Raw genomic sequence first — 144,179 nt, forward strand, 5'->3', positions numbered from 1 at the left:
GGAAATGTTGGGTAATTTTTGCCTATAAGTCAGAAAGGAAAAGAAGCTTCAGCTATTTAAAACTCCCAAACTTAGGCTGCCGCCACAAACTGTCAGTCATCACATACATTTGGCATAAAATATGAGGAAAAGTGAGTCTGAGCTATAGTTTTCTTATTGTAAAATCTTTTTTAACTTTTTTTCTCCTTGTAAGAACCACCCCCAAGCCTTGCTATTAGTCACCACAGCTACCAATTGTGGGCAATATTTCACAAGGGCTTTAAAAAATATTGCTTCCTGTCATTGAAAGGTTGGTAAATCATACTGGATGAAGGTTGTTTTTTTAATTATCTTGTAAAGTGTTGCTGAAATACCTTGAGTGTTAAGGTGAGAGAGTCTTACTAAATTGTAACAGTTTATTTGTACTGGGGTTAAACTTCACAGGATACATCATCAGACCGTGCTTTCCCTTTACCGCGACGTATACATTTCCCTTCTGTGGGCAGGGAGAAATGACAACAGAGACTGATGTTTGACACTTACTTCATTCTGACATGAAAACCATTTCCGTTCAGAGACTTGGAAGGTCCTGACTTGAAGTCTCTTGCTTTAGTGCTACTGCTCTGGCCTCGTCCTAAGTGACAAAACAGCTATTTCAAATAGCTCAGAAGAAATGCTGAATTGGTATAATGTGAGCTCACTCGGTGTTTAGCTGACAGAACAGTGCCACTCAGAAAAGCCTCAGCTCCCCCTGTCATTCTCTTTAAAACTCCCTGAATTTGAACGGATTCTAATAAATCTTAGTTTGAACCTCACATTTTTGATACAGCACTTTCTACTTATTTCTGCCAATGGTACTTATATGCCCCACCTCCCCCCATTACCATAATATATGAATGCTTCACAGGTTTAGAAAGATATATTTATCATCACAACAACTCTGTGAGGTAGGGAAGGGCTATTCTCCCCAGTTTACAGACAGAGAAATAAAGCACAAGAGAGATGACATGATTTGCCCAGGAAACTCTACAGTAGAGAAGGGAACTTATACTCGGGGCTCCTAGTCTAGTACACCGACTAGTAGATTATCCTTTCAGTCTAGGCTCTATCTTTTAGCTCCATATCTACTCATTTGACCAAAAGTCTCAATAACTGACCACAAGGAACATATCCCTCCAAAATGGGTGCCAATGGAGCACTGCAAAACATAGAAGTTTCGCTTTACAGAGGTATATATTAGGGATGTAATAGTGTAGTCAATTAACTGATAAGCAAAAGTTTATAGGTTAATGCTATAGACCAGTGTTTCTCAACCAATGTTACTTGAGAGAAGTCTGGGGGGGTACATCAACAACTGAAATTTGGAGAAAACTGATTTTCTATTTTATGTTTTACAGTGCTTCATTATTTTTGTACTTTTTACACCCAAAAATTTCATTGCATGCCTGGCTACGATTAAGTTGTTTAAACAAATGTGTTGCAATGCTAGAAAAAAATTGTGTGTGTCTGAAAACTGTAAGTAGCTGGGGACTCTACTTGGTCCTGGGCTCCATGCAGCACTGCCCCATTAAAATGCTGTGGCAGCATTTCAAAGGGGAGGCACATATGATTAATTGCGTGATTAATCTTGATTACATTTTTTAATTGCTTGACAGCCCTCAGTTAAATAATTGATTTTTTATCTTGTTTTTCATTTGTACATTTTAGTTATTTTCCCAAAGGACGTTGATTGGTAACCATTTAAAAAATGATGATTTGCAACCAAATATAACTTTAGCACTAAATTTGGTTTATCTTTTTGCTATCCAGGAGGATATACTAAATCCATACACATTCATTTAAGCAATTACGGAGCATATATAAAAATCAGATTATTAATTTTTACCTTTTTTACTGTTAAAAAATGGAGAACGATACATTTGATAAGATGATTCATTTTTTTTTACTTTTGATTTGTGCCAAGCTCTAGGTGAATAAATTAAAATTGAATGTAATAAAAAGCACAAAACTAGTATTTTATTAAAGATAAATTAATTAAACTTAAATGTGCTGGTTACATAAGGAATAAACTTAATAAAACATGTTTTGCATTTAAAACAATTATTAAATAAAAGCTATATTTTCTATAATTAGTGGATCAAATTGATTGTTTCTGGTCTCCATGTTCTTTAAGATTTTAGAACTAATAGATCTCATCCTCTCACATCTGGATTGGAATTTATTCATGGATTGGAAGAGGAAAACAAGCTATCCTGCTTTTTTAGCTTTCAGTTGGTTTCTCAACTTTGAAAGTACAGTCATTTAATTGAACTGGCTTAGTAAACTGAAATGAAGAAAATATTCTTGCTGTACCTACAGAAGAAGCTTTTTCTGTCGAAAGCTGGTTGAGCACTTCAACAAACTCTGATTCCAGATGCTTAGCTAGTGACTTCCACCAGTATAGTGCTTTCTTCCTTCTTTAAATTTTGGTAGCACACATGTACTTTTAAATATTATTTAAAATTAATATAAACAATTTTAATACAATACATTTGGGATTTAACATAGGTTGTAATTTCAAATTGGTTGGTTTTTAAACTGTTTGACTATCAATAAAATCAAGGATTTTTTGGATTTAAAAATAACTGTTGATTTTTATCCACCCTACTGCTAGAACTTCAGCCCATATTGTTTCACCTCATCAGCTCTCCCAATGGTTTTCTTTAAATCATTAAAAATGTGCAGAAGAACAATGAGCTATGTGAGTCTGCTTTGAAGACAGATGGGGGCTTTGGCGGGGAAGGAAGAGATGAGTTCTCTGAGTTGAGCCTGAGTGGAAGGGCTTCAGACATTTTCTCAAAGTATTTTTGTCGACTATGTATCCTTGTAGAGGTGATACAAAGGTATTTGTTGATTATATCAGATACAAGATGGATGTACTATAAATAGGAGGATATTTCCTGCTAAAGCCATGGAAGTTGCTTCTGTACCATTTGCTGGCTTGAAACTTGATTGAGAAGGATCCAACATACTGACAGCTGGAGAATGTTGTTTGCTTCACCTTATCAATTAGCCAGGTTAAAGAAAGGAGGCTAGACACTAGAGAGAACAAGGTGCATAATGAGATATGTAGCTGACAGGCATAATCCAGCCTACAGTGGACAATGGGATTATGAAGTACTTGAACTACAAACCCCTTGAGGCACCATTTCAGCATTTTAAATAAAAATATTTTAGTTTTCAGCCAGTATAATGTAGTTTGAATCCCCCCCCCCCCCCCCGGAAAGTAAAAATTTTTCAGGTACTCCCCTTCCCAACTAGCGCTAATCTGAGTGATTACTTCTGAAGAATCATGTGTCTGATGTTTAACATAACAGTAGCAGTGTGGACCGTGACCATAGCACTTTTCTAGCTAGTCCTGATTAAAAGCCCTGGCTCCTCTCATTCAGGCAGCCCTTTGCTTCCTTTCTCTGGCATTATTGTTTCCTTACTCTAGTGTGCAGGTGGAGACATGAAAGAGCTATTTTTATAATTCACCAATTGTCAATTCTCCATGAATGGTTCTTCCCGAATGCTTGATTGGCAGCAAAATATTTTTCATTACTGGAGAGATTGGGAAGTGGGCTACACCATTTTAAGGGAACATTCAGATGAAAAAAAAGTTAGATTGGAAGGATCCTAACTCCCTTTTCAGTGTCTCCAGCTATGCATATTCTTTTAGTATGAGCCGCTGAAAGTGAGCAAAGCAGGAGCATAGCTGTGGGTGGGCCTGAGTGGGCCATGGCCCACCCAATTAACAGCTAGGTCCGCCCAAATCAGGACCGGAGACCCCCAAATCAACAGGTTGGGACTCCTGACCCTGTTGGGTTGTCTCTGTCAGCCTGGCCGCATCAGTCTTCTGCCTGCACTATGTGCTGCTGCCCTGGTCTCCAGCCCCAGTGCTAGCCCCACATGGGGGAAGATCTGGGCAGGGCTAGTGTTGGGGCTGGAGACAAAGGCAGCAAAGCGCAGCTTGCTGGCAGGAGAGTGATGCAGCTGGGCTGCCTGCTGAGCAGTAAGAAAGAGGTAGGGGAAGGCAGCCCCCTCCCATTCCTTGTGCCCCCTCTTGCTAGGGTCCCAGATACCTTTTGCACCCCCTTCCTTCCTTAGGGAACCCCCCAAAGCACAAGATCTTGCCTACTCCACCACCCCTTCCTGTCCTCCTCAGAGTACCAGATCTCTCCTGTGCTCTCCCCATGGCACTGGATCCCTTCTGAACAACTGATCCTTCCTGTCACCACAGGGCCCTCTATCCCTCTAACTCTACCCCCATTCATTGCCCATCCTCCTAAAAGCTCATGACTCCTGTACCATGGTAATTATATTCCTTTACAATAATTTAAATCACTATAATATTTCAAACTTGAAAATAATCAAGTACCCCTTGGGGGAGGGGAGGGTGAATGATTAAAAGAAAAGTGCTAAGACTGTATGAATTACCCCCTTTCAGTGTGTCAGTGATTGCTGATAACCAGTCTGAACAAAAACAATTGTGGTGCAGAATGCCACAGCCATTTCACAGTGATCCTTATACTGCTTTAATGGTCCATTACATGATCTGAGTTGGAAAACCAATTGCTATGTAATGAAGACTTGTGCAACTCTAGATGAAACCCTCTATCCTCAAACCCTAAGTAATTTTACAGCTCTTCATCTGCTCTATGTGTAATGCAATTTATTTTCCAAAAAGTGGCACTTAAATCAATTTAACAACAAGGACTGGCCTGTGTACAATTTCATGTGTGTGACTTAAACAAGTTTTCACCGGGTAAGTACAGTGCTGTTCCAAGGGGTATCATATGAATTAATGCCATCCAAATACGTAAAATGAAGTGTTACCTTGTTATTTATGTTGCTTTATCCCTTAGTGCAATTCCCAAAGGAAGATCTGTTTCTGTTATGAAGTAGTCCTACCAACGCTCTAATACAAAATACAGGGAGGAAAAACACCCTGGAAGCTGCCAGCCTTTTCCTTTCTTTATCTTTGTGTTGTGGCCACTAAGCCCCTCTTCTCCCAGGTGATCTTAACTGGCTTGTTATAAAGGAAATCCTTTCTGAAAGGCTGATCAGCAACACTTCAAGTCTATTTAAATTAATAATTAGAATTTATTGCTGCTCTACAAAATAAGGGCCCAGTGCCACAAACAGAGGGAGAGAGAGAGAGTCCTCCTTACTCCCGTGCTAGTCAGTGGAGTCTGCAGAAAGGGACACATTCTAAAAGCTGTGCAATGGCACATTCTGAACTAGTTGGCCCAGTGTTTCATTCTGCACTGCTATGAAAAGCATCCAGTCAGAGAGGATAGTCTTGTGGGGGGAAGCACTGCAGGGAGGCCAGGAGGGCTACATTCTACTCAGAGTTATGTGACAGGCTTCTTGTGTGAGTTTGGTCATGTCACTTAACCTCTTTAGGCCTCGGGGTTCCTCATTTGTAACCTGAGAATAATAAACCTTGTCTCACAGATAGGCAAAGAAATTAACTTGATTCGTGTTGGTAAAGTGCACTGAATTCCTCAGATGGAATAAGTTGCGAGAGGCCTAGGTTTGATTCCTGTTTTTTCTCTCTGGCCAGGATATTCACTTGGGGCATGTCTACATGGTAGTGTTATTTCAGAATAACTAACACTATTCCAAAATAACATAGTGTGCATCTGCACTACAAGCCTTTATTTCGAAGTAATGTCGAACTGAAGGACTTCTTACTCCGACTCATGGGAACCCTCATTTCATGAGGAGTAAAGGAAGTTGAAGGAAGTGTTCTTTCTTTGATTTCCTGCTGTGTAGACAGCACCAAAAGCTAATTTGACTTTAGCTACACAGTTGACATAGCTTAAGTTTTGTAGTTTAATTCGACTTTAGCCCTGCTGTGTAGACGTGTCCTTGGTGAATAGGCAAGGACATAAACAGATAAACTTTGGAGTGGGCTGTAGTCTCCTCACAAAAATGTAGGGATAGAATTAATAAAGAAAACACTGAATTTGAAACAGGTTGTTCCATTTTTATTAAAAGTGGGCAGATTTAGTTATGAACAAAACTACCGAAGGCCAGTGTTCCCTGTAGGCTTTGTGCTTGTGTGGCCACTCGGAAGAGATTCAAATGATGCTCAGCTGTTAAGCAGAGCACGCACAGCTAGGTGTTTTGTTTCTACTGGCAGTGCACATTCACATATGCCTCAGTGAACATAAAAATATTCCCCACACAGATAGGAAAAAAAATAGAAGGAACGTTGCTCAAGTGTTACCTACCAGCCCTGTGCTCTTGGGAGCCAGGGAGTGACATTCATGGAAAACCATCCTTCCCCTCTTTTCCTAAGCCTTTGCTAGAATCAGACAAAGCAATGAAAAGGCCAGGGAAGACACACCTCAACTAATTAAGGAAACACCCCAGCCTCATCTGCATTGAAAATAGAACTCATTAGCATACAGACCAGCTCTTCCAAGGCAGGAACCGCAGTGAACTATGGGATACCGAAAGCAGAGAAGCAGTGCCTGATGGGAAAACTCTACTCCAGATGTTAATGAACCCAGGCCTGCTCACACCCAAATTACTCATTATCAGACCAATTCTAGTAACGATCCTATTGACATCCAAAATACTGCCCAGTTGCATTGTGAGCTCCTTCAAAGAACATCACCCATAACCAGAGGTGATTTGTCTCTATTGTCTTGCCTCTTTCTCTTTTAACTATTGTCCTATCCCCATAAAAACTTCTACCTTTGCCCAAGAAAAACTGTTGTGATACCTGGATTTAAAACTGCATCAGTTTAATTGAGACTTCAGCACCTCCTGTCTGAATGTGCTGGGGGCTCTGCTCTGCTTGTCTCCTGCCCTCTGGACCCCTGGCTACCATCATCATCTGGGAACCCTGATCAGTGCAAGTTCCATGGAGTAGTGAGGTCTCTCTCTCTCTCTCCCCCATCAACTCTCTCTCTAAGCATAGCTTCCTGACCCTGCCCTATGTAAACTGTTATATGGTTACCTAACATTTGTAATCCATTTCAATTTAGATTTAATATTATAACTGTTAGATTTAATATTTTAACTGTTTGATATCTATTCACTCCTCAGAAATAAATAACTTTCATTATTAAGCTGGTTGCTTCTCTTTCTTTCTCTTTTGCTCACTTTTCCTCAAGGGGTGTTGTTTTGTCTTCCCCATTTGCTTTGCAACAACGCTTCTTGAACCCAAGCTAAAGATCCCTGTAGTGCCCAAAGTCCTGTGGGGTTTGCTCATTGTGTGGTTTACCAGTGAATGACTGTGGTGTGAAAGTGGGGATAAGGAAGTGCTGAACCTGGGCGGGAATGAGGATGGCAGCTTAAAGTGCTGTTTAATCCAGCCCATTGAGTCCAAAGGCACATGAGGGTGTAGTGTGGCATTGCTGTTAAACCCAGCCAGCTGAGTCCAGGGACATATGAGGGGGTCAGCTTGTGAGTGCTGAGTACCCAGTCCTCTCAGATGTGCTCTGTTAGTGGGTGTGAGTGTCTGTGTGTGTTGCTAAGGTGGGAAGAACCCCATCCTGAGGAACCTAGTTCCTGTAGGAGAGCTCCAGTGGGAGGAGGAATTGTCAGCAGGGAGAATTCAACTCCGTATGAGAGCACAAGTAAGCACAAACAGCACACTGATAGAATAGATACTCTTATGGAACTGGGGAAGGTTAACCCTAATAAATGAGCATACCCCAGAGTATTGGGCAAATCTGGTAATACAAGACAATATTTTTTAAAATATGAGTAAGAAGAACATCTTACAAATCTGAAAAAATTTCAAACAGTGGTTTTCATCCTGGGTTTCTTGAAATGAATTCTTCATCAGTGTCTGGAAGTCACTAGTTTTGTCCCTGTGACCATGTAAAAACCAAACACCATTGAGTCATGATTGTCCCATTGTGGACCAAAGCCGTGTTTGAATCTAATGTAAGGCACCGAAACTATGCTGACAGACTGTAATGTGTACCATCAAAATCAATTTGATCAGTTACATCACTTTGGAAAATGTCTGAGGTGTGCTGTGGGAGAACAAACTGAGATATTCAGCAAACTGACAGCCATGACCTTTTTGTAAGTGGTCAGTTGGCTTGCAACGTATGAGGCTGAGAAATAAGTCAATCATATTTTAAATTTGAGCAGTATACTTCTTGAACTTGTGTTTCTGTTATGTTTGGGGTCGTGCTAGTTTCAAGATTTTGAATGATTTTGTAGCTTGTCTGTTCAAATCTTAAACGAATACTGGATACTGTAAAATCAAATATTTTGGTATGAGTATACTTATAAAATTCCTTTGCTGAATTTGGATATCTGGTTCACCTACATATATTTGCATTTTCTTGAAAACTTTCCTGTTTCTTAGATGCTTAGGTATTCTGTTTTTGCTCAACTTTTCTGGTGCATTTGCTCCCAGAACAAGTTTTAACTTTCATCCGATCAGATGGGCGGACATGAATTAAGTATTATATTCATAAGAGAGTAGCCTTTCATCACTGAAAAGTCTGACCCTTGCAGAGTTTTGAACAGATTGTCTAGGATTGTTTAGGACTTTCCAGCAAGTTCAATCCCAAAGAGGAAATTAAATATTTCTGTTTGAGCTGCTATATCTCCAATTGGAGCTCTTATTTCAGGATCTTTCTTTACACTCTTTGCAACCTTCAATTTGCTCACAGCACAAAGTAGTTCTCAGAAATTGAGGTCAATGTTTTTTCACAGAAAGTTCATCTTACCGGACACAGATGGGATGTCTGGTGAGGTACTTAACAGTTCATATTTTATGTTCTGAAATATAGCGTCTCATTTAGTGATGTTTTACATATTTTTTTATTTTTTTTTTGTAAACAGTTTCAAGAGCATCTCTTAGGATAGTATTTTTAATAGTGTTCTAGCATGTCCAATTCAGAGCATGTCGATAACAATGAGTATTTGTAGCCCATGGTTTCTCCTATTACAGTTTTGTTTCTGTACTTGATACTAAGCTTGCCATATGAGGAGCACCATTGTTGCATTGTCTGCAACAGTTGTTGATTGTCAGATTTTTGATGCAACCCTTAGGGTGTGTCTACACAGCAAAATTATTTCGGAATAACAGCTGTTATTCCAAAATAACTATGCGAGTGTATACACAGCAATTCCGATATTTCAAAATAATGAATGGCTTATTTCTTCTGTAAACCTCATTCCACGAAGAATAATGACTATGCTGATATATTTATTTCAGAATAGGGGCTGTGTAGACGCTCCACTTTGGCTATTTCAAAATAGAATGGCCTTGATGAGGGGCTAAGTTATTTCTCCTGGGGCTCTAACTTGAGATAGCACGTCTACATTAGGGAATCCTGCTTTGGATTAATTTTGAAGCGTCCCTGCAGTGTAGACGTACTATTTCAAAATAAACAATTTCAGAATAACTATTCTGGAATAGCTTCTTCCTAAATAACTGTGCAATGTAGAAGTAACCTTTAATTACTGATATTATCTTTACTGATATACAGGGTACATTGTCCAATTCAATGAACTCTGCAGATTCATTCATATCATCCCCCAAGGCATATCTAAACTACATTCCTCTTCCAAAAGAGGAATATAAATGAGCCTGATTGAAAATTCAAATGAAGTGCGGATTTACAAATCTTGCGCTTCATTTCCATAATTGCGTGGGAGTGCTTTTTTGAAAAAGGGTTTTTCTAAAAAGATACCGCAGTCTAGACAGGGTTCTCTCAGAAAAAAAAACCCCTTTTTTGAAAGAACCCATACTCCTGAAAAAAATGAGGAGTATGGGTTCTTTTGAAAAGGGTTTTTTTTTTTTTTTTCAAAAGAACCCCTTCTAGACAGCGGTTTCTTTTTCGAAAAAGCGCACTCACACAATTATGCAAATGAAGCACAAGATTTGTAAATCTGTGCTTCATCTGAATTTTCGATCAGGCTAATTTACATTCCTCTTTCGGAAGAGGAATGTCGTTTAGACATAGTCCCACAGATTTTAGGCACTGCTTGTTCTGTGTTGAAGTCTTTTTCGTCTCCTTTAAAAGTATACCACTTTCCAGAACTTTCTCAGAAATATCTGTCATAATTTTAAGAGCCATGATCGATCATTTTGAACAACTGGACTTGTGAATTTGTCCCAACTCTGTTTCAGCTCCTTTGATCAGATTCTTCCTGCAAACAAAGTGATTGAATAAAGTTGCAATCAACCTTTCCATTTACTGGCTTATTTTCAGCTCATTTATTATAATGGCCTTAGAATGCAAATCTTTGTGGGGCAAGATAACATATGGTACTTACCATTTTCATTAGGATCTTTTGGTTTCTTCTGAGAGTACTGAAAATGTAGCATATTCCTGACATTCTTTGTGGTATTTTGAAGAATAAAAACTGTTTTGTGGTGACATGAAGAAGCTTGGCGCCTTCTAAATTTGTCTTAAGCCTTTTTCCAATTAGAGAATCCAGAAACTTCATCAGTGTATCTAGTCACAAGTAATGTGTGCCCAAAAGCTGTACAACAGAAGAAACAAATACACACTGTCCCTAGTTTCTGAATAAGGGAACCACTGAAAATCATCAAAGCAGATAAGCCGAAATAACACCCCTTTCTCCCAAAGTTATTCACAAGGAAAAACTTAAGTCATAGTTGATGAGGTGTCTCAGAAATGCTATTGGTATCAGGCAACTGACACTTGGTTCCTGTTGCAGATAATGGTGGAGACAGCTCAGTATGGTAACCAGCAGTACTTGTTGTGGGAAATGCAGCCATGTTTAAATCATTTCATTTTAGCCTCTTGAAAATATATACTTTATTTTGGTTCTTCTGCCAGCTACTGCTCAGTAAGAGTGGTGTGGGATTTCTGGATTCAAAAGCATGCACAATGATCTTTGACAAACTGAAACACTGAGATGGCTTCTTGCTTTTATATAGTCACTGTGCATTTTGGCGTCTAGGAGAGAATGTGGCAGAACGAAGAAAGGGGACTCGTGTCAACACCTGATTTGTTGATTACATTGGAAAACATTTGTTTTTATGTTATGCTTATGTAATTCACTGGGTTCCACTCCTCACCCAGAGTCTCTGACAAGAAAAAGATGGCAGTTGGGGACCCTCTGAGAACCAGGCACAATAGAACTGGAATCAGGCCAGAAGATACTGATAGATCATCTGCTGTGACCTCTTTTATATCACAGGCTACCGATAAACCCAACAAGTGAAAAGAGACCAAATTATAGTCTGCAGGAGACTAGACTATTATGTGCCACAGGCAGAGAAGACGAGGGACTGAGGTGCACTAGGGCTTGAGGCCCCTGCAATGGGAGGGGGATAATTAAATTAGATATTTGCCAGAGTTATCTGGGTAGGATTTGCATCTATATGTTGCAGAGAAGGTGAAATACCTCCAAGATCATTGCCAAGCTGACCTGAAAAAAAATTCCTGCCTGACTCCACATCTGGAGATCAGTTGGACCTTGAGCATATGAGCAACAACCAGCCATCTCTAGTGCCCAAGAGAAAGAGGAATGCTCAGTGTCATCTCAGAGCCCTGGCCAGCTTGTCCAATGTCCCATCTCCAGCAGGGTTATCCCTGATGCTTCAGAGGAAGGAGATTAAAAAACAAACAACCCCCAAACCCTCCCAGAATACATTGCATGTGGGGGGAGGGGTTATCCCTTCTTGATCCTTGCTGGTGGCTGACTGAAACCCTGAAGCATTAGCTTTGGGAACATAAGTCATAAACTATAAATGAGCCACAGGGCTGCTGAGCCCTGACTCCTACCATTGCAAGCAACCAGGCCACACATGCAATGTTAGTGCATATACATTTTGTCCAGTTATCACTCAAAATTAAATCACCTCTGTGCCTCCCTCCCCCCCCCTCCCCCTGTCCATTGGAAGACTGTTCGACAACCTCACCCTTCTGATGGTTTGAAACCTTTTAATTTCCAGTCTGTTTGTTCATGGTCAGTTTATATTAATTTGTTCTTTACTGTAGTTTCAACCAATTTGCCTAGTTTGGAAACTTCAACTGGTCCAGAATGTGGCTGCTTGAGTTTTAACCAACACTAGTTATACAGAGCACATTATGCCAGTGCTTCGGCAGCTGCACTGACTTCCGGTATGTTTCCGGGCACAATTTAAAGTTTTAGTTATGACCTATAAGGTCTTAAAGGAGTTAGGTCCAGGGTATCTGAAGGACCGTGTTCTCCCATATGAACCTGCCCAGGGATTGAGGTCAGCTGGGGAGGCTTTGCTTCGTGTTTCCCCACTTGCGGAGACAAGATTAACATCTACTCGGAACAGGACATTCTCAGCTTTTGCTCCCAGGCTGTGGAATTCTCTTCTTCGGGATATTCGCATGGCGCCAATGCTAGCGTTGTTCCAGAGTCAGGTTAAAGCCACCCTTTTTACTCGTGCTTTTATTAATGTTTGAGTCTGTATGTGTGTGTTCCTCCTCTCTATGGCTATGTCTAGATTGCATCCCTTTTTCGTAAAAGGAATGCAAAATAGACGTATCGCAATTGCTAAAGAAGCGCGGATTTAAATCTTCCCCGCTTCATTAGCATAAAAATGGCTGCCGCTTTTTTTCAGCACGGAGCTTTGCCAGAAAAAAGCGCCAGTCTAGACGCGGATCTTTTGGAAAATAAAGCCTTTTCCGAAAGATCCCTTATCCCTTATTTTAAGAGGGATAAGGGATCTTTCGGAAAAGGCTTTATTTTCCGAAAGATCCGCGTCTAGACTGGCGCTTTTTTCTGGCAAAGCTCCGTGCTGGAAAAAAGCGGCAGCCATTTTTATGCTAATGAAGCGGGGGAGATTTAAATCCCCGCTTCATTAGCAATTACGATACATTTAATTTGCATCCCTTTAACGTAAAAAGGATGCAATCTAGACGTAGCTTATATGTTTTTAGCTGGTTATGTCCCTCTGAGGTTTCATTTTAAATTCTCATATTTTAAATTTTTATATATATTTGTATTTTTTTGTTTGTTCTTGTAAGCCGCCTTGAATATTTTAAATAGAAAGGTGGGGTACACATATTTAAATAAATAAATAGTTCTGAAATTAGACTTATGAGCCTGTAATTGCCAAGATCACTTCTAAAGCCATTTTCCAAATTTTACTTTATCAAAAGAGCACATGGAACTTTGAAATCAAGAAGGGTAGAAAAGAGAAAGGAAGAGCCAATCAAGATGCTCCATGAATTGCCCCCAGAAGTGTAGCTGTTGTTTGGGTCTCTTCCAGGCTTCCTTAGGGTATACCTACACTTGTACCCTAGTTCGAACTAGGGATGCAAATGTAGGCATTCAAAATAGTCAATGAAATGGGGATTTAAATATCCCGTGCTTCATTAGCATGATCTCGCCGGCAAATTACTCCAACAGCTCTCTAGGCAGGACCAATCCCAACTAAATAAACCCATCCAGGGCTTTGTCAAACCGAGACTTAAACACCTCTAGGGATGGAGACTCCACTACTTCCCTAGGTAACCCCATTCCAGTGCTTCACCACTCTCCTAGTGAAATAGTTTTTCCTAATATCCAACCTGGACCTCCCCCACCACAACTTGAGACCATTGCTCCTTGTTCTGCCATCTGTCACTACTGAGAACAGCCTTTCTCCATCCTCTTTGGAACCTCCCTTCTGGAAGTTGAAGGCTGCTATCAAATCCTCCCTCACTCTTTGCTTCTGCAGACTACACAGACCCAACTCCCTCAGCCTCTCCTCGTAGGTCATATGCTCCAGCCCTCTAATCATTATGGTTGCCTTCCACTGGACCCTCTCCAATGCGTCCACATCCTTTTTGTAGTGGGGGGCCCAGAACTAGACACAATACTCGAGATGTGGCCTCACCAGAGCCGAATAAAGGGGAATAATGAAATCTCTGGATCTGCTGGCAATGCTCCTCTTAATGCAACCTAATATGCCATTAGCCTTCCAGGCTACAAGGGCACACTGTTGACTCATATCCAGCTTCTCATCCACTGTAACCCCCAGGTCGTTTTCTGCAGAATTACTACTTAGCTAGTTGGTCCCCATCTGTAACAATGCTGGGATTCTTCCGTCCCAAGTGCAGGACTCTGCACTTGTCCTTGTTGAACCTCATCAGATTTCTTGTGGCCCAATCCTTCAATTTGTCTAAGTCACTCTGGACCCTATCTCTGCCCTCAAGCGTATCTACCTCTCCCCCTAGCTTAGTGTCATCTGCAAACTTGCTGAGGGTGCAATCCATCCCCTCATCCAGTCATTAATAGAGATATTGAACAAAACCGGTCCTAGAACCAAACCTTGGGGCACTCTGCTAGAAACTGACCACCATCCTGACTTCGAGCCATTGATCACTACCCGCTGGGCCCGGCCTTCTAGCCATCTTTCTATCCATCTTACCGTCCATTTATCCAATCCACATTTCCTTAACTTGCTGACAAGAATATTGTGGGAGACCCTATCAAAAGCCTTGCTAAAGTCAAGGTATATCACATCCACTGACTTCCCCGTGTCCACCGAGCCAGTTACCTCATCATAGAAGCTAATCAGATTGGTCAGGCACAACTTGCCCTTTGTGAATCCATGCTGACTATTCCTAATCACCTTCCTCTCTTCCAAGTGCCCCAAAATGGATTCCTTAAGGATCCCTTCCATGATTTTTCCAGGAACTGAGGTAAGACTGACCGGCCTATAGTTCCCTGGATCGTCCTTCTTCCCTTTTTTGAAGATGGGCACTACATTTGCCTTTTTCCAGTCATCTGGGATTTCTCCCAATCTCCACGATTTTTCAAAGATAATGGCCAAAGGCTCCTCAATGACATTTGCCAACTCCCTCAGTACCCTCAGATGCATTAAGTCCAGACTCATGGATTTGTGTACATGTAGCTTTTCTAAATAGTTCCTAACCTGTTCTTTACCCACCAAGGGCTGTCTATCTTCATCCCATCTTGCGTCACTTAGCGCATTAGTCCGGGAACCCACCTTGTCTGTGAATACAGAGGCAAAGAAAGCATTGAGTTCTTCAGCTTTTCTCACATCATCTGTCACTAGGTTACCTCCTTCATCCAGTAGGGGCCGCACACCCTCTCTGATCACCTTCTTCTTGTTAACATGCCTGTAGAAACTTTTCTTGTTATCCTTCACATTCTTAGCCAGTCGCAACTCCATTTGCGCTTTCGCCTTCCTGATAATCCCCCGGCATTCTCGAGCTATACATTTATACCCCTCCCTGGTCATTTGTCCCAGTTTCCACTTTTTGTAAGCTTCCTTTTTGTGCTTAAGTTCACCAAGGATTTCCCCTGTAAGCCAGTCCGGTCTCCATGTTTGCTTCTCTTGCTATGCTTCGGGATGGTTTCTTTCTGTGCCTTCAATAAGGCTTCTTTAAAATACTGTCAGCTGTCCTGGACTCCTTTCCCCTTCATGTTAGCATCCCAGGGGATTCTGCCCATCAGGTGTCTGAGGGAGTCGAAATCTGCTTTACTGAAGTCCAAGGTGTGTATTTTACTCCTCTCTTTTCTTCCTTTGGTCAGGATCCTGAAAACTACCATCTCATGATCACTGCTTCCCAGGTTGCCACCCACCTCTACTTCCCCTATTAGTTCCTCCCTGTTTGTGAGCAGAAGGTCAAGCTGCGCATGGCCCCTGGTCAGATCCTTCCCGGATCCCCAACATTCTCCAAAAACTTCTTGGATTGCCTGTGTACTGCCCTATTGGTTTTCCAACAGATGTCAGGGTGATTAAAGTCCCCTACGAGAACCAGGGCCTGCGATCTGGAAGCTTCTCTCAGTTGTCCGAAGAAAGCCTCATCTACCTCATCCACCTGATTTGGTGGCCTGTAGCAGACACCAACCACAACATCATTGCTGTTGCTTGCACCTCTAAACTTAACCCATAGACTCTCAACAGGTTTTTCTCCCTCTATATACTGGAGTTCAGAGCAATAATAGTGCTCTCTTAAGTATAGTGAAACTCCTCCTCCTTTTCTCCCTTGCCTGTTCTTCCTGAACAGTCTATACCCTTCCATGAAGCTCATAGGAGAAGCACAAATTGGTAAGCCTCGTCCAGGCACATAGAATTCCCCTTCACACAAGAAGGAGACTCTGTTTACTGAGCTATTTCCAGCTAAGAAAGAAAAAAGACAGAATCAAGACTGTTGTAGAAGAAATAAAAACCGGACTATGTAGTACTTTAAGGACTAACAAGATGGTTTATTAGGTGATGAGCTTTCGTGGGCCAGACCCACTTCCTCAGGCTATGTCTACACTACAAAGTTAATTCGAACTAACAGAGGTTAGTTCGAATTAACTTGATAGGCGCTACACTAGTGCTCTGCTAGTTTGAACTTAATTTGAACTAGCGGAGCGCTTAGTTCGAACTAGGTAAACCTCATTGTACGAGGACTAAGCCTAGTTTGAACTTACTAGTTCGAATTAAGGGGTGTGTAGCCCCTTAATTCGAACTAGTGGGAGGCTAGCCCTCCCCAGCTTTCCCCGGTGGCCACTCTGGCCAACACCAGGGAAACTCTATTGCCCCCCTCCCGGCCCTGGACCCCTTAAAGGGGCACGGGCTGGCTACGGTGCCCGTGCCAGGTACAAGCCTGCCAGCACCCAGCCAGCAGACCCTGCACCTGGAACAGCTCGAGCCAGCCACCCAATGTCCCCCAGGCCTCCCCCTCTTCCTGGGACCAGGCTGGCGGCTCCCGGGAGCTTGCCCAGGACTGCAAGAGGCGGGCACCCACCTGGTCCAGTGCAGACATCGTGGACCTTGTCCATGACCTCTGCACTAGGCACAGGAAAGCGGCCGTCTAGGGCAGGAGAGCTGCCAGCCTGGCCACCCAGGAGCAGGTTGGCATGAAAATCAAGGTGGTCCACTGAGACCCCCGACCCTGAGCCCTGAGCTTAGAATGGCCGTCCTGGGTCAGACCAAAGGTCCATCTAGCCCAGTAGCCTGTCTGCCGACAGCGGCCAACCCTAAGATCCCTGGAGGGGATGGACCAAAGTCAGTGACCAAGCCATTTGTCTCGTGCCATCCCTCTCCAGCCTTCCACAAACTTTGGGAAGGGACACCACTCCTATCCCCTGGCTAATACCACTCCATGGACTCAACCTCCATGACTTGATCTCACTTCTCTTTAAACTCTGTTCTAGTTCTAGCCTTCACAGCCTCCTGCAGCAAGGAGTTCCACAGGTGACTATTTGCTTTGTGAAGAAGAACTTTTTGTTATTAGTTTGAAGCCTGCTACCCATTCCTTTCCTTTGGTGTTCTCTAGTCCTTCTAATATGGGAACTAATGAAGAACTTTTCTGTATGCACCCTCTCCACCCCACTCATGCTTTTATAGACCTCTATCATATCCCCCCTCCATCTCCTCTTTTCTAAGCTGAAAAGTCCCAGTCTCTTTAGCCTCTCTTCATATGGGACCTGTTCCAAACCCCTCATCATTGTAGTTGCCCTCTCCTCTCCCACCCTCTCTCTTCCCCTCTCCCACCTCCCAGTCTCCCCCAGTTTTGTTCAATAGAGAGAGATTCTATTTTTGACCACACGTTTTCTTTATTTTGTACATCAGGAAGGGGGGCTAGGGAGGGGTAAGTGGAAGGAGGTGAGGGGGGAATGGGGTACGAGCCCCCGATGGGGAGGACTGGGCTGGCTCTGTGGGCTTCTGGGGGTGGAATCTCTCCTGCAGTGCCCCAATTGCCCCCTCTCCCCAGATGGCAGCCTGCGGCAAGTGCAGCCGGTCTGATGGCCGAGTACTGTGATGTGCCCAGTGTGGGTACTCCGGGCAATCTAAGCCAGGACTGCTTTGCAAGCGGGGCACCCCTGAGAACTCTCTGTCCGGGGTGGGGGTCGGGTCCCTTTAAGCACAGCCCTCGGCTAGCCTGAGACAGCATCTCCACGCTCTAAGTCCTCATCTGATGCCCTGCCGGCACTGCTTCCGGCCATCCTTAACCTCAGTTCAGGGTCCACTCTGTGTGGACATGCTAGTTCGAATTAGCAAAACGCTAATTCGAACTAGTTTTTTTAGTCTGGATGCGTTAGTTCGAATTAGCTTAGTTCGAATTAACTGATTCGAACTAAGTTAGTTCGAATTAGTGCTGTAGTGTAGACATACCCTCAGATCAAATAGTGGAAGAAAATTGTCACAACCATATATACCAAAGGATACAATTAAAAAAATGAACACATATGAAAAGGACAAATCAAATTTCAGAACAGAAGGAGGTTGGGGGGGGGGGGTGAAGGTAAATGTCTGTGAGCTAATGATATTAGAGGTGATAATTGGGGAAGCTATCTTTGTAATGGTTATATGGTAATGTATATGAGCTGAGGAGATGACCTGCGGTAAAAAAATGAAGTTTCTTTTTCCTTTTCCTTTTCTTAACGCTTATGGCAAAGTCATTTTAAAAACTAAGAGGAAATATTAATCTATATAAGCTATCTACAGAAAGTTTATTGAATTTCTTTGGTTCAAAGCACGCATAGCAGCTCATTCTTACATTCTGTAGATTTTTAGAGTAACTTCTATAGAACTGCATGAAATCTCCACTGGACTCCTTTGGGGTCATCTTTAAGTTCTGTCATATTTTCCTATAAAGAAATTCAGCCAAAGCTGTGGGATTTCCTCACTTAAAGCATAACACATTTTATGACTCAAACTAAAATCCAGATCTCACTAACTAGATATTATATTTCACAATACTCCATGATAGAGAAGGGGTGATGGAACAATTTGTATAGTGGGGGTACTAAGAGCTATTGAACCAGACTATAAACCCTGTTAGTGATGGAAATCACTTCACACCCTCAGTATCTCCTAGTTCCAGCGCTTATGTATCAGGGCCTTAGTACAGTGCACAGATAGTCACATTTGAAATGTAAAGTGACCTTAGTTGCATGTTAAACAACAATATATTGCCCCCTGCTGGTCATGCATGAATTCACAGGTTTTTTTAAAACGTGTGTGAAATTAAGTGAAACATATGACTATCAAATGTGTACAATTTTTAAAATGATTTTTTCATAAATTAGGAGGTTTATTCCTAAAGTACATTTTAATGTAATATCATGTGAATTCCGAATGCCCGTTTAAAGCATGACTTTGTGTTTCCATAACGCAATGAAGTACATTCCTGTCTGAAAAGCTGAGACATGGCTCTTTCCTTAGTTACCCCTTCCACTCTCTTGTTCTGTATCTTGGCTTTAAGGCTCCTTTCAGGTTGTTTTCTGTCCCCAGAGAGCCATATGTGTACTCAGAACTGTTTCTCATGGACACAGAAACAAATGTTAGATTTTCTTATTTTCAGTGGCATACAATGGTGAGGGGAATTCTGATACTTGATGTAGCTTATTATTTGTTACCTTTACAGATACACTGTAGGTTGGATTTTTATGTCTATTTGTAATCTGCTCTAGTTATCCCCCATTCTAAGCCCTCTAAAGCAGTGGTTCCCAACTGCCAGTCCGTGGCCCAGTGCCAGGCCACGAATCACTGGCTGCCAGGCTGCAGTGGCTCTGAGGGCCGGGGCTAGGATACACCACCCAGTGCCTCTCTCCCTGCCTTGGCTGTTGGGAGAGGCATGTCCTGCCCCACCTCTCAGCCAACCAGTGCAGGCAGTGTGGAGTTGTGTGTGTCTCGGTTCACTGTGAGGTGGGAGAGCTGCATGGAGCCCAGCACAGTGGCCTTAGAGCAGCCACAACCCGGGCAGCAGTGCTTAGCTGGTGGCTGGGAGGCAGTGCAGGGCACACACTGAGGGCAGGGCTAGTGCTGGGGGCTCTGAGGGCAGAAGGCTCTAAGAGGCAGGGGGATGGCACTGGGAGCAAAGATAATTCTGGGGGCTCTTGGGGCCGGGCTAGGACTGGGGAGCTCTAAGGGGTGGGAGGGCCATAAGAGGCAGGGGGCTGACACTGGAGGGCACTGAGGGATCTGGGGTGGGGAGCTGGCACTGGGGAACTCTGGGGGCAGGGCTAGTAGTGAGGGGGTTATGGGGGCAGGGCTGGCAAGTGGGGTATACTGGGGCTGGAGCTAATATTGGGGACTGGAGGCTGGCACTGGGGGGAGTCCTGGGAGGATTTGGAAACAGGAGACTGGCCTTGGGAGGGTCTGGTGGTGGGGGGGAGGGAGTTGCAAGGGGTGGGGAGCTGGTACTGAGGAATTTGGGATGGGGGGCTGGCACTGGGGGCCCTGAGGGCAGGAGGCTGGCACTGATGGGTGTTGGGTGCAGGGGACTCTGGGGTCAGTGTCTGGCACGGGGGGGGGGGGCCTAGTGGAAGGGTGGGGGTTCTAGGGGTTAGGGCTGGCCCTGGGGTTCTCTGGGGGTTGGGGCTTTTTATATCACGGACCAGTAGCATTTTATTTGCATATTTGAATATTCATTATTTGCACAATGACTATGCAGACAGGCAAATAAAATCATATTGGTCCACCAAAAGCTTGTGAATGGGTTTGCTGGTCTGCAGTATTTAAAAAAGTTGGGAACCACTGCTATAAATTTACGCACCTTTTTAGAAGGATGAATTTAAGGCTAAGCTGTTTCTCCTATCTGCTATGATGCTAGGCCTACATTTTATGTGCAAGAGTTATTTCTTCGTTTGTCAAACCCATGTGATCTGTTACTGAGCATTCTTGAAAGCATCCCTCTCTGTACCTTATCTTTCGGCAATTTCTCCTATCCGCCTCTTGTGGGTTTTTTTTTTCCTTCTCTACTGCCTCCTAGACTAGTCAATGTTAGGCTTGTCTAAAGTCACGTCAGCTTAGTTGTTTTTTTAGTTATGGAGGGTTCTGAGCAGCATAGCAAATAATTCAGGTTTCTTCTTGCTTTGTAGTTAGAATACTATGTTGTCGTATAAAATAATCACTGATAAAATGTGTAGGTGATACAAAAATTGGAGGAGCGGTAAATAATGGGTTACTGATACAATGTGATCTGGATCAGTTGTTAAGATGGGATCAGGCAAACAAGATGCATTTTAATATCACCAAATGTAAATGTATACGCCTAGGCACAAAGAATGTAGGCCATACTTCCAGGATGGGGGACTCTATGTGGGGAAGCAAAGACTCTGAAAAAGATAGGGGGGTTGCGGTGGATAATCAGCTGAACGTGAGCTCCCCATGTGACACTGTGGTCAAGTAAGCTAATGTGGTACTTGGATGCATATAAAAGAATCTTGAGCAGTAGTAGAAAGGTTATTCTATCTCTGTATTTGGTATTGAAGTGACCGGGTATACTGTGTCCAGTTCTGGTATCCACAATTCAAAAAGGATGTTGATAAATTGGAGAGGATTCAGTGAAGAGCCTCAAGAATTATTCAAGGCTTAGAAAATATCTTATAACGATAGCCTCAGGGAGCTTTGTCTATTTAACCTTTTCTTTGTTAAGTTAAGGGGTGACTTGATTTCAGCCTATCAGTATCCACATGGGGAACAAATCTATATATTTGAGAGAGTTTGTGCTTCTGTGTCCATCCGTCTGAGAGTCTGTTTGTTGAATAACTCTTCCTAAACTATCAGAGGTAGGACTACCTAAGCTGGTATGCAGCTTCCACTTATCATAACTTAAAGCAAAGTCAGGGTTTGATTATACTAGGACAATGGGATGTGCATAGAATGTGATTGTTTCTCATCAAATGGGAAGGGAGGGCTGTAATAGCAGGGAAAGTTAGACCCCAGAATAACCACAGGGGCCAGCAAGGACTCCAGCCCCAGGGTATGTCTACACTACAACGTTAGTTCGAACTAGCGGGGTAATGTAGGCATACCGCAATTGCAAATGAAGCCCGGGATTTGAATTTCCCGGGCTTCATTTGCATAAGCGGGGAGCCGCCATTTTTAAATCCCCGCTCGTTTGAACCCCGTGCCGCGTGTAGCCACGTGGCACGAACTAGGTAGTTCAAACTAGGCTTCCTAGTTCGAACTACCGTTTCTCCTCGTGGAATGAGGAGTAACGGTAGTTCGAACTAGGAAGCCTAGTTCGAACTACATAGTTCGTGCCACGTGTAGCCACGCGGCACGGGGTTCGAACGAGCGGGGATTTAAAAACGGCGGCGCCCCGCTTATGCAAATGAAGCCCGGGAAATTCAAATCCCGGGCTTCATTTGCAATTGCGGTATGCCTACATTACCCCGCTAGTTCGAACTAACTTTGTAGTGTAGACATACCCCCAGGGAGCAGCCTCTGACATACCAACCTGACCCCAGGGAGCAGCTGTCATCTGTCAGCAGGGCCTCTACCACCTTGGGCTGGCCCCAGGGAACAGCCACTGCCCTGGGCTGCAGCCGCCACCCTGAGCTAGCCCTGAGGGACAGCCCCTTCCCTGAGCCCTCCTACATTTTCCAACCTTGTTCCTGATTCCTGCACCCCCATCTTGTGCCCGGAGCCCCTGCCCTGACTCCTGCATCCCTCACCCCTTTCCTGGAGCCTCTCCTCACCTCCAACCCTGACTGCACACCCCCAGCCTCCTGTCCTGAGCCTCTCCTCACTCCAACCCTGACTTCTGCACCCTCTATACTACCAGGTCCCTGCCCTTACTCCTCATATCCCCAAGACCCTGCCCTGACTCCTGCACCTCCACATCTCCAGCCTCCTGCTCTGAAGGACTTGATCAACACTGGGTAATCTTCAAGTATTTCATAATGGGCTCTTCAGTTTAGCACAGAAAGATGTGACATGTTTCAATGGTTGGAAGTTAAAGCTAGACAAATTTGGATCAGACACAAGGCATACGTTTCTAATGGTGACAGTGATTAACCATTGGAACAATATACCAAGGTTAGTGGTAGACACTCCATTACTGACAATTTTTAAATAAGGAACTGGCTGTTTTTCTAAATGCTCCCCACTAGGAATTATTTTGGGGCAAGTTCTGTGGCCTGTGTTCTAAAGGATCTCAGACTAGATGATCACAATGGTTCCTTCTGGCTTTGGAAACTATGAATCTGTGAATAAACTGCTCTCAGTTCTTCAGTTGGATATGGCTTTGTGTCAGTGCGCTGAAACAGTCAGAAACCAAAGTGACTGGACTCCAAAGCTATCCCATCTATTACACATGTAATAGTGAAAACCTAATAAAGATTCAATCAAAACCCTTTGAAAGAAGAGCTTAAATTACATGCTCAGTCTAGATTAGTGTTTCTTAACTTTCTTAAAAAAAATAAGTATCCCTAGTACCTACAGTTTTCAGACACACAACATTTTTTTCTACCATTTCATCACATTTGTTTAAACAACTTAATTGTAGCCGGGCAGGTGAATAAAATTTTGGGTGTAAAAAGTACAAAAATAATAAAGTGATGTAAAACTTAAAACAAATTCAGTTTTCTCCAAATTTCAGTTGTTGGCATGTCCCTGAGACTTCTCCCGAGTACCCCTAAGGGTATTGGTACCACTGGTTGAAAAACACTTGTCTAGATTATCCCTAGTGGAGGCAGACAAAATCAAAAGTGACCACTGCATGGCGCCACTGCACCAGTATTTCTGAGGAAGTAGGACAAATGTATACAATTTTCAGGATTTCTCTTTCTTGGCTATATCCCTAATGCATGATTTGCTGTTTCTAAACAAAGCAGATGTTTCCCACTGTTCTCTCATTGCTGAAATAAACTTAGAATGAGTGATATAGTTTAAAATGTAAGCAAACATTGCCTCTCCATGGAAAAACACTGTCCATTTTTTGTTGTATACAGTAGTCTGGGAGTTATCCAGTAGCAAAAGATCGACAGAGACTAACTTCACTGCACTTTCTTGAAGAGAGAGAGAGAAGTCTCATTTTCTTCCTGCCAAAAGCTTGAGAAGGGGTTGACTGTACAGGGGCTGTCTCCATGGCCTTCTCCTGAAAGTCTGAGGAGGTAGAAAGGATAGTTTAGTGGTGAGATCTATCCATTCATTCCCCCTCTTCTAGCCACCCAGCCTTTAGGAGATGAAAGAATTTCTCCAGGTGACTTCTAAGAGGTCATCTTGGGAAACAGCTGATCCCAGTGGCTTTCCCTCTACCAGGATCAGTAAGAAGTAGAAAAGTGGGATAACTCTTTGGACATAACTGAAGCCCATGCAACCATTGCTGGCATTCATTGCTGTAAAGTGCTTTGTGACTCTTGACGGAAGGCGGGGATGCCAGTCGTTATGGTAGTAAAGTATTGCTATGATTTTTTTCATTTATTTTTTTTAAAACCCTTTACATGTTCAAGTTTAGTTTGGAGAACAAACTTCATTTTTGGTTGCTCAAGCATTGTCCTTCTAATAGCCATGGCCTAATTAATTTGTAAACTAACTTAAAATACTGCAACATCTAAACTGGGTCGTGTGGGCTTCTGCAAACTGAGGTTAGCTAGAAAGAAAACAGTGCCTCTTGGGACAGCTCTGCTCTGCAGTTGGGCAGTTATCACTCTCATTGAGATGCCAAGCATTTGCTCTGGTCTTGCAGTATCCCCTGAATACATCACACTGTTAAAAGATCTACCGGAAATTTCAGTTAGTTCAGTTTAAATGCTTAGGCTAAAAATGTTCAAATCTGTCTGGAGAAATAGCTAGGTACCTCAATCTATGGATAGCTAGGCACCTAAACCTAAGGAATTGTCAGCTGGTTGTCAATGGTGTTGTGCACACAGAACCCACTGAATTTCAAAAAATTCAAATATTTAAAAGTAGAAGTGTTACCCGGCATTGCTTGGGTTCTTAACTCACTTTGTTTTTGTTTTTTGGAAAATACAATGAAAATGTATATGCTTCTCATTAATCATTGCTCTGGGGTGGGACTGGGGATGAGGGGTTCAGCATTGTCTTCCCTGAGGAGAAAGGACAACCCCAGACCTCTCTCATTTCAGTAGCTTGGGGCCAGGTGAGAAGTGCCCCTCCGTGACTGCTGTAGCTCCAGTGGGCATAACCGGGGGGGAAGAGGGGTGCATGTCCTGTGGCTGGGGCAAGTCCAGGTTTGTTTGCTCCCTTGTGCTCCCCAGCCAGAGTCAGGAATACAGCAAACTGTGCAATTTCCCTTGGCTCCCTGATGACGGGAGACAGCCAGCAATGTTCCCGTACATTCTGAGCGTCCCGAATCTGGGGGTGGGGCAGAGCTTCCCTCCCCCACTAGCTTCCCTAAAACTAAAGGGCATCTAGGTTGAGGGAGGCAGGAGGCTCAGGGCTGGGCAGTCCTGGATAGTGTGTGCGCGCCCCCAGACAGCCTCTTTCACCTGCCTGGCGATTCTGTGTCTTTTCTGTATAGTTTTCTGAGATGCAATCCCATTCTGGGTGCAGCCCATTTTTCTGGCACAACCAAACGTTTACCTTTCAGGAAGCTGAAGACCAAATTTGGTAGACCTAGCTCTTACGATTTAGGAGAAGTTCCTAACCAAATGGACACACAGACAATCGGAGAAACTCTCTCAAATATATAGTCAATGGCTGGGATAGAAAGGTCTTCTGAGTGTCCTTACTTTCCAGAAAGATCTCTGATCTGCAACCCCATTTTATAGATCCATTGTACCAAATGTATAAATGGGGATCAGCCAGAAAGTACACAGTAATCAGGTAATTGATGCAGCAGTAATTTGGCTCTGAAGGATACTCAGTTGACAGTCTATTATCTTTGACAGGTTTGGTGTGAATATTTTCCAAGCAATCTGAACACCTGTGAATGTAGGTGATATTTGGTGAGCTTCTGGGTGTCTTTTAAAAAAAATCTGTTCTAGGAATTATATGAGAAAGTTCTGCAGCCTGTGCTATGTGGGAGATCAGACTAGATGATCACAATCATTCCTCCTGGCTTGTGAATCTATGAAAAATTTTATAGTGGGTGGAATCAAAATGCCCGATCCAAACACCTGCCAATTCTGGGCAGTATGAAATCCAGACCCAAAGGTTGCTATTTTAACTGACCCTAGTGTTTTCCATTTCCTCTTTTGTTCATGCTGACATAAAAACAGAGGAATTTAAACAAACACACACAAAAAACCAACCAAACAAAAAAAAATCCAAGTTTTTGTGAAGGGCTTAATCTCTCCTATTGTGATGTGGTGCATGTGTTACCAAGTCTGTTCTTTTTGCTTATGGCTTTGTGCCTGCATTTGCTGATTGAGAAATAAGCCAAAAACCCTGTACACACTGAGTTTGGTTTTGGAAAAACTTGTTGCAAAGCCACACTCTGGGCTGGTTCAGATCTGGGAGCTTAGAACCTCCAAATTCAGGGAATTAGTATGAATTTTTCTGGTTTTGGCCCATATTTCTTCATGATTTGTATCAGAAACTATTTGAAAATAATGATTTCTCAAGGTGGTTCTGGACCAAACCTCTCACTCTGCATGATGGGCGAATCCAGATCCTGTTCCATAGCCAAACTCTGCTGCTCAGCACCATCTCTAGGTATTTTGTCTTGCTCATTTAAGCCTGGAAGTGAGTTTCCTTAAACTCTAATATCAGTGTGTTGGGTTCATGCTATGTGCTTCTTGTGGGACATGACAGTATTGGCAAGCCTGCATCCCCACATGACTTTTTTGCTAGTGATTTTTTTTTTCTTATTACATTTAGTGCTCTGTAAAGTCACTCTTCTGTATTGCATTATATCTCAGCCTCGGAGACATTATCCATTATGTGTCGACAATAAAAATATATATTGTAGGGATTAATCCTATATTGGTAAGGGAATGGACTCTCTGACCTACTAACAGGCCTTTCCATTTCCAATGCCCATGATGCTATGAAGTCAATGGCATGTCAGAGAAGTGATGGAGCGAGAGAACAGACAAGCCCTTTTTCAGTTCACAGAACCCCAATTCTTTATTAATCACAGCTTGCACACAATGACATACAGGAAAATAGCACTAATGAAGAGTAGAATATGCAGGCAGCAACCTCCAGGGGGCAGGGACAACTTCAAAACGGCAGCTATTTTAGGGGTTATGTTAGGTTTGGTGATACCGTACTTGGCACAAGAGCCCTGTCTAATGATTCCTGCTGCATCAGCCCTCTTTTTCTAGATGTCTTTAAAGTAGGTCAGGTTAACTAACACTGAAGTGAACAGGTCATGTTGAGTGGAAGTCATCAACAGTGTTAAAAAAATGCAACAACCAGCTCATGGGTTCCAGGTGGAAATATTCAGTAGCCTCTTGTATTCTTACACATGTAATACAGTAGTTTCAAATGAATATCATAGATCATAGCATCTACAGATACAGCTACTTGATGCTGATTAATTGCTCCATCAACAAATCTTCAACTGGCGAATTAAGCTTGAGACAATTAGCATTTTTTATGGCTGTTGTGTACCATTTAGAATTTTTCATAGCTAGCTGTTCATAATATTCAGCTTCTTAACTTCAGCTCAGATTGATGTTGCTTGCCTTCTTATTGGTAACCCTTATTTAAAAAGTAATATTTGTTGCCTTTGATCTGATGAAGGCAGACAAAATAAACATTGCAATTAATGGGTTAATCGCCGGTTCATTATAAATGTAGATGTAAATAATTATGAACACACAATGTTTTAAGAGCATTTTATCTGGACAGCTTCATGTGGAGTCACAATACCTGTGACTTAGTTATTGTTTCGACAGAGCTTATTGATTACAAAGCCTTCTTGGCTATTAAGCGATGATTGGTCTCTAGCACCATAGACCTATTACTGACCTCCTTGGATAGTTAGAATTAAAATTGCAGGGAATGGAATTAGACTTGGGCTGCTTCAAATGAACAGACCTAGCAAATTCAACTGAGTGGAAATAGACAACATCAAAAGCCTGTTACAGGACATGTAAGATTATGAAATAACTTGCATAATGCAATACTTGTATTTTTTAACAAAAATGTAAGTATTTACAAAATAAGATCCAAGTTTTTTTAAACATCAAGCAAATCATTCTGCAAAGAGACCATATTGTTTTCATTTTTGTTTTTTGTTTTTGTTTTTATTGAGTTCTTGATTTTTTTTTTTTTAAACCATGTCATACATTTCCCATACTGATATCGCATGATCCGTAATAATATAGGCAGGGGAGTTTACTAATGGTGGGGATGTGTGGCATCCACCGTTGCTTTTTTCAGCCAGACAGTTCCACCTGGAGCTCCTTGTTTCTACGGACCTCTGCAGCATGCCTCTCCTGGAAAACATCAAGAAGGGAAAGGTTAAAACTCTTCCTTGCTGAATCTGCCCAGGAAGATTCTTAATGGCAACTCATTGCTCTGTGTGTACAGTTCCCTGTGCATCAGTAGCACAATAGTCTTCTGAGGATGTTGCTCATATAGGACCCAATTCTCCAGGCCAGCATGAGGCCTACTGAATATTTAAATTCGACTTCAGTCCTATTTTGAGGTCTTAAGTAGGATTTAAGTGGGACATAGGCTTTGTGGAACACCCACTGCATAGGGGGAAATTTCACCCTAAGGACCAATTCTTCTAGGTGCTGAATGTGCACAACCCCCATTGCTTTCCAAAGTAACACTCCAAAATTTAAGCACAGCTGAAATGAATTGGCTCTAAGTAACCTTCTTGCTTGCAGGTTAACGTATCTTCCCATGTGAAAGGTGGCTATTATTACTATTTATATTACAACAGTGCATGGGGGCTGCAGTTAAGGATCATGGCTCCTTAAGGATCAAGATAGCCAGAGAGCTCACAATGTAGATGGTAGATGAAAAGACACAAGAGGAGGAAAACTAGACACATATGAGGGTGAAGAGTTGGGGAATGAGCACCAAAATGAGCAGAGATGAGCAGCAACACAGAAATCACAGGTCATCATTTACCCTAACCAGTGCCAGCAGGAGACATGTATAGTCATCATTTCAGAGGTAGCTTCTAAGGATAAGATGACAGTTTTATTTATATGTATGTAGAGATGCCCAATGCATGGGGCTGGCATGTGAAGAAAGGCGGAGATGACTGAGAGAGAATTGGACAAGCAAGCAAGCAATTGAGGTTGCCATCACCAGCAGAGTAAGTGCTAGGATCAACAGCCTGAGAAGGTACTATCTAGACACTGAACGCATGGAAGATGTGCAGTTAAAAGGGAACACCTCTAATTTAGGGCTCCATTCTGACTGCTCCTTTACAGATGCAATGTGAGGCAAAGGACTCAAAAGTCGCTCTTTACGAAGGCACCTGGGCAGGATGCAGGCAGAATGTAGCATAGAATCATAGAATCATAGAATCATAGGACTGGAAGGGACCTCGAGAGGTCATCGAGTCCAGCCCCCCGCCATCAAGGCAGGACCAAGCTCCACCTACACCATCCCTGACAGATGTCTATCTAACCTGTTCTTAAATATCTCCAGAGAGGGAGATTCCACCACCTCCCTTGGCAATTTATTCCAATATTTGACCACCCTGACAATTAGGAATTTTTTCCTAATGTCCAATCTAAACCTCCCCTGCTGCACTTTAAGCCCATTACTCCTTGTCCTGTCCTCAGAAACCAAGAGGAACAACTTTTCTCCTTCCTCCTTGTGACACCCTTTTAGATATTTGAAAATCGCTATCATGTCCCCCCTTAATCTTCTTTTTTCCAAACTAAACAAGCCCAGTTCATGAAGCCTGGCTTCATAGGTCATGTTTTCTAAACCTTTAATCATTCTTGTCGCTCTTCTCTGTACCCTTTCCAATTTCTCCACATCTTTCTTGAAATGTGGCGCCCAGAACTGGACACAGTACTCTAGCTGAGGCCTAACTAGTGCAGAGTAGAGCGGCAGAATGACTTCACGAGTTTTGCTTACAACACACCTGTTGATACAACCTAGAATCATAGTTGCTTTTTTTGCAACAGCATCACACTGTTGACTCATATTCAACTTGTGGTCCACTATGACCCCTAGATCCCTTTCCGCCATGCTCCTTCCTAGACAGTCGCTTCCCATCTTGTATGTATGGAACTGATTGTTCCTTCCTAAGTGGAGCACTTTGCATTTCTCTTTATTAAACCTCATCCTGTTTACCTCTGACCATTTCTCTAACTTGCTAAGGTCATTTTGAATTATGTCCCTATCCTCCAAAGAAGTCGCAACCCCACCCAGTTTGGTATCATCTGCAAACTTAATAAGCGTACTCTCTATCCCAATATCTACATCATTGATGAAGATATTGAATAGTACGGGTCCCAAAACAGACCCTTGAGGAACTCCACTTGTTATCCCTTTCCAGCAGGATTTAGAACCGTTAACAACCACTCTCTGACTACGGTTATCCAGCCAATTATGCACCCACCTTATCGTGGCCCTATCTAAGTTATATTTGCCTAGTTTATCAATAAGAATATCATGCGAGACCGTATCAAATGCCTTACTAAAGTCTAGGTATATGACATCCACCGCTTCTCCCTTATCCACAAGGCTCGTTATCTTATCAAAGAAAGCTATCAGATTAGTTTGGCATGACTTGTTCTTCACAAACCCATGCTGGCTATTCCCTATCACTTTATTACCTTCCAAGTGTTTGCATATGATTTCCTTAATTACCTGCTCCATTATCTTCCCTGGGACAGACGTTAAACTGACCGGTCTATAATTTCCTGGGTTGTTCTTATTCCCCTTTTTATAGATGGGCACAATATTTGCCCTTTTCCAGTCTTCTGGAATCTCCCCTGTCTGCCATGATTTTTCAAAGATCATAGCTAAAGGCTCAGATACCTCCTCTATCAGCTCCTTGAGTATCCTGGGATGCATTTCATCAGGACCTGGTGACTTGCTGACATCTAACTTTCCTAAGTGATTTTTAACTTGTTCTTTGTGTATCCTATCTTCTAAACTTACCCTCTCTCTGCTTGTATTCACTACGTTAGGCACACCTCCAGATTTCTCCGTGAAGACCGAAACAAAGAAGTCATTGAGCATCTCCGCCATTTCCAAGTTTCCTGTTACTGCTTCTCCCTCCTCACTAAGCAGTGGGCCTACCCTGTCCTTGGTCTTCCTCTTGCTTTTAATGTATTTATAAAAGGTCTTCTTGTTTCCCTTTATGCCTGTAGCATGGTGACAGTGCCTGTCAGTACGGGTAGCACAGCCACACTGTGGACAAGAATCAGAACAACCCAAAATGGACATGAATCAGACCTGCAGTAGTGAGCTTCTAAGAATCCTAAACAGCCTTGACTGCTGCCAGTCAACTGCAGTCCATAAATAGCTCGCAGCTTTCACTGTCAAATGGCAAAGTAAGACCTAATGATATTATCAAAGAAGGTCACAACTCATTGCGATCTCATCCGAAAGAGCTGCTACAGACTGAAGCAGTCATCTGGATGCACCAGGCTGCATGTTAGCTAAAACATTTGAAAAGGAGAGCTTTTTGCAGAGGATGGTTCTCAGTCCTTTGGCTGGAGTAGCATATCACCTTTACACCTAGAATTAAGTCTTTGTGCTAGCCGAGAAGCTGCTGCAGAGGACAGACACCAGACACCTTTGCTACACAGTCAGGGCTCGTCTACATTGGCCCCTTTTCTGGAAGGGGCATGTTAATTTCAGAGATCGTAATAGGGAAATCCGCGGGGGATTTAAATATCCCCCGCGGCATTTAAATAAAAATGTCCGCCGCTTTTTTCCGGCTTTTAGAAAAGCCGGAAAAGAGCGTCTACACTGGCCCCGATCCTCCGGAAAAAGCGCCCTTTGAAGTAGGAATAAGATCCTCCGGAAAAGGGTGCTTTTTCCGGAGGATCGGGGCTAGTGTAGACGCTCTTTTCCGGCTTTTCTAAAAGCCGGAAAAAAGCGGTGGACATTTTTATTTAAATGCCGCGGGGGGATATTTAAATCCCCCGCGAATTTCCCTATTACGATAGCTGAAATTAACATGCCCCTTCCGGAAAAGGGGCCAGTGTAGACGTAGCCTCAGTGTTTTAGTTTCTATAACTTCAGAGAGCACCATCACACCTGGGTGGTGTCCTGCTATGAAACCAGTCAAGGTTCAGCAGGGACGTGGGAGTTGAGAGCTCCCCCTCACGATGTATATTGTTAGTGAATTCAATGCCCACCCTGTCTAGAAGAGCTGGGGATTTAGATATGCCACTGTGAAGGAGACCAAGAGGCTTTACAGCTGACATAGACATGGGATAGCCCTTGTATTGAGCTCAGTGTGTTGACCAGATCACCGAGAAGGGGCAACCTCATCTTTGGAATACTCACATTGAGTAGACGGCCAGCCCTGAATATTAGGTAGCTATCTTCAAAGTTCAGTGTTAAGTCTTTCTGTTCATTGTTGGACAATTTGTCTTTCCTTGGTCACTGGCTCTTATTTTACAGATCTTTTAAGTTCGATTTCTAATTGGAATAACCATTAATGGCTGTAAAACAAAGGCTGTCCTAGTTAATTTTAGATTTACTGGAACCTCTGTAAATTCAGATAGTCATGCTAACATGGGCCTATACTCAGAAACCACAGCTGTGAAATTAATTTAGGAAGTTTCCATCCAGAGTGTTTACAGAGCTGCACTGTTTCTGGCTGTTTGGCACATTTTTGGGGATAGTTTTTTCTTGCTGTCTTTTTCAGACAAACTAATTATAAGGCTCCAACCTCATTCATGTATTTATCTCTGAGAATATAATCTGAAAACTCAATGACAAACATAAAATGACAAGAGCAACAAAGACCCATGGCCAAATGTCTGCAACTGAGGATGCCTCCAGTGAGCTTCCTATGTGAGATTTATACATTGTGTTCCTTTACAGAAACTGGCTTCATTGGGCTTTGATTGGTGTTAATCTCATCTGTAATTTGAAGGTGAAATTTCATGTGGCGTCTAATTTTGTGTGGCAAATTTTGATAGTTAGGGCAGGCCTGATTTCCAGAGGCTGATCACTTGCATTTTCCACTGATGTTGGCATCCACAAATGTCATCTGATTGCAGGAGCCTTTGGCACCTGAAAATTGGGGCATTGACAATTAGAGGCTAGTTTTGAAGATTTTGGCCTCAATGTTTTATGATTGTTCCCTCTTCCATCGTCCTGGTTGCCTTTTAGTGTTTGTGGATTCATTTTTTAAATTAAGTTCTTATTTTTTTTGGCCAAGCCATGTTTTCTGGTCAGACAAGATCCCCAGTAAGGAGATGGTAATCTGTGCTCAGAAGCATTCCTTTGACTTTATGAACATGAGAACATAAGAACGGCTGTACTGGGTCAGACCAAAGGTCCATCTAGCCCAGTATCTGTCTGCCGACAGTGGCCAGCACCAGGTGCCCCAGAGAGGGTGGACTGAAGACAATGATCAAGCAATTTGTCTCCTGCCATCCCTCTCCAGCCTCGGACAAACAGAGGCCAGGGACACCAATTTTATCCCCTGGCTAATAGCCTTTTATGGACCTAACCTCCAGGAAATTATCTAGTTTTATGGACCTAACCTCCAGGAAATTATCTAACTAATAAAATGTTTAAACTAATAAAATGCATCCATGTATGTACATGTTATCAAAGGACTGTGATATAAAGGGACTTCCTGTCTGACATCAGTCTGCTTGCAGCTGATCCCTTTGCTCCCAATGACAGCTAACAGTTCTTTGAGTTGCTGGACTTTATGATGCGTAGTTAAGCACAATCCCAGGAACTTGGTTGAAACAACCAGTTGCATCCTTCTTTAGGGTATTTCACAGGACACTGCTCTCTCTGACTTGCCCAGCTCTGCTTCCTGATTTGACATCTCTGATACCAATTATCTACAGTTAAAACAATGAGATTGCATAAGATGAGTGCAAGATGGAGAAAAACGTAGCTCTAAAATGGACATCCCTCTTCATCAGCAACAGTTGAGAGGTATATACTCTTGTCTGCTGATATACAGGCAGTCCCCGGGTTACATGGATCCGACTTACATCGGATCCCTACTTACAAACGGGGTGAGGCAACCCCACACTAGCTGCTTCCCCCCAGCAGACCAGGGAGACGCGAAGTGGCTTTTCTCAGCAGACACCTTAGCTTGAGAATAAAGGACTGAGGGAAGTGAGGTGTGGGAGAATAAAACTGAGCTCTGGAGTAATGTTTGGCTAGAGTTTCCCCTACAATATGTACCAGTTCCGACACATACAAATTCAACTTAAGAACAAACCTACAGTCCCTATCTTGTACGTAACCCGGGGACTGCCTGTATTAGATCCTTCAAAATAACAGCTCCTATTTATTACATACCAGCAGAGAAAAGTTACCACAGCCTGCAAAACAGGTTAAAAGGACAATCCCACATCTGGTTCATTGGCCTGTGCTTTCACCATTTGTTTTTTTTTAAAACTCTTCTGCCTCAGAGGGACGCATTAGGAATAGAACACTCTGTGCCTGGGGGAATTCAATCCCCTGGCTGTATATTGAAGGTGTCCAAAAATAGATCTAATCTCCCTCAATTAGGAGAGTGATTGCAACACAGTCTGTTATGGATGTATGTGGCTAAATATGAAACAAATGATTTATTCCACATTGTTCATAAATCCTGCAGAGAAGCCAAACATTAAACCCAAATGACCTTTCTTTGTTTTTTTTTTTCTACCTTTGAACTTGGGACCCTTGATTTTAAAAACAGACTTTTTCCATATGGGGAAAGAGGCAGTTCTTAGCCTGAAAGGGTAACAAATAAACCAGCCTGAGAGTATATCAGAGTTGGGTGTAGTCGAGATTGAGCTGATGTCATCTGATTTTTCAAAAGCAGCTAGTGATTTTGAGTGCTCAGCTTGTCACCGTAATGGGACATGTCTTTCAAAAAGCTCTGAGCATTCATCCTGTGAAGATAGCCCCCTTTTTAAGGAGCTTTAAGTTAAGGGATCTAAAATGGAGCCACCCAAAATCACAGTCCATTTTGGAAATTTTGAATGAGGGTTTCTTGCCTCCGGTTGTGTGGAGTCATGGCCTGATTACCTTTTCTTGAAGACGTTCAATAAGAGCTGCTAAATTAGCTTCACGGTTTTCTTTGATCTGTTCCATTTTCAGTATCAGCTTTTCCTCTGCCATTTTGCTGAAGTTATTGTTCTCTTCCAAAGCCTTCTGAAGGACTTCTCGCTCATGTTCTCTCTTTTCTGCCAGATGTTTCAGCACCTGGGCCTCCTGGGACTGGGGAAAAAAAAGACACATCCTGCTGAGACAATAGTCTACAGATATTCAGAAGACAGTAGATAAGGCAGCCTGAAAAATAAATAAAACTAATAAGTTAGTCTTTGATTAGAAAGGAGAAGTGCACTGAGTCTGGATTTTTGTGAGATCTGCCATTTTGTTTTTTTCTTGAAACGGTTGATAAAACTAAGGTAAGACAAATATATACTGTAGTATGTAAAAAATAAATAAATGTATTAATATTGACAGCATGTCCAGATTTTGACATTCTGAGGCCCTAAACTATGTCAAGTGTAAGAGGACCCATACCATAAAAATGATTTTCTTATTTTCACAGAAAGGACATTGAATATATAAACACAAAGCATTATGTTGTTACAGGGGAAAAAAAAGAGGATGATATAACCTCTCTTGTTTCCCTGTACAATATAGATGCCATGAATAAGAGAAATTCTTTTACTATGAATACATGAAAAAAGTTTGATTAATTTTGTTAGGAAAATATAAAGTTTATCTAGACTATATATCAAATATAATTATGAATTTTTGGTATGAAACAAGGAATTGTTGGGTTTTTTCTTTTGCCATATTATAAAATACAAAAGCTTCAGAGGGGTAGCTGAGTTAGTCTGTAACTGGAAAAAACTTAAAAAACAACAAATAGTCTTGCAGCACCTTAAAGACTAACAAACCAGCTACATGTTTTGTTAGTCTCTAAGGTGCTGCAAGACTATAAAAATATAGTGAAGGTTCCCAAAAGATAGAGGGAACCCAACACAACTTTATCCTCCTCAAAATTCACTTGGCCCAAATTCATAAAACAATCACTTGCAGTCTCAATCATGAGAATCATTGATAGCGCATGAAGCAGAAAATGGCATGCACACAAAAATACACAGTTGTAAATATGTACTGATCAAAAGAAGAAATAACACATTAATACTTAAGAAAATAAAGAAAAACAGGAGCGAAGACACTATAATACTGAGCGTGCTTGATCGTAAACAAAAGGAGGTCTTTTGGCTATTGCCAGCCAAGGAGGGTGTTATACATGATGTCACTGCTAGGATGAGTCCCTTATGAATATGAGCTTGGTAGGATTGCCTCACACCACTCAGTCTCTGACCTCACATTTTTCTGGATTTTATTGGTAATGAGTATCTATTTATTTAAGTAAGGAAGACATTAGCAAAAATTTTCCAGGAGCCAGTGGCCAACAAAATGTGGCCTTAGGATACTGATAGCAGACTTACTCCTGGAAATGCTAATTTTACAAGTGTAATTATTGCGGGGGAAGGTGTTTAGCCCTGGCCTCTCTCCTGTTAGTAATGAGCAATTAGGCCTTGTCTTCACTCCACGGAAGAGTGACATTGCTGCAATTGATCTTCTGGAGTTCAATTTAGTGAGTCTAGTTAAGACTCGCTAAATTGAACTCAGAGGGCACCCCTGCCGGTGACTGTTACTCCTATTCTTGCAAGGAGTAAGGGAAGCTGACGGGAGGATTGGCTCCCATTGGCTTCCCACTGGCTTAAAGTAAGCTGCCTCTAGCTACATATCATACATCACTGGAGCTGCATACCTTAAGCCGAACTTCCGGGTCTAGTGTAGACCTGGCCTTAGTGAAGGGCAAGGGAATTTGTGTAGCCAGATGTGTATATTTTTGTCATATTTGAGCAAAAATGTTTGTATTTAGAGACTTAGAAACTATCTGCTTTTTCCTATATCTCTTTTATTTATCAACCAATTTTGATAAACTTTGAAATGGAGTCACTTGAAATGGAGTTCTCTCTCTCTTTTTATTTTTAGAGGCCCCCATATTGCAAGTTGCTGAGCTGTCAGTTAGTGCTGTATTAAGGCATGAGCTAAGTTGCAAAGATCTGAAGGGGTGTTAGGAAAACTCTCTAGGCTCTCCCCACATCTGCTGTAAGCAAGGCTTATTTCAGTAACTCAGGTATGAGAGCATTGAATGTATGTGAGGAATTCAAATAAGGAAACATCTGATGGAGAGTATTTGAGAATTCTGGATTATTAAGGTTATCATGAGACACTGTCTATACAGGCAGTCCCCGGGTTACGTACAAGATAGGGACTGTAGGTTTGTTCTTAAGTTGAATTTGTATGTAAGTCGGAACTGGCTCCAGATTCAGCCGCTGCTGCTGAAACTGACCAGGGGCTGACTACAGGAAGCTGGAGGCAGAATTGCTCTGCCCCCAGCTTCCTGGAATCAGCCACTGATCAGTTTCAACAGTGGCTGAATCTCGAGCCTGGGACAGAACAGCTGGGCTGCCAGGTAGGTCCCTGCAGGACCAACCCGGCAGCACCCCAGCTGCTCTACCCCAGGGTCCACAACAAAAGCCTGGTCTGCTGGGGGGGGGCGCACTAGCTGCGCCCCCCCCCCAGCAGACCAGGGACACGGGGAGTAAAGCTGCAGCGGCGGCGGGGTGCCGCGCCTCTGAGGTTTTGCCAAAGCAAAGCCTCAGAGGCGCGGGACCCCTCCGCCTCCCTGGCTTTGCTCCGGGTGTCCCTGGTCTGCTGGAGATGGTCCCCAGCAGACCAGGGACACCCAGAGCAAAGCTGGGGAGGAGGCGCGGGAACCCGCCGCCGCTGCGGCTTTGCTCCCGGTGTCCCTGGTCTGCTGGGGACCGTCTCCAGCAGACCAGGGACACCGGGAGCAAAGCTGCAGCGGCGGCGGAGTCCCGCGCCTCTGAGACTTTGCCAGAGCAAAGCCTCAGAGGCACGGGACTCCTCTGCCTCCCCGGCTTTGCTCCCGGTGTCCTTGGTCTGCTGGAGATGGTCCCCAGCAGACCAGGGACACCCGGAGCAGCTTTTCTCCCCCCGGAGGTCGAGGTGGCGGGACCGCTGCGCTCTGGGCAGTCCCGCTGCCTGCGAGCTCCGGGGCGAGAAAGCCCTGTTCGTAAGTGCGGATCCAACATAAGTCGGATCCGTGTAAGTCAGGGACTGCCTGTACTCACCTTAAATATTTCAGTGGCAAGTCTTTTAAGCATGAGCACTTTATTTCAAAGTTATAGGGGATTTCAAGTCTAAAAATATGTAATTTTATCACTAGGTTTTGTATACTAGAACTATGAATTGTTTTGTTTTCCTCAAGCTATCTTTAAAAGTGTGTGTTTTAAATGGCTGCATATTGGCTTTAAAGTTCAGATTCCCTTAAGATGAATGTAGGAAGTTCAGATCTGATTTGGCTTCATTTTGTTTCTGTAAACATGAAGATGTTTTTTTTTCCCCATACAAAAGGCTTAAGATCATTTTTTTTAATTGAAAGCTTAAAGAAAGTGAAATCCATAAGAAATCTTCAATGCATGCAATCTGCACCCTGTATCCCATTCCTCTTATTTAGAGGATCAATTCCCAGACACATGAGCTTTGCTATTTGTTTAGCATTACATTTGAAGTTTGAGCTTTGCTATTTGTTTAACACAGTTTGTTTAAAACAAAATAAAACCACTATACTTCTGATGCATGCCAACAAAGTTACAATGTTGAGACCATTCCGGGAGCTACTCAAGTCCAAAGTAAACATATTTATGGGGAATATTTGGAATAATCAACACTGTGGACTGTTCTATCAAATGAATCAGAGGAAGGAAGAATGGAGTAAAGGAATTAAATGTGGTAGAGGTCAGGTATGTGGAGATTTCAGTGAAAGTTATCCCTGTTTTCTGTAAAACACAGTAGAATCATGGAGTTTAAGGCCAGAAAAGACAACCAGATCATTTAGTTTGGCCTTGAAATATATCAAAGGCCAACAACACCAAATAGTACCCACATGCTAAGTCCAACAATGAAATTAGACGAAAATACTATAGCCCACATTTTAGGGGCTAAATTGAGTTTCCACCAATAAATGCAATTGCAGTAATAAATGCTCTTTCCTTTAACCCTCCTTGTAGTCACTGAAGTGAATGAACTGAAATTTTCTCACATGAGAGAGAGTGCTGTAATAAGTAGAGCCCTGTGTGGGTACAAAATTGGTACCCTCATCCGCACCTGCAAAAATGATCTGTGGATATCCAACTCTATATCCTAAGGTATCTGCAGATGTGAAGTGGATATCTGCAAATTTGCAGGGTTCTAGATACAAAATTTGTATCCGCATCTGTATCTGTGTTATGCAAAGGAGGAAATAATACTTCCTTATTCGCTGTCTCCACATCATTCATGTTTGTATAGATCTCTATCATAGCTCTGTCGTTCTTCCAATCTGACTATATATATATAATTAAATGGGGTGACCAGAACTGTACTCAGTATTCAAAGTATGGGTGTACCATAGATTTATATAGTGGCATTATTTTTTCTGTCTTATTATTTATCCCTTCCTAATTGTTGCTAACATTGTTACCTTTTTTGACTTACAACATTTTGTCTTATATATCTGCTTACAAATGTGTAAGGCACCCTAGCACAGATCCTTTAGCTTATACTGATATTCAAGTATGCTGAAAAAGAGGCCAATGCAACAAAATTGTTTGACCCCACTTTTTTTTTTTTTTAGTGGATGTTGTAAAAAGCAACTGTGATCGCAGTTTTCAAACAATGCTTTAATAGGAGTTCCAAATATCACATATGGATGCTTAGATAGACATGTAGACAACTAAATACCCATTTTAAATGTCAAAGTGCCTGTAGACTTTCCAAATGCAGGCTGTGGAGGTGTCTTTTTAAGACATTTCCAGTTGAAAATTGGATTCTGCTGTGTGCATATACAACCCTCATACCTTCTCGGTGTGGTGTAATGTGCCATTTAGTGGTACATTACACCATTTACAGAGAGAAAGAATGAGTGTGCTCTGCAGCCTTAGGATGCATCTACACAGCAGGGCTAAAGTCAAATTAAGCTACCCAATTTCAGCTACATCAATTGCGTAGCTGAAGTCAAAATGGCTTAACTCAACTTTTGGCACCGCCTACACAGCAGGATGTCGAAGAAGGAGAGTTTTACTTCAACTTCCTTAGCTCCTCGTGAAATGAAGGTTACCATGAGTCAGAGTAAGAAGTCCTTCAGCTCAACATTATTTTGAAATAAAGGCTTGCAGTGTAGACATGCACTATAACATCAGTTATTCCAAAATAATTCTGCTGTGTAGACATGCCCTTGGAGAATCAGCTGGCGTTTACTCAAGTGGTAGAGGCTCATGAGTTCCATCTGTTGGCGTTACACATACAAGGCTGTTCTGTTTTCCTAGATTTATCTACTTTCCCTTGACAAGTACATCCAAAAATGCATTAAATCAGTTCTACATAAAGAAAAACAAAAGGATTTATGAAATAGCAGGAAGTGAGTTGGCAGAACAATTCCTTTTAAAGTTGAAATTTGCACTTGAATGCACACCCTATTAATTTTAAGAATATATAGGGGGAAAGTTCCCATTATGAAAGGTTCACTTGGATGCTGCAAAATTAATCCAGTTGCTGGATTTTTTTTAATTAACATGTTCAGCTGGAATTGCATTAACTTTTGGTGTATCTCAGGGTATTGTATATTCAAGAGATGATGATAATGAAAATAGATTTAAGACAGGATAAAGGTCTCCTCCTGCAATGTAAATACCAAAGACTAAGCATTTATAGAAAAAACAACACTGAGATTAAGTCATGACACTTTCAGGGAAAATGAATTTAATTGTTTCTTGCTTTTATGCATCAAAGTGAGGAATGGACTAGAACTAGACATTATGCCAACATACACAACATTGGTGTCTTCATAGATCTTTACCAGTACATCTGATTCCTCGCACGGGACACAGTCTGCCTTATTAGGTGCACTGCAGTAGTGTCTAGCTGCCCCATCTGTAATTGAGATCCCACTGTGCTAAACACTGTACAAATACATAGTGAGAGACAGATCCTGCCCTGAGAAATTATTTCTTGTATATCTGATAGAATTTGTCTGCTAGTCTGTTTGTTCAAGATCTTCTCCTAAATGATAAGCGCAAATGTGGTATACAGGTTCCTCTTATAATTTAAAGTGGGTTTGGTTGAGCTAGGAAAATGGGATTTGCCTGGAATGGGATTGCTGCTCAGAAAACCATACAGAAAAGGAACAGAATAACCAGCTAGGAGAAATAGGCTGGCTGGGGGTGCACCCTCCCTATCCAGGACTGTTCCAGCTCTACATCTCCCACCCCTAGGTGCTCTTTAGGGAGAGTGCAGGGGAGGGGAGCTGAAGCTCCCTCCCCTCTAATCTGTATGGGGACATTGCTGTCTGTTCCCCTTCATTAGGGAGCAAGGGAAAAGAGCACAGTTTGCTTCATTACTCACTATGGCTGGGGAATGCAGGAGGCAGATGAATCTGGACATATCCCAGCCAGGGGACATGCACCCCTCCTCTGGCTGTGCCTGCTGGAGCTGCAGTGAGCGTGAAGAGGTGCTGCTCACCTGGCCCCAAGCTGCTGCGGTGAGAGAGGGCTGTTCCTCTCTCCCTGGTGCAGCCTGCATACTGAACCCCTCAGCCCCACCCCAGAGCAATGATTTAAATGAAGCAAGTACATTTTCATTGTATTTTCTAAAAAAACCCCCAAATTAATTGAGCTAAGGACCTGAGCAAAGCCAGAGAAACCGTCTACTAATCTGCATAGGTAAAATGCACAAAAAGTGAGAAGGGAAACAAGTGCGCTGTAATGAAGTGACTGGTCAGACATTAGATCAGCAGAAGACCTAGGAATGGAATCCATGGATGAAATCTGCTCTGCTGAAGTCAAAGGCAAAATTACCATAACTACATGGCCCTCTTTTTGTCTTTGGTTTCCTGAGGCCCAGTCCTGTGTCCCTCCCATTAGCATGTTCCATTTTTGGCATCTCTGGTTTCTAATTTGTATTCCCTGTTGAGCCAGTAATGCTAAACTTTGTCATGGTTTTGCAGGCTGGAGAAGCTTCAAAGGTGCCCTTTTAAGACCATCACATGAAGCTTTCTGGACAGTTTTGCATACACAAATATAATTTTGTGTGTCAAAGACATTTGCATGGAGCTTATGTGTGCTCATGGGCTTTGTGCATGTCAGGTCTACAATCGGCTTCCCTACATTCAATGAATACATGCATACAGGGGTGGCAGGTTTGCATGACTTGTGGTGGTGTCCAGAGCTGGTTTAAGTTTCTCTCCCCCTGCCATATGCCTTGTACACTGATGTGAAGAGAAGGGCTGTGGGGTGAGGCCAGGGGTTCGTAGTGCAGGAGAGAGCTGAGGATAGGGGCGTAAGAGAATGAGGGCTGTGGCTGGGGTGTGTGCCCTGGGGTGAGGGATTTGGCGTTTGAGAGGAGATTCAGGTTAGGGTTAGAGCAGAGGGTTGGTGTATGGGTGGGTGAGGGTTCTGATGGGCTGAGAGGTTTGGCATGTGGGAGGGACTCAGGGCTGGGGCAGAGGTGTGGGGCTCAGGCTGAGGGGCTTTAGGTGTGGGAGGAGGCTCAGGACTGGGCCCTTGGTGGGACATGGGCTTTGGGGTGGGGCTAAGGATGAGGAGTTTGGGGTGCCAGGCTCCCTTGGGGCTGGGGCTAAAGGAGGACTCACTCCAGCCCTCTGCTCACTAGCACCAGTGAGCTGGGGGAGCCCTCCCTTCAAGCTGGCCAGGCCTGCTGATGTGGGGAGAGGGCTAAAGAGGGCAATTGCCCAGAGACCTGAGTTATTTAAAGGGGCCTAGGGTCCAGGTCACTGCTGCAGTAGCTCTGCCTGCTCTGGGGAAAAGCATCTCTTGATTCAAAGACACTTTTGATATGCCTCATGCAGGTTCTGGGTGACTGAGACAGCAGAGTACCAAATACTGCTGCCTCAGCACCCCCAGAACCTGCACAGGCATATCAAAAGTGTCTTTGAGTAAAGACATGCTGCCGCTTTTCCCCAGAGCAGGTTAGGGCATGGTGGTGCAGCTGCAGCTACTCCAGGCAGGTGAGGGGTGCTTGGGCCTTCTTTGGGTGGGGAGGCTTGTGACCCCTGCTGAGGGAGGGGATGAGGAGTGACAGCCAGCCACTGCCCAGAGTGCAAGGATGCTGTGGGGGAGGTATGTGGGGCAGTGGTTGGTGCTGGAGGAGAGTCCTGGTCCCAAACATTGGTGGAGCCATGCCCCATTGCTCTGAATTTTGGAGGAGCATGGGCACCATGGGAACATATAACTCACTGACTATGCATGCATAAGATTTGTGTTCCCAAGGCTGCACAGTCACAAAGATAGGCCATGTGCTGAAAATCTGGCCCTGTAAGTTGTGAACTGACTGACTCACAATGAGGCTTGTTTCATCTTCAGCTATAAAACCGTCACACAATTCAAAGTTCTTGAACCTCACCAACACACCTCAGGCTAACCTCTGAGAGCACGGGTCAGTTTCCAGGCCCATTCAATCCTTTCCTTTCTGCCAAAAGATAGTGGTAGAGGCAGAACAATTAATGATGATAGCAGGGGACCCCCTGCCACCCAGACCACAGTGCTTTGCCCCCAACCCTCATCCATGCTGTACAACTTGGTGCTCCCACCTCCTCAGTAAAAGCCATCTGGAGTGCACTGTGCAGTGCTCTAGCGGCGACTTAAAGGGCCAGGAGTCAGCAGTGGTGGCTGGTAGCCCCATGTCCTTTTGAATCACCCGGCCCTGGGGCAAATTGCCCTTGTGCCTCCCCTGCCTTTCTCCCATCAGTGGGCCAGACTGATAGCACATAGTTTTTTGGGAAACACTTTGAGACAACTAACACATTTCAACATTTAATCATCAATTGAACCAACAACCCAAAGACACCATCCCTCATTTATTAAGTCTTTGTGCCATAATATTCTATTTTCAGTATTTATTACGTCTTTCTGAGTGAGTGTGTGTCTAATCGCTCCAATTTTGATTCATCCTGATAATTAAATGCCATCCATCTGTCCCACTTAATTGGCTGGCTCCTATTACCATTGAAATAATAAAGTATCTGAAGCTGGTCCAAAACATTTCTTTATAAAGCAAACTCAATGCCCTTGGTATATTAATGTAAAATATGAGTTAGCAATTTGACAACTGTGTCCCTTTCATGAAGCATTTTAGGGATTAGAAAAAATGCATAGACCTTCCATTAACATTAATGAGTGTTATGTACACATGTGGGGCATGAGAATAGACTTGCTAGTATATATGAGTTTTGAAAGTGCAATTACATTTTTTATGAGTTTTCTACTGGATTCTGTGTAAGGGTCTACACTACAATTTATTTCAAAATAACACCCCTTATTCCTTAGTTATTTAGGGTATGTCTACACTAGCCCCCCAGTTTGAACTAGGGAGGCTAATGTAGGCATTCGAAGTTGCAAATGAAGCCCGGGATTTAAATATTCTGGGCTTTATTTGCATGCTCCCGTCCGGGTGCCATTTTTAAATCCCCTTAGTCAGAACTAACTGTCCGCGGCTACACGGGGCAGTCAAATGTTAACTCGAACTAAGTCCTTAGTTCGAGTTAACTGTTATACCTCATTCCACTAAAGACTTAGTTCGAGTTAACGTTTGACTGCCGCGTGTAGCTGCGGGCAGTTAGTTCGGACTAAGGGGATTTAAAAATGGCGCCCGGACGGAAGGATGCAAATAAAGCCCGGGATATTTAAATCCCGGGCTTCATTTGCAACTTCGAATGCCTATATTAGCCTCCCTAGTTTGAACTGGGGGGCTAGTGTAGACATACCTTTAGGGAGTTATTTTGAATTTAGTTATTTTGAAATAATTTCTTAGTGTAGACATTCCCTAACCGTCACAAATATTTGTGTGGTATATGAGCTAATTGTTCTAGACTGGAACTGATAATATACAGCTAATCATGATCTTTACTACCTCTGAGACCCTTTCATTTCATGTTTGATTATTCCTATTTTAGAACCTTGTAGGGAATAATTTTGGAATTAACTGGATCCATATGTCTACTTTTTCATTTGATGTGCTTTAAGGGAAAAAAATATTTTGCCATTATATTTGGTTTAACTTACTTCTTCCTCTAATACCATATTATGGAAGAAAATTAAGGAGCCTAAGTAAATGGTAAATAGTTTTATTCCATAGCTAATAGCATTATTCCATAGCTCTTGGAATTAACTTAAGTCAGAAGAGCAATTTCACACCAGGTAAAGGGAATTTGATATAGTCTGAAGGTGAGATTTTCAAGAGGTCCATTTTTCACTTGAAATGCATAGGAGTTGGGTGGATGGTTCTCCCCTCTAATGTACACAGATTTGAATCTGTAATTAAATATTTGAGTTTTTTTAAGTCTAAATACCAATTTAACCCTTATAGCAGTCAATGAGATTTTGCAGTACATAAGAGTTATTTACAAGCATCTTGGGGTATGCCTACATTACAGTGTTTTGTTGGAAAAACAACCATTTTTCCACCAAACCTGAGTTATATCCACACTGCAATTGCATCATTCCAAAAGTAAATTGAAACAACAGAAGGGTTTTTCCGGCATTGGTAATCCTCTTTCTACAAGAGAAGAAGCCTTTTTCCAAAAGAGCCCTTTCAGAAAATGGTGTGTGTGGATGGGGAAGAAGGAGTTCTTTCGAAAGAAGAGGAAAGAGGAAAAAGCACAGGTGCCCTGGTGGCTATTCCGTCCATAGTAATCACAGCTTAAATGCGAGATAACATCCACACTGAATGGATGCTATCTTTCGAAAAAGCAGATCGCTTTTTTGATGTGCTTTTGTGTGTTGATGCTCTCTTTTGGAAGAAGTTTTTTCAGAAGATCTCTTCTGAAAAAAGATACTTCCGAAAGAAACCTGCGGTCTAGACATAGCCTAAGGTGAAGAGCTAATGTAATTACTGCAGTCAGTGGCAACTCTTTTCTTAGCAGAATGGCATTGCCTAAGAAGCCCTTTGGGTGGGACAATTATAATATGAAAAGAAATGTCCTAAGGAGTCATGGAATTTGATACATTCAAATGCTATAAGACACAATTGTGCTCGGTATTAGCTGATTTCCCTTTGAGATGCAAGGAGAGGATTTTTCAGTAAGGATGCTCCTTCTCTTCAGTTTGGATGTTTATGTATGTGCAGAAGGGTGTGTTTGTCTTTCTAGGGCACACGCTGTTTTAGTATATATGGGGCAACACTGTCAGCATTGTCATCAAAATAGCATAGAGACAATGGTCTTATAGGTTGCTTCTGATCTCTCATGGCCACTCGACCTATTCTGAATAAAAGACCTCTGTTGGACCCACTTCCCACAACTCTTGCAATAGAAATTCTGTTTTAAGACTCCCATTCTCCATCTTGTTTGATTCCTTTTACAAGCCAAGGTGTCAGTGTTTTTGGTGATGGTGAGCTGAGGGTCCTAAAAACATCCTCTTTCTGAGCACACCACATGTTGTTTGGGAGAATTTTCATGGAAAATATGCTTTTTGGGGCCTAATTTGTAGTGGGCTTGGGATCAGCATGTGAGTGAGACTACAATGAAGTGATACATGAAATATAACAAAAAGAAAAATGACTTTAATCTCTTCTCTAGCAGCCCCTTCTTCCAGAGCTAACTCAGATGGCTGTAAGTCAGATTTTTATATCCCAAGCTGCATCCTGTAAGTAATATACCTCTTCTAACAGGCAGACCTCTACCATCCTTATTCTTTATGCTTTTTTGGTGACAAACTGCTATCTGAGGCACACACAGAGTTCCTGTCAATGGACTTTATTTACAGCAGATGGGAGAAAGAGTAAACCAGAACATGCTGTAACTTATACAGGAGTACCATTAGTGGGAGCTGTTACTCATTCCAATACACTTCCAGGCTCATTCTACCCTTCATTTTATATTGTCTCCAAACAAACACAGCTGCCACGCAGAGCAGCCAAAGGACAGTGAAACTGTTGAAGCAAAACAAAACAGGAAGGAAAACTAGCTAGATGGGGGAGAGAAGTGACAAATACTGACATGGTCAGTGTGCTCTCTGTTCCCTTACAATTTTTTAGAAAGGCCAGTAGGGAGAGAAAAAGGAAAGTGGGGGAAACACATGTTTCCTCTTACTCCTTGGAATTTTCTAGGAAAGGGAGTATCCCAGGCCCCAGTGTTGCACCCACAATTATCTGTCTGGGAATATTATCATTATCTCTTTTTGTGGATACAGAACAAATCTTTATTTTCCAAGCTCTTGGCATCCAAATTGTTTATCTGACTCCCCTGAATGCTATTTCACACATTCAAGAGATAGCCCCCCCTTCTGCATTTGTTTAGTCACAAATTATAATGTTTAGCACGAATCTCACAGGACGAATATTAATAATGAATAGTCACGCTGCCAGGCTTCATGTTGTGCCAGTCACAATAAACTGGTAGCTAGAGACCTGAGCTCAGGAATAACCTTGGGATTCCTGCTTCTCAATTCATGTATTCCTAGATTTTCAAGCTACAAAAGACCTTTATGGTGATCTAGGGTTGACCTCCTGTATAACACAAATGTCTGAATTTCACCAGTGATTGCTATATCAAGACCATAGCTCAGGATTCCCAAACTTTTTGCTGGCACAACCCCATTTTAATGAAGTATTTCTTGTCCGGGCCCCAAACAACATGAAAGATGCTATTTGGAAGAGCAAAATGGCATTCTCCATTTCAGTGTGACCTCACATGCACCATCTGTGTGAGGTCAAGGCGGGGAAAGGAGTCCGTCCCATGCTGTCGAAAAGTGGTTCTAAACTAAGGTTAGCAACTAGAAGTGACATCGTTTGTTTGTTAAAGGGTATAAAAAGATTGTTTTGTAAAGGTTCAGTACTAACACCTGCATGGCCAGTTGGAGCCAGCCAACAGGAATTTAAGCACCACTCTGTCTAGCCCTTTTGTGAGTACTCTGATCAAATGCTTATGAATGTTTATAGCTATGTGGGGATAATAAGTGCCTATTATTTAGGCTTTTTAGGCATGTTTAGAACAATTTAATAAATATTATTTGGCCTTTGGATTTAAGGACTTTGTGGTTGAATTAATGTCTTGCAATATCCTGTATTAATGAATTAATAATTCCAACCACATCTTACCTTGATTTGAAGACTTATTGTGGCAAAGAATCCACCAAATGCCTAGGTAAGTTGCTCTAACTATTAATTACCCTCATTGTTAAAAAGTCTTAAGGGTAGCCGTGTTAGTGTATAACTTGAAAAAAGCCTAAAAAACGAGTGGTCCTGTAGCACTTTCTCATTGTAAAAGACGTGCCCTTTATTTCTAGTCTCAGTCTGTCTACAGTCAGCTTCCAGCCATTGCACTTTGTGTTGTATTACTGGTTGTCTTTGAGTTACTGTTTGTGAAAGGGGACTACTTTTCCATTGCATGCAAGCACATCTAGAAGTGGCACATCAACACAACAAGTATGCAGCTTCAAAGTTGCAAAGTATTACAGAGAATTCATTAGCTGTTGGTGTGAGGAGTAAGTGTCTGTGTGGAAGGACAGAGGCGTGACCTTCTAGATATGAGGAATGCAATAATTCATGCAGAATTCTGGTGTCTGTCATAGGGATGTTAAATTTAGATGAATTAACTTATCGAATAGTTGATGTTGATTAGCCTATAAGGGCATCTGTGCCTTTGAACTGTAGTAAGAGTTCAGCGAGGCTCTTGTTTCGAAAGCAGAAGCCCCACAGGGAGTGTGGGACCAGCAGGGGACTCCCGCTGGCCCTGCACTCCCTGCAGCACTGCAGCCTTTGAGCCCCAGCAGGGCTCTTGTACATTTCAAAAGGAAGCTCCACGCTCCCTGCAGGGCTTCTGCTTATATGTTTCAAAAGCAGAATCGCAGCAGAAGTGACGTGAGTGGAAACTGCTTCAGTCCCCGCTCGTGCCATTTCCCACTGTGCCTCTACCCCCTGTGGAGATGGTGCTGCAGGGAACCGGCTTTTAAGCCAGCTCCCCCCAGCACTGGCTGGTGCTCCACCCTGGATGCCTCTCTCTGATAGAGGCAGCAAGGGGGGAAAGCGACTAGTCACATCACTATTCAACTATCCGATAAGCATAAGCTTACTGGATAGTCGACTAGTTGCTTACATCCCTAGTGTGTCATACTCCCCACTTCCCTTCTGTTTGGTGTTTCCTCTACAGTGCTTCCCAGTCTCCTTCCCCTATGACAGCACTGCTGACTGAGCTAATAAGCCTTACTCAGCTGGGTGAAATTAACTTCTGCAACCCCTCCTAAGAGAGTAGAAAGTTTGAAAGTTGAGGCTGATAGAAGGAGAACAAAAAAATTCTCAAGGGGAAAATCTCCAGTGTTGGCAAGGAAACATACTTCATGGAGTGGGCTGCTACTTGCCTTCATTGCCCACTTCCACTGGCCAATCAGATTCCCCAAACTACTCATACGAGAGGTGGAGTGCCTTGCATTGGCTCTAGCACAGAAAAAGAGCAATAGTCTCTAGATTCTATTTGCCTCCTCCCTTGAGGTTTGTGTTTTTTGCAGCATGTCTAATTAGGGTTCCCATATTTGAACTTTCAAAAAAGAGGACACTCCACGGAGGGAGTGTATCAATATCTATCAACTCATGTTTTATGAATGTGTTACATAGTATAACAGTATATCGTGGTCTAGATGGTACTGGGTCCTGCCATGAGTGCAGGGGACTGGACTCGATGACCTCTCGAGGTCCCTTCAGTTCTAGTGTTCCATAGTATAGTTATATAGTATAACACATTAATACAACGTGAGTTGGTAGATACTGATACAGATACATGCCCTCTCGGGAATGTCCTCTTTTTTGAAAGTTCAAATATGGTATCTCTATCTAATATGGCTTTGCATGTCTTTGCGGTATGCAGTGGTACAGGAAAGAGGTGTCTCTTTCTCTAGTGCTACTGCCAAAGAAGAGGAGATAAAATATCTTCTACTAATGAATGAAGCCTCATGAAAGATGGCCTCAAAGGAGGCATGTTCTCCAATCTCATAGGCAGATGGTGAGTACTGCAGTGGTGTTAGCAGACAGAGGGGCAAAACAAGGAAAACTAGCCACTCCACACAACAGGGGTAAACACTGGGTGGGGGCTTATCTTTAAACATTAATAATAATAGTGGAATTAAAAAGACACATTGGCTTTATTCTGAAATTGACAGCTCGAATGTCAGAAAATATGACTGTTATTTTGCCTTCACTCTAGTGTTATGCATTAGGGACTAGTGCAATTAATTTTCATCCAAATACAAAGCCATTAAGAGGATTTAATTACATATGATTTCTCTATTCTAATCCAAAGACTAGTAGAAATCCCTTTAGAGTCTTATTTTCATGCTGCTTAATGGTGATCACAATGTATAATTCAACTTAGGGCTTTTCAAACATAGAAATCTGGTGTGATAGTTGAATATTCCCAGACCAATGGGTATAAATAGTTACACCATGTTAGAGTTTTCCATACTGTTGAAAATAAACTTTAGCTTCTAACAGTGATAATGAGTTCTCATTTCTTATCTGGAAAGGGTGATGAGATCTTTCTGATTACCTATTTGGGGAGGAAAACACAGCATTTATATACCCACCCCCATTAAAATAATGGGATAATAATGGATTACAGTAAGAAAGAGCCTGTATAGGGGCTGGAGAAGTCTATTACTATCTTTCTTGGCGATAACTGAGATAAGAAATTATTCAAACAACTGTACATGTTTATTATAATTTGTATTCTGCTAGGGCTAACAGGAGAGGAGAAATGGGAGATGAAAAGAAAAAAAATAATAAAGAGATGAGTATGAAGTGATAAAAAAGAGTGATAATTAAAAAGCTAAGAAACCAAGAGCACAAATAAGGAATCACTGAAATGTAGGCATCACTGCAGACTTTTTCATATGATCGCTAATCAAATTAACACAGTCCACTCTAACTCCTAATTGGTGTGAAACCAATTAATGATATTTGCTCAAGGCAATCAGTCAGTTGTACTTGATTTTATTTAAAACATGATCTAGAATGATTATGCCTGGCTATTAAAGTGGATGGGTAGAAAAAGGATGATGCTCATCCTGTGAATCTCCTAGTGTCCCAAACAGTGAATGCTATGTGGAGATCATCATTCCAAATGAACATATTTGTAGGGAAAAAGGAGCCATCCATGCTGGCAACTCTGCTGCCAATTTCCAATCTAATATATTATTAGGTTTCATATTGGAACATTGATCATTAAAATAGCTTGGCCACTAAGGTTTAGATTTCACAGTAAAATATGTACAAATTATCAAGTATTAATTGTTGCTGTTTCATCCCCAGATCTGTCTCTATATGCCAGCAGTGTTCTAAATGGATTAAAATAAGGTTAGATCCTCAGTTGGAGTAAATCCACATGGTCCCATTGAGTTTAATGGGGCTGATTCTCCTCACATTCCATTGGATGAGAGTTATTCCATTATTCCTGATTTAAACTAGTGTAACTGAATGGAGAAAGAGGCCATTTTATTTCATTCTGTAAGGAAACAGTCTAGAACAGGGGTCGGCAATAACAGGTCCCTTTGCCCCCCCCCCTTCCCACTAGGCACCCATGCTCCTGGCAGGGCGGGAAGAGGCTTCCCACGCTCCCCCACCCCCAGGCCAATCAGGGTCTGGGGGCAAGGGAGCGCGCGAAACCTCCTCTCGGCCTGCAAGGAGCGCGTAGCACTTTGAAGTGCCACGTTCCTCGCAGGGCTGTGGCAGGGCAAAGGAAGCTTCGCACAGCTCCCCCACCCGTATGCCCTGATTGGTGCCATGTGCTCTTCACAGGGTTGGGAGGAGGCTTTGTGTGTTCCCCCCGTCTCCAGGTCAATAAAGGCCTGGGAGCGGGGGAGCTGCGCGAAGCTTGCTTTGCCTTGCCCCCACCCTGCATGAGTGTACGGCACTTTAAAGTGCTGTGTGCTCCTCACAGGGCAGGGTGGAGGGTGGAGGAAACTTCCCCTTCTGCCCCCAGGCCAATTAAGGTTTGGGGGTGGGGGAGCGTGTGACATCTCCTCCTGCCCTGCGAGGAGTGCGTAGCACTTTGAAGTACCACGTGTCCTCACAGGGTGGGAGGACGTTTCGCATGCTACCCTACCCCCAGGCCCTAACTGGCCTGAGGCGGGGGAGCGGCAGGGCCTCCATGGGCCGGATCAATGCATGTGGTGGGCTGGATCTGGCCCGTGGAGGCCCTTTTGCCCACCCCTGGTCTAGAAGCTGCTGTATGTGGTTCCAAGCTATAGCATGAGTCTCTTAATTTCTTTGCTTATTTTATTCTACCTTTTGACAAAAATCTAGAAACTGTGCTCTTATTTATATCACATGATAAGATCAAAGAGCCAGACTAAAGGATCATAGACAGCTGAGCTTGTTTTACTTTTAGGCACCTTTGGTCAGCTTTTTTGAGTAGCCACTTTCACATTTCACTGGTGAGCGGGTGCAATTAGTGCCCGCTTAAGTAGCCTGAAAGGATCACCTCGAGATAACATAGATCATTTGGAGTCACAGAGATTAGATGCTCTTTTTTCACTCACCTTCTGTGTGGCAGAAGGAAAGGGGGAGTGGCCAGGACTGTCTCCAGTCTTCCCCTGCATTCTCAGTCTCTTGTGACCATTGTTGCTTGTCATAATTTAGAACAGCCCTCAGAATGCTCTAACAGTGTAAGTCTTGTTAGTCCTCTACAAAGCAGCCTTAAGTGCCAGAGATATGCACAGATAAGCTTTAATGACCTTTGCAGCCCATTCCCTGACTTGTGTACTTTAGCTAGAGCTGAGAAATAAATTGTCTATTTATCCTGTTTTAATGGGGCTTAAAATATACATAGCAAATGTAGTTTAACTTTGTAGAATAGCGTCAGAAGGGTAGCCGAGTTAGTCTGTAACAGGAAAAACTTAAACAACAAATAGACTAGTAACACCTTAAAGACTAACAAAACATGTGGATAGTATCATGAGCTTCCATGGGCACAGCCCATTTCTTCAGATGACAGGAGTATTAGAAGTCCAGATCCAAGAATAAATAATAGCTAAGTCTGTTCCTAAAAATGTTTGATAAGGGAAACTTCTTTGGCCCATCAATCAGGATGGAAGCCAGAGAGCTCGTCTGCTTGCTCCAAATACCCTGCATTTATCTCTTTTTATTGCTAGAAGGTTGACATCTTTGAAGAATATACACAATTAACAACCATGGAAGCCTGAAATGCTGAATAAGGTCATAAAGGGAAACTTCTTTATTCCACAAAGAGGTGCGATGGGGCATCTGCCCTGGCCCTACAAGGGTTAAAACCAGTTTAGGGAGCCTGTGTGGTAGGTAGCCACAGGTGAGGCTGCGGATAATTAAAGGCCAGGTGGGGCTGTATAAATAAGGGCTGTAGAGTAGGAAGGACCTAGCTTCCATGGAAGTTAGAGGCTTACTGAGACAGAGCAGTGCTGGGGGAATGGCAGGCAGGCAGGCAGGGTTGGGGAGCTCTGGCCTAACACGGCTTCTAGGCTGCAGGGCCTGAGGGTACTAGAGCTGCAGGGAGACAGCCAGGATAGAAGAAGGCAGCAGATCTACACCTCTGCCAATGATGGGTGCCCATTTCAGACAGTAAGATTCCTATCCACAGTTACTTTAGCTATATAATACATACTTCCTGCCCATTAAAGCTGATTGAATTTGGGTGGTTGTGGGGTTTTTTGGCTAAAAAAGCAGAAAGAAAAAATAAACAGTTTGTTTCATTCAACACTTTTCATTTTTTCACATTTCTGATGAAGAACCTTCTTGCAATGAATGCACTTGTCAGCTATAAATATCAGTGGAAAGAATACCAGTATTTCCATTGACATGTATGGCTCACTGAGGGTATGTCTACACTACAAAGTTAATTCGAACTAACAGCCGTTTAATAGGGGCTACACATACAAACCGCTAGTTCAAATGTAAATCGAATTAGCGAAGTGCTTAATTAGAACTAGGTAAACCTCCCTCTATGAGGACTAACGCCTAGTTCGAATTAAGTAGTTCGAATTAAGGGCTGTGTAGCCACTTAATTTCTAACTAGTTGGAGGCTAACCCTTCCCAGGTTGCCATGGTGGCCACTCTGGGCCAAACCAGGGAAACTCTTCTGCCCCCCTCCTGGCCCTGGAGCCTTTAAAGGGGCACGATCTGGCTACAGTGCTTGTGCCAGTTGCAAGCCTGCCAGCACCCAGCCAGCAGACCCTGCACCTGACACGGCATGAGCCAGCCACCCGCTGCCACCCAGCCCTCTGTCTCTTCCCAGGACCACGCTGGCAGCTCCCAGGAGCCTGCCCGGGGCCGCAAGAGGTGGGCGCCCACCTGGTCTAGTCCGGAGATCGTGGACCTCATTGAGGTTTGGGGGGAGGCCTCCAATGTCCACGACCTCCGCACTAGCCACAGGAATGTAGCCGGCTAGCGCAGGATAGCTGCCAGCCTGGCCACCAAAGGAGCAGGTTTGCATGAAAATCAAGTTGGTCCAGTGAGAACCCCGACCCTAGAACATAAGAACATAAGAATGGCTGTACTGGGTCAGACAAAAGGTCCATCTAGCCCAGTAGCCTGTCTGCTGACAGCGGCCAGCACCAGGTACCCCGGAGGAGATGGACCAAAGACAATGACCGAATGATTTGTCTCGTGCCATCCATCTCCAGCCTTCCACAAACAGAGGCCAGGGACACCGTTCCTACCCCCTGGCTAATAGCATTCCATGGACCCAACCTCCATGACTTTATCTAACTTCTCTTTAAACTCTGTTATAGTTCTAGTCTTCACAGCCTCCTGTGGCAAGGAGTTCCACAGGTTGACTTTGTGCTGTGTGAAGAAGAACTTTCGCTTATTAGTTTTAAACCTGCTGCCCATTAATTTCATTTGATGTTCTCTATTCCTTATATTATGGGGACTAATGAAGAACTTTTCTTTATTCATCTTCTCCACACCACTCATGTTTTTATATACCTCTATCATATCCCCCCTCAGTCTCCTCTTTTCCAAGCTGAAAAGTCCCAGACTCTTTAGCCTCTCTTCATATGGGACCTGTTCCAAACCCCTAATCATTTTAGTTGCCCTTTTCTGAACCCTTTCCAAGGCCAAAGTATCTTTTTTGAGGTGAGGAGACCACATCTGTACACAGTACTGAAGATATGGCGTATCATAGTTATATACTTCCCCTCCTCCTCCTTCCCCTGGCTTCCCCCTTCCAGCTCCCTCCTCCCAGGTTTCCCTCTCCCCTCTCCCACCCTCTCTCTTCCCCTCTCCTACCTCCTTTTCCCAGTCTCCCCAGAGGTTAATCCCCCCCCCCCCCCAGTTTTGTTAAATAAAGAGAGTTTCTATTTTTGAACACACGTGTCCTTTATTTTATACATCAGGAAGGGGAGGCTAGGGAGGAGTAAGTGGAAGGAGGTGAGGTAGGAATGGGGCACGAGCCCCAATGGGGAGGACTGGGGTGGCTCTGCGGGCTCCTCGGGGTGGAAGCTCTCCTGCAGGGCCTCCTGGATCCTGACAGCCCCCCGATTGACCCCTCCCCGGATGGCAGCCTGTGACAAGTGCAGCTGGGATGATGGCTGAGTGCTGTGATGTGCCGAGTGCGGGCACTCGGGGCACTCCAAGACAGGACTGCTTTGCTGTCCCTCATCGAGTTAGACAAGCAAGCGGGGAACCCTGAGAACTGTCTGTCCAGGGTGGGGGTCGGGTCCCTTTAAGCACAGCCCTCGGCTAGCCTGAGGCAGCAGCTCCACACTCTAAGTCCTAACCTGATGCCCTGCCGGCACTGGTTCTGGCCAGTCTTAACTTCGGTTCAGGGTCCACTCAATGTGGACATGCTATTTCGAATTAGCAAAACGCTAATTCGAATTAGTTTTTAGGTCTAGATGCACTAATTCGAATTAGCTTATTTCGAATTAACTAATTCGAATTAAATTAGTTCGAATTAGTGCCGTAGTGTAGACATACCCCGAGAGGTGTGTCATTACTGCAATGTGACTTTTCATCAGAAACTATAGGAAACTTTACTGCAATTGCATAAGGCAAGGCACAACAACTAATTTCTTCTAAAAAGTAAAGATACCTTTCTCCTTTCCTCAGCAGCTTCCAGCTTTTTCTGGATCTCCTCACGGGACAATTCTTTCTTCTTGGGAGAGGCTAAAGTCCGTGGTGCTTCTGAGACAGGAGATGGTGGCTTTAAGATCAGTTCAAAAGCCTGGCCAGAGGCACGTTTGTTGATTTGTTTAACTTCCATATCTAGGAAACAAAATTAGAAATGCTAAACCTACCATTGGAGGAGAAAATAGCATACTCTGGCGATGTAAAGGAAACTGCTGAGAATGTGCTGAAAATGGCTCTTCTGAGAGGTACATTTCCTTTTGTTAGTTGAAGTGCAAGTATAAATTAATCTTATAAAGATAAATATGTATGGCATTTTGGAACTAGAAAGGTGTGTGTGTGTGTGTATGTGTGACAGTGGAGATTAGTATGGACAAATACATGTATAACGTTGGGTGTGAAAAATTCTTTAATTTGCCTTTGACACTTTTAATAATAATAAACCTACTTTTGTAAACCTAATCTGGCTTTCTAAAGTTAAATTAAAAAGCAGTTGTTTGACCAAAAATAATCTGCATGTGGCCATGGTCATGTGAAATTAATTGGTGATTGCAGCCCAGTGATGAACAAGTGTCCATACTTGAGAGAATTCACTGTCAATGTGGCACCAAATTGCTGCTTATCTCAGCAATTAAACTAAGTATTGAATTGGAATGTAGATGGAACTGGAGTTATTCATGCATCTGAGGCTGAGATGTCATGATCAGATCACTTGGGGAAGTTTGCACAGACTGTTTCCTGCTGTACCTGTCCTATGGATGGATAAAGAATTTGTTTCTAAGGCTATCAATCCAGCAGCTTTGAGTAGAGATTAAACTAATTTTTTAAAAATGTTCTTCCAAAATTGCCTCCTTTTTATGCTGGTGAGGGCCAGGCATAGCTCTTGACCCCCCAGGGAATTAGTGATGCTCCACTGTTTTTGTTGCTGAAGCAGGTGCTAAGACTGCTATCCAGCCTCCCATGCAGCTCAGAGATGCAATTCCTCAAGTAGTTCAATTGTTTACCATCATGACCCCCATGTATCCACTCACAAACAAAAATCCCCAGATATAATCAATTTAACAATATGGTTTCCCAAGCTTGGGTGACAGAATTCCAAGTTTACTAATAATTTAAGATTTCCCTCATTGATGCCTACTAGGGAAAGCACATTTTCTTTTTCGCTCTTTTTTTTTTTTTTAAGAAATGAATCAGCTGTGAATATTTGCAATTTCCTGGATGGGTAGCATTTCTTGAGGTACTAAATACACCATACATCATTATAAAATAGCCGGCTTTTTAAAATGAGATTTTGAAGTAATGTTTTTAGAATCTAAGGGTCACCATGATGCGGAATAGGCAATTGGTAGGAACTAACAACCAGAAACAGCAAGGCTATGTCTAAACTACATCCGTCTTTTGAAAGAGGTATGTAAATTAGACAGATTGAAATTGCAAATGAAGCTGGGATTTGAATTTCCTGTGCTTCATTTGCATAATGGCAGTCGCGCGGTCTTTCGAAAAAGGTATTTTGAAAGTGAAACCACTGTCTAGACGTAGTTCTTTTTTGGGGGTAGAACCCCTTTTTTGAAAGATCCTGTACTCCTGTACTCAAAATGAGGAGTACCATGTCTAGACAGCGGTTTCTGTTTTGAAGTACCTTTTTCGAAAGAACATGTGGCCACCATTATGCAAATAAAGCATGGGAAATTCAAATCCTGGCTTCATTTGCAATTTTGATCTGTCTAATTTACATCTCTCTTTCGAAAGAGGGATGTAGTTTAGACATGCCCCAAGTGAATTGTTAAATCAGCAAAGCATTGATTAAATAATATCAAACTGTGAGGGTGAAATGAGTCATATCCCAGCACTGCCAAATATTTTAACAAGCAGGATTACTTCCAGTGAAGGTTACTCACCATCATATGTATAGATGTTCAGGTTGCGAGGTTCAGGGTAAAAACAGGAGCAGATCAGAGACAGCATGGACAGCTCCTTCATCTTTTCCTTATAGGCTGAAATAAAAGATCAAATTAGCTTATATCAGTTTCCCAAATTTCTTATTGTGAGTTTTTAATGTAGATTTTAATTAGAGTAGTTAGCTGTATATCTGATAGAACAGCCTGAAAGATTTCTCTGGAATGTTTGCCTTGTACCATTCCTTCTGAATATGGAAATGTCTTAACAGTATGGGAATGTTGGGCACCCAGTACTGCACAGAGTGCTTCTGACCTCCATGTCTCCTACAACATAGTCTTAACTTTGGATCCTGTGCCCTCTGGAGATCTCTGACTTTTATGAGCTGATGATGGTTGGCCAGCAATGTATTTTAATCCTGGAATAGTGTCCTAATTCAGTGTCCCTCTGGAGCCAGAGGCAAGTGACACTCATGCAAACTTTACTGTTCCTCCAAATGTAACTCTCATCAAGATCTCTGAATTATGTTTCATAGATGGCTACAAGCGTTGTCTGATTCAAATACAAATGTCATCCAAATATTTATAATTAAACAAGAAATATGGATAAATTCATAACAAAATTCTCAGCAAAACTCTTTAGTATTCAAAACCAAAAAGGTTTTAACCACCTGCCCTATTGGGTTCACATCCAGTTCTAGTGTAAACCAATCTATATACCACATTCATATTAATTACCATTATTTATAATTTGTATTCTGGTAGGGCCCACAGACCCCAGTCAGGGTTGGAGGCCACTGGGACTAATAATAACAATATCTAGGTGTAATATAGTGTTTTTCAGCCATACTTCTAAAACAGTTTACCAAATAGGTAAATATTATCCACAATTTATGAATGAGACACAGACAAAGGTAAGTTGCTTGTTCAAGATTGCCAAGCAGGCCTGAACAAAGTCAGGAATGGAACCGACATCTTCTGAATACTAGTCAAGTGCCATAGCCACTTGTCCTTGCTGTACAAATGAATACTGTAAGACAGGATAGGAAGCAAATGCTGAGCGTCTGGGTTTGAAAATTTGCCTCCCACCCTCTCTTACAGTACGCAGAGTACTTGTGCACATTTTGTACCTTCAAAACCCCCCATTTGCATAGGGAAGTGCCTCTCAGAATGAGAAACTGTCTGTCGCAGATAGAGGCAAGTACAAGTTAGTCTCTGGGACATAAAAATATGCTCTGAATATGAACTATTACTGATATTATAACTGTCACATCAAATCAAATTCAGCCTGGATGTCACTGTATCAAATCAATAAAGCTATGCCAGTGGTGACTTTAAGACATTAAGTTTAAAATAATTAATAGAAATCCATAGTTATATAAAACTGCCTTTCAGTCTGTCATCTGAATGTTGCTTGCTCCTTTTTATATTTGGTAATCAAAAAGGGCCAACTGCAAGGAGTTTGATCATTTCCTGTGGCGGGTTGAGGGCCCTCAACTCTCATTAAAGGCCATGAAATTCAGGATGCAAAAGCTCAGCAGTTTTCAGGGCAAGGGTCTCAAATCAGCATTCAGTAGAGTACTGCTTAGAAGAAACTAATAGATCTTGATCACGGGACACCAATCAATCTGCCGAGAGCACACATGACCTACTGTAGGCCTCATTTTAATCCATATTGATCAACAAATACCCCAGCACAAAGTTCCACCAAGAGATCTTGCTGTCTGCATACTGAGGTTGGCAAGTCTTTGTGGTTTTGTTTACAGATGGTGAAAACATTCAGTTACATACAAAAACGGTAATGATGAGAACAATATTGACTAGGATGCAGTGAAGGAGTTTGGAGCACAGGTGGCATTATCTAGGATCCTTCCTGTCAAAGGTAGGGGCCCAGGCAGAGACAGGAGCATCCTGGAGGTGAATGCCTGGCTGCGACAATGGTGTCGCCAGGAGAGCTTTGGCTTCCTCGACCACAGGATGCTATTCCAGGAAGGACTGCTAAGCAGGAATGGCGTTCACCTTACAAGGAAGGGGAAGACTGTATTTGGATACAGAATGGCTAACCTAGTGAGGAGGGCTTTAAACTAGGTTCGACTGGGACAGGTGACCAAAGCCCACGCGTAAGTAAAGAACATTGAGAGTGGGGAAATGGGAAACATGGGGACTTGGTCGGAAATGGGAGGGAGTGTGGACTATAATAGCAGAGAGAAAGGAGGGACAAGGCAGAATTGGGAGGCAAGATCAAATCAGTATCTTAGATGCCTATTTACAAATTCAAGACAAATGGGTAATAAACAGGAAGAACTGGAAGTGCTAATAAACGAATACAACTATGACATCGTTGGCATCACAAAGATTTGGTGGGATAATACGCATGATGGAATATCAGTATAGAAGGGTACAGCTTACTCAGGAAGGACAGGCGGGGGAAAAAAGGGAGGAGGTGTTGCCTTATATATTAAAAATGTACACACTTGGACTGAGGTTGAGATGGACGTAGGAGACAGATGAGTTGAGAGTCTTTGGGTTTGGCTAAAAGGGGTAAAAACAAGGGTGATGTCATGCTAAGGGTCTACTACAGGCCACCTACCCAGGCAGAAGAGGTGGATGAGGCTTTTTTTAAACAACTAACAAAATCATCCAAAATGCAGGATTTGGTGGTGATGGGGGACTTCAACTATGCAGATATATGTTGGGAAACTAACACAGTGGGCCAATAAGTTCTTGGACTGCATTGAAGACAACTTTTTATTCCAGAAGGCTGAAAAAGCTACTGGGGGGAAGCTATTCTAGACTTGATTTTAACAAATAGGGAGGAACTGATTGAGAATTTGAAAGTGGAAGGCAGCTTGGGTGCAAGTGGTCATGAAATCATAGAGTTCACAATTCTAAGGTATAGTAGAAGGGAGAACAGCAATTTAGAGACAATGGATTTCAGGAAGGCAGATTTTTGGTAAGCTCAGAGAGCTGGTAGGCAAGGTCCCGTGGGAGGCAAGACTGAGGGGAAAAACAACTGAAGAGAGTTGGCAGTTTTTCAAAAGGACATTATTGAAGACCCAAAAGCAAACTATTCCGCTACATAGAAAAGACAGAAAATATGGCAAAAGACCTCCTTGGCTTAACCAGGAGATCTTGCATGATCTAAAAATAAAAAAGGAGTCATAAAAAATGGAAACTAGGTCAAATTACAAAGGATGAATATAGGCAAACAATACGGGAATGCAGGGGCAAGGTTAGAAAGGCAAAGGCACAAAATGAGCTCAAACTAGCTACAGGCATAAAGGGAAACAAGAAGATATTCTATAAATATATTTGAAGCAAGAGGAAGACCAAGGACAGGGTAGACCCATTGCTCAGTGAGGAGGGAGAAACAGTAACAGGAAACTTGGAAATGGCAGAGATGCTTAATGATTTCTTTGTTTCGGCCTTCACCAAGAAGTCTGATGAAGGAATGCCTAACATAGTGAATGCTAGTGGGAAAAAGGTAGGTTTAGAAGATAAAATAAAAAAAGAACAAGTTAAAAATCACTTTGAAAAGTTAGATGTCTGCAAGTCAGCAGGGCCTGATGAAATGCATCTTAGAATACTCAAGGACCTGATAGAGGAGGCATATGAGCCTTTAGCTATCATCTTTGGAAAATCATGGAAGACAGGAGAGATTCCAGAAGACTGGAAAAGGGCAAATATAGTGCCCATCTATAAAAAGGGAAATAAGAACAACCCAGGAAACTACAGACCAGTCAGTTTAACTTCTGTGCCAGGAAAGATAATGGAGCAAGTAATTAAGGAAATCATCTGCAAATACCTGGAGGATAATAAGGTGATAGGGAACAGCCAGCATTGATTTGTAAAGAACAAATCATGTCAAAGCAATCTCATAGCTTTCTTTGATATGATAACGAGTCTTGTGGATAAGGGAGAAGTGGTGGACATGGTATACCTACACTTTAGTAAGGCATTTGATACGATCTCACATTATATTCTAATCAATAAACTAGCCAGATACAATTTAGCTGGGGCTACCATAAGGAGGGTGCATAACTGGCTGGATAACCATTCTCAGAGCGTAGTTATTAATGGTTCACAATCTTACTGGAAAGGTATAACAAGTAGGGTTCCGCAGGGGTCTGTTTTGGGACCGGTTCTGTTCAATATCTTCATCAACGATTTAAATATTGGCGTAGAGAGTACGCTTATTAAGTTTTCATATGATACCAAGCTGGGAGGGGTTGCAACTGCTTTGGAAGACAGGGTCATAATTCAAAATGATCTGGACAAATTTGAGAAATAGTCTGAGGTAAACATGATGAAGTTTAATAAGGACAAATGCAAAGTGCTCCACGTAGAAAGGAACAATCAGTTTCACACATGCAGAGTGGGAAGCGACTGTCTAGGAAGGAGTATGGCAGAAAGGGATCTAGTGGTTATAGTGGACCACAAGCTGAATATGAGTCAGCAGTGTGATGCTGTTGCAAAAAAAGCAAACATGATTCTAAGATGCATTACCAGGTGTGTTGTGAGCAAGACACGAGAAGTTATTCTTCTGCTCTACTCTGCACTGATTAGACCTCAGTTGGAGAATTGTGTCCAGTTCTGGGCACCACATTTCAAGAAAGATGTGGAGAAATTGGAGAGGGTCCAGAGAAGAGAAAAAAGAATGATTAAAGGTCTAGAGAACATGACCTATGAAGGAAGACTGAAAGAATTGGGCTTGTTTAGTTTGGAAAAGAGAAGACTGAGAGGAGACATGATATTGGTTTTCAGGTATGTAAAAGTGTGTGACAAGGAGGAAGGAGAAAACTTGTTCTTCCTGGCCTCTGAGTATAGAACAAGAAGCAATGGGCTTAAACTGCAGCAAGGGAGGTTTATGTTGGACATTACGGAAATGTTGGTGGTTAAACACTGGAATAAATTGCCTAGGGCGGTTGTGGAATCTATCTTTGAAGATATTTAGGAGTAGGTTTGATAAATGTCTATTGGGGATGATCTAGACAGTACTGGGTCCTGCCATGAAGGCAGGGGACTGAACTCGATGACCTCTTGAGTCCTTTCCAGTCCTAGTATTCTATGATTCTAATATTTGAATCCAACAGTACTATGGCAAAGCTTATGAAAGGTACAAAAAAGGACCTTGGTAACCTTTTTTTCACTGCTGCTGTTAAAGTAGCTCTCTTGAACTGGGAGGAATCTTTGGAATGATGTCAGTTGTTTGATACATTCTAGCATTATGGCACTCACATCAGAAAGGGAATTTTTGATCTCCAAATGACCTTTACAGTAGAATCACTTGCTACCATGTGGAATCATGCAAATGCTTCCCTGCATTTAAAATGGTGGCATTTTTTAACATTGCAGAATAACACCTATGCAGCAAAGCACCTAAGCCCATCTTTTTAAGAAAACTAAAGCATTGTGAAGTGTTTTGCTGAATCAGGGCTATAAAATATCATTATATGCATTTGCCCGAATTAGGTATCCTAGCAGTTCTGCACCTCCTGTGGGTTTTTTTTTAAAACTCTGCCAAGTATTTGCTATTTGCATTTTCTAAAAGCATTTACAGCAATTAGAAAAAAAACCTGTGATTTTCCAGCTTGTCATCTGTAGAACATGGCTTGAGAGATAAGTGTTGTGCTCGGCTCTCATTTCTGTGAGCACCCTATCTGCACTCAAAGCATTTCGGCGGTGGTTCTCCTTTTTTATCCTGGGTAGTGGCAGGATTTGGGTACTTTACCAGACTATACCATGCTCTGTTTTGTATTGATATAGTCCTTCTTTGCCCCAGCCTAGAAGGGCATTCAGCCAGAGTTGCAAATTGGCTTGAATAATCCTACCAGATTCTAGAGGCTACTGCAGCACCAGCAGCCAAACATACAGATAATATAGCACATTACAAGGAAATATATGTTTTAGCTATTTCTATGGCCAGCATAACTGTAGTCTTTGAGCTCCTTACCTCTTAAATGCTATTAGCTACAGATAGTCTATCTGTGCCTCAGTGCCCTAAGGACTCGTCTTTGCTAGAACTGCTACAGCAGCAAAGCTATACTGATGTGGCTGTGCTGTTCTAGAGAGAGAGCTCTCCCGATGGCAGTAGCTATGTCAGCAGAAGAGCTTCTCCCACTGATGTAGCACTGTCCACACCAGCGTTTAGGTCAGTATAACTTATACTGTTCGGGGGGTGGCTTTTCACACCCCTGAGTGACTTAAGGTATACTGAAGTAAGTGCTAGTGTGTATAGGCCGCTAGGCTACATCTATGCCATGAGCCAAGGATGTAATTTCCCTTGCTCATGTATATGTAGTTGCATAAGCTCTCATTGAGCCAATGTAAATATAAACAGCTGTAGGCACAGTACCATAGGTAGAGGCAACAAAAGCCCCACTAAGCTGGACCAAATAGATACCCACCAGAAATCACACCTGAGCCATTTTCACTATCTGAGCTACTGCCATTATGCTATTTTACTTGAGCTAGCTTGAGAAGGGCTAGTGCAAGTATGTGTATGCAAGGAGGAGAATCACGCCCCTAGCAAATAGTATAGATGGAACCAAAGTAACATGCTTAATTCACACTCAGGATGTTTGTCGGAGAGAATTGTACCTGAGTCCCCTAGCTCTTAGATAAGCTGCCTTGCCATTGAACCCTCATCCTTCATGGAAATGCAGGCATTTTATTTAAAGAACATTTCTGTAAAACCATATATTTGGGGAGACAATGTTTATGATTGCATAAGGAACAATAACTCACTTTATATTTTAGATTAAGTGCCATCTAGCAAACCTCTTTTAGCATGATCCATTAAATTAATATGAGGTACAGTACCTATTTAACATGCATTTGACAAAACACTGATTTTTTTAAAACTACTTTATCAGTCCATTCACAACCCAGACTTTAAGAACCATCCTTTTAATTTAGTGAGGGGAAGGAAGAGATTCAATAATAGTAGTGATTCAATTTGGAGGAAAACCCTGCCAGATGTTTTAGAGTAAAGCTAATGAGCACATTTTAGTAATGGGGCAGGCACAAACTCAAAAGTTGAGGGAGCAGTTTTTAATGTAATTTTATTTGTTTGTTCTGAATTTTGAAAGCGAAGGAGATGGCAAGGAAAATGGGCATGATTCAAAGTCCATTGAAGTCCACAGGACTTTTTTCCTTGACTTTGGATCAGGCTCTGACAATTAGGTAACTAAGCTTTTCTATGCCTAATGTCTCATCAGTTTCTTATTTCATAGAACAGATAAGAACATAAATAGATGTAATATGTCCCAGTGCAAAATTGCCTTTGTGGAAAAGAGGCAGTGGAGAAGGAAGGAGTGCTGAGAAAGTCTTTAGTACTATCTTAATAATATGGTATGTTCAGCTGTTACGATTTTTATCATAATTGAGAGCTACTATTGTGTTTAGCCTTTTCTTTAATGACAGCTAAGCAATTGCTGTCTGGGCAACACTTGGTTGGTGACAGCTAATGTCATATAACTGTTCTCTCAATAGGATGTTTCTACTGCTTCCACTCAAATTTGTGAATGAATCTTCCCTTTTTGCAACCAGGGTCTAAATTTAAATGGCAGAGGAATATGACACTGCAAGTGATAGCCACTCATTCACATGCTGCATCCATGTATAAACATCAGTTGTCTTCCTCCATTTGTCATAATGACCACGACTAGCTGTCAATGTTTGGTTAAGATTTTCAACAGTATCATTTTAAATGTGTTAACGGAACACACACACACACACACACACACACACACACACACACACACTTGCTCTTTTTGTTGATTCTTTTACAACTTGGTAAGAAAAGATTATAACAAGGTGCATCTTCCAGGGTCAGTTTCATTAACTGGCTTTGTTAATTGCATGACTCCTCATTCAGTCATCCATTGTGTACATAACAGTGTTAACTATTTCTGTAGTAAATGATATGTATCTGGAGCTTACAATTTCCTTTAATAAGGAAGTGACTAACAAAAGGTGATATGGATTAATTGTATGTTTCAACTGCAGTATATAAAAGCCTTTAAATCTCTAGGTAAGTATTGAGTTGGGGGAAGCAGGGTCTGTACTGCTGTCATCCACTAGCCAAAAGCAGAGGGGGGCTCTGCCATGCCAACTCTTGCAATGTGACAGGGTATTGTCATGATAGTGTATTTCTTAATGCCTGGCTCCTGGAATCATGTGAATATATCAGAATCCCAACTTTCATTTTTTTAAAGTAAGTTTCCCATTCTCGTGGCTGTAGCGAAAAAGCTGAAATCATAACCTGCATGCAATCTGAAGTCTCAGCAAGCAATTAAAAGGTACTGCTAACTTTATTATTAAAAATAATTTAAAGTCAATTGCATGATTTTGGCGGGTTCACTCTTAATTTTAAGTAGTTGGGGCTGGCAAAACTGAAGTACCCTCTCCTCTCCCTAGCTCAGGTGAGCAACTTCCTGGATGGCGCCTCCTTCTACTTGATTGATGCAGTGACAACTTCCCACCTATTCAAGTTTGCTTTCACAGCTGTTTGAGGTGAAGTTCCCTGTGTTCTCATCTCATTCTGTTTTCCTCACAGGCATGTCAGGCAACTGCCATGAAATAGATTGTTCATGACTTCCAAGGTTGTAGGTCATCAGCAAAATTATTTTAGATCAGGGATCCTATCCATGGAATTCCCTCTGTGAAGAATCTCACTATTGTTGCTCTCAAGTTGTTTCTATTTTGGTTGCAATATCTCTACCGACTCTGACCTCTCCTTTCCACCAGCTCTTCCTCTCTGGATTACTCCCTTTCATCTAGTTTGTTTAGGAAAACTTCTAGTATCACTAAGATGAGTTACAATCTAATTTTACTTTTTTTTTGCACTTCCTGGACACTCTGCCCAGAAACAGGTGCTTCAGAAATCATTTGATGTATTAGAAAAAAAAGAGTAGTATGTACAGCTCTCTTGGTTTACTTGAGGGTTTCATTATATTTGATGTTTGTCTTCAATTCTCACCTCCATGAGTCATGGGATTACATGAGAATCTCACTCAGCTTTCGTGGCTTTTTTCTTAATAAAGTAATTTCTAGCCCTCAGGATTGTGGAGAAAAGCTTGTAAACAAGAACCCTAGTGTACACTCAATGACCAGAAACCAGACTATAATGATGATGATTATTTTTTTTAATTTAATTTTAAAGTTAATTTCATGATTTCTGGAAGCCTGACTCATGGTTACAAAGCACAACTCATAACACAGTCCAGTTCCTTCCCCTGCTTCCAGCATGTTGTCAAATTGTCAGCCTTCTAGGATGAATTCTAATTATTGAACCTCAATCCAATTTTTTTTTCTGCTTTGGAAAAGACTGCTATGGAGAAAGGTAAGAGATAAGATTAGATGAAGCATGAAATGCATGATACACAAAGTTCATATTGTTCTGGTATACTATAGTCATATTTATATTGATCTCTCTGGGATTTCATTGACAAAAACACGTGGTTACATTCTGAAGGTTTACTTTGTTTATACTGACTGCAAAGTGCTGGGACATTTTGCTTTTTAACAGAAATACTGTCAATGTGAGGGCTGTGTTGTTCCTTTGAATGCGAAACTCTGAGTCTTTTTTTAGCCAGTAATTCTTCTTGTAATCCACAAATGTGTGCTGTATACTTGCTGTCAATTGAAAAAGGGATTACTTGATAATAATTGCAATTAATCTCTGATCGGATTTAAACATTGTAGAAACACAAAGAAAGATTATATAACTGCATTTGGCTCACATTTTTGTAGTTTCTCATTCTTTTGGGACAATATGCAAGACAACTCACAATATTGTCGGATAGAGCTCCCTATTATAAATAGTGGATTTGACAGAGAATTGAGACCTTAATAACTACCAGCAGTGAAGAAGGAGAAAGAAGAATAAAGGTGTGATGGTGTTCGGGGTGGTGTCATATCTCACCACCACCTTCCCTCTACGGTGCATCTACTGTGCACTTGTAGCTCAAAATAAATGACACAATTTGAGCTACACAAATTGCATAGCTTATTTCAAGTCAATTTCGAAATAGCTTATTTCGTAATTTGGTGCTGTTGAGACAGTACCAAATTTTAAAATAACCCGCTTTTCTGAAACATCTCTTACTCCTCGTGGAATGAGGTTTACAGGGACATTGGAACAATGAGCCCATTATATTTTTAAATAACAGGTTTGCTGTTAAGAAACGGGATAGCTATTTTGGGATACCTCCTGTATCCTGAAATAGTGCTGCAGTGTAGATGTAGCCTTAGTGTGAAACAGTCTTGTCTGTTCACTCTGTTGATCAGCTCCCTGTAACCATCACCTTCTGGCAACATAAGCATCATCTTCCTGGCCCTACAGGCCTTGCTGTGTCTGTTCAGGCAGCAACAGGCCCACGCAAACACCCTGATACTTGAGCTCTTTCTGTGGTGTTCAGCCCCATGTCCATTGAATTACCAAGCTTGCTGTTCCCAAGGGAATGGCACATACCAGCTTGTAAGAGTCGACTCAGCCCCACCTCTGTGCTTAGCACCACAACACTTAACCCAGGTCTACACTAGGGGGCATTGTCGATATAATGTATGCAACTCCAGCCATGTAAATAGCACTGCTGGAGTCAAGGTACCTTAAATCGAGTTACCAAGGCATCTCCACTGTGGGGGGGAAAGGAGAGGGTAACAGAAAATACTCTCCCGTCGACTCCCCTTACTCTTCTTGATTTAGTGGAGTGCTTGAGTCAATGAGAATCCTATCAGTGGTTGATTTAATGGGTCTTTACTGGACTCACTAAATCAACCCCTGGGGGATCAATTCCTGCATTGCCAATCTCCCAGTAAGTGTAGACAAGGCCTAAGATATGCTTATAGTGAAAAATAGAATAAGTTTATTATGAAGGACTAGAACTGCAGATAATGAGTAAGACTATTGGAAACAAATGGTTACATCTAAAATGATTATCATAGCATGCTTTCTAGAGACTAAACTTAGCTAACAGTTAACATGCTCTCTAGAGAAGTCCATCTCATCCAAATGCTTTCCAGCATTGTCAGTCAAACCTCACTGAGATCCCACTTTCAAGAAGCAAATTGGATGTCTGCTTAGGTGAAGATGCCTGTGTGTCTGCTCTGCCCTCCAAATATAGCCAAGAAAACATTTGAAGGGCACCTCAAGATGAGGGTCTCCCCTTGCACTATTTTCTTTTCCTCATAGTTACTTTCTGAAGGTCTTATGAACCGTCATTTGCATTCAGTTCAGAATGGTGATAGAAGACCCATTGTGAATGAGACAATACTCATTTTACATGGGATCAGCTAGATGGACAGACAGCCTTTGTCTGACAGGAAAACATGTTTTTTCACCTTTTCAGAAAGCAGTGCAATAAGGTGAATTTTCTAAGAAATCCATCACATTTTGATATTTGTGGTCATGGTAAGTGATGACCTGCCAAAACTGGAAGTTAGTTTGGAGTGACTACAGTAGAAGATATTGACATCCTAGCAAGGGAACTATTAACTAAAATAAATGGTAAAAAGATGAATTTTCTGCTTCATATCATAGCATCTCAGAAAACAGCATCCCTTATTGTGAAATTGCAGAAGGGAAACACTGCAGGGGGTGAAAATCAGTAGCGGTGAGACCAAGATCTATCCACATTAGAAGATGTTGGGAGCAGGTTTTACCACCCACCTATGCTTTTGAGTGCAATATGGTGCTACCCGTAGTTAAACAAACAAACCTACTTGACCAACACCTGAAATTTCTGCTCAGTTTTCACACAGACCTTATGCAACTTAAACTTATTCTCATTTCCAGATTTGGGTCAGTGATTTTTATCTTGGAGACTCTGCAAGCCCTGTGTGTGGGAAAATGATTCATAATACAAATGAATTCATTTCCACCAGCTTTGTTAGACTTGGGAATTAGACAACAGAATTCCAGTATCCAATGACCAGGGCTTGGAAACAATGATTACTTACCACTTCCCTGAAACCAGTTCCTTATTCTCAAGAATCTCAGCTTTCATTAAAAAAGAGGATGCTTCTAACAATTATATTTGAAAAGCAAACTTCAGAAATATGATTCAATTGTAATTAAGGACTTGTCTACCCAGGGAAGCTATTGTGAAATAAGGGAAGGGAGAGTTTTTGGATTTGACATAATAGATCAAAGCTTACAAAAGACCTTTATGAACTGCCAAACTCAGCTTCATGACGGGATTATTGCAGGATAAAATGATTGAATTTACTTCCCAAGAAACCAAAAGAGGGAAAAATAAGAATGGGCAATCCATCAAAACTGCTCATTGGGTTTAGAAAATATACAAAACTTTAAAACTCTGATTTTCTTTTTTGGACAATAATTCTAATAAGAATAGGGAATTGCACAGCATGTGTCTACCCAGTGAGAAAAAAGTAAATGGTACAAATCTACTCTATTCTCATGGCAATTTAAGTTTTTGAGCTAATATTTGTTTGCAATTTTGTGTCCCCTTTTGAATGATATGCCGAGATCAATCAAGATATGTAGGTTGAGCAGAAGTTTTTGTGATTTCTATCTCCAAAGAGAATTCCTTTTAAAAACTCACTTTAAATGTCAAATGTTCTTCCTACGTTAACTCAGAAAGGTAATGTAATCAATAATTATCATTGAATACTTCCCCAAAATACTGAAAATTATAGTTACTGTTGAGGCTCAAAATGGCATCTGCACATGAATATGCCCTTTAAGTGCAAGCCCAGTTTGTTCCTGGAATTGGGCTGCTTTTCATTATACACAGTAGTTCTAAAGCCAGCACAGCATATGCACCCACAAAACCCGTTTGGAGCCCTGTACAGACTATTTAAAGGGTACACATTAATTTTTTTTGGTTTGCATCTGCAATATGTAGGCACAAATATGCATATTTAATTTTCAGCATCGAGACACATGGGGTGGCTAGAGACTTTACTGAAAAATTTCCCCTAAAGTTTAGATTATTTAGTGAAGACTTAAGTGGGTATTGGCACCAGATTAATTACTTTATATGGCAATAGTATGATTTGTATGTAAGGTGCATAGTAGGATTCCAATATTTCTGTTCATTTTATTGTCTAATGACATGAGGTTAATGGTCTGGAAGCCATTAAATAACTATTTTACATTATTTTTGTTGACATAATTCTACTTGGTGAAGTTATGAAACATCAATATGATTATTATGGTTGCTTGTGACACAAGTTAATGGGGTTATTTTGTTCAGCTAATGCAACCCTATTGTTAAAATGATATTTGAATGGTGTTTTCTTGTCCCAGAAGAGAAGAAAAATGATAGAGATTCAGAGTGCATTTGAGACCAGAAATGCATGTGCTGCCCAGGCTTTGTTATAAAAATCCACTATATTTTGAGATATTACTAACTATGGGCCCTTTAATGATGATTTATGGTTACCTGTCAGTAGTGTCTCTAGGAAAGTGAATGTTACTAATCCTGACTTGTAGAAGACTGAGGGGGATGTTCATTTGTAGGAGGTGCATCTCACTTCACAGGAGGTCATCCTCTGTGTCTTAGACTGTCTTTGATGGACAACCGTGGTGCGAGGTGTAAATCAGGAGGCTGTGTGTTTTAGTTCTCCATCTGTGATTCATGACCTTTTTTGGTTTACAGACCATAAACTATCCAAAAAATGTTGCCCTGTGACCCACCGTACCGCTCACTCCCTGATGCAGCAAATGATTGTGGGATTTGGGTCATGAAATGATTCTTTTGCTGCTCTTTGGTATGTGACCAGTCCAAAAGTGATTTGGGGGCATGTGCTGCTGGGGTGCAGTAGGCTAGGCAGAGACTGCAGCAGAAGGAAAGCGTGAGCTTCCTTCTTCTACTGCCAACCTGCACTCCAGGCCTGAGAGATCCAGAGATTTTTACAGATCTCAGCTGAAAGGTGTAAAACACTGCCCACTTTTGGGTCACCCCATGGAATGAGAATTGCAGAGGAAATTAGCAGAGTAGCTTTCACTTATATTCTCAGCTGCTACAGTCTCCTTCAGACCAGCTCCTGATTTCATGCAAGAAAGCCAGTCACTTTTCTTATGCGTTAGAAAATGAAAATGGAGGCCACAATTTGAAAGGGCTACTCAGTGTAGTTCTAATACAATGACGTCCATCCCTAGATTGCTTTAGCTTCATGAGGTATGAGCTAAATGGGCTTGTATTCTATTATAGCACTCTGAGAAGAAACAGAACACTGTTAGGCTGGTACAGTAGCAGTCTTTGTATCCATTCTGCCACATGGCTTTATTTTCAAATTGTTTTGCAAAATGGTAAGCACTTTGATTTAGAAACCTATATCAACACAGACCTGATTAATCTGTTGCTCAGGCAAAGCCCTCACTGAAGTTAATGGGAGTTTCACATAAATAAGGATTGCAGGATCAGCTCTTAATAAATGGTTAGGTTTTTGAATGGATGGATTTGCAGTTCTCCAAGAATGTCACAGGTTGTAAGGAGTATCCTTCATATGGTTTGTTCAAATGGTTTTTGTGCATTCATATTCTTTCACCTGCATACATGGGTTAGAACCTGCCACCTCTGTGACAGATGTTAGTTCTGTAACACTGTGTGGGAAAGTGTGGGTACATAAATAGGGTACTGGTTGAGGTCCCAACAAAAATCAGACTCAGCATCTTGTACAAAACTCACACAGCAGCTGAAGTATTGGTCTCCCAAAAGCACAAGATATTAGAGCCCTATCAAATTCATGGCCATGAAAAAAAGCATCATGTTTCTCACATACATGAAATCTGATCCCTCTTATGAAATCTGAGGGATCATGGTCCAAAAGGGAGTGGTGGGAGGGAGCACCACCATTTATAAATGTCCCACCAGTAGCAGTGCAGAAGGGTAGCAATGCTGTGCCATGCCATCCTTATTTCTGTGCTGCTGCTGGAGGTGGTTGTGCCTTCATAGCTGGACTCCTGGCCAGCAGTTGCTGCTCTCCAGCTGCCCAGGTCTGAAGGCAGTGCTGCCACCAGCAGCAGTGTAGAAGGGTAGCAGTACCACAACTCCTGCCTATGATAACCTTGTGACCACCCACAACTTCTTTTTGGACCCCAACAATTACAACACTAGGAAATTTCAGATGTAAATAGCTAAAATAATGAAATTTACTACTTTCAAAATTCTATGACCATGATATTGACCAAAATAGATTGTGAATTTGGTAGGGCCCTAAAGATAATATGTGAACTACAGAATAACATGGACATTGTTGTATTTCAGGGGCTTCAGGGGATAGCCGAGTTAGTCTGTTACAGAAAAAAACAACAAATGGTCTGGTAGCACTTTATAGACTAACGAAACATTTAGATGTTATCGTGAGCTTTCGTGGGCACAGCCCACTTCTTCAAATGACTCGAGTTATGAGTTGGGGATATGAAAACTCGAAATAAATAGGAGAGAGGAAGGGGAGAGAAAAAAAGACAGGAGGGTGTGAGACAGAGCTTCATTAAGTATCTGGAGAATGGGAAACACCTAAGCAGATAAAAATCAAAGTCAATAGATAGATTCCTAAAAGAGGAAGGAAACCACTCAGGGAGCTGTTAGTACTTTCTGTGGTTATTAACTAGGTAGAGTCCTCACCACCCCCTATCATGATTGAGTCCATTAGCATGTGAATTGAATTTGTGGATGAACTGGGATTCCAGGGCTTCTCTGTGTATTTGGCTTGTAGAGCTGGTTTGTGACAAGACAGCTACTTGCAGGTCTGTCAGACTCTGGTTAGACAAGCTGAAATGCTCACCAACAGGCTTATGTATATTCCCTTTACGTATATCTGATTTGTGTCCATTGATTCTTTCCCGCAGAGACCGTCCAGTTTATCCAATATATATATAGCAGTGGGGCACTGCTGGCATTTGATGGCATAGATCAAATTACTGGATGTGCAGTCAAATGACCCTTTGATTTTGTGGCTTATGTTGTTTGCTCCAATGAGGAATTCACCAGTGTAGATATGTGGGCAGAGCTGGCATCTTTTTTGGTAGCAGGGCTGGGTTCCTGGAGGTTTATGATGTGGTTGTGTGGCATGGTTATCGGAAAGAATACATTTCAGGTTAGGGGGTTGTCTGTAAGCAAGAATAGATTTTTCTCCTAAGGCCTCAGAGTGAGGGATCATTTTCCAACATGGGTTGTAGATTGTGTATAATGCATTGGAGTAGTCTGAGTTGTGGACTGTGGGTAACAACAAGAGGAGTTCTGTTATTTTCTCTTTTGGGTCTGTCTTGAAGTAGTTAATGTCTGGGTATTTTTTTTGGCTCTGTCAATTTGTTTTTTCACTTCCCCAGGTGGGTAAAGATCTTTACAGAGCATTCCTAAAACTAAAATATCCACCTGGGGAAGTGAAAAAACAAACCAGCTCCCATCACCCTCCCACTGTAATTAACATAGCTGGAGTTGCATATCTTAAGTCGACTTTCCCCTTTAGTGTAGACCTGGCCTCCGTGTGATGTATTCTAAATGTGACTTGGTAAATAAAAGTTAAATTAAGAAATAATTAGCTAAGGCTTTGAAAGCTTGTTGAAACTATTGGTAATATAATGCAACGTATACAGATGGCATATGAAGAATTTGCTTAACCCAAACAGTTCACTCCACCATTTCCAGTGTCAGACTGCATTTGCTAATATGATTTTGGAGATAATTAGTATACAACCAGAATCTTAATCTCTACACAGCATATAAAAATATCATAAAGTAATTTTAAGGTTCAGATGAGAAAGCAAATGGATTCTCAACAAGTTGCCATAACACACTTACCTCAACCGTGTTGCACCTCAGCACTGTACTATCTTCTGTCAAAAAACTCAAATTCTGGCCTAAGGTGCCTACCTAGTGTGGAATCTTCAGGGCTGCCATAGTGTGCTGCTGAACTCCGATCTGGAGGTTTCTATCCTGCCGCCAGGAATGACTGCGCAATATTTATGCAACCACCCAAACGTTACCTGCTTCTCCATTGTCTTGCCTCTTGTGCAGCCATTCACAGCTATGCAGAGTGAGGTCAAAAGGAGTGTAATTGCTGCCACTGGTGAACGGAGTGGAGAATTCTGATGTCAGAGCTTTACAATCACCTTCCTCTAGGGTCAGTGACAAAGCAAAGTGCAAGGCAATGAAGTGTCAAGCCCATAAACTCCACCTGTAGCCATTGGAGCTCTAGTGGATGACAATGAAGGGAGGGCAGTACCCCCTCAATGTCTCAGCCATAGGGAAAAAAGGTTTGCACCCCTTGGTTGGAAAGAGCATAAAATGGGCTGCACATTTCACAGAGCACACTCCCTTCTAGTTGAGCCTAGGATCTTCTACTCCATGGTAATTCATGTACCAGGGAGGGGAGTGAGATCACCTGAAAATTCCAGTTGCACTCATTACAAAACATTCCTCTGAAGCATCCAGCAGGGGTTAGTGCTGGAGACAAGGTACCAGGCTGTCAGAGACCTGCATTCTTCGTCTGTCCCAATATGTTCTTTTTTTTATTTCTTGTATTACAAGTAGCACCTGGAATCCTTCTCTGAGATCTGCACCCCATTGTGCTTGGTACTGTACAAGTACATGGTAGGAAAGAGACCCTGTGCTAAAATGTTTTCAATCTAAGCAGAAGGGACAGACCCAGGGTGGGAGAGGCGGGGTGAGGTGCCCTGGTCACAAAGCACATGAGTGACAAAACTAGATGTAGAACACAGGTCTCCCAGCTCAATGACTGCACACCCTCGCTTATGAAAAAGTGGTAAATTGTGCATTCTGGTTGGCAAAATACCCTTCAACATGCTGCTCCTACAGATTAAAGTAAATGAAAGCTTAATAGTTAGTGCCTAGCCAATGAGCCCATTTTTAACTAAAATTAGGGGACTGCACTCCCTGCTCACCATGCCCTCTTGCAGGGAGGTAGGCAACTCCTGCTCTCTTCCCAGCCACCAGGGAAAGCTAGGTTGCAGCCGCACCAGTCCAAGCCCCTTCTCCCTCCCCCTGTCATGCCAGCCTGGGCCCCTTCTTCTCCCCCCCTCCCCACCCAGCCTGGGCCCTTTCTCCCGCCTCCTGCTACCCACAGCTGCACTATCCGGGCTTCTCTTCCCCCGGCTGTGCCAGCTCATTGCCTTTCTCCTCTCCCCCCTACTCCCGGTTGTGCCCCCCAGGACCTTTCCCTCCCCTGTCCCCCTGGCTGTGCCAGTCTGGGCCCTTTTTCTCACCTTCCCACCCACGATCGAACCTCTGCTCCGAGACCTCACAGGCCCCATGCTCTCCCCCTCCGGGGGAGGGGTTTGCTTTGAGGCCTTGCAGGTTCCGTACTCTTACCCCTGCCCTCTGGGAGTGGGGGGGTGCTCTGAGGCCTCACAAGCCCTGCATAGCAGCCGAGCACCGGGGAAAGAGGAGGGGGGCGGGAGGGAGGAGGCAGGTGGGACGCAGAGTAACGTGATGATGTCACTCTGTCGTCCCGCAGGATTTTTTTTTTTAATACATATACAATGCTGCCACTGTGGGATAAACCATCATCCTGAAGCTGGTGGATTGTATGCATAAAAGAACTATGATGGCATAGGACTTTGTGGAAGACACAACTCCAGAAATTCTTTGCTTTTGTAGACTTAAATCTCAACCTCAGCATCATGTATTTGGGAAGGGTAGTATAATAGTACGATTATTTTAATAAAGTACAGTTACATTGTCTTCTATTTTGGATCCCATGATATTTTAGTGTGGTCTAAGCAGACTTTGATGATTCATCACTTGATTTTACATGCACCGTTGACAAACTGATATAATTTTATTTCATGTTGACAGAGCAATGCCTTGATGTTGTAATCCCAACATACTGGTTGTCTTGCCATTGTAATCTGGATTCCAAAGATTCACACTGTTTTTTGATGGATTTTTTTTTCATCATGGCATCACAGCATTTTTATTTTAATTTGCATTGATATCTCTTTTTACATTCTCATCAAATGTGATCACTTGTATTGACATTATTTTCAAATCACTGTGATCATTCTGTGGCCTTTCTCAAGAGAACATGAAATTAGCAGTGTTGCCAAAATACTGTGAAGCCTGACCATCTTTATGCTTTGTATTAGGACAGTGCCTAGTGCATTGGGCTACTGGTCCACGAGTAGGGTTCCTACTTGCTATTGTAATACAAATAAATACTACTACATAATAATAATACTGTTCTTGCTCAACTGCTCTTCTGAAACTGTAGGGCCAAATCTGTAACTGGTGTAAACTGGCTTAGTTCAATAAAATTGTTATAACTCCATTGATGAAGTTACACCATTTTACAGCAGCTGGGGATCTGGGTCAGAAAGCAAATCCAAATAGTTGCTTTTAGGCAACACAAATATAGAAAATGAGTTTCTTATAATGAGAATGGATGTTCTATGTTGAACAGTTGAATCCACATTTCTTATTAATTCCCATCATATTCCACTTTTAAAATATCTTGGAACGCTTTTTAGCACTTTGTACTTTGAAGGCATCGTTGCAGGAGCTCAGCTTCCTCGTAACACCAAGCACTGGAAATAAGATCCTAAATTAAATTACATGGTGTATGTCTCTGTTTTAGACAAATTTAGCTCTGAGTGCAATCAGCTAAATAGAAGTTTCCATTAACATGTAGAATTAATGACACTATAAATTGCAATGCAGACAGGATCTTGATTTTTATTTTTGCATAGAGATGTTCCGTGCTTGCTGAACCATTACAACAAGGACCATACCTATTGATATTACCCTTACATGATAATTACCTTGAGAATCCATTTTAGAGATAATCTATTGCTGTAAGAGCTGTGAAAGCAATGCCTCAGGTTAACCTAGATATGCCAGCTAAAGAAACTCCTATTTTAGAGTGTCCGTAAAAGGCAATTACCATGCAGGAACTAGTTATTTTCAGGAAATGATGTCTGTAATCTGACATTTTGGTGAGTATAATTTTCAGCATTCTGCTTGAAACATATTTAATCCCAAATCCAAATATGTGTAACCACTTCCTCTTTCATACTCCACAGTTACTACTGTGTTCTGCCCCCATTGTTAAATAAATATCAGAATGCAGATAACACAGGCTGAGATTTTTTTAATCCCACTTTGTCTGGAAATTTGGATTCAGTGAGATATTTTAAATAAAGTCTTTCTATTGGTTTTAAAAAAAAGGTGAGTTTGGGTGCTTGTGTACATTTTCAACTGTCATTTGTAAGTGATGTATTTAAATGATAAAAGGCATGCATTAGAATGTGTTAATTAATAATTATGTTTTAAATGTGCATACCAGAACAATGCAACCACTAGTGAAGACCACAGTAGAGTCTTTACTTAGACCTGGCCTCCCCACACTTTTTGTACTGGGAAAACTATGTTGGTTAGGGGTGTGATTTTGATTATCATTTCAACCCCTGGAATGGATGGAGTTATATTGGTATTAAGGGGCATTATTACAAGTATAGTTTATTCTCCTTCCTATACCGGGATACTTTAATACTGATGTTTCTGCATCCCTCCTAGGTGGGAGTAAGGTTATACTGTTCTAAAAGTAAGATATTTAAAGCAGCACAATTTTTGGGTATAGATAAATTGATGCCCTGATTCAGGAAAGCATCTTAACTTAGGAAAACTTAAGCCCATGCTCATATTTAATGTTAGGAGAAATTATGTTTGGTGCAAAACTCTTGCTGTTTTGAATAACTTTGAAAACACTACACAAAGTGTGCAAAGATGTACTTGTAGTCAGTCCCACCACATATGCACAGAGCAGATTCTGTTCTCAGGGAAACACAGGTCCTTCTAAGCAAAATATGAGTATACCCAGCCAACAAAATCATCAGAATCTTAATGTATGGTTCTTTTGCCAGATTGAAAACTGAGCATCCACCTGGAACTTCTATGTTAGCTATGTTTGCAGAAAGGAGGCATTTTTCCAAACATTTAAGTACATGCATCTTCTCCATTTGCTGTAAGCCATCTATGGAATATTGTAAGGCAGGCACACTTTCAAGATTGTCTAGAGATGTCCAAACAATTGAGTGCTCTTGCTAATGACACCAAGTCCACCACTTGAAGAGTGGAGAGCAGGAGGAGATAGAGGAAAATATTTACCAGGGTAGTACAGAGAATCGTTTATAAGTATTGGCACAGTAACATCGTTTGTGGAGGTAAACCAGAAGAATAAGAACACTTTAGAGCAGGGTTTCCCACCCTATGGGTCGGGACCCAAATATGGGTCACCATTACATTTCAAAAGGGTTGCCAAGTGTCTCCGCAGGTGGCTCTGCCTCCTTCCTCCCCCTGTTTTTGAATTGCCTTGGGTCACCAAGTCTTCATGAATTGTCAAAATGGGTCCCCAACTGGAAAAGGTTGGGAACCGCTGCTTTAGAGGATCAGATGCCTTCAGGTCCGCTGGGAGAGTCTACATTGTTTGTAGTGCCTAAAATGATATTTGTTTGGGAAGCGTTGCAAATAAAACACAGGTCCTATTCCTCAGCTGGTGTAGCTCAGTAGATCTTGCTATTGAGCAAATTTATGAAATCGTAGTGGAAGCAGTGTGGGCAGATTTTAGAGCAAATGTGTGAACCAGCATATTTGGAAACATCTACATAAACCAAACTTGAAAACATACCCAAACAAAAATCAAAGTGTTTTATTTGCATGTTGTGTATTTTTTCTTTGTTTAGTAAAGCTGGCAATTTCAGGATATTGAGACTAATAATAGTCACTGGAGTTAGTGAGTGCTTACTCCTGCCATGCGATTGGTCCAACTCCCAATAACCTTGATCCATGTCAGGTGACTGGACCAGAAAAAAAGGCTTGTCTCTTACTACCACTCCTGTGTGCCACACCTGCATTACATTGTTTGAGAAGGAAACTAGATCTGGAGCAAATGGAGCCACTGGAATTCTTTAATATCAAATGGAATTTGGCAAAGAAAATTGGAGTGGTTGTTTTAAGGATTTTCCTAGAAGTGAGTGATACTGATGAAAAGGGTTAAATACTTTGCATCGGTTACACAGGGGAGGATTGCAGTGCATGTATAGCATACAATTCAATTCACCTAATGTATATGAAGAGATATTAAGAGTGTCAGGGAAGCAGCTTCCAGCAAGGTGTGGGAGTCCAACAACCTGATGCAGCGCATGTCCTGCAACATTCTACTATTACAAATTCATCCTCATGCCTATTAAAGCATGTCTGAATTTTTCTAACTCCTAAAGCTGGGCTAGATTATATTTAATTGGCAATGAAGTGATTAGTGGATGAAATCCTGGCCTCACTGACTTCAGTTGTGAAACTTTCATTGGCTCCCAGTCCTGGGTTTCACCCAATAATTAATCAATGAACTGGAAAGCATAATAGGAGGCAATGCTAATAAAGTGATATTTGTGACCTATTTCTAATGTTAATGTCATTCTATTACTTCCACTTATCTCTGTAAGATTTAAAGCCAAAATAATGCTATATTTTGTTGTTATTAATAAGCACTTGATTTATGTTACAACTAGTGCGTTCTCCAAGTTCTTTATCAATGCATGAAAGCATTTTGATTTCTACTCTTAAGAAACTAATTCAATAGCATATTACTAGAATGTATCCGTAATAAGAACTAGGATTAGATACATTATTGAATTATTTAACTAGAAAAGATGAAAAGTTTGACAGGTGAAAAGATTTATTTTCCCCTGTGAGGAGCTTTTGTTGGTGAAAACCCTCCCACAAATGTATTTAATTGACTAAAGGACAAGTGACTGCTGGTGAGAACTTAAATTGTAATATTACTGTAATAAGACTAGAATAAGGGCAACTGTCTGGAAGAAGCTTCTTGCATTACAAATAGCTTTGGTCAGATTTGCATAATAGTACTGCAATGACTTCCTGCAGATCTAAAACCAACGCATAAATGCATGACCTGTAATAGTTCATGCATATTGTACATTTTAAATGCAGTGCCAATTCTTAACCAAGGCTTTCACAGTATCTTTCAGCCCTCCTTCACAGACTGTGGGTCATATCTATAGATTGTTTCCTGACCTTAAAGACTGCATTAAGAAAGGGATTTCTGATTATTTAAAATGATCATTCATAAGGCTCTAATCCTGGAAACACTTACGCATAGGTGTTCTTCTGCTGACTTCAGTAAGGCAACCCATGTATTTAAAAGTACCCAGAGGAAAGTGATTGTGCATGGATGAATCCCTGCTCCCCCACACTTTTGGACTCAGGTGACTGGAATGGGACTCCACATTGGCCTTTCTGTGTGGTGTCACTGAGGGTGGGGTGAACATCAGAATAGGCAGCTTTTAGAGCAGTCACCTAGGATGTGGGAGCCCCAGGTTCAAATTCCCTTTCTCGGTCAGGGCATGTCTATACAGCAGGGTAAAAGTCGATTAAGCTACGTGACTTGAGCTACATCAATTGCGTAGCTGACATCAAAATAGCTTAATTCAGCTTTTGGTGCTGTCTACACAGAAGGAAGTTGAAGGAAGAACAATCTTCCTTCGACTTTCCTTACTCCTCATGAAATGAGGGTTATAGAAGTCAGAATAAGAAGTCCTCCACTTTGAAATAATGGTTTGCTGTGTAGACATGCTCTTCATTATTTCAGAATAATGTTAGTTATTCCAAAATAACACTGCTGTGTAGACATAGCGTCAGAGAGGCAGAGAGGAGCTCCAACTACTGAGGTGCTCCAACTACTGAGCAACCGTAGATTCTCATGCTGGGTTCTTCCAGTATCTCTCTGTGAAGCTGTTCCACTGTAAATAAATAGTGAGTGATTAGAAGAGAGGTCTGAACCCCGAGTCACTCACTGTCTATGTGGGTGCTCTACCCACTAGACTACAGGATCATTCCCTTGCTCTCTTTCCCTTTCTCTGTCCCAATGATTATTTAAATATCTACTGGTTAACATGGCCTAACCTCATCTGGTATAAATCATTTTAGTCAGTTTCTACCATCTAAAGAGCTGGCCAAAGTATTTCTTTCTTTACACATTTTAGATATTAAAATGGGTGCCCATTACAAACTAACAGCACTAAACCAATTTGTATTTTTTAAAGACTAACCCCGTTGTTTCTCTGCCATCACATCAGAAAATATGGAGTCTTTTATGTTGCCCAACATTTTTCATTTACAAGGCTATTTTTCATTGCTGATAACTTTGCCAAACGTCAACTGTTTGGGTTGTAATTCTCTATGCCAAGTGTTTACTTCAGGTTGAATTTTCTGGGAAAGTTTCAGCCAAAGTGGTTCAGCCATTTCTGAGAATAGGGCTAGGGAAACATATGCTGTTTTGTTCATTTAAAATTTTTTACAACCATTTAGCTGAGAGGGGATAGCACCTCCATGCTTTAGAACTAGAGCCTGACAGTTGTCAGGGAGGTGGCTGTTATACCAGGGATGTGCCTTTTGCTTCTCCTGTGAAAATACACCCAAATTTGGCCAAGTTATAAATCCTTGAAAAATCACATCTCAATCTTCACACATGCTTAGTAGAAATGTGTTAGCATTTGGCTAAATTTCTCTGACAATTCCATGTGCACTGATCATTTTCCATCCCTGGCCTGCAGGGACTAAGCAGAACTTTCACAGCACAGCTCCTCCCAGTTGCTGGGGGGACATTGTAGTGCCAGTCTCAGGAACAGATTACAGAGTAACTACCTTGTGTTCTCAGTTTTCCCCTTGCTGGCACAAAGCCAGCAGGAAGAAGGAGGAAGCTGCCTTCCTGAAATATAAAGGAAACAATAGCTGGACTTAAGTGGCAGCAGACAGATTTGGACAAGGAACATCCTGGGGAGAGTGTCAAAGAGGGGAGATGGGGACTGGGAACTAATAGCAAGGGGGAAGACTGGGATCTGATGGGAAAAATGAGGGCAAGGGGAAGTGGGAACCAGCTGGGGAATGCGGAAAGACTGAGATGGAACAAGAGGTGTGATTGAAACACACTGGCTGGGCGAGGAGACTAGGATGGGATGTTCACCATAAGGACTATAACTGGGAATTGAAGTAAAGAGGGGCATTGGAACTCTGATGAGGAACCTTGAGGGGAAGTCTGGGGCTTGCTGGGCAAGGAGACTGGGGTGAGGAACCAGGAGATACTGGGGTTGGGGAGATAAGACCAGATCAGGGATAAATTGAAGAGGATGAAAAGAAAGGGTTATCCTTGGGGGCATAAAGAGAGAACCATTGGTAACCCTGGAGCTGTTTTTTAAACCCTAGGAAATGACACCCCAAAACAAGAGTGAATGTAGGATTGATTCCATTGTTTTTTGAATGTACAGTACTATTATATGAAAATATTTTCTTGCAGACTGTGTTTGTTGTATGCAGTGTCTTGTGTTCGGGGTATGACATTTTTTTAGGTTGTTCAAACTTCATTTACATCTTGGCAATGTATTCTTTGTGTAGGAAAGGCCCAGAGCTTTGTGGTTTAAAATTCTGTTGCACCATTGACAAGATGTATAGGTAATTCATTTATCCAGCACCTACACTATCTCCACTGCATTTGACTCTCACTAGTATATTTACTGTTCAGGTCTCCTGCCACTAGAGGGCAAATCCCTTATGCTAGGAGCTCACGGCAATGCACATTAAAGTTCACGAAATTTAGCTCCTGGCCTTCCTGAAATTTTTCTAGCGAATAAACTGAATTCCACTTCACCAGGGAATCACTTGAATTTTAATTATATTCAGATTTAAAATGAATATATTATGATTGTTTTCCAAGAATGAATTATTAATATTGCATTTATTAATTTAAAAAACGTAACATCTTGCTTTCTTGGCAAAAAGTCATTCTCCTTGGAAACATGTAGATCTTCAATAAATGCTGAAGAATCACTTTAAAAACCAGTGTGTGTGTGGGTTGTAATTACCTACTTATCTTTATAAAGAATCAGACTATGATACTGCAAACTATCAGACTGCAGTCTTGACAGCATTAAAAAACTAAAGGCATCAGAAAAGGTATCTATTAAATTAGAAAAGCAATCTTTTGTGTTATGCCTTTTCAATGTAATCTTTGGAGTTTCACATGCAGACTTCTTACACATATGCACAGAGTTAGTACCTAGAGAGAAACTGTTTTTGCAGTGACAATGAAAATGATGAATGATGTCAATTCACCTTTCTGCTCATGTGAAAGGTTTGAGGAAAACAAATACACACAGAATTGCTATTTGTGGTCTTTAATGAGGCCCAGTAAAAATGGGTTGCAAAATCTCTTTGAGAAATGATAGGGTCTAATTTGTGTATTACATTTTAATTTAAAATATTTCCTTGGGGATATATAGATTTCACTCTTTCTTGCATGCATATTCATGCATGCATGCTGGGTATGGCAATGCTTGAGTTCTTATGGGTCAGAGTGCCATTTATTGGCGCTGTCACCTGGCTGAGCCTGTAGGTGTTGCTGTAATTTAAATGTAAGTAATAACTCCCAACATTAACGGATACCCGTGGGAGCTGCATCAGAATAAGAATTTCAGGAATGAGCCTGGTGTACATCAAAAGGTGAACTGAATGAGTGTTCATTGAGAAATTTTAGGCCAAAAAGACATTTTATTTTTAAAGAAATGTAAAAAGTGGTGAAAAATTGATGTTGAAATATAAAGTGTTAGCCATAGGTGACCACTGAGAATGTATCTAGAAGTATATATATAAGCATGAACACGTCTTTTAATATGTTGCAAAGAAACAGTTAAATATCCACTGTGTTTATAGACTCACCTTATATTCATATTATATTCACTATATATCTGTATCTATCCTAAGGATTATAAAGACCCCTTTAGGAAATATAACACTAATAAAGTTTCAAGAACTGCCATAGTCCTTCATCTGATCACTGTTTTTTAAAATGTTTTAAACTGGTATAACATCAGAGGATCTCAAAGTACTTCCGTGCATTAAGAAATTTAATTTCACATCACATCTCAGAGGTAAATTAATCTTTTGGATGAGGAAATGGAGGCGCAAAGCAATTAAGCAACTTACCCAAATTAAACAAGATGTCTCTGGCAGAGCTGAGAGCAAAATCAGGTCCTATAACTCACAATTATGTGGCTTAACCACAAGATCATCTTTTCTCTGCAAATTAACTTTGATTGTAATTACAGATTCTTCACATTAGAATAATTATTTAATATCTGTATAAATGCTATTTAGTGATACTCTAACAATGAAAAAAATTGTCTAATAAAGGATCCACCAGTTTAATTGAACAGACCGATAAGGACAGCTTACTTTTATTTTCATGGAGTAACTAATACTACCCGATTTCAGAAAGGAAAGGGAAAACATAAAGATGTAACAAAGAATGACATAATCACAAAGCAGATATGCATGCTGGGTGCTGCTGAGACGCACAACACTTTGAAGTGCATTCTGTTTCAACAGACCGTTATTTTCTAAGATGGGTTCCTATAGTTAGGCTCCTAAATCCATGTGCAGGCACCTAATTTAAACTGTTCTGAGATTCAAAGTTCAGAACAATTATAACTCAGGAGTTGTGGGTGCTCAGTGTCACTTAAAATCAGGCCACTGTTTTGTAAGTTCTTAAATATGGATTTGGGAACACAATAGTAGACATGTAAATATGAAAATGTTGACTCCCATTTATCAAGAGAGGGATACTTGCTCTAGGATTAGCACCATTTATAAATCAAAGAAAGAATAGCAACTTAGGCAAGATCAAAGATATATGGAGTCTTAGGGCTCAGTCCTACCTTCAGATACGGGTGTATGAATTACAGTCAATCCAGTGACAACAGTCTGTATCAGTGGCCCCATGTGCCTCAGGGCAAGACTCAATCCTGCTCATGTTGAGTTCAGTGACAGAGCTCCAACTGACTCCCAGGAGTACAGGGTCTGGTCCCTAGTTTGGAGAGTCCATATCTCCCAAGCTAAATCAATCATCCATGTAACTGATACCATAGTAGCAGAACACATCTTTATATTAGAATCTTTGGGTTTGGAAGGGACCTCAGTAGATCATCTAGTCTAATCGCTTGCACTCAAGGCAAGACTAAATAATAACTAGACCATCCCTGGAAGGTGTTTCTCTAACCTTTTGTTAAAAACCTTCAATGATGGAGATTCTACAACTCCCTGGCTACGTCTACATTGGCACCTTTTCCGGAAGGGGCATGGTAATTTCAGCGATCGTAATAGGGAAATCCGCGGGGGATTTAAATATCCCCCGCGGCATTTAAATAAAAATGTCCGCCGCTTTTTTCCGGCTTTTAGAAAAGCCGGAAAAGAGCGTCTACACTGGCCCCGATCCTCCGGAAAAAGCGCCCTTTTCCGGAGGATCTTATTCCTACTTCAAAGGAATTACTTTGAAGTAGGAATAAGATCCTCCGGAAAAGGGCGCTTTTTCCGGAGGATCGGGGCCAGTGTAGACGCTATTTTCCGGCTTTTCTAAAAGCCGGAAAAAAGCGGCGGACATTTTTATTTAAATGCCGCGGGGGATATTTAAATCCCCCGCGGATTTCCCTATTACGATCGCTGAAATTACCATGCCCCTTCCGGAAAAGGGGCCAATGTAGACGTAGCCCCCATGTAATGTGTTCCAAGGCTTAACCTCCCTTACAGGAAGTTTTTCCTGATGTCTTTGCTGTAATTTAAGTCCATTGCTTCTTGTCCTAACCTCAGAGTTTAAGAGAACAAATTTTCACCCTCCCCCTTATAACAATATTTTATATACTTGAAAACTGTTATCATGCCCCTCTTCAGTCTTCTTCTCTACAGAATAAATAAACCCATTGTTTTAGCCATTCCTCATATGTCATGTTTTCCAGACCTTTATTCGTTTTTGTTGCTCTTCTCTGGATTTTCTCCAATTTGTCCATATCCTTCCTGAAATACTCCAGTTGAGGCCCTATCACTATGCAGTAGAATGGAAGGCTTACTTCTCATGTCTTACTCACGATATTCCTGCTAATCCATCTTAAATTGTTGTTCGCTCTCTTTGAAACAATGTTACACTGTTGACTGATATTTAACTTGTGATCCACTATAAATCCCAAATCTCTTTCTGCAGTACTCCTTTCTAGGTTGTCATTTCCCAACCTATCCTGGAAAATGATTCCTCAATCTCATAGGCCTTGAGGGACAGGTCAATCCTTGCCTACAGACGACCCCCTAACCTTGAACAAATTCTTTCCAGAAATCCTGCATCATACCTCAAACATATTCACCCAGGAACCCACCCCTGCAAGAAACTCTGGTGCCAATTCTGTCCACACATCTGGACAAGTAACATTATCATAGGATCTAACCACATAAGCCACCACATCAGAGGCTCATACACCTGCACATCTCTAATGTAAGATATATCCTCAAGTCTAAGCAATGCCCCTCTGCCATGTATATTGGCCAAACTGGACAGTGTCTATGACAAAGGATTAATGAACACAAATCAGATATTCAAAGTGGTAACACACAGAAACCTGTTGAGGAACATTTTAACTTGCCCAGGCACTCATTAATGGATTTAAAGGTGGATATTCTCTTAGAAGTAATTTCAGGAATCAACTAGAGGGAGAGTCTGTAGAACTGGCTTTCATATGCAAATTTGATGCTATCTCTCATGGCTTGAACAAAGACATGAGCTGGATGGACCATTATATTCAACACCCAAAAGACATCAAAAGCTAAATATCGGGCACTTACAGCCACTATTAGACTCATTTTGCATGGACACTTTAATAGACAGGTTTTTTCCCTTCCCCTGTCCCCTCTTTTTCTGAGACTTAATTCAACCTTTGTGACTCTTGCTCCATATTTGTCATCTGAAGAAGTGAGTTGTGCCCACGAAAGGTCATGATGCTATCTCTGTATATCTTTGGTTAGCCTATAAGATCTACAGAACCATTCTTTTTTTTAAAAAAAATCACATTATATTCATGCAATTCTTTGTTCTTTCTTAAGTGGAATACTTTATATTTGTCCATATTGAATTTCGTCTAGTTTATTTCAAACCATTTCTCCAGTTTGTCCAGGTAATTTTGAATTTTGGCCTGTCCTTCAGAGCACTTTCAACCCCTCCTGGCTTGGTATAATCTGCAAAATATGCATTAGCTAAATAATTTCTGAAACTATTGAACAGAACCACATTGGAGGACAGATGCCTGCAGTACCCCCCTCAATATGCTTGACTGTAAACCATTGATAGTTACTCTTCGGGAATGGTATTCCAACCAGTGATGCACTCACTTTATAATAGCTCCATCTAGGTTGTATGCCCCTAGCTTGTTTATGAGAAGGTTATATGAGACAGTATTGAAAAGCCTTACTAAAGTCAAGATATCCCACATCAAGTCTTTCCCTCTGTCCACAAGGCTTGTTACCCTCTCAAAGAAAACTGCTAGGTTGGTTTGACACTTTTGTTCTTGACAAATCCATGATGATTGTTACTTATTACCTTAATCTATTACCTCAATAGTTAATATCATCTAAATGTTTACAAATTGATTGCTTGATTATTTGCTCCATTATTTTTCTAGGCACTAAAGTTAAGCTGACAGGCCTGTAATTCCAGTGTTGTCTTTTCTCCCCTTTTTATAACTTGGCACTGTAATTACTTTCCTCTAGTGCTCTAGAAGCTCTCCCACTTTCCATGAGTTTTTGAAGATAATTGCTAATGGCTGAGATCTCTTCTGCTAGTCAGCATTTTACATATATATTCAGATATTATACCTGATAATAGTAGTAAAACAGTTTTGCTTTATTATAATATCTGAATGAACAGTTGGCTTTAGTTTTTATGGAGAAAGATATCACAGAAGCAGCCTGTCAGCACTGATTGATTGATGTGATGTTTGCTCTTCCAGGAAGCATTGTTTATGGAAGCAGAGCTTCTGGGAATGTCAGTGTTCAAATATGAGTGACCAATAATTAGATAAAAAGGCAAACATTCAACATTTATTCTTCCATGGGGAAAAGATATCCTGTTTGGGCTCTTTGATTCCAGAGCACAACTGCCTTGTGGTCAGTTCTCCTGAGTTCTATCTGTGAATCTGCCACTAACATGTTGCTTGGTCTTTGTTAGGAAAAATATTTTCTGGAGTGTTTACTGAATTTGGATAACTCCATTTCTGGGTGTCTATTTAAGACCCCTAAGGGCTGATTTTTCAGAGGTATTGAATATCAGCAGCTCCTACTAACATTGCTTGAAGATGTGTACAATCAGAATCACTAAGTATCAGGTGTATAATGACTTAAATTAAGCAACCAAAAAAATGAATAATCAGTATGGGTCAACTTCTGCCCTGATTTACACTTCATACAATCCCTTTGATTTTGGTGTAGTCAGAAGGCAAGGCAGGGCATACCTCTGTGTTCAAAATTCCCCACCTGTAAGATTTTAATACTAACACTTAATGTCCTTTATGGAGTGTTGTATTTGGTTAATGGCTGTACAGCTCTTTGAAGTTGTAAAGTGCTATCTAAAGGCACACAGAGTATGATTATTCAGTCTTCATATTGTATATTAGGTTTTAAATTAATCCTGATTAAAGGTATTATTGTACAAATTCTTTGGGGCCTACTTTAGCATTTTCATTCTTAAGAAGCTAGATTTTGCCATAGGAAAATAATTATATTCTAGCAGCTTTGCACTGTAGCTTCCTATGCCCTCATTATTTAATAATAAAGAATATCCATGTAAAACAGAATGTAGTGAAATCTAGCTTTAAATTGCAAACATAAAGAAACGGGGAAAAATTAAATCCAAAATTAATTGTTGATTAAAAAGGTGCTAATCGCCAAAACTGATAAAAGTGAATTATATATATGAATGAAAAATCTTTGGTTTAAAAGCAGGGGTGTATGTGGATAGACATCTGAGAAGTTTTCACACTTTTGCATTTTGTGTTATTTTGCTCAGAAACTTGTGCAATGTCAGGCATGATGTCATATATGAGGTCATACTCATGCCCAGAAGTCTAGGGGGCAGATAAAGAAGTGCTGTCAGGTAGTATAAAACCCAGTAAGTCCTTGAGCCCCTTTTTTTAAATTGTCAACTGATCATTCATGAGAAGTAAGACTTATCTACTTTTTAGAAACAGGAAATGAATATAAATAGTATGAAGTCTTAATTTCAGTATGACTAAAATCTCCACTAATTTGATTTGGAGACTAACAGAGCTTCAAAGTATTTCTAATGCTGGACTTGAGTAAAGGTTTAGAATCATAGGATCGATTCCTGCCCAATTCAGGCAAAACTCCTCTTAACTTTCCTAGACCTTAGGCTCTCTTAAGCAGTTATATTCTGTATTGTCTCTATTTTTAATACCATTTCAAGGTAATTTCCCATTGAATTTGGCTGCCATTTTGAATACTAACTATAATTTTTTTACAGGAAACGTTATTAAAAAATTGGTTTCACCTTTATAAGAAGAAAAAACATGGTTTGGTAGGTTTGTAGAATATGAAGCCACATAATAATGGATGAGAACAAATTTTTTGGCCTTAGTTCAGCAGGGTACCTAACCTTATATCTAACTTTAAACACATGAATAGTCCCAATGACATCAATAGTACTACTCATCATCCTTAGAGTTAAGCACTCAAGTGCTTTACTGGATGTGCTCTGATCAAACCCTTAGTTAGTAAAATATTATGCAATATGATGTAGAGTTGCATTACACAACAATATGCAAATTAATAGCTTCACATGTCTATTTATTTACTTGATGTAAAAATAATGCTATATGATGGTATTTGGGGAACACATATTCAGCAGTTAGGTAGTCTCTGGGATGTTCTTCCAATGCTGAGCCCATAGCTAAGGAATTAGGGTTTTTTAATAGAAGAAAAACTCGGAACCACTTTTGGAGCATTTTAATCAATATTACCGCAATATGCAAATGAGCTGAAGTATGATTGGTTGAGCTTCTCAGTTGTCACAATCATGCTCACCCTTCTTGTCACCCTTCCATTGTTGGTTGCAATTTTGAAATCAAACTGAACAATATTTTACAAGTATGTTTTACATTTTTCCAATGTTCTAATTGACAGAATCTTTTCAAAATTAAGTAGATAGGAGTACCAGGGTAGAAGGAGAGTTCTCTAAGATTTTTGTCTGAACATACTTTCATGTTCAAATAGCCTTTAAATGGACACAGCATAACATAGGTAATCTAGATTAGGCTTTTCAGACTCATTTCTGAGTTCTAATGACATTATACACCTCTTGAGGTAAACCTTCCCATTACCAGGCTGCCAGAATAACTGTTGGATATGGATAGCCCATTATCTCTCTAGCATTTCCAGCGTTCCTCATCATACCCAGCTCAAGCCAGGAAAGCTAGTGTTCCATCCAGTGCCAGATTTACGCACTAGGTGAGTAAATGACCTTTTAGGGCCTCAGATTAAGAAGGGCCTCTAAATAACACTCTCTAGTTTTTAGTTGCATTCTCACTTATATGCTGGTAGATATGCAAATATAACACTTAATTTTTCTATTTTCTGCCAATGCTATAGGGCTTCTTAAACTCAACATAGTTTAGAGCCTCAGCATGTCTTAATCTGGCCTTGCCATTGGACAAAATTCTGGCACATGCCACCTGAGGTCTGTTGTACATATGCTCAGAAAATTTAGGACAAAATTAAAAGAAACGGCAATCCTATGTGAAGTCAGACTGTAGTAAATCTAGTGCATATGTGGAATAAATAACTACAATCTAATTGGCCAATAATAAACACATACGGGGGGCTTATATCCTGAATTTTTCACTTTGTGAAAATTCCTGTTGGACTCTACATGAAATTTTGATTGAGTAAGGAGTTCAGAATTAGGTCCTGGGTTACTTTAATGTTGCAGAATATTGTGCCTGTGCTTAACTTTAAGATCATGGTTAGTTCCATTGGAGTAGATAGGACTATTCACATGCTTAAAGTTTGGTATGGGATTCAGTACCTTGCTGGCCTGGGGCCATAAGCATTGTGAGGAGTTTGATCCAGCACATATTAAGTGGATGGGAGTTTTGCTGTTGACTCAGGTGTTGACATGATCTGGCCCTTATTTAGTGCTTTGTAGTAAGGAAAGGAATTAAAAAAGGAATTAATTACAGAAGAAAAGGGATAAAAACATAGTGAATCCTCAATGGACAGGTGCGTAAAAGCTTCATGCTCTGGTCCAGAACCAATGTGGCTTATTTATCAGCAACTGGGAATTTGCAAGTCTGGTTTTTTTTTCCAGATAGAACCAAGCTTACTTGCTAAAGAAAACACATTCCTTTTGCATTACTTTTCTATGGAAGCAACCCCTTGGCATAGACTAAAAGGCCCTGTTATATTTTAAATAGTTTCAAAAGTCAAATTTCTATAAAAAGTAAAGTCTAGAGACATGGACAATAAAACCATAACTCTTTTGAAAGTTTATAGAGAGAAGCTATTAAATACCTAATCAAACAGTTAAAAAAATTCTTCAATTTCAATGCAACCGATATTTTAAGGGAGTTTTATATATAGAGAGAGAGCTGTATTTCTTTGGGAGAACAACTAAGAGGCTCACTAATCAGGAGCTAATTAATAGGCTGGGAAGATTTAGTCAGTCTCTGGGTGAATCTAATGATTTCAACCACCTCCCCTGCTGCAGAAACCTTTATATTTGAATAGGGCCAAGGCCATTAATCACAGACTGAAGAGCCCTTCCTTCTATGGCAACAGAATTCCTAACAGTGCCTTCTGCAGTGATCAGTCTCCAACTGACTACAAATTATCAATACTGATTACCAGCTTGCTGCAACGGGGAGGGGACGGCGGGCTCAGCACTGCAGGGCTGGCTAGACTCCCACTGCCCTTGTCTGTCTGTTTGCATACAGAGCTGTCCCAGGCCTTTTCCCTAGACGTGACAACGCCAGATTAGACTGCCTTTACCCGCCCACCCCGTGCTGATTTCGCAGATCAAGCGAAGAGCACTGGTGGTTTTAAACGCAGACTTCGTGTCTGGCGCGTTCACCTTCTCTTTGGACAAGTGATGGAGAACGGAAACGGGCGTTTTGCCCCAGCGGTTCAGGAGTGAGTCCAGGGGCTTGCTTTCCAGCGGCCAGGTAAAGGCGTTTAAACCTTTGCTTTGCTTATAGGCTGGGTGGCTGCTGTTTGGCAGGGAAGCATTTTGCAACTCTGGTTTCTCAAGCATCCTCCACAGGTCTCCCCTCCCCCCGCCCTTTTCCAAAGGGCGCAGGAAGGAATTTGGTGAGACGGAGTCTGGAGAGCCTCGCAAAGAACAGGCTGGGAGCTGATGCCTTCCGCTCCTTTCTGCACCCGCTGGTCCCACCCATTTTCTCCACAAAGCCGCTCACCGCCAGCAGCGAAACAAAAGGGGGTGGGGGCGAATGTCCTGCGCGTGCCTCTTAATGTTAGCCCCCGGGCCGTGGTGATTTCCCCAGGCGGTGCACGACAGGGGAGCAGCTAAGAAACCTGGATGCTCCCCATAGTCTGGCGCTGCAGTCCTGGCTCCGAGCCTCTGCAGTCATTGGCCATCTCGCCCCTCAGCTCCCGCGGGGAGTGGGCGAGTCGGCAGAGCAGCGCGCTAGTTGGGTGGGGCTGCTGAAGCCACAGCCCGTTTGCCTGGGCGCCAGTGGGACAAAGTAAAAACCGCACCCGCTGGAAGCGAGGCCACAGCACGGGACTGAGGATGAGCAGAGAAGCTGCGGTTACCTACAGAAAATACGGTAGTTGGGTACCTCAGTTGCCCAGCGCCCTACTTTCCCGGGGCAGCCAGGAGCGAGGTTCCAGGCTTGAGGTGGCTCTTTGACAAGCAGCTGGGGGGTTGCTCTCCTAGGGGTGGAGGCCCGCAGCCTCAGCCTTGCCATCCCCTCCCCCCTGCTGTTTCCTGTCTGAGGGGATGGGAAGGCTGCCTGTGCGCTGGGCCAGGCTCCCTGGGCGTGCCCGTGCGGAGACAGCAGCAGCAGCCGTATGGGTGGGGTCTGTCTGCCTGCATTGTGCTGGGCGGCTGGAGTCCGTGGCGCTGAGCGCTGCAGGTGCCCTCTCCCCAGGAACTCCGGGAGCAGCGGTGCGCAGTGTTACACAAAGAAACCCAATGTCACCCCCTCCTTAAAACAAAGGGCGGGCCCGTTCTCTGCGAGGCGACGGGGTTATTTATTGAATTAGCAAAAGAGAAAAGTCTCCCTCTGAAGCCTGGCGCCAGGGACAGGGAGGGGTCTTCCATTTTCAGCCACGAAACGCGTCAGTTTCACTTCGCAAGGGGTTAGCTTTGAAACAATATCACACACAAGAGAGAGCTGAAATGAAGAGAGAGCCCTAGCTGGAGACCTGGCGATAAGGGGGCTTTTAAAGTAGCGCCCACACACCATATTTCAGAATAGGCAAGGTCACTTTTTGGTGTGTCACTAACTCCCCACCCCACCCTTTTATCAAATCAAATAACTCCCTTTGAAATGAGTGTTCAGCTTACTTGCCCATATCACCCAAGAGCAACCAGCCACCAGATCTCAGGCGAAGACTTCAAAAAAGCCCCCGGCTCCCAGCCCGCTCCCAGTTTTTTTTTTAAATAAAAACACAAAACAAAAAGATGTAACATTGTCTTAGCCATTAAGGCCTCTTAAGGGAGCACCCAAGACCGCTGCTGGTCCTAGGAAATAGTGGCTGATGCATTGGCTGAAGAAAAAGAGATGCGATTTCTTACCCATTGCTGTTTTAGCCATGGTGGGATGGATGCAGATTCTCAGAGGCTGTGAAGGCAAAGGGGTCCAGCTACAGCAGTGGAGAGAGAGAAGACTGAATAAGGCACTGAGTCAGCAGCGTGGGGCTGTGCAAGAGAAGGAGCAAGAGGCAGGAGCCCATGAATAATTATCACTCCTCTACTCAAGCAGATTGGCTCCAGAGGTCCCCTGACATGACTCCTGCGGAGCTAGAATCTCCAAGCATTAAATATTGATCCACCAATGGTACTGGAGTACAAAGTGCCAGAATGGAGTTTGAAATGGAAATCAGTCCTTGAATGCCTCTCCCCCCTCTCTTTAGTTTTAATAGTACAGTCCATGTCAAATGTTTTATGTCTTACATGAAAAGCCTATTGGGGTTGAAAGCTCTCCTGTTGCTACCTGGAAAATACGCACAGATGCATTTTTTTAGCGCATTTTAACACCAATATGACAAAGGGAGAAATAATTCAGAAGTTTTCTGAGCCATTTCAGCATAACTGTAGTTTTCATTAGTCTGCCTCTGGCATTACTGTACATTGGCTATTGCAGCACACACAGATGCTTGTACAGCAAATTCTTGCATTTCAGTATTTTTTATTTTATTTTTCAGACTCATCTATCGATGATACATTCAGTGGTAAAGCCTAGAGGGTGACAGTGACCCTAATTAATATGTGCAAAGTGCTCCAGAAAATGCAAAGCAGTCTCAGTGTGACAATTATTATTTCATTACCACACTGGCCACCTCTCTGAGGCACCATCAAAACAACAATGGAAATTAACCTGACTTGCTTGGCAAAAGAGTGTGGAATATGAGTGACTACTCAAACATCACCCCAAAAAGGGTTGCCTGGGGCTTGAGGCATTATAAGGTATTTATCATCTTTGGGAGAGAAAGGTTTTCCTTCATTGTCTTTAGGGGAAGGGCAGTGATTTGGCTGGAAACAAATTAAGAGAAATCTGAAAGTCATCTGAAGCTCTGGGTTGAAATATGTTGGAACCCTAATATATGTTCTAGTTGGAAGCAAGCCTCTGCCCAGGAGTAAGCAGTGTACAGAGCATAGCATGGGATGGAGGGGTGAATAGGTTATCTTATCATCCTTTACTATTGCATTTATCTAATTACTACTGGACTTCCTCTTCCAGAGAATGTATCTTCAGTTTTGCCCAGAAAAAAAAGCTTAGAGATAAGTATTACAGCACAGATAGATGTAGGCATCTGGCGCATTTCTATTTAGGGGTAACAAAGGTGGGGAGGAAGAACCATTCTAAGGCGTCTGTCTGTCTGTTTCATATGTCCATTGCCACCATAGGCTTCCAGAGCGTGCTAGGCCAAGAGTACTTTTCTCCTTCCTCCAGCTGTACCATTCTCTCTCACATTTGCCACAGCTCAGTGATCCTTGTGATCCCAGCATCGCTTTCCAGTGCGGTTGGTTGTGCCAAGAAAGGCAGCCTCCCTTATGACAGCACGCTATGGCCACCTTTCTCCTTGTCCGTCTCCATCTGCAGGGTGGCTGGTTTGTGTTAACGAGAGCAGAGGGCTGGAAGGAGGCTGGGGAGGGGAAGCCACATGCACGCGGAGAAATGCAGCCTGTAGGGTGTGGGGTGCGTGTAACCGCATCAGGGTGCGCCTATTGCAGCGTCCAGGCTCTTTGAGGTGAGCTGCCAAGAGGGCTTTAGTCTGTTGCCCGCTGGAGCTGAGCTCGTGAGGTGGCTTGCTGGGGTGAGGTGAAGAGTTTAGTTCCCAGACTGCCCCACACAGGACTACTCAGCTACACAAATGGCAGGGAAATGGCCCCGGATTCCCACGCCCCTGTGAGTGGGTTACAAGGTCCAGTCCGTTGTGGGCGGAGGAGCAGGGGGGCGGTTTGGGGAGGAGGGGACAGCTGGCGGGTGTGTGAATGAAATGGGGGATGGTACTGGGGCAAGGAGAAGCTGGGATGGATGTACCAGGGGTTGCTGCTCCTGCGGGGCAACTGCGAGGCTGGAGCTAGGGAAGGCGCCGGGCTGACCTGGGGGAACCTCCCGAAGGGACCTAGCCAGACACTCCCACTGTAGCTAAACTCCCCAGACTAGGGTAAGTCTTCTCCTTTCATCTGGGCCACCAACCAGACGTTTCGGGAAGGAGCCGGGAGCTCTCCAGGGTGCTGAAACTTCTCTGGGCCTTGCGAGGACTGAGCGATAGCTCCTCGCATCCTCCCCTCCCCCATATTGCAGGCCCAGCTGGATCCAGGGCCGTTCCGATCCGCTGCAGCAGATGAGGCGGGGGAGGAGGCGAGATGCTCCGCAGATCAATGCACTTGCTTAGCTCTCCTGCAGACGGCCCCAGCCACGCCGGGGCTGAATGCGGAGCCTGGATCCATCGGGGTTTGTTTCTGCCCCTTGTCAAGTTTATAACAAGCAAGAGCGGGGCATCCCCAGCTCACAGGCTCATTGGGGTTAGCCTGCGCCCCCTCCCCCGCCAGGGCACCCCGCCGCTCTCAGCTGTCTGGCTGCATTGCCTGGAGGGAGCCTGCCCTCTGACTAGCCCCTCAACCTCCGGGCTCCCGCAGTGCTCCCGAAGCCAGCTCCGCTCCTGGGTTGGATCAGCTTTGTCCAGCCAGGAGGGGACCGTGGCTTTGGGAAAGGGGAGCCGCGCAGAGCAGGCGGGAGGTGCTTTTGCGTCTGTCGGGGGAACTGCAGGTTAATGGCTGCTCCGAGGCTTTGCTCGCCAAGCCCCCTGCCCAGCACAGCAGCGATCTGCCGAGTGCCGCTGGCTTGGCACCGCGCAGCTCGGCCGCTGCTTTTCATTCCAGGCGGCGACGGACACACCCGTCTGCTGCCCCCGGGTCACCCCACCCCAAAGCTCTCCCCCCGGAGGAACCCATGGTCCCTCCCAGAAGGGAGAGAGGGGCCCACGCAGTGTGATTTGCAAAGGAGGGTGAGAATGGTGCAGCTGATGAGTAGCTGAGGGCGGGGCTGCTGGTGTCTTTTTTTTCTCCGGCCACCATCAGCTGAGACATAGAGAGAGAAGAGCTCAGAGCCAGCCCCTGCCTCTCCCTCCCCCATCCGCAGGGATAGATGAGGAGCCAAATCGAGGAAGCTTTTGCTCTCAGCTGCCGTTCAGGCAGATCCCTCCCTCCTCCCCCTTTCTATTTCTGAGCCAATTCATGTTGCAGAAAAGCAGCCCCCTTCCTGTATTGTCAGGCCTGGGAAGAAAAGCTGTCTCTCCCCATAGGAGGAGGGAGGCACTGGGCACTAGAGCGATTTCTTTGCCGAGAAACGTGCCCAAGAAACTACATGAAAATCGATGCCACCTCCGGCACTTGACAAAACACTTATTGCTAGGGAGTAGGGATCAGACACTCCATATATCATTTCAGATCCACAGCCCTGGTCTGGTGAGTTCAAGGGGGCTTTTAGAAGCAAATGTGGTTTCCCAGAAAAGTCAAGCTTGATCTTCTCTTTCAGGGGAACTTTATTGCCAAAGGATGGGGATGACTGAAGCTCCTGTATGATGTTGTGGTATATGTGTGTTGTTGAACTCACAGCTGCAACCTGATTTATGAATACAGTCTGAATTGATTTATGAATGCCATCCTTAATTCCCTCCAAAGGGCTGGAGAAGCATGGGGTGAAGGAGGAACTCTGGTCCTGGCTCTTCTGTGACCTTGGCAAAGTCTTTGAACCTCTTTCTTCATTTTCCCTAGCTGTCAGCAGCAATAATAATTGTGCCTCTGGGTGGGACTGAGCAGATAAATGTTTATATAGCACTTTGAAGAATACCAGTTCTAGAGAAGTGCTAAAAATGGAAGAGATTTATATTAAGTCCTTTGCCTTGCCAGTGCTGGGAACAGCACAGGTCCCAGTACAGATCTTAAGGACCCTGGTGTTCTCCTCTGTCCATTGTGAAAATGGACGCTTCATTCCTACCCTTTGTTTTCTATCTTTTAATAACAGTGAGTTGTCCTGTGGCACCTTACAGACTAACAAAAATGTATAGTATCATGAGCTTTCATGAGCAAAACCCACTTCCTCAGATGAGCTGGAAGCATCTGATGAAGTGGGGTTTGCCCACAAAAGCTCATAATGCTATATCTAATCTATCTATCTATCTATCTATCTATCTATCTATCTATCTATCTATCTATCTATCTATCTATCTATCTATCTATCTATCTATTTGTTAGTTGCTAAAGTGCTACAGGACAACTAGTTGTTTTTAAAGTTACAGATTAACATGGCTACCCCCTCTGAGACTTTTTATCTTTTAATCAGTCACAAAAAAGTTCTACTGGATGGGATGAGTGTCTTCTATAGCAAATTGTGAGCTGAGAGGCCTTAGTGGGCCATCCACACATAGCTGTCTAACTCTAATTATATATCTATCTGGGGGGGGGGGGTGTCACCCTGGCATAAAACATATGTTTGAGATACAGATACATAGCTAATATTCATAATTCCAGTTAGAAAGATAATACATGGATTTAACCAGGATAACCACACGTAGTAGATTTTATCATGTGAGGTGGCAATGGAAAAGTTATGCTTTGTATGCAAGTTGTTGCAGTTGTGTAACAATGGGTCCACATCAGTGGGAGGCAGTGCTGACTCCCGCTATTGCTCATTAAAGGGGGAATTGCAATGTCACAGTCTATAACCAAGCAATTTATAAGGCCCAGCTCTGAGTCAGGGTGGGACAGAAAGACAAAGGTTTACCAGGGGTGGTTCAATAGCAGTTTAAAGCTCTGGCTGGGTCCTAGCCGGGCAGAGGTCAGGTCTCCTAGCTGGCAGAGAGCCAACAAGTGCAGGTGTTTTGCCCCCACAGGGGGAATCTGTCAGCTGAGGCGCACCCATTCCACTGCAACCTAGCCCAGGGCCCTGACAGTGGCAACATGGCAGCCACTGGGTCAGCAGGGATTTGGACAATAACACACCAGCCAGGTCTGTGAGTCAGTAGAGATCCGAGTTGCAATGTGCTGCACACCCAACCTCCATTTCCTCAGCTGCCATGAGGTCAGCCATCCCTGGGACACTTCTCCATTCCCCTGGGGGCCTATCTGCCTTGGGCCCTGCTCCTCAGGATCATCAGGGGAGGGAGGTGCCAACAGTGTGTCCATTGGTTCCCATTCTGGCAGGGGCCCAGGTGGTTCAGTCCAGTCATTGGGTCCTGGCGAGGGTCCTGGTGGCCTTGGCAGGTCTTCAGGCCATGGCAGTGGTCTCCATGGTCCAGGCCAGCCACCGAGATCTGTCAGGGGTCCTTCCGGCCCAACCCAATCCTCCCGTTAGGTGCAGCATGGCTGGGCCCTTTGCTGCAGAAGCTGGGACCAAGAGTCTGACCTGTTCAGCCACTGGCTTCAACTGAGCACTGAGCTCTTATATCCTGGGTCCTGCGTCCCTGATTCCTGTGGGTGGGACTGGGTGAGGCTGGATCTGCCCACCAATGGTTCTAAGAGGGGCCTTCCTCTTCCAGGTCAGAAAGAGGCCATGTTGTTGGCCTACATGTCTCATAGGTAGGAACACTGATACAAATGGTCATTTTCAATTGTACAGCATCACAACAGGATTTCTGAACCCCAGATAAGTGGGAGACGCCCTCCTCATTTGTATGTCATACCCACAACTAAGTTAAAATAACGCTGTAAATGTTGTCAAGAACTCAAAAGATAGGAGATGCCAAAATTAAGTTTGCTAGTACAGCTTTAATTCAACTCCCTTGTGCATATGCACTATGATACATTGTTTCATCACATGATCATATGCTGTTTTTTTCCTATAGGACCCTACCTCCTTCAGTGCACAAGATGGACAGTGCTTATTTAATGAGCAGCTATTCAACATTTCATTTTCCCCTTATGTGCAGTCCAATGCTCTATTTGCTGCTGACCATTGGAACCTATTCTGAGGACAGAATTAATAATTTTTTCACTGACTTTTCTTGACACTCAACCCTTACTTCAAAAGCGGCGAGGAGTCCTGTGGCACCTTATAGACTAACTGAAGTGTTGGAGCAAAAGCTTTTGTGGGCAAAGACCCACTTCATCAGATCCACTCTTGCATCTGACGAAGTGGGTCTTTGCCCACGAAAGCTTATGCTCCAACACTTCAGTTAGTCTATAAGGTGCCACAGGACTCCTCGCCGCTTTTGCAGATTCAGACTCACACAACTACCCCTCTGATACTTAATCCTTATTTCATAACACATTTATTTTCACCATGCCCCCTCTGAGGAAAGAGAACAGAGTATTATGCCTAATTTACAGATGGGAAACTATGGAACAGAAAGATTAAGGTTAAAAGTATCCACATATTTTGGACAGAAATTTAAGATGTCTAAGACCCGATTTTTCAGAAAGCTTTATATGTTCAAAGCACAACTCTCATTGATGTCATTTGCACCTATAAATGCTCAGAACTTCTGCAAATCAGATCTCAGCATTTCAAGTATGACATCTAGAAAATTAAGCACATAAAAGTAGTGATTGTCCCACATTCATGGCAGTCTTCTGCCTCAAAAATGCCCTTCCCTCTAATTTCTGTTATTTTTTTAAAAGTCAAGATCTAAATGTTCTGGCATTTTCTCTCCCTCCTGCCCCCTCCCCCCATTTCAGTCCAGGGTGACTCATTGTTGATCAGAGTAGAGAAATTCCTTCCTGACTGGATATGCTTTTCAATTTCAATTTGTCTCAGTGTTGTTGCTTGTTTGAATTAAATAATGATTCAAGATAGTCAAATAATGAACTCAAATGGAATTAGTTAATCAAAGATTATCAGAGTTTACTACAGCACTAGACAGAATACAGAAAGAATTGATGCATTATCACCCTTGATGTAAGGTAAAGAGCTGGACTCCATATTCCCCCAACTAACTTACAAATCCTCCTGCCCTTTTTATAGGGTGTACAAGAATGAATGTAAGAATGGCCCTACCGAGTCAGACCAATAGTCCATCTTCCAACAGTGGCCATGCCAGGTACTTCAGAGGAATGGACAGAACAGGTTATCAAAAAGTATTGCATCCTGTTGCCCATTCCCAGTTTCTGTCATATAGAGGTTAGGGACACTTTTGAGCATGGTTTTGCATTTTTACCCATCCTGGCCAATAGCCATTGACAGACCTATCCCCCATGAACGTATCTAGTTCTTTTTTCCAACCCTGTGATAGTCTTGGCCTTCTTTGGCAAAAGTTTACTGTGCAGTATGCAAAGAAATACCTCCTTTTGTTCATTTTAAACCCGGTATTTGTTAATTTCATGTGATGACACCTAATTCTTGTGCTATAGGTGTAAATAGCACTTCCTTATTTATTTTCTCCACATCTGTCATAATTTTGTAACCTTCTATCATATTCACCTCCTTAGTTGTCTCTTTTCCAAACTGAAAATCCCAGTTTTATTAATCTCTCCTTCATACCTCTAACAATTTTTGTTGCCATTTTCTGTACCATTTCCAAATCCCATCTATCTTTTCCTGAAGGAACTCCTTTTTGAAAGGAAAATACTTTCCCAGGATTAATTTTACCACATGTTCTGTTTTCCTAATTACTAATAGAATTTCTTTTGTGGTCCTCAGTTTAGATAGCTGATAAGCAAAAAGGAATCTCTATTACTTTAATCTTTATTACTAATCACTGTGGCAACAGACAGTTCTTAAAGCATTAAAATATCTTTCAGTGGGTTATTATTTCATCCTATACCAAGCACAACTGCAATAACAAGTATCCTTTGTTGACCCAGTTTTGTTTATAAGATACACATATAGATATTTTTCATTAATTGGACAGGTCTCTTCCCTGGACACTTGGACTATATTAGGAAAGTCAGAGTAAAAACCAGCATTAAAAGGTTGCATAATTTCAATTGTCCTTCACCCATTATATTCAATTGAAGGATAATTAATGGTTTAGTTTCTGTAGATACAGGACACTAAATACACAACTTAAAAACGATTGTGGTTAGCACCCAAAAGAATTATGAGAGTTTAAAATTTGCTTCACTGTGTCATATAGTTGTTAACTAAAGCCTATGAAAGGGCGGGCATGTTTTGTAGTTGTAGGAACAGGCCCATTTAAAATAGCTTTCACTTTCAGAAGATGTGGATGAACTTGGCCTCTGCCCACCCAATGACTCAGGTCAGGGATTTTCACTCCCCCCGCTGTACACTTTGACTGGGAGCCTGCTTCCTGGAGCTTTTTCAGTCCCTTCCCTATATGTACTTCTCATGTGCTGCTGAATACAGAAATATCATCTAGACAGCTGAGCACAAAGTCCTGGGATCAATTTAATACCTGATTAATGAGCCTCTGGAACATGGCTCCTTCATTAATTAATCAGTGTGTGTGTGTGGGGGGGGGGGGAGGGGAATAGTGCTTAAACACAAAGAGTCCAAGGCAGTAATGCATACAGACTTTTTCTGTGATTAAGTGTCCAAGGAAATTTGCCAGTACCCCTTGACTGAATCTAAGGTACTTGGATATATATAACCAAGCTAAATAATTAACATATTATCCACACTAGGCAGAGGTGTAGCTTCTGGGACTGTAACCACATTACATTTTCTATAATCCACACAGTACCTTATTGTACAGTCTTCCTTTGTGACTACAACAACTGGGGAAGCCCAGGGGCTGTGAAAGACTGCTGTGATTCCCATGTCTAGCATGATTTGCATCTCCCCCATGATTGGTTCCCTCATGGTTCCGGTTGTCCTATAAGCTCTATTGGTTACTGGGTGTGACTCATTGGCGATAATATAATGTTCTCACAGCTGAGTTAGACCAGATTTTCTAGACAACACTCTTTTTTTCTTTTTTGGCTTTGTAACACAGCCATTTCTTTCTTTTCTTGTGGGGCTAGGGTGTGTCTAGATTACAAGGTTTTTTCAAAAAAAGTGGCCGTTTTTTGAAAAAACTTCCCAAGTCTAGACTCCTGCTATATTCTTTCATAAGTAAATTGAAAGAACATGGCAGTTTTTTGACCATGGAAACCCTTGTTTTATGAGGAAAGTGCTCTTTCGAAAAAAGGCGCTATATATTGCAAACTGTGCTTTTTCGAAAAAGAGCATCCACACTGCCTGAGTGCTCTCTCGAAAAGGTGGCTCGCTTTTTCAAAAGTACTGGTTGTAGTCTAGACGCTCTTTTCCGAAAGAGGCTTGCAGTCTAGACGTAGCCTGAGTGTTTCATGTAAATTGCTGCTTTCTAAATGTGTCTCTCCTGACTCTGAGGGATTCCAGTCCAACATCTGGCTTGTTATACTGTTCACTTCTTTCCTCCATGTGTCATAAGAACATAAGAATGGCCATACTGGGTCAAACTAAAGGACAATCTAGCCCACTATCCTGTCTGCTGACATTGGCCAATACCAGATGCCATAGAGGGAGGGAACACAACAGGTAATCATCACATGATCCCTCTCCTGTCATTCATTTCCAGACAAACAGAGGCTAAAGTTATAAGCAACTGGAAACAGAGTCTTATAAAAGTATGAGGCAACCTTAATATACATGAGCCTCCTTAATCTGAACCATGGGGAACAGAGTATGCCAGATTAAAGAATTTGTCATGGCAGGGAGGTTACTGGAGGGTGTGGGCATGAAGGGGATGGATATGGGGTGCTTATCTGGTACCCTGCTTCTGGTGCACATGTGGCTCCACACTCCCCACTGTTCCCATTCACTGCCCCCCGCCACTGTGGCAGTGGTGGAAAAAAGTTTCAGATGAAACATGTTCTCCAAACACAGAGCCACTTCCTCCTCCATATGCCAGGGTTTGTACCACAAGTGTTCCTAGATTAGGGACACCCAGAGCATGGAGGTTCATGTGTAATAGATGGTTTTACCAGCCCTGCCTATAATATAGATGTAAAAAGCAAGAAAGGGGAAGAATCTATCTATAAATCAATCAATCAATCATGGGCTAATTGATAAGTACTTATATACTTTATTTTTATCTTTCCTTATAAATCAGTCCCTACTGTTCAAGTTACAAACATAGTGAGGCAAAAATCTCAGTTGCATTGTGTCAGGTACATGTATGCTGTGTCTACACTGGGCCACTTATTCCGGAAAATCAGCCGCTTTTCCGGAATAAGCTGCGAGCTGTCTACACTGGCCCTTGAATTTCCGGAAAAGCAACGATGTTGAACTGTACAAAATCAGCCGCTATTCCAAAAAAACTATTCTGCTCCCGCTCGGGCATAAGTCCTTATTCCGGAACACTGTTCCGGAAAAGGGCCAGTGTAGACAGCCCAGTAGTCTTTTCCGGAAAAAAGCTCCGATCACGGAAATGACGATCGGGGCTCTTTTCCGGAAAAGGGCATCTACATTGGCCACGGACGCTTTTCCGGAAAAAGGGCTTTTCCGGAAAAGCATCCTGCCAATGTAGACGCTCTTTTTCCGGAAATACTTATAACGAAAACTATTCTGTTTTAAGCATTTCTGGAAATTCATGCCAGTGTAGACACAGCCGTAGAGTTGGAGAAAGACTAGGAGTACATTTGTAATACTGCTTATTATAAGTTAACCATGATCATAGTTTGACTCTTGAAATAGTCATGCTCCTTTCATTTACTTATGCAACCCTGAAGCAATAAAATGGTTGTGTGCTTTTATACTTGTACTAGCATCACTCCACTTCTTAAATCACCCACTTGACTGGGCACAGGGAATCAAAAAAGCCATTCTTTTATAGCTAGAAGATAATTTACATAAGTCAGCCCTAGAAGGTGTCACTGTTAGCTATCCCACTTGGCATTAACTTCACAGTTTGGAATGCTGAGGTTTTGTTGTTAAACCACTATTAAGGAAGGATGGCATCTGAGTCAGGTTAATCTTTTATGCTGCCAGTGTTGTACATTATGGCCACCATACTGTTAAAAGTGACACCACCAGGAAGCTGAATAATGGTCTAATACTATTTCTTTTAATTTCTTCTGGATATATGGAAATGATAGATTCACAGTAAAGTGAGAATTATATATATATGAAATGTTTATCTCTACATGTGGTATGTGAGGCAGATTTTCAAGCTGACTGCACATTTGCTGATTCTACACAAATATTATATTTTGTGTCATTTTTATTATGTAGGTCTGTTTCCATAAACAAGATTTCTGTGCAAGAAAAATAACATTTCCATTTCAGGAGAGTGAGCAGTTATTGTTTAGATTCTGCAGTAAGCACTCATGTGATTTCAGAGCGTCCATTTTGAACTCTGGTTTCTAAACAAAAACCAGCAGTCTTGTTGTTCATTTTTAACACAATAGAATCATAGGGTTGGAAGAGACCTTGGAAGGTCATCGAGTCCAACCCTCTGCCCAAAGCTGGACCAACCCCAATTAAATCATCCCAGCCAGGGCTTTGTCAAGCCGAGACTTAAAAACCTCTAGGGATGGAGATTCCACCACCTCCCTAGGCAACCCATTCCAGTGCTTCACCACTCTCCTAGTATAGTAGTTTTTCCTAATATCCAACCTAGACTTCTCCTGCTGCAACTTGAGACCATTGCTCCTTGTTCTGCCATCTGTCACTACTGAGAACAGCCCCTCTCCATCCTCTTAGGAACCTCGCTTTAGGAAGTTGAAGGCTGCTATCAAATCCGCCCTCACTTTTCTCTTCTGCAGACTAAATAAACCCAAATCCCTCAACCTATCCTCTGAGTCATATGTGCCTGCCCCCTAATCATTTTTGTTGCCCTCCATTGGACTTTCTCCAATGCGTCCACATCCTTTCTCTAATGGGGCCCCAGAATTGGATGCAATTTTCCAGATGAGGCCTCACCAACATCAAATAAAGGGGAATAAACACTTCTCTGGATCTGCTGGCAATGCTCCTCCTAATGCACCCTATTATGCCATTAGCCTTCTTGGCTACAAGAGAACACTGTAGACTCATATCCAGCTTCTCATCCACTGTAATCTCCAGGTCTTTTTCTGCTGAGCTGCTGCTTAGCCAATCAGTCACCAACCTGTAACAGTACCATCTGTGAACTTGCTGAGGGTGCGGCCCGTCCTTTTATCCAGGTCATTAATAAAGATGTTGAACAAAACCAGCCTCAGAGCCAGCCCCCAGGGCACTCCGCTTGAAACCAGCTGCCAACTCACCATCAAGCCATTGATCACTACTCATTGAACCTGACAATCAAGCCAGCTTTCTATCCATCTTATAGTCCATTTATCCAATCCATACTTCCTTAACTTGCCGGCAAGAATACTTTGGGAGACCGTATTAAAAGCTTTGCTAAAGTCAAGATATCATGTCCATCACTTTCCCCATAACCACACAGTCAGGTACCTTGTAATAGAAGGCAATCAGGTTGGTCAGGCATGACTCTCCCTTGGTGAATCCACGTTGACTGTTCCTGATCACTGTCCTCTCTTCCAAGTGGTCCAAAATGGATTCCTTGAGGATCCCCCTCCATGATTTTTCTGTGGACTGAGGTGAGGCTGACTGGTCTGTAGTTCCCCAAATTGTCATTCTTCCTTTTTTTTAATGACTGTTTCACACCATGGTGTGAAATGTAACAAATTATTTTGGGAAGTTTTTTTCTTCAGGACCAAGCAGAAAGTTTAGAATATGCTTAAAGATACTATCCAAGTGACTCTTAACACCCCAAAGGTTATGGCATTTCAGTTTTCTTCATTTAATTCAAAGCCCATTGAAGTCAATGGAAAGACTGTTACTGACTTCAATGGGTTTTGGTTTATCCCTTGATCTCTTAATTTGATTACAATGGTTTACTGAGGGCTGATAACTTTAGTCATACACTTTGGAATTCGGTCTTCCTTAAATAAGTCCTCATGAACAGGGGTGCACAACCTTTTTGCATTCACGACCCCCAGACGCAATTTTCATTGAGCAAAAAAAAAAAAAAGCACGGCCCCTTTAATTGCTGCTCCGCTCCTGCTACTCGCCCCACCCCCACTATGTGTATGGGTGCCAAACCAGGAAAAGAAAATACTGGCCATCCTGGATCAAGGCACTGCGACCGCCCCCTCTGCCATCCCCTGGAGGACAGCCGCATCCCCTGCTCACCACTGCTCATGAGGAATGCTCTTTTGTCCCTTTTATTCTCCTGAAAAGGTCCAAATAGTGGTCTAAGTAAACCTCTATTTATGTATGACTACCACCAAGGTTCCCTCTAAGCTGTGAGGTACCATGGCCCTACAGCTCCCTGAGGGAACCCTGAGCTCCTGTCTGGGTGGGGCTGATTAAGCAGCTGCAGGGCCCTGTTGCCATGCATCTTAGAGGGAACCTTGACTACCACCAGCATAACCTACATTTGTTTCTTTCAGTGCAACAGATGGAGCATCTTGGGGTAGAATTAGGGTTGTGTATTAAAAGCCATTGTTGTTTGTAGAGCTCTGCAGCATTTGTTGAGGAAGTACAAGATGTTTAGTGAATGAAGCAGTGGATTTCAGGTAAAGAAGAGGGTGGAGTCCTAGTTAAGATAGCCTCTGCCAGATAATTTCTGTATTATGGTAGGCAAATCAGTTAAACTAAACGTTTCAGAAGTGGCCAGTAAGTGTATACTCCTCGTTTGTGGGTGCCCATCATGGCACCCTGGAGCCTGATTTGGAGAGAGCTGGGTTTTCACAGCTACAAGTAAAAGCAAAGGATCTATATGTTAACGATATAAAGTATAATATTACCCTGCCCCTTTCACAGGGCTGTGATAAGCACAATTTAATTAATATTTATGAAATATGTGAATGCTAGTGATGACTGCCACACATAAACCCAATAGAAAATTATACTTTTGTCTTTGGATCAGGGCTGGAATAGTGTGCAGTAAATAAAGCACAGCTGTAGATACTGAACAATTTTTATTCAATGAGGACAAGACAAAATATTGAATAGTTTCCCTTTAAGTGAGCCCTGTTCATTGTATACACCAAATAAGATGGGGGTCCCAAGGGAAAAATAGTATGTGATTGTGTGCATGCATTGCTGTACAGTTTTTAATTGCCTAAAGGGGTTGAATTAAGGTTAACCTTAATTTTAACTATTCCTAACTTTTGAGTGCTTGAGATTACAACATTAAGAATACTAAAAAAAAAAATTATTTGGGATATTTTACTGGTTTACAAATCCTTGTCATGTAAATATCAGAACAAAAGAACAATCAGTACGATAATGAGCTTTTGTTTAGAGCAGGGGTGGGCAAAATCAGGCCTGCAGCGGACCAACCGTTTCTCTTCAGCCTACCAGGCTGATTATCAGAGCATGAGTACTTACAGCCAGCTGCACGTGTTCAGCTGCCCCTTCCCCCACCTTGCTCCATCGTGCAGTTGGGCTGCTCCCAGGTATTCTCTAGCGAGGTATGGAGAGGAGAGGGAAGAGGGGATGCTGAAGTCAAGGTGTCCCTCTTCCTTTGTAGTGAGTGTGTTCCCCTGTCCCCATAGAGCATGGGTCAGGGAGAAAGACACACAGAAGAGCAGCTCCCATCAGAAGTCTGGATGGTAAGTGACTCTGGGGAATGCCTGTTTTAAGAGGCAAATGCACTGTTTCTAAGATTTCAGTGCTGGTGCACGGTCTCTCTCTCTCTCTCTCTCTCTCTCTCTCTCTCCCACACACCCACTCTCCTCCGCCTAGAAGAGATAGGGTATGGGGAAAGGAGGAGGAAACAGAACAGGACAGCTTTCCCTGTCTTAAAGAGACAGCTCATGGCTTCTCTCAGAAGCCTACCCAGAAGCAGCCAGCACACTGTGTCACTGTCATACACCCTCAGTCTGTGCCATTCACACAGTCATTGTCACACATACACAGACAGTTTCCCAGTCTCTGTGCCACACACACTCGATCTGTCACAAAGCCTGTCTCACACACAGAGTCTTACACACATACATACTCTCTCTCTCTCTGTAGCCCCCATCTTCACCCTTTCTGCCCCAGCCACCAACCCTCCCAAGGAGATGGGGGGGGGGGGCAGAGCCAGCCCATGACCTCATACCAAAATTCTTTGCTCCCCCCTGCTCACCAGAAAATTATTGCCTACCCCTGGTTTAGAGAAATACTATACATTAATATAATCATCTGCTCTGTCTCTTTAACAGGGTGTGACCAGATTACAGAGAGCCTTTTTACACTACTTCTGATGAATGCTTTTTATGCATTTTTTTCTGTGTAATGTATATAGGTTCTTATACCGCTCTCATCATGATAAAGTCTGAATACCTTTAAACTCTTCCACTGATGCATAATGCAACTTAGCTAAATCTGTCTTGTGTGGTTCTCTCTCTCATCTTCTCCTCCAAGTGAGAGCTGTATGTGCACTGTGGTGTTTTGGTTTAGCAGAGGTGGTAGTCTGGTTTAATTATTTTTACCCCTTACTATGTGTTATTAGAGAAGGCAGAGTTGACAAATGCCACTGCATTTGGAGCAAAGGGTGATGAGGATTGTGATGATCCTTAGTTCCTATGGGACCTCATTCCATTTCTTGGGACTGTCCCCTGAGCAGACTGCCTCCTGGTGGCATAGTAGTTTCTGGTGAAGAGTAACTAGTCCTGGAAGATGGTGGTGAAGCTGCTTTTGGGGCCTGTGGTTGGGCTGCAGGATGGATGGGCCTCTATGTCATACAAGTTTACCATAATAAGATATTGCTGACTATCCTGGAGCTGTATAATCTTCCCACTAAGCCTCATACATGGTAGGGATTCTCCTTTAAGGGAGGTAATATTGGAGTGACTGTGGCTAAGGAGAATGGCTGGTATTGCTGCTTTAATGGTGTGAGGGCTATCAGGTGCCAACACCAGATATGAAGGTCACAGGTTTAGCATTGATTCCCAGGATCCACGGAGACCAGCAGTCAATAGGGCAGGATCCAGTGGCCTCACTCAAAGCCTCTTGAAAACAATAGAACACTCCCCACTCACAATCCACCCAGACCTGTCTTGTACATTAGAGAGTCACACGCAGTCTGAGCTCTTTTTAGTCAGTCTTGTCTGGAGACTTTGGAGCTCTCCAGTTGTTTGATAAAATGAATGCAATTTGTGCCAAGGAGTTATTGGTCTGAAAGGTATATGCAAAGCATTGCTGAAATAAAGCAACTGGCTTATTACATTTTGACAAAGAATTGTTCAAAGCAGAAGAGTAATTGCCTTAAGTACTGCATTGTACTTTGAATGCTGTATCACTCCCATCAGGTGCCAAGACATGGACTGCGTGGCAGAGTTCTGGTTGTGCCCCCGGGGTCCTGCACTCTCTGGCAGATTTTTAGTATGCCTTACAGTGAGCTTCCCACTGCCTCTTGTTTCTCTCAGAGGCAAGGCTTCCCTGCTTAGTGAGCCATTTTCATCACAGGCCAGTCACTAGCTTGAAGGGAAAAACCCCGTCCACAGTCCAAAGGTCCCTTTTTCCCTGGTGGCAGCCGACCAGGCATGGGGAGGGTTGAGAGAACCCACTCCCACCTACTTACTCCAGGTTCCAGCCCAGGGCCCTAGGAAGCAGCCACTAGTGGGGCTCCTGCCCGTATCTCTGGGCCACATCCCCAACCACTCCTACAGTACCGTTTCCCGGGCATCTTGGCAAAAGCCCCTCCTGCTTGTCATTTATCTGCACTTTCATCCCTCTTCTCCTTACCCCTCCTTGTCAGAGGGGAAACCTTTTATAATGGACAAGCAGGCCCTAAATAGCTGTGGGTGTCCCATTAGCCTGCTGCTGCAGGCCAGCTCTTAATGTGTCCTAACTGCTGGGCAGCAGTCTCTAGCAGCCTCTTCAGGGAATAGGAACCTGCTCATCCAACTACCTTGATACCTGCCCTTCATCACAAACTACTGCAGCTTGCTATCTTTGGTCTGCCTCAGCTGGTTCTGTTTGTGTAGTGATGGGAGGGAAGACATCCTATCTCCTAAGTTGCTGGAGCTGTGAAGGAGTCTGCTAGTGAAACTCTGACTCTGTAGTAGCCTTATGTTGCCTATGTAACAACTCTATGGCATCCATGGCAATGTTCCCTCTAATCTTTTCCATCCGTGTGCAGATTTTTTCTGTCCATGTGCAGAATAATTTTATGTGCACCAAGGCATGTGTGCATGTGCCCCACCAATACAAATGCAAAACCTAGTAGTGGGCACTCTGATAATCAGCTGAGTGGTATTTGAATTTATCCTAAATGGTTGCACACAGCTTAAAAGGAGCACTGTTGCCTAGTGGTGTGTGCCTGTCCTGCCCTTTTTTTTGGACCTCCACATGCCTCATTCTCTGCATGCAGCTCTGTATGATTCCCTCATGGAGCTATACTTCATGCTGTACACTGCGTGTTCACCTCAAATGCTGCTTTTATTTCTTTGTGCCTCATGGAACCATAATGGGTCCTTTTCACCAGTGAGGAAGGGGCCAGAATGTGTGATACCATCAGTCTATAATGTACACTATTTTCACTATTGCATGGTTGAATCCTTTTTTGAAATCTGGAATTCAAGTCTGAAATATTAATGTAATCACTATGGCCAGAAGGAATGAACCTACTCCAGTAAACCATCAGAAGAAGCGAAAGGGAGCCTTATTAAACCACAGAACCTAAAAAAGACCATGAGCTATTATTCATGTGAGCTAATTCAACAAGCCAGTTAAATCAGTAACTCACTTTTATCTTTTTCTGGTGCTAAAAAATTCCTGTTCAACTTCTGATTTTATATTCAGTTAAGTAATATTATATTCTAATCATGTAAGTTCTCTGACTTTAATCTGAAAATAAAATGAACAAAAGCTGCCTTCTTTAAACACCTATTGCATGGTGCTTAGCTGTTGTAATATTCAAACCCGTAAAATGATGTGGTGCTTGGAGATTCTGGTCTTATTGGCCATTGGCCAAGTGGGTTTGGATAGGGAAGGATTTTTATTTTTAATTTTGAAACTTTATTCTTGGAGTACAAGTAACATCCTAATTTTTCTCCCAAATCAGATGTTTGTGATTTAATTTATTTGTGCTCCTCCAGGGATACTAGTAAAAATAGATGCCTGGTCAGATCATGGAGAAACCTACAGATTACAGATTCTTATCCACCTAAGGGCAGCAGAAGTATAAAGTCATTACCATAGGAATACAGGAAAATGAGGAGGTTCTCAGAGCATTTTCTAGTGAACATGTACATACGCCTAGACTGAGGCCTGAATGTGAATGAATGAAGCATAATGGCAGAAGAGTTTGCACTTCCATTGCCTGCATCATTTCTTTTCAGTGGGTGGAACATCAGTCTCCACAGCTTTCAGTCTGGCAACTTTCATAAGCAATTAAAAAAAGTCTTGATAGGCAAGAAGGCTTCCCAGGCCTTTCAGACTCCCTAGCTTGTTACGATATTAGGCAAGACTTATATCATATTTACAGCTAGCTGGAAGATAATGCTGTTTCCTGGCAACTTTCAAGCTGTAGTAGGAAGACATTCTGGAACATAAGCCCTTGTATCAGAGGCCTGGTAGGAGGTCTGAGGCCTGGGCTAAAATAATCAACGTTTTGCTGATATAAAGGAAAATTAAGTTGCAAGCAAGATGTAAGACCTGCTCCCAGTATCTGGCAAGAACAGGGCAATTGTTGCACAAACACACATTTCTAACTTGTGCTGGACACGGCACATGAATATGTAGTCAAACACATTCCAGAAAGGTGGCACCAAAACACCTTGATACCAAATACGTTCCTCAACAATAACAGGAACACGCTGGCCCATCGTAAGGAAAAGGTCAGGATAACAGCATGACACAGAGAGAGGTTTTGATCAAACCAACATGTACAAAATAAGGGAGGCCTCTGGATGAATCAGTAGGTGGCACCTTGATACATTAGGAATAATATGCAGCTTGTTTGCATTTGTGTATAAACATGTATCTCAGAGGCAGTGTCTTTGGCTGAAAGGAGAATGGAAATTCCTGCCATTTGCTGAGCTGGTCTATTATCATGAGCATACATGTGTTAGTGTACCTGTAAGCATTGAGTCAGGGCATTATTACCATGTTTCTGCAGGAATAAACCTGATTAAGTTCCTTCACTGAAAATCAAGTCTATAGATTTATTGGGTGGTTCATTTGAGAGCTGTCTGCACAGAGCTGGGACAGCACACAGGGAGGTCACACGCATGCAGCCAAACATCTGATGACAAAAGGTTTAAAAAATTGTTTTCTTGCCCAGGTTAGATTGGCAGAGGACCCCCTCCCCCAATTCAAAGCCTAACATTTTCACCCTTGGGTAGGGCTATGATTTGAAACTTCTTTTAATAACATAATTCAGGGAAATCTCATTTGCATACAACATTGCTACACATATTTTACCAGGACAATAGTGACCAGCAAATTATAAGGTTTCAGATGATACCTCATGAGGCATTCTTTGTACAAAGATTATTACAATATTATGTAGGATTTAGACACATGTATATATATATTCCCAGTGCTCTTTGCAATCAACATGGGTCTTAACACACAGCATAAAATGTAAAAAAATGTTTTGATGTTGTCTTAAAGTGATGTAGGCAAGAAAACAGACTATAACCTAATCTCAACTGATACCATTGCATTAAGGTATTGCAGTCTACCATATCTTATATGAGATCATGTAAGAAGGGCACACACTGCAAATATAACAATGGGAGATTCAGGAAGACAGCTATACAGTTCTTTGCTTCCACCAATTTGGGTGATAAAGTCCTTGGTGGATTATCAGTGTAGAGTGGGTAGACTGGAGTGGATTGAGTTCCATCCCTTAAAGATGTTCTTGAGGACTTGCTTATTGCATGCATCATTAATTAGTTGCCTGGCTGAGCTGAAAGTTATTCAGCATTTGATTTTTGGCACAAGAGATTCAGTCATACAACTGTAACTTTCATTTGGTGAAATCCTTGCCCTGCTGAAGATCATAGATTTGTAGAGTTTGAGACGAGAAGGAACCGTTAGATCATCTAGTCTGACTTCTCTGTGGGGTCCCATAACTTGTTTTTTGGCTAAAGCATATCTTTCAGAAAGACATCCACTTTGAAGGAAATCTCAGTAGATGGAAAACATCAGTAGATGGAAAAAGCTACCACTTCCCTTGGTGACTTGTTCTGATGGTTAATCACAAGCACGGTTAAAAATTTGTGCTTCATTTCCAAATTGAATTGGTTTGACGTAAGCTTCCAGCCAATAGTTATTGTTATGCCTTTCTCTGTTAGATTAAAGAGGCATTTAGTTTGGTGGTATTTTTTCTCTGGAAAAGTACTTATACTCTGTAATCAAGTCATCTCTCAATTTTCTTTTTTTGGGGGATGAACTAAGCAGTTTGAGCTCTCTAAATCTCTCATATTGTAAGATATTTTCTGAAGCCACTGAATCATTTCTGTGGTTCCTTTCTGCACACTTCACATTTTCAGCATCTATAAAAATGCGGACACCAGAACAGTAAATAAAATTCCAGTATCTGTTTCCCTGATCTGTATACAGAGGTTGTGACTTCCTGCTGAATGGGACTTCAATGGAACCAGGATTTCATTCCCAACATTTTACCTTCCATTCTACATGTCTGTTGCATTTTGTGTGTCAAATAGGTCACTCAGAACTTAGAAATTGATTATACCAGTATGCTAGCTAATACAATATTCTGACTGTGGCCAGCGGCCAGTGTTGGCCACTGACCATGACTGAACTGATTTGCATGGCTGAACTGACCACTCCTGCAGTTTGAATTAGAGGACTGGAAGTTGTCGTACAAGAAAATCCCAGAACTATGGAGTTTTAGTTGACAGAGGTGAGAGTCAGGGATTCATGTATGCTACATGTTGACTGTTAGGCTATGGATTTGGGATTATTGTTTAATATCTTGCCTCAGTTTCCCCATCTGTAATATCTGGACAAAATTAAATTAACCTTCCATACCTTTGAGAGAAAGGCAATTAATGCCTTAAAGTATTTAGTTTTACTATAGCAATAGAGCTTTTCAGTATTCTTGAATTATTCAGACAATTATAATATTTGCATTCACTGTACATTTAATTTTACACTATAATCTCTCTCTTCTGTATAACAAATTATACAAACAAAATCCTTAGCTCTCAGATCTGCCCTTTAGAGAGAGTAAACTGTATTATTCCATTGGTATAAGGGCAACATATTTAAACACTAAGACAAAGCAGAGCATGTATTAATTCATACCTAGTGAAATTTTTACAGACCTTGATCTGGCACAATTTGCATTCTAGAATGTGTTACTACTGTTTAATAATGCTATTTAGAATATATACTGAACTAAAACATAGTATATTCTATACTCTTAAAGTGCTGTATTTACTTTTGAAATGATTGCTTCTAAGAATTCAGATGTGATTTCTTCACAGTGATTTATACCTCATTTCAACCACTGCTCAGAATTCTTAACAGGCTATTCAAATTCTTCCACTTGTAAAATATATTAGAGTAAGGATTGCAGAATAGGGTCCTGAGGTTAATATAATTTTTTCGATATATGAGTACTTCACTGATCCATAATAATATGTGGGCAGGGCTGGTGACAGACTTTGCTGGGCACTGTGGGAGGAGAGGGGTCTTGCCTCTGGCCCCCCTGGAAGGGTCTTGGGCAGAAGGGGTGGAGATAGGTATAGCCAGCCCTCAGCACTGGACAGTGCTGCGCAGGGCTCCAGCAGCAATTTTTAAAGCGCCCAACTGGCCCACTTTGCCCCCTCCCCACATTGAGTCCCTTGTGAATTATGGAATTTGTTGAATTTTGAGATTAAACTCTAAGAAAAAAATCAGAGAAAGGTTGACATGGGATGTAATTAGTTAAAAATGAAAGGATGCTGGTGGCATAATTAGTGCAAATCAACATGGTTTTAAGGAAATTAAGTCTTATTATATCAACTGCATATTATTTTTTCAGTGAAATTACAAATTTGTTTGACAAAGGTAACTATGCTGACATAATATTATTTAGACTTCTGTAAGGATGTAATTTGACTTAGAATAAAATGAGATTTTGATTAAACAAAATTAGCACAATACTAAATCAGTTCAGCCCATATTGAATGAATAAAAAACTGATTATATGAAAGATTTTAGATAGTAATTGTAAATGAGGTTTCATCATTCATTGTGTATATGGGGATTCCTAGTGGGGTAAGCTGTTCTGGGACCAGTGCTATCCAATATCCAATCATATGGAAGAAAATATAAAATCATTGATGTTAAAATGCACAGATGACACAAAAATTGACAGCATGATAAATAATGACTAGATGATCCTTATTGGACTTAATAACTATGAATTGATTAAACTTACTATTGAGTCCTGTGTTTACTACACTTTCAATCATCTGCTCCTTTTTCCAGTGCCAAGGTTGGGTAGAGCTAAAGTTATGAGCAGAGTCTATCCATGTCTATTTGAAACTGCTATTTTAGCCTGATGGGGTTGCTTGGATGTTATATGCTGTGTTACACAGCTCTAGTCTTGGACGTTCATGGTCTCTCTCCCTATGCACTTTTCCACAGGGAAAATGGTTAGGCAGTTGGTTTGGGGCCATTCTAGCAACAATACCACACCAGTGTAGTAGGTGTCTTTTGATGTCTTTACGCACACAATGAACTTTCAGTCTTCTATAGATGTTGCCATTTCTTCGTCAATCTTGTCATGCTTAGAATACAAAACAGGTGCCTCATTTCAAACATGCAGCTTTTGTTCCTGAGGCTTTGTCGGTACCCATAAATTCATGTGGGTACGATGAAGTTGTGTATGTAATCTGGTTCTAGCAGACATAGCCCCTGATTTAAGATTCCAAATGTTTTTATTCAGGCATGAGAATGTTCTGCTGTCAGTAGCCAGGCCTGCCGACAGGGTGGGGCAAAGGGGCTGTTGCCCCAGGGCCTGGTAATACAAAAAGGTTGGGCTTTCTCCTCCAGAGAGAACCACCAGCTGTTCTGAACAGCTGGGGTTTCCTCTAGGCGCCCATGCCCCTGGCAGTGGGAGGAGACTTCACATGCTCTCCTCCCTCCCCCCCCCGTTAGCACCCAGGCCAATCAGGGTTTGGGGGCAAGGGGAGCAGACAAAGTCTTCTCCTGCCCTTCCCCTATCCTGCAAGGAGCCCACTGCACTTCTAAGCACTGCACACTCCTTCCAGGGCAGGGACAGGGTGTGAGGAGACTTTGCATGCTTCCCCCCGACCTCCAGGTCCTGATTGGCCTGGAGGTTGGGGAGCATGAAGTCTTTTGCTCCTGCCCTCTAGCCATGGTGCTTGGAGTCAACCACCAGGGTTGACTCTAAGTGCCGCACACTCCCCTATCCCTAGCCCCTGATTGGCCTGGGGACAGGGGAGCAGCAGGACCTCTGTAGGCCAGATCAACCTGCTTGGCAGGCTGAATCTGGTCCATGGTGCCCTTTTGCCCACCCCTGCTATAGAGGCTCATGCACTAATCTCCACAGATCCCAGGTTTGGTTCTGCCCATCGGAGCTACATAAGCATCCATTTTTTACTCCAGTTTTCACTTGAACTCACTCTGTCAACTCAGCACTGACTTGTACTCTGTGTTAAGCTGTGCTATGGAGACTCTACAATCTTTGAACTAACTTGTTGATAAAACCACATGAAAACTTTTCACAGAACCTCTCCGCTAAAAAAATTCTAATGCTCTCTTTAAAGTCAACAAAGTGTAAAACAGGAGTTTGTAGAACTGTCTCTCTAGGATTTGTTGAAGGCCAAATATTTAATCTATGGTTGAGTGTTGAGGTCAAAAGCCATCTTATGATTCAGAAGGGACTTCCTCTGCTCTTTAATTTCAGGTTACAATCACTCTGCAGAATACCTTGCCAGGAGTATTTAAGCACCTCATTCCCATGTAGTTGTTATAATTTATCAGGTCACCTTTCTGAAAGAGTAGTACAATGAATGAGCATTGCCAGTTGTCAGGGACTTCACCCTTCATCCAAATGAGCTTAAATAGTTTTCATAGGAGTGTGACAATGTCTAGTCCACCATGTTTTAACACTTCAGGCAGCATAACATCTGGACAAGGTGCCTTGTTTTCCAGAGACCTCACTGCAGTTCCTGCTTCCATTATGTTTTTCATTTTTGTGGCTAACTTTTCAGTTAATACTCTCAAGGACAGCTAAGTCAACTTGACTATTCATGTTCAACAGCCAATAAAACTATTCTTTCCATCCTTTCAACTTTTTGATCTTCATCCATATAGTTCCTTTGAGCACTACATAGCTGACTTGTTCCTGGTGTTAGCCAGATTACTATCAAGAATTTTTCTCAAAAAGCCCTCTCCCATTACTCTTTTTGAAAGTGTTGTTCAGGTACTTTGCCTGCTCTCTTGAGCCCGTCTTTCTTAGTCTTTGAAGCCATTCTTTTTTAGTTCCTTGTTGAATTGTCTGTATTTGTTTTACTGCTTAGGCAACTTTCAGTTTTCAGATAGGCTTCCTTTATTCTTCTTGCCCACTTTTCAATCTCTGGTGTCCACAGTCTTTCCTTTGTGGATATGACTTCATCCCTATAACCTCCTTAATTGTGGCATTAATGATGTCCAGGGCTCGACAATTAATGTAATCTACTTGCCAGTGGCGAGTAGATTACAAGCCGGCACAGCCACGCAGCACGGTCAGTGCATGCTCAGCGCAGTCTGTGCATGCACAGCGTGCCGTACCACATGGCTGGCGAGCGGGACTCGTCGCGGTTTGGCGAGCCCATATGATGTCTATTAACTCTTCCCAGTCTGCTACTACTATTGTATCATCTAGGTCCAAGAGAGGGGCAAAGCAGCCACTGACAGCATTCTTGGTTGCAAAGTGTGGGTGGATTTCTTGCTAGCTGATCTTACTGACAGGTCAAACTGTGTGGTACTTTATGTGAGAGCAGGCACCTGCTCGGGCCACAAACCCAGTATCACACTCTGTCAGGGAGTCTGCCCCTGACGTGGGCTGTGTCCCCCTTCTCAGGTCCCGGCTTTCGGTCCCGGCCCCTCTATCAGGGCATATACGGTACAAGAGTCCAGGCCCTTCTCTCAGGGCATATACAATACTAGAGTCCCAGTACAAAAGTCCAGGCCCCTCTCTCAGGGCATATATGGCACTAGAGGCCTAGCTCCGGGAAAAAGCTTCTCCTTGTCGGGGTGATTTCCCCGGGTGCAGAAAGGAGTGGTGGAGGGACCGGGGTCTCCCTCTCCGCCGGGTCCCAGCCCAGGGCCCTGTAGGCAGGGACTTTTGCCGCTGCCTGCTCGGTGGGGACTCCAGCCGATACACACCGAGCTGTGTTAATGATCCCTTGCTCATGGCTGCTTCCTACCCCCTGGCGTCCCTCCCAGCCGTCTGCCTGGGCGGTGGTCCTTGCCGGGGTCAGGGCTGGAGGCATAGGGGGTCCGGTCCCTCAGGTGGGGCTGGCTGCTGGCTGCTCTCCCGGGAGAAGATGCGGACCCTCACTCAGGTGTCAGCTGCTGCAGGAACACCAGGGATGCAGCCTGGGTCCTTCTAGCCTCCGCCTGCCTCCTCTCCTGATGGGCTCCCTCCGCCTTTATAGGCTGGCTCTGCTGGGAGCATGCCGCTCAGGGCCGGAAGGGCGGGGCTCTTTCAACCAGCTGGTCCTGGGCTACTCCCAGCCCTTCAGTGCGGGGCCTGTTCTCCCCCTCACACACTCCAAACTCGTTGTGGTAAAACCCTGGCAAACTTAATGGGTAGGATGGGATGGGACTGATTAGATGGGGGGTGGCTGGCAGCCCCAGATGTTTAACCTAGAAACATACAAAATGAATGAAAATCAAAGTAGTATCCAGTCTGGATTGGATGAGACCCAGCCTAAAAATGTCCATGCCAGCCATTTGGGAATCTTCAGCTGCTGTAAAAAGTTGGCTTGGAAATAACAGATTGCGCAGCAGCAGAACAAGAATGCACCTTGGAACATGGACTATGAGAATGCTATGTGACTGCCAGCATGTTAATTGATGGACTAGAAACTAGAGCTACATCCTTTCCCATAGATATTTTTGGTACTTGTGAAACACATTAATGTGCTATAAAATCTTTTATGCTGGATGGTCAGACTTTGCTCACAGAATTGCCCATGCTAGCAGAAAAAACTTACAGTACTTGGAAAAGCTATACTTGCATCTCATTTATTCCAGCACATAAAACTTCCAGGGAAACATGGCTTGGTGGCTATAGTACTAGATTACTCACCACCAAAGATGCAGAAGTCCCAATTATACCAACAGGGTGGCTCACTGTTTGCGGGCAGGGACTAGTCAACCTTGATCACAGATCCTAGATTGAGTCAAGAACTGAACTGCATATTTGAGAGAGTTTGTCTGTCTATTTATCTGTCTATTCAAGAATTCAATAAGAGCTAGGACCACCAAATTTGGTATATAGCTTTTTTTTATCATAACTTAAAGCAAGGTAAGGTTTTGGTTGTGCCAGGAAAATGGGATGTGCCTAGAAAGGGATTGCTTCTTATAAAACCATACAACAAAGAAACAGAATCACCAGGCAGGTGAAAGGGGCTGGTTGAGAGTATGTCCCCATCATCTGGGACCACCCCAGCTCTGAGCTTCCCACCTCCCAGGTGCTCTTTAGGGGAGGATGGATAGGGGGAATGAAGTCCTCCCCCCATTCATACGGAAACATTGCTAGGTGTTCCCCTTCAGGGAGTGACGGGAAAGTGCACAATTTTCTGCATTCCTCACTTTGGCCAGGGAGTTCAGGGGGGCAGATGAACCTGGACCTGCCCCAGCTGAGGAAGATTCACCCGCTGGAGCTGCAGCATCCATGTCCAGACACTTCTCAACTGGCCCCAATCTGCTGCAGTGATAGAGGGCTGGCTCTCCAAGGTATCCTGCATATTAATCCTTTCATCCCTAGCCCCATTCCAGAGCAATGTTTAAATGAAGCATGTACATTTTTCATTTCATTTTCCAAATAAATACAGCATTTTACGCCATGGTAGTACATTCTTAAGATAACTCTGTATTCTCCCATGAGATTATAATATCAGTGTCCTTTCATACTGATATTACGGAGTGAGCACAGGCCATTCAGAGAGGCTCTTAGTTATGAGTTTTGACTTGACTCACTAAAAGACAGCTGCAATGCTGAGTCCATTCATGACTGTAGAAGCTGTGTTACATCAATTTCCCATAGCTTCTTTGGCCTTCTGCAAAAGTTGAGTGCTATTTTATTGTGAAGTAAGTCTTTTATTTTGTGGTTTACTCTAATTACAAATTGTTAGAGTTGGCCTAACAGTTTAGAAATGATAAACTTATCTTGCATGACAGTTTAATCACCTAATTATTATCTAAAGTCAAAAGTTTTATTGTATTATATTGCATTCTTGGGGTTTTACAGATTAACACCCGATAAAAACACATGTAATAAAATATATCAGGTTGTTATCACATGTCAAAACCTAGGAAATAACTTAAAATGATTGTTTTCTGGTGAAACCATATTTGAATAATAGTCTTTGTTGTAATATTACAGTTATAGAGAAGCTATTGTAGAGATGAATGTCAGTGTACTTTCTTATATTTAGTATTTTTTCTCTTCTAATTTGATTTTGATATTATTCTATGGAAGTCCAGTCTTGCTTCCATGGAGTTCATTGTCTTCAGTGGGAGTAGGATAAGATTCCTGCTTCCTTACTCGTGTCAAGTAGCACCTCACTCCATGGTTAGTGGAGCTACTTGGAGAACCTTAGTGTGACGGGCCGGCCCCGGACCAGGGGCGAGGGGAGCGGAGCCCCCGCCGGCCGTCACTCTCCCGGGGGCGGGGCGAGCGGAGTCCTCACCGGCGGGGCTCTGCCGGCCGGCCGCAGACCCCCCAGCAACCCCACAACTCCAGCCGCCGGGGGCGGCAGGCGGGGGCGCTTCCCCCGCGCTTGCGCCGGCAGCCGATGGGCGGCCTCCCCCCCGCCGGCCCACACAGGGAAGGCGGGGCCGGGGCGCACGGCAACTGGCGAGGGCCGCCAGCGGGGGCGTGCCCGGAAGGGGCGGGGCCCCGGGCGGCGGCCGGCGCGGCGGGCCAGTTTAAAAGTGCCCGCCGCCGGAGAAGCGGGGCGCAGGCTCCTCGCGGCGGCGGAGGAGCAGCCCCCACCGCAGGACGGAGCGGGAGCGCCACACAGCCCGGCTGCCGGCCCGGCGCTGGTCCCGGGGCCTCCGGGACAGCCACTGCCCCTGGCGAGCACTCAGCCCCTCGCCAGACGGCAGGAGGACCCCACCGCGCCGAGCCAGGAGAGACCGGGACGGCCAGGAGCGTGCCAGGGCCGGAGAGCTCACCCCCGGGACGCCATCGGAACGCGAGACACCACAGACCGCCGAGTCAAGGTAGGCGCCAGGGCGACGGGGATCGGACGGCAGACCCAACGGGAGGGAGGAAGGAGCCCGGGGCAGGGCGCTTCTGGCGGCCGTGGGTGGACGGGCCACAGGGGGGAGAATCCTCACCCCCCCCTCGTCCACCGTGCCGGGGCGCTAGCGGCCCCGGCGCTCAGGGCCCCGGGCTGGGACCCGGAGAGAGGGCGGGACCGGGTCCCCCTCCCTCCACACGGGGAGCGTCCAGCACCCGACAGCCACACTAACCGACTGGGACCAAACTAGAACCCCGGACTGGGGGAGGAGGACCTAAGGCTAGGGGCTCCGGCCCCCCCCATCCCGCTCGGCGGGTACTCACGGCCTGGGGTTCGCTGACCCCCCCTTCTGGCTGGGAGGGGGTGATCGCACCCCAGGGGCCCGGACTCCACACCGGCGGCCCAGGGACGACACAGGACAAAAGGAGGACCAAAAGGGGTCCGCAGACCCCCCCTCTCGGACTGGGAGGGGGTGATCGCACCCCGAGACCCTCACACGTGGTGGAGAATGTGGGCATGACCCCCACTAAGTGACAGGTGGTTACGGTAGGGTGTCCTCTGCGCCTAGGGAGCAGACGGAAAGGCATACCACCATGGATGCTCAGCAGCTACTCGACTGGGTGAGGGAAACCCAGCAGCAGCAGCAACAACAGCAGTCCCAAATGATGCAGCAGCTGGCGAGCCAGTTCCAGGATCAGCAACGGTTGCTGGTGCAGGAGCTGTCGGCCCAACATGAGAAGTGGATGCACGGGGCTCCCCCGCCCAGCTCGGCGGGAGGGCCGGCGTGGCCGAGCGACGACGGCAACCGCGATCTGGGATCGTTACCCCTCCGCCTGACCAAGATGGGGCCCGGGGACGACCCAGAGGCATATTTGACAACTTTTGAGAGAGTGGCTACGGCTGCGAGGTGGCCGGAGGCCCATTGGGCGACGCTGTTGGCCCCGTACTTGTCCGGGCCCGCCCAGATGGCCTACCGGAGCCTAGCAGCCCGGGAGGCACTGCAGTACAACCGGGTGAAAGAGGCCATCCTGGACCAATTAGGGATTAACAGTGACACGTACCGCCAAAGATTCCGTAACGAGCGATTCAAACCAGGGGAGCGACCTCGAGTCTTCGCACAGCGCCTGCATGAGTGGGCTTGGCGGTGGCTGGAGCCGGAGCAACGGACGGGCACCGAAGTTGCCGAAATGGTGGCCCTGGAGCAATACGTCCACCTCCTTCCCCCGGGTGCCCAGAAGTGGGTCCGCCGGCACCAGCCGGGAACTCTAGCGGCAGCCATCACACTGACGGAGGCGCACCTCGATGCGGAGGGCGGGGAGGTCGGAGCGCGCCGGGAGTCCATGCCCGGCCCCGCGACGAGGGATGCACCGCGGGCCCGCGGGACAGGGCCGACACCGGCCAGAGGCGCCCCAAAGCCACCCGCCGGCGGGGGGCGGCGCTTGGCTCCCATCTGGCCCGCGAGGCCGGGGGAGGTCCCCGGGGAGGGCAGAAAAGGCCACGAAGAGCAAGGGGGCGGCGACCGGAGGGCGCCGAGCCGGACCGCCTGCTATCAATGCGGGCAAGAGGGGCACTTGAAACGCGACTGCCCGATGATGGATTGTACCCTGTCCACACCAACCCCAGGGGACCCACAGACGGGACCGGCACGACCAACAGTGACCGTCTGGCTGGGGCTGAAACCCCTGCAGGCCTTAGTGGACTCCGGCTCCGCGCTCACCCTGGTACGGGAGGAGCTGGTACGGGAGGCCCCGCCCACCGGCGAGACCGCCCAGATGAAATGCGTGCACGGGGACGTGCGAACCTATTCCACAGTGTGGGTCCACTTGGCGGATGGGCAGATGGCCAGGGTCTGGCGAGTGGGGAAGGCCCCGAACCTACCACTCCCCGTGGTGATAGGGAGAGATTGGCCGGGGTTCCCGGGACTCCTGCGGAAGGGGATGGACCGGCCGGACGGACGGGCCCCCGCGAAGGAAGCCTACGTACACCCTCGCGCCCCTAGCCCAGTGGCGCCCTCGCGGGGCGGCGGAGGCGACGACTCCGACTTCTTGGAGGAGCAGCGGACCGATGAGACTCTACGGTACGCCTGGGAACGGGCCGGTGATCCGGATGAGACGGACGAACGCCAGCAGGGCCCCCGCTTCCAGGTAATCCAGGACCGCCTATACCGTCTGGTAACAGGCGGGGCGGGGGAGGGGGAACAGAGACAGCTGGTAGTCCCCCAGACCCGGCGGAGGGAGGTCCTGGACCTCGCGCACACAAACCCCTGGGCGGGGCACCTGGGCCGGGAAAAAACGCTGGCGCGGGTCCTCCGCCGATTCTATTGGCCAGGGGTTTACCGGGCGGTACGGGACTTCTGCGCCTCGTGCCCCAGCTGCCAGAAGGTCGCAACGGGCGCCGTCCCGGTGGCCCCCCTGGTACCCCTCCCGGTAGTGGGCACCCCCTTCGAGCGGGTGGCCCTGGACCTAGTAGGGCCACTGGAGCCCTCCCGGGCGGGGCATCGGTTCATCCTCGTGGTGGTCGACTACGCCACCCGGTACCCGGAGGCCGTCCCGCTCCGCAACGTCAAGGCCCCCACGTTGGCGACAGAACTGCTTAAAATTTTTGCGAGGGTGGGGTTCCCGCAGGCTATTCTCACGGACCAGGGGACAAACGTGACTTCCCAGCTGATAAAGGAGCTGTGCACACTCCTCCGCATTAAAACCCTGCGGACGTCAGTATACCACCCCCAGACTGACGGACTAGTAGAGCGATTCAACCGCACCTTAAAGGACATGCTCCGGCGGGTGGTGCAGGACAGCCCGAGGGACTGGGACCAGATGTTGCCCGCCCTCATGTTCGCCATCCGCGAGGTACCCCAAGCCTCCACGGAATTTTCCCCATTCGAGCTACTATATGGGCGGCAGCCCCGGGGGATCCTGGACATCCTAAGGGAGGACTGGGAGGCGCAGTCGGCCCGGTGCCAGGGCACGGTACAGTATATTTTGCAGCTCCGAGAGAAGCTACGGCGTCTCGGCGCCTATGCAAAGTGGAATCTCTTGAGGGCCCAGACGCGACAGGCCCACTACTACAACCGCACGGCCGCGAACCGCCAGTTCGAGCCCGGCGACCGAGTGTTGTTGCTCCTGCCCACCCAGGAGTCCAAACTCCTCGCGGCGTGGCAGGGCCCCTACGAGGTCGTCCGGAAGGTAGGAGACGTGAATTATGAGGTGCGGCTGACCGGGAGACGAAGGGCCACGCAGATCTACCACGTGAATCTGCTCAAAAAGTGGGTGGCCCGGGAAGGACTCCTAGTGGCGCCCGCGGACCGCGACGAAGACCTCGGCCCCTCCCCAGCCGACCACGCGGAGGAAGAGACCCCGTCCATAGGGCCAGAGCTGACGGTGGACCAACGGACGCAAATGGAAGAACTCCTGCGCCGGTTCCGCCACGTTCTGACGGCGACCCCGGGGACAGCGAAGGTAGGGGTGCACCGTATCAATACCGAACCAGGACAGGTAGTGCGTGAGGCTCATAGACCCCTCCCCCGAAAGGTATGGGACACCGTCCGGCAGGAGGTGCGGACCATGAAACAATGGGGGGTGGTAGAAGAATCGCAGAGCGAGTGGCGCAGCCCCATAGTCTTGGTCCCCAAGCGAGACGGGAGCGTGCGGTTCTGCATTGACTTTCGAAAGGTTAATGGGATTTCGCAATTCGATGCTTACCCCATGCCACAGGTGGAGGAGCTGCTGGAGGGCCTGGGGAGGGCTAAGTACATCACCACCCTAGACCTATCGAAAGGCTACTGGCAGATTCCCTTGGAACCCCAGGATAGGAAGAAGACCGCGTTCGCCACCCCCTTCGGGTTGTTTCAGTTTCGCCGGATGCCGTTCGGACTCCACGGAGCAGCAGCGACCTTCCAGCGGGTCATGGACCAGGTACTGGAGCCCATGAAGAGGTACGCAGCAGCTTACATCGATGACATCGCCGTATACAGCGTGACGTGGCCAGAGCACCTCCAGCATCTGGAAGCCGTGATGCAAGCGCTGCAGGAGGCAGGCCTCACAGCGAATCCCCGAAAGTGCCACTTCGCCCAACGGGAGGTGTCCTACCTCGGTTACACCGTGGGAGGAGGGCAACTGAAACCACTGTTGGGAAAGGTGGAAGCCCTTCGGAACTACCCGCCACCATCAACGAAGAGGCAGGTACGAGGGTTTCTGGGATTGGCGGGATATTATCGCCGATTTGTGCCGGACTTTGCCACGATCGCAGCCCCTCTGACTGAACTAACCAAGGACGCGCACCCCAACAAGATCCAGTGGACGGCACAAGCCGACCAGGCCTTCCGCGAACTAAAGCGCAGGTTAGTCCAAGCCCCAGTGTTGAGGCAGCCTGACTTTGAAAGACCATTCTCTTTATACACAGATGCATCCGAATGCGGTTTAGGAGCAGTACTGGCCCAGGACCATGACGGAGAGGAACACCCGATCCTTTACCTGAGCCGGAAACTCCTACCGCGGGAGAGGAACTACGCCACAATCGAGAAAGAGGCGTTGGCGGTGAAATGGGCCATTGAGACCCTAAGGTATTATCTATGGGGCAATAAATTCAAACTAATCACGGATCATGCCCCGCTTGTGTGGTTAAATTCCATGAAAAACTCGAACCCGCGCCTAACGCGCTGGTATATGGCATTACAACCCTACCGCTTCGACGTAGAATACCGAGCGGGAAAAAAACACCAAAACGCTGACTTCTTTTCGCGGGCGTTCGAGCCCGTGGGGGATGAGGGAGACCCCTCGGTAAGGGGGGGGGTGTGTGACGGGCCGGCCCCGGACCAGGGGCGAGGGGAGCGGAGCCCCCGCCGGCCGTCACTCTCCCGGGGGCGGGGCGAGCGGAGTCCTCACCGGCGGGGCTCTGCCGGCCGGCCGCAGACCCCCCAGCAACCCCACAACTCCAGCCGCCGGGGGCGGCAGGCGGGGGCGCTTCCCCCGCGCTTGCGCCGGCAGCCGATGGGCGGCCTCTCCCCCGCCGGCCCACGCAGGGAAGGCGGGGCCGGGGCGCACGGCAACTGGCGAGGGCCGCCAGCGGGGGCGTGCCCGGAAGGGGCGGGGCCCCGGGCGGCGGCCGGCGCGGCGGGCCAGTTTAAAAGTGCCCGCCGCCGGAGAAGCGGGGCGCAGGCTCCTCGCGGCGGCGGAGGAGCAGCCCCCACCGCAGGACGGAGCGGGAGCGCCACACAGCCCGGCTGCCGGCCCGGCGCTGGTCCCGGGGCCTCCGGGACAGCCACTGCCCCTGGCGAGCACTCAGCCCCTCGCCAGACGGCAGGAGGACCCCACCGCGCCGAGCCAGGAGAGACCGGGACGGCCAGGAGCGTGCCAGGGCCGGAGAGCTCACCCCCGGGACGCCATCGGAACGCGAGACACCACAGACCGCCGAGTCAAGGTAGGCGCCAGGGCGACGGGGATCGGACGGCAGACCCAACGGGAGGGAGGAAGGAGCCCGGGGCAGGGCGCTTCTGGTGGCCGTGGGTGGACGGGCCACAGGGGGGGAGAATCCTCACCCCCCCCTCGTCCACCGTGCCGGGGCGCTAGCGGCCCCGGCGCTCAGGGCCCCAGGCTGGGACCCGGAGAGAGGGCGGGACCGGGTCCCCCTCCCTCCACACGGGGAGCGTCCAGCACCCGACAGCCACACTAACCGACTGGGACCAAACTAGAACCCCGGACTGGGGGAGGAGGACCTAAGGCTAGGGGCTCCGGCCCCCCCCATCCCGCTCGGCGGGTACTCACGGCCTGGGGTTCGCTGACCCCCCCTTCTGGCTGGGAGGGGGTGATCGCACCCCAGGGGCCCGGACTCCACACCGGCGGCCCAGGGACGACACTGGACAAAAGGAGGACCAAAAGGGGTCCGCAGACCCCCCCTCTCGGACTGGGAGGGGGTGATCGCACCCCGAGACCCTCACACTTAGTTATAACTGCAATAAAGGGCCCCAGGTGAGGGTTTGATTGTGCAGGGTGCCTTTGAAATAAGTGCTGGTCATATATGGAACCAGGCTTCTGTACTGTGAAGAAAAATCAGCAATGCTTTCCCTCTACACTGAAATGAACATAAGTGAGCGGGTGACAGTGGATCTGATGCAGCAGGGGGGCAGGCGGGGAGAAATAGGGAGTAACCAGGACATAATGCTGTTCACTCATTGTAAACAATGTGAGTAGTGACCATAGTTAGGATTTTAATTGATTCCTATTGCTAAGCAGAGGATGTGGCTTATTTGGCTCTGCTTCTGAGATGAACCTTGAAGAACCTCAAAGGCTAGCCACTGATTAAGAAATATGTTTGAGGGTTCTGAGAATACAGCATTCCTCAGAGATGGCTGTTCAATGTTTCATGTGATATGCTGGGCCCAGTATTCACCAGCTTGCAGTGTTTCCTCCTCAGTTCATTGAATTGTGAGTAATTAATTGCTATGCTGAGCAGTTCCACTAGTGACTTAGCTTTGCCTTTTCAAAGCCCTCATGAGCGACTTTGCTAGAGTGAGCTGAAAGGCCACATATTATAGCTGAAATTAGTACCTGTGTACTTACAATAGTTTTAGACCAAAGATTCTAATTTTTCTACAGTCTTGGGTTAGATCACTGAGGTATATATCAGAGCTGTAAAATGTTCACGTTCACACTCATTTCCAAAAGCACGCAGAACTTGATTAACTTGAAATTTGGACAGATTCCCTGAAAAGATTTTGTGATATCCACCTAGGCTGATTTATACATACAATATTACGGGGACTAATTTAGCTACAACTACTCGAGAGAGATCTCGGAGTCGCTGTGGATAGTTCTCAGAAAACATCAACTCAGTGTGCAGTGGCAGTCCTGTACTCAGTGTTTTCATATGTTCCCAATACATACTACAATTTAAGAACATAAGAACATAAGAATGGCCTAACTGGGTCAGACCAAAGGTCCATCTAGCCCAGTAGCCTGTCTGCCGACAGTGGCCAGTGCTAGGTGCCCCAGAGGGGGTGGACCGAAGACAGTGATCAAGCAATTTGTCTCGTGCCATCCATCTCCAGCCTCTGACAAACAGAGGCCAGGGACACCATTTCTATCCCCTGGCTAGTAGCCTTTTATGGACCTAACCTCCATGAAATTATCTAGCTTCTCTTTAAACTCTCTTATAAAGTTTATGGATAATCTCTTATGCTTCTGGATTTGTGGCAGAAAAGCACACTGTATATTTATCCCATAGATCTCCATATTTTTGCTTATAGATTGACAGTAAACCTGCTTCCCCCATGCACAAAGAGGTTATCTTGATTTTGGCATAATGGTTCTCCTATGGCTTTTGCAGTGCTTGTTAAGAGACATAAAAGTAATTATGCTTCTGTTACCATGGCATACAGTACTTTTGCTGGTACTGTAATACATATAACTCAAGCCAAACATTATGTAAATATCCTTGAAGCAAAATCAAATGGTGAAAACATCAACTGCTGGAGAGACTAAAATACACCTTTAAAATACACATTTAAAATATTTTAAATGCAAAATCACAATAATCTTGCGTGCACTGATTTGTATATTTGTAGCCTCATTCATTGTTTTAACTCAATGAGGGGATATCTCTTGTGGGCAAAACAATCATACAGTAGGGCATTAGTTCTATATCCTCCTTGGATTGGTGAGCAATAATTGAAGCTTATTGTATAATGCTTATTTGTTTCAGTACTACCTCATCATACTCTCTTGCCTCCTTTTCTGTTTGTCTCATCCCCCTTTAATCTTGATATAAACCCTTTGGATCAGGGACCGTGTCTTTCTGATTAAATATTGTTCTGGGTTTGTGCAGCAGCTAGCTCAGAAGAGTGCTGGTCCTGACAGACCCTTGGCACTACAACAATGCAAATGATACTATTTAATAATTAGTCATAGATAATCCATTATAATGAAATATCTAGTGTCCTTATGAAATGGAATCAGAACTGAAAAAGTTTGTATCATAGAATCATAGGGCTGGAAGGGACCTCTAGAGGTTTTCTAGTTCAGTCTCCTTCACTTAAGGCAGGACTAAGTATTATCTATTAGTTTAGTGGTTCTCAACATATTTACCATTGTGGGCTACATATGTAGCTCTCTATGTGTTATATGGGGCATACCCACACAATGGGCACATACTTCTCTGTGCTGATTGGTCCTCAGCTGAAGTATTGTGTCCAGTTCTGAGTGTCACATTTAAGGAAAGATGTGGACAAATAGGAGAACGTCCAGAGAAAAGCAACAGAAATGATTAAAGGTCTAGAAAACACAACCTATCAGGGAAGATTGAAAGCACTGGATTTGTTTAGTCTAGAAAAGAAAAGACTCAGAGGGAACATAATGACTTTCAAGTACCTAAAAGGTTGTTACAAGGAGGAGGGAGATACATTATTCTCCTTACCTCTGAGGATAGGATAAAAAGCAATGGGCTTAAATTGCAGCAAGGGAGTGTAGCAGGGCAGCCATCCCACTCCAAGGGAAAAAAAAGGTTAAAAACAGCCTTGAGAGAGGGTTGTCCTGGGGAACCACGAAGAGGTAAGCTAGTGACAGCCAATCAGAGCCCAGCTAGAGGAGAGGAAGACACTGTTGCTCCAGCTCTAGAGGGAGAGGGACCTAGCTTCCTACTAGTGTAGGTACCATGGACAGAGCAGTGCTGCAGGGAGGCAGCCAGAACAGGTGAAGGCAGCATGTCCACACTCCTTTGCCTATGGTGGGTGACCATTTCAGACTGCAGTTTGCCCCTGAGGTAAGAGGCTAGATGACAACTGAGAGCGTGTCATTGAGGCAAGGTGGGCATAGAGGGTTGGAGGTTCCTTGAGGACAAAGACCCTCGAGTGCGGGGCCACTGCGGCAGGGCAATACCCCAAAGAAAGAGCATCGTGGCCTGAAAGGGATGCAGGTCCTGAAACAATGCAGTGGAGAACTGACAAACAGGTAACAGCAGGCGTAACACCACCCTGAAATGGACACTCCAGGGCTGGATTGAGCTGATTCCCCCAGGGACTAGCAGGAGGTGCCACAGCAGTGAGTACCCTGTATTATATGGAGGTTTAAGTTGGACATTAGGGAAATCTTCCTAACTGTCAGGGTGGTTACACACTGGAATAAATTGACTGGGATTGATATCATTGCCACCATCCAAATGCAAAACCTCTTAGAGAACCCAGGAAATTGCACTTGGGAATTCCTTCCTGTGAGGTACCCCCAAGGTCTTTTAACGTTCCCTTTGGAGAGAACTTGAAAACTTAGCTGTTCTAGTCAGCTGAAAAGGAAACTAATTTCTCTTGGTAGTTTGGCTGTGCAGTCTTAGGCATGTGCATACAGATCTTCCCACCTTCTAGGACACAGGAATCAGATCATGGTTTTAAAAGGGTGATCTTTTTAAACACTAAGAACAACAAAAAGTAAACACACTCGGTGAAGCACTATTTGACTTTGAGATGTTACAGAGCAAATGGAAAAGAAAAAGATTAAAAACAGAGAGAATTGCTTCCTTGGGATTCAGCTTGGAAAGTTACAGTGGAAGGGAGTAGTTACACGTGAGCAACACAGAGAAATCCAACAAACCCCCAAATAAAGAAAATAACCTGATTACATTTGACTAAACATTCTCTGTTCTACTCACATATTTGTAGTTTCAGGACTTAGTTCTTCCCTAGGCACGGATGTTGTTGGATTCTCCATGCCTGGCTCCCTACCAGTCCTTCTAAGGGATATCATCTGGCCATACACAGGCACAGGAAGGGCCACTGCTTCCAATTTAAAAGCCCATAGTCTGTTTTCATTGGTTCTCCTGCCCTCCAACTTGCTTGCTGCTTCCCTAGCATTGTTGGGGGCTCGAAGTTCCACTGTCTATGGTTTTAACCCTTACAGGCAAAGGGTTAGATTTAAAGCATTAACAGCTACTGAGAAAAGATTTTAGCTAACAGAGGGTATGTCTACACTACCCTCCTAGTTCGAACTAGGAGGGTAATGTAGGCATACCCACAATGACTAGAATGTCCAGAAAATGTTGCCCCCATTCACCACACTGCTGCTTTCCCTTCTGTGTCTTTACCTGAGACAGTAACATAGGAGCCATAGTAATTTCCAATTAAAAATGATTAAGCTCCTGATATAGCAAGCCACATAAGCTTTTATATAACTTGAAGCACATTACCCAGTGTTCAGTACCTAGCTGAATGGGGTTCTTAATAAATAAATATAGACTGAAGCTCACAAACGGATTTTTTTTTATTTTGGTCAGTTATATAAAATCCAAATGCTAAAAATGTCTAGTAAACAGTATAAATCATAAATGGCAACATTCTAAACCAAATTTAGAAGCAACAATTTCTTCACTCCTCACAGGAGTAATCACACAGAAGAAAAATGGCAATTTTTTCCTATGTCTGTATGCTCAACCTTCGTCCAAAGATTACATAATAATAATTAACTGTGCAGATTTTAAATTATTGACAGAAATGAGAGATGTGCATTAGTGCTCAGTTGGTTTGATGGGACCTAGTAGATTATTCTTTCCCTACAAGTTGCCTTAATCCTGACATGATTGCTTTCTTTTTTGAATTCTGCTGGGTTTTACCTCTGAACTACTGACCTTAGAATTAATCCCATTAGCCCATTTTTTTTCTTTGAGCAATTAGTGTCTTTAATACAAACCCATTTTATCTGGTGTTTTATAGACATTTTAAAGGCTTTTTATGGTTAAACTTTGACTTTCACTGAAGCCCTGACAATTACTAAAATTGTGGTAAATTTTTAGCTCCTTTTCTCCTCCAGTCAGTATTCCTTGTCCCAGGGCCTGCATTCCAAGATCTTTAGCACTGTCTTCTCTCCCTGTGTTTACCCCACCCCCATCCTGCAACATCCTATTCACAGCTGTTTTCAAAGCAGCTAGTCCATTGTCTCTAAGGTACACATAGGGATGTCCTTGTGGATGACCTTTGTGGTCTCAATTACTTTAAATGATAAGATCTTTGTGGAAGAGCAGAATGGGTTTGTTTGGTTACGTTTTTTTTTTTTTATAAATAGTAAATGTAACAAAATGTGCATTTTGGGATCTTGGGGTGGTGCTAAAATGCTCCATTAATTGGGGTCAAAGTCAGCAAGTAGTTTTGGATATAAAATATTGTTCCCTCTGGTATTATTAATATTAATATATACTGAAATGAAACATTTCAACATTTTCATTCCAAACAACATTTTTTAAATTGTTGATTTGAAATTGCAATTTTGTAACATTTGGTTTGATCTGACAATTTTATTTCAGTTTTTCATTTTGGGAAGAAAAACACAATCAACAAATAATTCTGTTTCAGTTTAAAGTGAACCGATTTTTATCCTCCAGATTTTTCAGATTCAGCTGTGAAACTGCAAAATCAATTATTTGCGCAGTTCTACTTTGAGACAGGAATATGCCTTTATATATGACTTCAAACTGCAGTGTAAATTTATGGTGCCCTAGAGATGGTCTGGAATAATAATAACAGTAAAACTAAAGACATATGAAAAGAAAAGTAACAAAGGAAAGGAGGTACTCCAAAAAATATCATTGCCAGTGAGATTGTTGTTAGACAATTGTGTAACAAGGTAAGTATTCGGACTTCTTTCAGTCAGATTCTAGTCTTATCTTTTTATTATTCCACTGGTGCACTTAGACTTTTCTATTAATCTGACAGCACAGTATCCATTATATCAGCTTTGTTGCCTTTATAAAATAATCCTCACAAACAGTTCTGAAGATTACTTTCAAGCCTGCTTTAAAACATTTTCAAGAGGCTACACAGAAGTTTTGTTTCCCTATTTTTTTCCCCTTCCTTTTTGTTGTGGATGGTGGTATAAATGTATACATGTAGAGTTTCAATCAGTAGCTTCCATTGATTACTTTCACAATGCTGCATTTAGGACCTGATCCTTCACCGTGGAAGCTTCCTCCTAGCTGCTAGGTGCTGAGTGTCCTCCACAACTGCTAATATGCTTGTGGATTGTGGGTGCTCGGAATGACACAGGCAGTGCCAAGCATCTCCTCAATTCAGGCCTTTATTCATTCTTAGTTTGGGAAAAATCATGGCTATTGTGTTTTAGCCAAAAGGAAGGGCGTGACTGTCTGGTGAGATATTAATTACTTCGATTTAGCTCAGGAACTTGGGCTGGGTGCTCTTCACAAACATGCCTAACAGTCATTTTTATACAGCTTCCAAGAAATCCAAGAAGTCTTTTTATAAGGCATTTGGGTTTCCTGAGTATAACACCAGCTATTCTAAAGGACTTATTGAAAGGGAAATGTGTTTCCTCAGTTGTGATGTAATATATAAAAACAATTAAATCTGTTACATTTATCTGTTGTTGTCTATAATGCTAACCTGTGAGCCTTTGCACAAACTTTGTCACAGTGTGTTAAGGACAAACCCTGATGACTCTTGCATAGATTATTGTCATCATCTAGTCTGATCTCCCATATAATACAAGCCATAGGACAGGGTTGGGCAAAATGCGGGCCCGCCAAGCCACCAGATCCGGCCTCCAGACGCGGTGGGGAACCCCAGGCAGACTTGACTCACCCCACCTACATGCTGCTCAGAAAAGCAGCTGTCAGGCCATTTTTCTTTCACAGCTGTGAGCCCAGAGGGGATAGGTGTGAGGGAGGAAAGGCTATAGGCACTGCCAGTAGAATCCCATTGGCTGGTTTCTGGCCAGTGGGAGCAGCCTATTTGAATATCAGGTAGCACATGAAGCACAACACCCTCTTCCCCTCAGCACATAGTTATTCACACATGCAGATGGCCCCAGCAGCCTGGGCAGGGGTAGGGCAGGCAGAGACGCTGCCTTAGAAAAATGCTGGGCTGCTGACCAGAAGTCACCCAGATAAGTATCCCTGCCAGAGCCTGCCTCTGGCACCCCAGCGCCTCTCTTCCCCAACCCTTCACTCCTGAGCCCTAATCCATATAACCCAAGCTCTCTGCCCCCCTCCTGTACTCATATCTCCTCCCAGATCTGGCACCCCAATCCCTTGGTCCAGATCACAATCCCCTCCTGCCCTAGGTCAAAACCCAAACTCCTGCACCCCAGTCCAGCACCCCAGGTCACAACCATTTCCTTTATGGGGGGAGGGATAGCTCAGTGGTTTGAGCATTGGCCTGTTAAACCCAGGGTTCTGAGTTCAATCCTTGCAGAGGTGATTTGGGGCAAAAATTCATCAGGGATGGTACTTGGTCCCCCTGTGAAGACAGGGGACTGGACTCGATGACCTTGCAAGGTCCCTTCCAGTTCTCAGAGACAGGCAATCTCCATTATTATAACGATACCCAAACTCCCTCCCAGACCCCATACTCAAGTCCTGTACCCCAATCCATTACCCCAAGCTCCCTGCTGCACCCAACCTCCATTCCAGAACCCTGCATTTCCTCCATTAAGATCATGGAAGAGTGCAGCCCTTGACCACTTACCATATTCTTGGAGTGGTGCCTCATCAAAAATTATTGCCCACCCCTGCTATAGAATAATCCCTGAATTCATTCTTGTTTGAATTAGAGCATATCTTTTAGAAAAAACATGGAATCTTGATTTTAAAATGTACACTGTTCGAGAATCAACCACAGCCTCTGATAAATTATTTCAATGGATAATTACCCCAAATGTTTAAAATTTGCACCTCATTTGGCATTTGAATTTGTCTGCTTTCAATTTTCAGCCATTCAGTCTAGTTATTCTTTGGTGTGCTAGATTGCAGGGCCCTCCATTACTGAATTTATGTTCCTCATGTAGATACTATGATCACCATGTAACCTTATATTTAATAAGCTAAATACATTTAGCTCCTTGAGTCTTTTACTGTGCAGCATGTTTTCCAACCTTTAATTATTCTTAATTTTCTTCTCTGAATCCTCTCCTGTGTAAATTCGAACAAAATCATTATAAGGATTCCTTTTGTTTCTAACACACTTATCAAACCTTCTCTAAGGGTATGTCTAGACTACAGGGTTTTTTCCAACACCGATGGAAGCCTAGTCCGAAGTACCTAGTTCGTGCCGCATGTAGCCGCGCGGCACGGAGTCCGAACTAGCGGACATTTAAAAATGGCAGCGCCCGGCAAGATGCAAATGAAGCCCAGGAAATTCAAATCCCGGGCTTCATTTGCAACTCCGGTTGACTACATTACCACCCTAGTTCGAACTAGGGTGGTAGTGTAAACATACCCTAAGGGATTAAGAGGAGTTGTAATAGATACGTGTATTTACATACTAACTTGGATAAAAGAGTGTACCTGTGGTTAATTTCTTGCTCATTCTAATTGTTTGGGGCTCGAGGCAGAACGAGTATCTGCAATAAAGGAGTCTGTCTACTCATCCACCTCTGGGTCCCCCTGTTCTTTTCTTTCTCTCAGTTGATTTGGCTCATAATTGCTTTCAGCTTTGTAAAATTGGCCCTTTAAAGCACCATCTAGAAGTATTACTGGTTTGTACTTTATTCTGTTTGCACACAACAAATGTAAACAATTGATGATTACACACTGTGGCACTCTGTACCTCAAAGCAACACCCTGGAATCCCCATATTCACCACTATCATACAATTATACTTTGTACTAAGTTAATCAGTTGAATATTAATATCCTGTTGGATTGTATGTGCTATCATTGTATTTGAAGTTATGAATTTTTGCTATGTGTGTGTTACTAAAATATGTTGTGAGGTTCGGAACATCCACAATCACTTGTGAGGTACAACAGCCAAGTAGCCAGACAGCATTAATGGCTCATTAACACCCATCAAGGAAATAATCCACTGTCCCAGAACAGTATTCAGTGGAGACGTCTCAGAGAAAGAATGCACACAGTGAGACTGCTTGTTCTATGTCATAGCAAAATACCTGTTCAGGGATCTGGAAGAAACTATGAACAAGGGAAAGTAACATCCTAACTTGGTCTCTCCTCTGACTCAGCAACTGAACACCTGGAAGAAATGTCTGGAGGACATTTGTCTGGGGAGGGTGGAAAGTCCCAGCCTGTGTATTGAAGAACTAAACCTCATCTGTCAGGGTTAGACGTTGCTTGGGAATTCAAATTCTGTTTATTCAAAACTCAGACTGCCAAGTTATTTTTGTTTCTTAGGCAACCGAGTTTGAGTTCTGTGCTTGCTACTTACAGTCACTTAAAATCTGTCTCTCTATAACTAGTAAATCTGTTTTATATTTTACCTAAAATAGCGAGCCTTGGTTGAAGTGCTTGGGAAATTTCAACTCTGTTTACAAAGGGTAGTTGAGGGAGGAGCAGTATGGGTAAAGAATTTACACTGCTCCGGATTCTGACCATTTCAAGCTAGTAAAGTTCTGGGGTGCAAGGCTGTGGTGCTAGACCCTCTCTAATGTTGGTACATGAATGGCTGGCAAAGCTTTAATGTAACTCAGTTGGGTGTGTCTCCACCTGTGGATGCCTGTGGACGGTTGTGTAAATGCAGTACCTACAAGAGGTTTGCACCTTGGCAAAGGCATTGCAAAGTGAGAACGATACTCCAAGGTGGTGCAAGTGATGGCTCGGGGTCCCACAGTCCCGGTTGCACCCCAGGGACCAAGCTGCGCACAAAAATTTTTAGGCCTGTCCAACTCACCTGCAGAGCCACACAGCAGCCCTCACAAGCACTCACTTTCCTGCTGGACAGGAAGGTGAGTGGTGGTGGCAGTGGCCTGGTGGGTTCTGGCGGGGCTGCTCCTCCTCCATTTGCTCCAGCTGGCACCAGGGTGTGGTGAAGCTGTCCCTGCTTAGGCAGCCTCACCGCCCCCGGTTCCAACTACAGCAGGTGGGACTCCACAGCCCTCTTCCTCCACCCCAGCCCCCAGCTGGCCTTCATCACCAAATCAGGCCTTAGCATGCCCTGGCTCACCTCCACGTGTGACCTATATGTTAACTGGCTCCTTCAGGCCTTGTGTGGGTCAGACATTCTATCACAGCCTGCTTGCTGAGGAGATTTTTTTTACTTTTTGCAGTGATGAAGATGATATGCAGAGAGGAGGGAGTGGAAAATTCTCACCTATGGATCAAATGTTGCAGAGGGAAATAAGAACTCCAGGGACTCACCCAGCAAGTTTTGGGCAGAACAGCGGATGAAATGGGCATTCTTTTGTAGCAGGGGCATCCAGTTTCAATGCTTGACCCAATAAGGTCAGAGATAATAATCTAGTCACCACATGATGGAAGGCGGCTGCTTGGGGGCTTGGGGCCAGAGTTGCGACATGGCCCTCAAACCTATCCCTCAGCTCTCAGCTGCAGCACCAGTCAGGTGGGCACCCTTACCCCAGGAGCTGCTGGCCAGCTGGCTGGGAGTACGGGACAGTGCAGCCCCAGCTCATCCCTTGCCCACCAGTTGAGGGAGCTAGGCATCCCACCCTTGCTTCCCCCCCAGCAGGCAGCTTCCTGGGGCCCAGGCAGCGTAGTACTGGGCCCACCCCACTCTGTAAGAATGGGGAGCCCAGCTCCAGCCTCTCCCTAATGAGGAGTTGTCACTTCCTTGACCTCTCAGCCCTCATCCTGAGTTTCCTCTGCCCTGAATCCTGCACCCCCTGAGCCACCTCATATCTCCCACCCCCTGCACAGCTGATTCCTATAACACAGGGTCATGCACCTTGTTAATTAACGCTTGGTTTGGTATTTTTCGTGTATAACTCTGTGTGTGTGTGTGTGCACACACGTGCACACACCTGTGATATCAGTTTTGGTGCATAAGACAAAACTCACTTTGCTCACAGCTGGGAAATCTTAGAGGGAACACTGCCAGGGATCCTGACACATGTAGTTAAAAAAACACTAATATAGTTCTGTGATCAATTTCTCTTCAACTTAAGATAAGATTTAATATAGAATCTCTCCCTCCCCCCCTGCTGGTTTAAATATCTTTTGAGTTAGAAAATGGTCATCTGTAAGTTTTAGAAATTCCAAGCATGTTTTGCCAGGCCTCCTCTCTGTTCCCACTATTTTGTCCCTTGGTGGCCTGCTCTTTCCTTTTTCTTGAATTTGAAAGGGTGATGCTTTCCAAATCTGGTTGTAGGATAACTCCTCAACCTTGCTGATTCTCTGAGGTATCTTCACTTGGCCTTGCAGATAATTAATCTTTTCTTCGACCATAGCCATCAGCTTGTACTTTGTACAGAGGAAATCCCCTTTGACTTCCTTTACGAAAGAAAACATGGGAAATCCATTATTTAATGCAACCCTGTTCCACCATTGTATTAAGTGTAGAAAAGTTCATAGAAAAATAGCATCACATGTACTTGATTTGAACTCTCTCCGAAACTCTCCAGTTTGCTGCTCATGAGTTCATCTGTCCACTGATTTTCATACTAAACCTCACAACTTGTCTCTAGCCCCTCACCATCAGAGAGTGATTAACCATTCAGAAATTTCAAATACCAGAGTTGATCAAAAGATCCAAGAATCAGTGCCTCATGACCCTCACCAAGATAAAGACCTGTCTTACTTGGCTCATGGCCTCGCCACACAAGTCCTAGAACTAGAATAAATAGGCTATAAGTATGGGAGGGTATGTCTACACTACCACCCTAGTTCAAACTAGGGTGGTTAATATAGTCAATCGAAGTTGCAAATGAAGCCCGGAATTTAAATAACCCGGGCTTCATTTGCATCTTGCTGGGCGCCGCCATTTTTAAATCCCCGGTAGTTCGGACTCCGTGCCCGCGGCTACACGCGGCACGGAGTAGGTAGTTCGAATTAGGCTTTCTAATTCGAACTACCGTTACTCCTCGTGGAGCTTTCTAACTAGCTTACCCTAGTTCGAACTAGGGTGGTAATGTAGACATACCCTTACATACAATGCAACTCCTCCTCCTTTTCTACCCTGTCTGTTCTTCCTGAACAGTTTATATCCTTCCTTGACAGTGCTCCAGTCATGTAAGTCATCCCACCAAGTTTCTGTTATTCCAATCAAATCATATTCCTTGCACTACTTCTCCCCTCCCATAGAAAAACAGCATTTCTGCTGTGTGTAGAAGGAGGCCAGGATTGGCTCTCAGAATATAAGCAAATCAGTCAAAGAATGCATCTCAATTGCAGATCTTTTTCTGTAGATTACCGTTAAAAATGTTGAATAAGCACTGTGTGTTGAACAGTTTCAGCTAATTATAATGTTTCATTATAGAGTAGCATGCCAGGACTCCAGCTGTGAGTAGCTGGCCCCATGAGGATCACTAGGGCTATGTCTGTACTGCATGATTATTTCAGAATAAGTTATTCCAGAAGAAATACTCTGACATAGCTTATTTCGAAATAGCACATCTACACTACAGGGAAGCATGGAAATTAGTCTGAGGCAGGCTCCTCTAATGTGGATGCACTACCTTGATTTAGAGTCCCATAAAGCACTGGGGAGTAATTACTTTGGCCTGGGGGAGGAGTTATTTTGAAATAGCAGCAGTGAAGCGGGTGTTATTCCTGGTGGAATGAGGTTTACAAATGCCAAAATAAGCCACCTTTAATTTAAAAATTATTTCAAAATAATGGGCTAGCCGTGAAGATACTTGCATAGTTATTTTGGAATAATGGACATTATTCCAAAACAACGCTGCTGTGTAGATGTATCCTAGCAATTCGCTGGAAGAAAGCAGCAGAACACTGACCTGCTCTTTCATTGGAAAAATGAGTACAAGGTTGGAAGAGGAGAGATCCTGTCTTCTAATCCTGGCTCTGCCACCACATTTCTGTGTGGTCTTGGGTAAAACACTTGTCTTTTCTCTTTTGGTTTAACTGTGGGTGAAATGGAATTAATAATTCCTGCCTACCTCACAGAAATGTTGTGAGGATTCAGTAGGTGATATCTGAGCAGCCTCATTTTAATCTGTACATTTACCATTTACATAGACGTACGGTGGTCTACCTTAACAGTGAAAGTAAATAAAGAAGAAAAATATCAAACACCCAGGTTTTAAGTATGCATTTTTGTTCAATACAAAAGTAAACAAATTTAAAATATCCCATTTGTAATTAGCTTTTAGTAACTATGGTCCTGCTTGTCAAAACTTCAGTTAAAATCAATAGGAGGTGGACTCTGAAAATCAGGTTTAAAATTTATTCAGAACTAAGAAGTGTGTTTATTGGAGTGACAATATTTTATTTGGAATAGCTTAATTTTATATTTAAAAATATCATAAAGACACTTGCTGCTGTGGATTGATAGCCTGAATAGCATTTCACAAATCTCAGCTTCTCTGTTCATGAGAGAACACATATGACAAGCTATAAAAGATTATTCTATATAATGGCTTGCTGTGTAGTTTTCAGCTAGATCATCAAGTGATATTGACATTAGGTAGAACAGTGTTTCTCAATCTTTTCAGGTTGGCAACCTTCTATTCTTCCCCTACATCAACTATATATTTTAGATAATTTGTCTATGTGTTCAAGACCTCCTCCTAAACAGTAAGAACTAGACCCACCAAATTTGGTATAGAGCTTTCTTTTATTATAACTTAAAGCAAATAAGAGTTTGGTTGCACCGGGAAAATGGGATGTGCATGGAATGGGATTGCTTCTTATAAAACCAAACAGAAAAGAGACAGAATCACCAAACCAAGTACAGTCTTCAAAATTAACATAGCTTAAATCATCTCTTTATTTTAGTAGGTTACATTTAACACAGTACTGCACTGTATTTGCTTTTTAAAAATTTTGTCTCTGCTTCTGCTTGACAGCATACTTCTAGTTCCTAACAAAGTGTGTGGTTGACTGGTCAGTTTGTACTTTGGTGTTCCTAACACTGAGAAGCTATTATGCATTGAATTCTGATGCAGTTGTTTTGTACTAACATATTTTACCAATCCCCTCTTGAGGTCTACAATATCTGAAAAGTAGAGAAAGGGGACCCATCTTTGTAATGTAACCTTTATTGTATTATTTTTAAAATTGTCTTTCAGGTCTAACCTTCATAGCAGAAATTCGCAAGTAAATAATCTTGTTAGAGATAATCCTTCTCTCTCAGCATCCTCTTTGCAGGATAGACTGGCTAACATGTCTCATGATTTTTAATTTGTGATCCATTTGCTTTCAGATCCATTTCCTAATTACCAGTATTGTCCATCTCACCTGCACTCTCCTTTTCTCAGGATAACAGATTTTGCAATAGCAGCTTGAAAATTAACGGATCACGTTTCTATTAAAATGGCTTATGTATAATTTCTATAGGATGCTTTGGAATTTCAGTTTTTTACACAGTAATTGAATTGAGTGTCGGGTAATATAATGGGTTTGAAATCTGATTGCAAGAGATTGTTTTCTCCTTTGTGATTGCCATTTCCTTGGCAAATTCAGCATTCTCACTTGTAAAGGAGGATGCAGCACTGAGAGGATAGATAGTGTCCAGAGGGGAGTTTGGGAGCGGGGGCTGGTAGTCAACAGAGGTGCATTGACCTAAGCACTTGGGGTGAAACACTGACCCTGTTTATGTTTATCATGCATCAGGGGCTTTTTTCCCCCCAGACATTGTCTTTTTAATCTCCATCTTCTATTCTGGATGATTTTTTAAATATGAGGAAATATCAGATCATTGCAGATCAGAAAGTACCCCAACTGGTCTGCTTCTCAACTGGTCACTCCCCTGCATCCACCGCTGACTGGTCTATTTCCCTGCAGCCCAAGCTAATGGATCCCCACTGACCTGCTCACAGCACACCAGAGTTGTTGGCTCTGCTGGTACTTTGGAGAGAGGAGTATGTGCAATCCTTGCTCAGCTGCAGCCATAGGAACTTTGATACCTTCTGTGAGATTTCTCATGGCACTTTGATAAAGGAGCTGTCACAGATATACCAGTAGGTAAAGGAATCAAATCATCACTCCTGTGCTGTACTGAAAACCTGCTGCTTTTATAAGGAGCTGGATGGCATCCTTGGCAGCGATCCTTCCTCCATTGCCAAGAGCTCGATGGATACTTCAGTGGGTCTGGAGAGAGCAGACAGCAGAATCAACCCTGAAGATGAAGGCTGTAAGGAGGTGAAATTGAAGCATGGTGTGGAGCACATAGCAAGGTTGTCCAGTGACATGGCAAATCAGGACCTCTTTTCCACTCCTGCATGGTCAGGCAGACCCAGCCATCTGTCTCTGGTGTACATGATGCAGTAGAGGAGAGCTCTGGTAAGTGATCTTTTTGAGTTGATGCTGCTTGCTTATATGAGGTACAGCTGACCTTTGTTATGTATAGTTTAGAAGTGGATGAAGGGACAGAAATCTACAGCACTAGCTGTGTTTGTCTGTGCTTCACATTCCCCTGTGCAGCTAAACAATGTGGCAGAACAGTGTGATAATTGACACCAAGATTTCACAGGAATCCTCCAGATAGATCTCAAGGAAATTTTCCTGGAGATACTTGCCAATGCTCTGCTGAAGCTTCCTTGGCAGAACTGCTTTGTTCCTTCCCTCCTTGTAGGAAATTTCCTGTAC

The 144,179-nt window shown here is 43.5% G+C and overlaps 1 protein-coding gene across 1 annotated transcript; it reads right to left on the reverse strand.

Moving 5' to 3' along the window:
• Window positions 1-26,689: 26,689 nt before the first annotated feature.
• Window positions 26,690-94,631, reverse strand: STMN2 (stathmin 2). Its single transcript, XM_006131558.4, has 5 exons — window positions 94,462-94,631; window positions 57,814-57,909; window positions 55,881-56,053; window positions 34,742-34,933; window positions 26,690-28,029 (listed from the first exon to the last, which is right to left on the reverse strand). Exons 1-5 carry the CDS (start codon window positions 94,478-94,480, stop codon window positions 27,970-27,972), a joined length of 540 nt encoding a protein of 179 aa, XP_006131620.2. The 5' UTR covers window positions 94,481-94,631; the 3' UTR covers window positions 26,690-27,969.
• Between the last annotated feature and the right edge of the window lie 49,548 nt (window positions 94,632-144,179).

Source organism: Pelodiscus sinensis, chromosome 2 (assembly GCF_049634645.1).
Source record: "Pelodiscus sinensis isolate JC-2024 chromosome 2, ASM4963464v1, whole genome shotgun sequence".
NCBI lineage: Eukaryota > Metazoa > Chordata > Testudines > Trionychidae > Pelodiscus > Pelodiscus sinensis.

Coding starts and splice junctions, on each gene's coding strand:
- STMN2 (XM_006131558.4), bottom strand. Junction 56,054..57,813: donor GAACATCTATACATATGATG/GTGAGTAACCTT, acceptor TTTGTTTCCTAG/ATATGGAAGTTAAACAAATC. Junction 28,030..34,741: donor TTGAACGTCTTCAAGAAAAG/GTAATCAGGCCA, acceptor GATGTTTTCCAG/GAGAGGCATGCTGCAGAGGT.